General features: G+C 41.0%; 3 protein-coding genes across 7 annotated transcripts; 1 reads left to right on the top strand and 2 right to left on the bottom strand.

The window, feature by feature from the left end:
* Window positions 1-251: 251 nt before the first annotated feature.
* ALKBH8 (alkB homolog 8, tRNA methyltransferase) lies at window positions 252-43,629 on the bottom strand. 4 transcript variants are annotated; one of them, XM_084227008.1, is made up of 14 exons: window positions 43,602-43,629; window positions 40,525-40,662; window positions 39,528-39,668; window positions 37,433-37,673; window positions 36,244-36,375; window positions 35,298-35,393; window positions 33,871-33,975; window positions 31,704-31,790; window positions 30,842-30,912; window positions 14,394-14,500; window positions 11,220-11,374; window positions 10,131-10,396; window positions 2,250-2,399; window positions 252-1,055 (listed from the first exon to the last, which is right to left on the bottom strand). In XM_084227008.1, exons 3-14 carry the CDS (start codon window positions 39,657-39,659, stop codon window positions 486-488), a joined length of 2,112 nt encoding a protein of 703 aa, XP_084083134.1. In that variant the 5' UTR covers window positions 39,660-39,668; window positions 40,525-40,662; window positions 43,602-43,629; the 3' UTR covers window positions 252-485. The 4 variants fall into 4 exon arrangements, with proteins under 4 accessions (XP_084083134.1, XP_084083135.1, XP_084083136.1 ...); XM_084227009.1 differs by lacking the exon at window positions 43,602-43,629 and adding an exon at window positions 42,829-42,919; XM_084227010.1 differs by lacking the exon at window positions 43,602-43,629 and adding an exon at window positions 41,838-41,924.
* A 34,039-nt stretch (window positions 43,630-77,668) lies between these two features.
* ELMOD1 (ELMO domain containing 1) lies at window positions 77,669-93,606 on the top strand (the record flags this gene model as incomplete). Of its 2 annotated transcripts, XM_084226724.1 has the most annotated exons (10): window positions 77,669-77,813; window positions 77,960-77,988; window positions 79,177-79,274; window positions 84,084-84,213; window positions 87,183-87,316; window positions 88,535-88,603; window positions 88,893-88,916; window positions 90,934-90,984; window positions 92,461-92,594; window positions 93,434-93,606. In XM_084226724.1, 10 exons carry the CDS (start codon window positions 77,669-77,671, stop codon window positions 93,604-93,606), a joined length of 987 nt encoding a protein of 328 aa, XP_084082850.1. The 2 variants fall into 2 exon arrangements, with proteins under 2 accessions (XP_084082850.1, XP_084082851.1); XM_084226725.1 differs by lacking the exon at window positions 88,893-88,916.
* Window positions 93,607-114,649: 21,043 nt separating this feature from the next.
* Window positions 114,650-115,964, bottom strand: SLN (sarcolipin; the record flags this gene model as incomplete). Its single annotated transcript, XM_084226951.1, has 2 exons — window positions 115,884-115,964; window positions 114,650-114,852 (listed from the first exon to the last, which is right to left on the bottom strand). The coding sequence occupies exon 2, from the start codon at window positions 114,743-114,745 to the stop codon at window positions 114,650-114,652; it is 96 nt and encodes a 31-aa protein (XP_084083077.1). The 5' UTR covers window positions 114,746-114,852; window positions 115,884-115,964.
* Between the last annotated feature and the right edge of the window lie 5,932 nt (window positions 115,965-121,896).

Raw genomic sequence — 121,896 nt, 5'->3', positions numbered from 1 at the left:
CTCTTCAGCTTAACTGCTTCATATGCCATTCACTCCCTCCTTCCTCATCCACAATTTTACACAGCAAACAGCTTTGCCTTTCCTGCCCAGAGCTCCATTCCAATTAGCTGTGGACTGCAGGGAAAGAGCACTGCAGCTACATCAATATAAAATGGTGTAAGAGAAGGGAGAACCAGGCCCTCTGTCTTTAAAAGCTCAACACTGGTCTTTAGGATTTGCATGGGCAGTATCTTCCCACGTAATCCTCTTCACTGTAATTCAGAACAGTAAAGCAAACACTGCAGAGGTAGTAGCTGAGATTGGCCATTGTTTTGTTAATATATGCACACAGTGCTAGCCACTGTTATTAACTCAATGCACAATCTTTATTCTGCTATTTTAAAAGAGGCAATAGCTGCAGTCTGCAATAAAAATATGTTTCACAAAACACTTTTCACTGTAAAAAACAAAGAAAACTCTACGGATAGTAGAGGAAGCATCACAGGCTACAACTTTTCTAGAATCACACACCAGTTTCCCTGATCATAGTAACTCTTTTGAACCCTCACACAATCCAGGGATCTGCACACTCCTTCCAGTTCCCCTTCACAGAACACATGGTAATAGCGGTGGAACACAGGGCTGAGTTCTTGCAATTCTTTGGAACCACCTGGAACCGACATTGTATCAACACTTTCCTCCTTCTTTTTAGTACCACCTTTCAGGTGCCAGGGAACCAGCAAATCTTGAGAGTGAAAGGAGGTTCTGTTAGTGTGAACAGGCAGTCTGAAATCTGCTACTGCCTTGGCATCACAGCTTTCATCCTTGAAGTCGTTAAGGAGTTGGTCAGACCATGCTGAGTCTTGGCTGCTGTTATCAGGCCCTTGGTCACTAAGTGGTCTCTGGGCTCTGCCAGTATTCATTTCCTTGTCTTTGTTTTTACTATCATTCTTTTCCTTAAGGTATTTAGACTTCTGGTTTTTGTATTCTTGTTCCATTGCCCAAACATAAATCAGTGCTGTTCCACCAGGTCTTAGAAGCCGAGCTAGTTCCCGGATAGTAGCTAGTCTCCGCTCCTGGAAAGACAAAGCAAAAGTGTGAAGCTGCAATATAAACAGGAAATCAGGAGAATGGAATGGCAGCAGTTTCTCCTTACCCAAGATACAACAAAAGTTGAAAAGAAGGTGTTTTTTGCCACTATTTATTTTCATTCACTGTGTGCAAGCCAAGACATTTTCCTAAACACAATTTCTTCATCAAGACATCATTCATGTCAAGCACTGGAATAGGCTGTCCAGGGCAGTAGTGCATTCACCATCCCTGGAAATATTTAAAGTATATGTAGATGTGGCACTCAGGGACATGGTTTAGTGGTGAATTTGGCAGTGCTGGGTTAACAGTGGGACTTGATGATCTTAAAGGTCTTTTCCAGCCTCAATGATTCTACTATTCTTTTTCCATTTGAAAATAGTTCTGTGCTGGGCAGGATTTCTTGGACATACCAGCCCAACTGGAAAAGACAGACACCTTTTCAAGAAGGTAATTCAGTATTTAAAATTCCAGATTTAAATCTACCACACCTGATGATGCACATCATCAGTTTGCAGCTGAAGGGGTCAGACTTACAGCTTAAACACAGGTCCTCTGATGACACAAACGAAGATATGTCAGCCTTGTCCAAAACAGAGTTCCTTCTACTTTTTTTTTTTTTTTTTTACTGGATTTGGAAACATTCACTGCATTTATGGTATGGAAAGGTCCATGAGGCCCCTCTAAGATGGTCTAGAAACTTGTTACCATGGCACAGTTTCTGCAGGAGAACCTTACCCAGCCCAGAGATACAGCAGTCTGGTGAGCAGTCTCCCTTTTGTTTGGAGATGGACAACCAATGCACAGATTAAAAAAACCCAAAATCACAAGATCTGCCCAAGAGCCCAATATCTGACCCAAGAAACGATAGATGTCTTGACTCCCAAAGCAGAGCCCCCTTCTCCAGTGTCATTAATTACAAGCACACAAAAATGAAACCCAAACAAAGGACCAAAGCTTCAGGGGGAGCAAGGGCATCTGAGAAGCAGGAGGAGAATGTGAACAGAAAGTCTAAGAAGCAGCAGTAGCGCAACAGCTTAACACTGGTCTGACAACTGCTTACAGCAAATGCAAACCTTGGATTTCTTCTCATTTTGCTCTTGCCTTTGCTTGTATTGCAGTATTAGCAGCTCTGCACAGCAACCCAACAGTACAGTGGAGAAAAGAGAAGAGTGACTTACTGCTGTTGAGAAGTGGTGGATTACAGCAATAGAGATGCAGGCGTCGCAAGAACCGCTGCGGATTGGCACTGACAGGGCATCACAGACAAACGCCTGGAAATGTTTCTCTCCACAAATATCCACCAGGTTTTTGCTGCGATCACAGCCAACCTAGAAAGGAAAATCCTTCATTAAGCTTTTCATGAGAGGATAATTATACGACTGGAATATGATTTTCATTTGATGCTTACAGTAATAGAGTCATCACAATCTCCTACTGAGGGAACACAGTTTAAAATCAAAACAAGAGCAAATGTGAGAAAATAGTCTTAAAAGGAGTATATAGTTCCCAGGTACAGACAAAAAGAAAACAACCCTGACGTGGACTTAAAACAAAGATGAAAGACTGGATATTAGACAGCTCATTATAGCACCCTCATTTTGAACCAGCTTAAGACAGACCAGGTTTCAACCTAACTTTATTTCAAAATTCAGTCAAGGTGTCTTGAAATGAGCAAAAAGAGATGTGACCTAACCTCAGTATTTTCTTTTCATTTTAACTGCCATTTTTAACTTGACAGCAGTTGAAGCACCCAAATAGTTAACTCACAAAAGCTGATCTACAAGTGTAAACAATTATCCAGTGACTTTGGTGGTATCACTAAAGTATGGCATACAGCTTCACTCACCACCCAGGTTTTGTCATTTCAGTGTGAGGAAGTGCTCAGATAGCTTTCTCTTACCCCTCATTATCATGATCCACAAAAAATTTAAGCTCAACATAATTTTACAAGGTTCTGTACAGTCCAGTGAGGTGACCCCCTAGAAACATTTCTGAATACCTAATAAAACATTAATTTTTTTTCCCTTTTAAACCCAGCGGTCAGCCCACTACACCTGCCCAGTTTCCACATCAAAGGCAGTAAGACAAAACTTGCCATCTTTGAAAAATTAGCATCTAGAAGTGTTTTTTACATGATTGCATAAAAAAAATAAATCTAAATTGATCAAGACACCTTCTGAAAGAAATAGTGAGGTATGTGCCACCCTTGTTTTCATGTCTGCCATGCATACTGAATACGCAAACCAAAGCCCTGCAACCAGCTTGTATACCCAACTCTGCATGTATGAGAATAATACATTTATTTGTTTTCAATAACTAGCAACAAGCAGATAGCAGAGAACAGGTTCAGAATCCTAAATAATTACTGTTGACAGTGTTTATTGCATTTGACACCGAAAGAATACTAAACCATCTTTGACGCAGGAAGAATAGCAAACAACTCACCCTGCTTAATCAACCCAGAAGAGACAACAGTACCACTAAAATTAAAAACCTCTTTTGCGATGATTAATGAAAATATATTTATTTTCCATGATAATTTTTCATTTTATCTGTTCAAGTCCTTTTATCTTTCAGCCTACCACCACAGTTTTGAAGAAAACCAGAATTCTGTTCCAGTCGTATTTCCTGAAAGCTTACCAGTGAGCTGCCTTCTACTCAGGTCCCTGACTTTTGATCCAAAGTAAATGAAACAGTTGTGAAAATGCCAATCTGACAATACAAGATATTCCTCCACAAAAAACTATGAATATGTACATATTATCCTGCCAATTAGCAATAAACAGACCTGAAAAGATCAATCCTAACATTGCTTTCTTCACACTCATTCCTTGATCTCTCGCATTTACTGAAGCACTGAGTGAATTGTGTTGTTTATGAATTAAAAAAAGGAAACCCTTGCTTACTTGAATGCAAACAAATCCCCATCATTTCACACTGGCATCCAACTGAAGTGTCTTTAACTTACTCTGACAAGTTGCATGTTAGTGATTGCACACCTCATTACTGGTAACTTTAACTACTTCTGCAATTAAGACATTGGCTGGCAGTACCTAATAATAAAACTTGAAGGACCAAATTCACTGTTGGCAGAAGGAGGAAGAAGAAAACTTGGAGCTTCCACTGATGGCAAGCTTTCCCAGAAAGAATTGCTTTGGACCTCCACATCTAGAGTGAAAATGGGCTGGATAATGGAACACAATCTCCCGTTCCCAAAATGACCTTGAAAAGGACTACAATGTATGTTGATGAAATCCAACAAAATGAGAATGAGAACAAAGGCATGACAGCCAGATTGCAAAGTCCTCATTTGCATCTAAATTATAGCAAATATTATGAGGTCAGGTTTGCTTGTATTGACATACTTTCTAAAGCAAATGTACATCCAAAGCAAACAGATGCTGTTTCACAGTGAAAATGGAGACCTTGAAACAGAACACAAAGCTGCTCTAAAATAGCTATACTAGGCTAAAACTCTACATGGTTTTAAATGTAAACAGGACAATAGGTGCTATGCATATATGCATAAATGGTGAGCACAAAGAATCACCACAGATGCCTGGCATTGAAACTAAGTAACTTCAGCATCTTTGCTAGAGTTATTTCTAGGTGGTATTTCAAAATAATTATAATCACTGCATTCCTGCATTTTCTGACTTACAAGAAACATGCATTCATTAAAAACCAAAATACATTTGTTTCAGTCACTTAAAAAAACAATAAGGTAGCAAAAAGCCACCTTAAATTAGTCTATCTGTGGTTTTTATGAGTACAGAAAACATTTAAAGCAAGGGGCAGAGATCCCAAACTCAACTTTTCCGAATTCCATTACTGATTTTTAAATTTTAACGCATGAAGAAGCTTTGATTTGATGAAATTTCATCTACAGAAGAGTTCAAAGGACTGTTTTAACTGAGAACAGGTTTTTCTCTCTCTAATTAAATATATAATCAAAACATTTAAAATTAATCTCAAGATATAGCTGGAAAGCTTTAAATTTTGCCAGTTCATATCTCTATTTTCAATGCTCAGGACAGGATATTTACTGTCTTTGCTGGCACCTCTTCCAGAAGGGTGGAGAAAGGCAGATGAATTACTATTAGTCCAGCATCCAAACCCAGAAGAATCTAGTACATCTCTTGGTGATTCAAGCTATATGTATGTGCTTTTAGGCTTTCTATTTCTTATTATCTATGATTCTTCTCAATTATTTCTTATACCTCAGCTTTCCAAATCAAATTCCTTGCTCAAACTCCACAATTTCTCATATATATCTCAAATAGCATGGCTGATTATTCAGGTGAGTCTACTTCAGCAAGTCCACCTCTCAGCAAGTCATTCCACACCTTTCAATATTCCCATAAAGGAGACTGGCTTCTCAGGCTTCTCAGATTTTGCTCCAGACATCGATTTCCACATCCCTGCCTTTTGGGAAGTACCTCCAGCCGTGTCTTCACCACTTTTTGTGATGTAAACAATGGCTCACAGGAGCTCAAGAGTGGCCACTGACAGTTACTGTGACTGAAATCCACTTGGAGTTCAGGCACTGATTTTCAGTGTATAAGGATAAATATTAACTGCATCCAACTCTTACCTGAAGACAGGAAATCTGTATTAGCATGGAAGCCTGTAAGTCTGTAACTAGAACTCCAACAAACACAAAACTTAGTAAAGGGGGAAGGTATGTCATCATTCTGGCATACCACACCCTGTCTGGGCACAGTGCATAATGCAAACCTTTAGACAATCAAAAAAAAAGGCAAAGATAAAGGAGGAGAAAGGAGGGAGAAACAAATAAAATGCCTGTGACTTGTCAGCAACTCTGTAATGACTTCCTGGAAATGGATAACATAGGCCTTTATGCCATCCTGCCCCTTCATGTTCCCATGCACCTTCACCTCCACCTTTACAGCAAGGAGTAGATAAAGTAGATTTTTTAAAATCTCTTCAATGCAGTGGTTTGGTATAGATCACTGGGGGAAAAAGACACTAATAAATAGCTTGCTTTGTAGTTATGCTGCAAATCTGCAAAACATAAACCCTCTTGCATGCTGAAAAAAAAGATAAGACAGGTTGAGGTTACCCACCACTATGTGTTTTCTTTCTATGTTACCTCATTATAACTAACTCAGCCTGGTAGACTTAGTTCATGTAAGTATCTGGGAACCTGATTTAGTCAGCATATAACAGAGCGATGAACAAAACGATATCTAATTCTGAAATCCAGCCACCGAATGGAATTATGTCGCTCTCCAGAGACACGCCTCAGCTATAACTAACAGCATGAGAAGCTCAAAAACCAAATTACATTCCAGCAAACAACTCATCTGAGTCAGGCTTTCAGCATTCCTTTCATGTAGTGTTTTGTTTTTCCATTGCAGGTAGTCAGGGTATCTCTGAAAGCAAAGTGCTGTGCCTAAGATCTGGAGTTCATTTCTCAGTGACAAACCAACAGAATCAAGTTTAGCAATTCAGCTTTCATGCTAGTTTTGTGCTGCTCTTGCCCAGTTCCTTCTGAGCTCTCTTCCCAGATCTCTCACTCATTTAATGACTCTTATTCACTGAGAGAAAAGAGCAGGAAAGGTTCATCTTTCTCACCCTTCAATTGCTAAGATACAGTGAACTTACTCCAGGTATACATTTACTCCTGCTTTTACCCACTACTAAAAAGTCCTTGGGAGAAGAATCTATTCCCAATCTGTACAAACCCAGTGCAGCTAAAAGCCACCCAACTTTATGCAACTATACCACAGAAAATATTCACTCTCTTTCCTCCCCACACCCTGGAAAAATCAGATTTTTATATAGTTCTAGTCGATCTCAGTTTGGGACAGTAATGCAGAAAACAGAGGTGCACATCTCAGAGCAAAAGTCTTGTGAAATATAAACTGTGTTACCAATCACCTCTGAATGACACACACAACAGAAATAGGAATATCTGCATTAAAGCAGATCATTCCAGCTCCTCTATTGGCACATTTTTTTGCTATCATCAGTACTCTGTCAAGCAGAGTAATTTCTTTATACAAAAACAAAACATATCTACCCTATGGCATTTTCAGTTATTTGCCACTGAGTTTCCCACCAATTTATCAGTTCCATTAAAAATGTAAACCACAAATTTGAAAGGCTTCAATGACTTTTCATTCACGCTGCAGCCCTGTGAGGATTTTGAATGTTCTGGAGAGACTTACACATCACCACACCTACCTGAACACTGGAAACAAGGAGACAAAGCTAAAGTGCACAGAAATTAATGAGATCACTGCAATACCATCAATGAAACCCTTGTGGTAATCAGGGGAATGGCTAAGGCTGAAACACATTGTTCTATAAAAAGAAAAGTTCTGCTTACAGAAATTAGTATTAAGCTTGAAAGGACCTAAATAAAATCTGTTAAAATTATTCTCCCAAATGAGATTGGGTGAGGAGAGAATTGTGGAAAAACAACACTGAAACCATGTCTCCTTTTTTGCTGTCATTTAAACAATAAAAAGTGGGCAAGACAGAAAAAGTAATCTGAAACTGTTAAATTCAAGATTTCTCCAGCCTTTGTGCTAGCTACATCAAACATGGATTCCATCTCCAGCTGATGCATCCTTAATCTGAATTTGTTTGTCATGGAATTGCTGCTCTCTCACTGTGTCAGAATGATGCAGCCATTATAGCAGTGTCACTTTTGCTGAGCGCAGATGGACTCGTGCATTTCATTGTCACACAGGATACTCAAGTAGACAAGGCCATATTTAATCATCCAGGGAAACTGAAGCAACTACAATAGCACAGGCCACAGTGGAGATGTTTTCAGACAGTACCTGAAGAGCAAAACATCAAGAGAGCTACCTTAGCTGTGATCTACCATTAGCACTGCTGCTTAAAGCATAAAAGCATATTGCTTGCCTTCAGGAAAAGCTTGCCTCAGGTTTTCAGTACTTCTGAGTCAAAACACCCCAAGCTGCAGAGCTGTGCCTACAGTGCCTTACCCAACCCCCACACAACTCCTAATTTCACAGCACTGCTTTATTGCTTCTTTCCCAACAGGACCTGGGCTAAGAGCTCCATTACACTTGCACAAAAAAGAGACTCAGAATTTACAAAGTTTATGCCTGGATTTTATGCTTCCAGCTAAACAGGAGAAAATGAGGAAGAAAACTGATGCCCTGCATCTAGAGTCAATTCCTTTTATCCCAACAAGACAGTTAAAACATAAAACATTCTGTACTCCCTCACCCTCAGCTCCATGACTAAACCATGGTAGATGGAACAGCACTTGAGATACCTTGTCAAAAGTTTAAAAACACCTGTAAACACAATATACACAGGGTTTTCTTTAACCACACTTTGGCTGCTACAGAAGAAAAAAATCTGGTAGAAAAAAGTAGTCAAATCCATCCTCCTGAGGCTCTGTGCTGACTTGTAGATGAAAACAACCAAATGCAAAGTCTAGAGTCCATCTCCATCTAAGAACCACTAGCTGTCATCACTGGAAAATAAAATGTCAGGGGAGGCCAACTGAATGAAGCAATTCCCAGATTCTATTTTTCAACTGCTTCTTTAATAGTTTTCTCCCTTTCATTGTTATTTTTCAAGTTTTTTATTTCTCCTGGCAACACATATGAAATTAGGTAACTCCTAAAGTAACAGAGGAGAGGAGCTGACTTTCCTTTTACTGCAGCCAATATGTGAGCTTTCCTTTCCTTAGCTGGTTAACTGTGGGCTCCAGAAAACAGACTGATGCTGGCAATTTCTGAATACAGTATCTTGCATTAATTCCACTTTAAAAGTCTACCACAAATGTCCACAACTGCTATTTACCAGATCCATTCTAGGACCAGTCGACCCTCATGATACTCTGATAAATGTTTCTCCTCTCTAGTTACACTTGCTGATTGTTCTTACAGCAGCCAGGACTGAAAGACAAAAAGACTGAAATATACTGAAATTAATAACTGGGCTTCAACAGTTAGGCATGAAGATGCCTACTTATTAATTGGTTGATGTTGCTCTAGCCCATAAGAATGGTAAGGGAGATAATTTACTAACACAAACAGCATTGTAAATAACAACTTATCTTTTTTAGCTGAATATAAATAACAGGACAGACTCCTGAAAAAGACAAACAACTCCAAGTTTTATTATCAATGATGAATGCCTTGCCCTACATAGAAGTTTTCAAGTCTGATGGATTTCAGAGTGTTACACAGTACAAACATGTGAAAGAATCAGACAATCCTGCAACAGGAGAGAGCAGATACCATAACACGCACTTCTCTGAGATTTCTCTTGGGTTAAAACAATGGCAAGGTTGACTCTTTTTTATTTCCCCCAAAAAGGTCTTTTAAATAACTGCAATGAAAGCTATCTTTTGGTTCATATTTGTACATACTTCATCTCTCCCTGACAGAAAGGGAGAGATGTAAAACTGGACTAAGTACAGACTGTGAGACAGTGAAAGAGAAAATGAGCAAGAATTATGTCAGAACTGGCTAAAAGTGAAGAAAAGGGAGTGAAAAGCCAGAAATCTGTACCAAAGTTGAGATCTCCCTGTGAATTTTATGTTGGCATATTTACTGGGCCTGTGCAAAGAGCCAGAGGTAGAACAGCCAAACATGACATCATTCACAAATGAGACATGTCACCAGGCCACAGGCAACTGAAGAGGTCATGAAAAATAGCAGTGCCCATGGAGATTTCACCCACTCACCAAAGAAATGAAAATTTCATTGGAAGCATTCAAATTGCCCAACCCTTTAATCAATTTATTCAACACCAATGACAAGAAAGGCCAAACCATCCATTACAATTTTTCAATGCCCTGCATCCATTACTATTTTTCTTAACATAGTTTGAATTACAAAGCAGAAATGGCTTTGAAAAAAAGAAAAAGGTAAAGCACATAATGAATACAGGTGGAAACTTAAGACAATTGGTGCTTGATCTTGGATCAGGAAATAGCTTTGTTCTCAGCATTCTTCCAATGCCAGCCTGAACCTCCAGCAAGTGCACGACAGAATAAACACCAGAACCAGTGAAAACAAATGACAGGAGCTACTACTTACCATGTACAAATCCTCATTGATGCCGAGGTACTTCCCATTGCCACAACCAATATCAGCCACTATTGACCCTGCTGGCAGGGACCGGAGAAACTCTACAATTCGGGGCCACGGGCTATGCCTGGTACTGCTGAAGTGCGTGGCAATCTCTTCATACACCTTGTGTACATATTCTTGCTCCAGCTTTGAGGCCTCCATCTCATTCTGGGGAAATGAAGGTTGCGCTGGTCTCTGCTGTCCTTTCTGGCTGTCACAGACAGATGGGTAAACTACATACAGCAACAGATACAAATTATCAATTTTAAGCAATTCCTCACTGATCAAGCATATTTAGTAAAATTAAATTAAAAGTGAAATATTAAAATGCAAAAAATGCTTCTATCCTTCTTTATCTTTTAAAAACTGAAACACAGGTCAAACTACAGAAGTGTTTGACGACCTGAAAATAAGTAACCAGCCCACATGTACCAGAGGCTGTTTGCAGTGATCATTAATCTGCTATGTTAATGATGTTTATGTTCTCAAAACTGAGACAGTGCCCCCAATGCCAAAGACCACGACATCATTACAATTTAGCCTCTGAAATTCTGTTTTAAGGGCATAAATGGACTTCAGTTCCATGTAATCATTGAGCCACCTGTCTATTATTAATTCTACTGTCCTAAGGCACTTCACATGGCCCTGCCACAGCAGATATGACTACTTCTCCTTCTCTAATGTACATATTTTCTCAAAATTAGATGCCCCCTCAAAAAAAAAAAAAACAAAATAAAAATTGAGGAAAAAACTTGAAGAATAGTAGTTATTTCTGTTTTGTTACATTATTAAGCACTTGAAATGCCAACGACACACAAGACTCCAGATTACTTGCCTAGATCTGGAGCAAGCCAAATGCTTTCCTGTGTAGAGAAACTCCAGCAACCACATGAATGCAACCAATTCAAGCCATACACTATGGTACAAAGCATCCAGGAATAGCTATGACAACTGCCAAAGCTACCCAAAGGAATCAAATTATTTTTTCAAAGCAAAAAAGCTACCTATGGGTGATAAACAGGAATTTTGACTTGAAGCTTGCCTCAAGACACTTACTGCAATTGCAAGGGCTTCTCCTCACTTTCCTGAATGTAAATGATGTCCTTGTTTCCCTTCGATTTAACGTTAAATCTCCAACATCAGCAGTGATTGTTCTAACTTTTTGTTCAAGTTCTGATGCTTGAACAACATCATATTTTCTGGGTGTGATCCTAAAATGAAGCAGCACAAAATAAAGGAATAATTCAATTTGCATCAGAAAAAAAACACAATCCATGTTACAATCCATCCTTTGTAAGAAGGCAATCCCTACACTAATAGAAATATGATTACAACATCCTATTTAACATATTTCTGCCTCTCAGTTTTCAACTTATTCAATTTCAGAGAGAAAAGAGATGACACATAAACTAATGACATGAAGTGTTGTTTAATTGCATGTAATTACGTTTCCCTTTTCTCCCTCCATTTTCTTCCATAAAATTTGATTGGTTATTTGTCTAGTACTTTTTTATAAATATTTTTAAAAATATATTTATTTTTGTCCTGGTTTTCGCTGGGATAGAGTTAATTTTCTTCTAAGCATCTGTGCTAACAGCAGCAGCGCTGTTTTGGATTTAGTCCAAGAATAATGTTGGTGACACACTGATATTGCAGTTGTTTCTCAGTAATGCTTACTCTAAGTGAGGACTTTTCAGTTTCCCATGCTCTGCCAGTGAGGAGGGGCACGAAAACCTGGGAGAGAGCATAGCCAGGACAGCTGACCCAAACTGGCCAGAGGGATATTTCATAACAGAGAGCATCCTGCTCAGTGTATGAACTGGGGGATGGGCTGGGCATCAGTCACTGGGTGGTGAATAACTGCAGTGTGCACCACTTGTCTCTCCTGGGTTTTGTTCCTCTCTCTCATTTCCTTTAATTACTATTACGAGGACTTCCCAATGTCAAAAATAAAATGTTGCACTCCCTCTTGTTTGGCACAGAGTGGTTTTACTATTGCAGTGCCACGAATATAGTTTTGCCAACTTATACAACCAAATATGAAAAACATCACTAATGAAATTCATCAGAAAAGTCAGAATTTCACTTTCACCTATGAGTCAAAACAAGAATACCTCTTTTGTCCTCCTTGATGACACTGCATAAGCTTATTTCTAAACCATGTGTTTTCCTTTTACAGAGAAGTGAACAAAAATGCTTTTCCTGTGCATTTTGTTAATGGGGTCAAAACGAAGTCTCCAATTCCTTGGCATCCAAGCATACACACTGAAAACATGTCCAGATTAATTTCAAAACTGACACTTGTGCTCTTATAATTTGACTTCTGAGGTGTAGATAAAAAGCCTCACAATTGTTATTAAATATATTTTGACATTATGTATGCAAGTGAATTCGTTACAACTTCTTGCTGGATTATTTTAATTTTGATTACAATACGACGTTCCAGCGGCATCATGCAAAGCTTACTCCAACTGAGTATCTTGACCCACTACTGCTTTTAAAAACATATAGAAGAAATATATTTAGGAAACGTGGACAAGAACCAGCATGGGAACCATTTGTACATGATCTAGGTTCTTAATTTTCCACGTAGTTTATTCATTGCTTCTTGAAAGACAACCATCACTTGAAGGTACAAGGGAGATAAGTAATAATCTCATTCCACATTTTAATAGACAGATACACTATTCCAACTCCAATGGCTCCTGGCCACTACTCTAAGTGCCTAGCATGTATCTTTCTGCCTCCTGGGAGTGTGGCTGCCCAGGGCTCATTTGGAAGGAGCAGTAGCCCTGGAGAAGGCTGAGGCCTCAGAAAGGGCGAGCCCTCCTTTCCCTGGGAGCTGTGTTTAAATGGAGGCTGTCCCCCTGGCCCTTGATCCAGTTACAGCCTCATATGCATGCCCAGCTCTGTCTGTGCACAGCCACTACCCTAACCCTGGGCTGGTGTTCCAAACTGGCCTCAGCACAGCCCATGGAGCTGCCTGATGCCTGGGGTTGGGGATTGCCCACCAGCTTCCCTGGCCAGCAATGTCACTGACACAGAAACTGCACTGTGTTCTCAGAGCTGTACATGACCTTTCCAAAAGACAGCTGACGGTATTAGACAGGACAGCATAAGGAGCTTACAATGCTGGTATCTGTATTCAGTCCTGCATATCAAACAACAAGGGAGTTCACTGCCCTGGGCTTCTATACTGAGGCACATCAGAAGTACCAAGTGCTTTTTACAACTTTTTAAAATTTAACGAGGGAATATACAGATGGTATTAGAACTCTCTAAAATTAACAATGTAAAGGTTCTCAGGAATTTCATATTCACCTGTTTTCATATACATATTAACCAGCAAAATTAAAAGGCAGAAAATTTTCTGCCAATAAAAGGATTTGGTGTTTAATTGACACAGAATGTAATTAGTATCTCCAATTGACTGCTGAATCAGTGATAGCTTGGGTCAAACAAAGGAAGAAATGCTTACTACGGGCATTTTTGTCCAACACAGGGTTGCCATACGCTCCTGAAATGCATTACTGTCACACTCAGAGCTCAGCAAGGTTTTAGCCTTTTTGCCAATTTCAGCACTCCAATTTTAAGTATTTCCCAGTGGTGCATGATTTAAAAAGCACGTATTTAAATTCTACAATAAGCACAGCCCCAGGACATATTTCAAGAAATACCCTTAGCAGCATCCCAAAACTATGCTCAATTCAGTCTTACCAGTTGCTAAAGTGCCCCTAAAGCAGCTGAGAACAGCTCCAGAAGACTCCCCTCTGCCACCCTCAGGCTCCCAGTGCAGGGGAAGTCAGTCTTTTAAACTCCCAAGGCCCTCTCTCAAGTCTTTGGCATATGTAATCCAATGGGAAAAGTTGTGGGCTGAAAAGCAAGAAAGGGAATGGTGACACTAATTGCACTACAATCAATTCTTTGCCAGCTCAGAGTCATTGAGAACTTTCACAGTGCAGATGTGAGAGTGATTTCCGACTGAAACTTCACTTACGACAGCAGCAGGAAACTACACCTCAGGGACTGGCACTTAGCTCCCTAAATCCCCAAGTTTTTCAATTTAACCTAAGCAGCATCTGAGCAGAGGAGTGAATTTGGATATTCATTATAAAACTTGACTTGATTTCTTTCAGGCAATTTTAAACACAGAATGTCTTTTAAAAAGCAAACAAACAACAACATTTATTATTCCTCTGTTATCAGCAATGCAAGGACTCTTACACATACCCATGTGTCCACAGGTATCTGGATTCTCCAGTCATCACCAATAAACTGCATCGGGGCAACATAATTGCCACTGTATGGCCATCAGGGTGTTTGAAATCCATCACAATCTAAAAAGAAACAAAACCAGTTACCATGAAGGAGCATGACTTATAGAGTTTCATATACAAGACAGGTATTCTCAAGTACTAGCTTTGTTTGTTTCTCTAATGCGTTCAACTGAATATGAAACAGCTACATATTTCCTAAGAATGCAAAAGCCTCCACGTTCCCTGTCCTAAAACTCCCTCCCTTTCAGCATGATGTTCAAATCTCAGGCAGTCACAAATATACGTATATAGAGATAACTAAAATTAGACATTAATTTCTTTTCACAATAAACACTTTGTAAGAACAGTAGCACTGTTCAATCTCTGTGTACCTGTGAGGCAGGAAAGACTGCTATCCAACAACTAAAGGCAGCTGCATGAGAGGATTTGCTGTATCTCAAGCATCTGAAAGTTATGTACCTGGAGTAAGGCCATCAGCTACTGTCTTTTTGTGATGTCTACACAGAGAGACAAGTTTCTCCACAGGGTTATTCATCCTAGTGTAAAAGGTAGAGCTAAGTGATGTGGAATGACCCCATGCACTCTGGAATTGCCCATCCGCTCACAGTGGATGAGCTGAGACAATTAGCTCAGTAGATACACAGCATGCAGATAAGCAGTATTAGGTGAGAGAAATAATTTCCAACCTGCCCACATTCTTGGGGATTTGAAGCACAACAAGCACATCCCAAGATCCTGCCTAACACGCCAACTACCAGACCATCCTTTTATTATCTGTCATCTGGCTTCCAGCCATGGCAATATACTGAGGTAACACTTTCAGCTTTATTCCAATTTCACAGCCCAGATGGCAGTGGTACATTTTGCTTCTGATTGGGCTAGGAATGTTATCCTTTTACATTTCCCAAATGAGAGAAACTCTTGCTGTGGAAAATAAGGAGCAGGTCATTTAAGCAAGCCAAATGAGTTACAGAAGACTTACTGAAAAGGAAAAGTGGTCAAAACCTATTCAAGTCAGCAGTTCCTGGTACACTGGAGAATTAGCACCATGAAAATGCTGCCATCTGATTTGTAACCTATTAAGTATGCAATTTAAAAGCAGACTTACTCCAGTATGCCAGATTGAAACAAATTAGGCAGTTCTCCTTCTGCGTACAGATGCGTTTCACAAAGAAAAGCAGTGGTGCAACAATCAGTCATTCAGCACAAAAACCCAGCATGACAGAGACTGAATAAGCAAGACTCTTAAACACTACATATTGTCACTAACAACAATTACTATTTAATGTTGTGCACACTGAAGCAAAGCACAGTGGCATTCACATTCTTAGGAAAAAAATTATTTATGCTCTACTACCACTCAGACAGAGTGACACAGCTTCTCCTGTTGGGCTATCTAAGGGAAAAAGTGATAAGGGTGACAAACAGTGGGGTTAAAAGGGGTAGAGAGATATCAGGGAAGAGTAATAAAGCATAACTATAAGCTCTGATTAATGATCATGAAACATTTCAATAGCTGCACAGATATGAATGGCAGCCACTTGCCACTGTACTCCTTCCTTTGGACTTTGCAATTTCTTCTAGAAAACCTCAAGAAGCATGGGGTGAGAAAGGAGAAAATATAGTGGACTTTACAAATCTGATGGGGATGCTGTCCAGTAAAGCACAATAGCAACAAGTCTCTGCAAAAAGATGCAGCTATCTGGCAAGGCAAACAAATCACAAGATAACTAATCAGGACCAGCAAGAAGAAAAGAAAGAAAAAGCATGAAAAGAGAAGAAATAGGGAATGAAGTGGTAGGATGAAATGGGTGAGATGATGCCTCAGTCTGTCTTATGCCTCTCTGGCTCACTGCTGCTGGGGACAGGAGTGAGGGGACAAGATATAGTCCAGGTTCTTCAGCAGTATGGCATAATAAACTGAACACAAGAATGTCTAGATTCCTTCCTGGAAGGAATGCCATTACCCCACTGGTCCTCCTTCTGAGTCAGTAGTAACTACAAAGCTCTAATCTTGAAGATGATATTAAAAAACTGTACTTGATCCATGAATCAATGAGGACACCTTTAATGGGTCCCCTGCATTTCCACTTCCCATCTCCCTCCAGGGCCCAAGGGGACCTTGTTCCCTTTCACTTCAGCATGCCAGGCTGGTAACTCCAAATGAAGTAGTGGGAAACAACAGTATCTCCAGCTCCCTGCCTTCTCTGCTGTTTTACCTCATTCATCTCCAGTTCCTTTTCCCCCACCATCTGTGTGGCCCCAGAGTCTCTTTACAGGAGATGCTCCTCAAACCCTGTCATGTAAACAACTGTGCATCCAAAACAACAGAGGTTCAGAGTGCTCTACAGGCAGGTGACACGTTGGGAATGAGAGGCTATAAAACTATTCCCGGCAGCTGGATTTTCAGGCAGCAACGGCAGGAAAATAAAGAAGAGAAGAGCATGTTCTCCTGGCTGAATTTCAATTACACTAACCCAACGAGAAATACATGAAACAAAATTTCTGATGGTGCAGAATTTGAGGCTGAAAAGCAAGAATTTCTCTTGGTGACATCTAGTCCTCACCAGAACAGAACCCCAGCTCTGTTCCTGATTTTCTGGGAAGGGAAAGCTTCTGTACTATAATGTCACTTTGTGTAGCTGCTCCCCATCTAACTGAATTTCATCCTTATGAGAAGCTGTGAAGATTTGGGAAGGAAAATATAAATTAAGGATTAATTTACTTGCAAATGGACAAGGATATAAAGTAATTAGCAGTAATTAAGAGTCAAAAATCCAAATCCAAAACTGACTTTTGCTTATGAAGCAGATTGCGGTCCTAAGCTAGAATATATTAAGGTTTTGCACTGATCTATTAACAACAAATTTTACATTGGAATTGAGACAGAGAATAAAATTTAAGCAACACCTGAAGAAAATTATTATAATTCCTATGCTTCATTCCTTTACCTAGACTCATTGCACCTGAATGCTTAAAAAACCAAGCAGGAGTACTTCTATCCTTTGTTTACAGCACAGTAAAGAACATTCAACCCAGAAGGATTTCTGAAGAACCCTATTCTTATCTCTGGCAAGCCTGCTACTGACTGAAGTAGATAACATTCCCACACTCCTCTATGTGTCTTTATACTGGCAGAGCATTCTCAATTGTCACTGTCAAACATACAAACACACAGAAGATTAACGCATTTGCTCCTCTTTTTAATTTACTAAGGACTTACAATCAATAAAGCAACTTTGCCACTGCTGAATCAATCTGCTTCATGACAGCTTTGCTCCACAGGAGCTCTTTCCAATTACTATTTTTGTTTTTACCTATCTTCTTTTTTCTCTTAGATGGCAGAGTCAATAAAGATCAAATTTCTAGCTAGCTCATGGTGTATCATCCAAGGATTACACTCAAAAAATAAAAACAGTGGGTTCCATATAAGTTTTACCATTTTTCCTTCTACTATGGAAAAAGTGAGTCTCTGAATATAGCAAAAAAAACCCCAAATTTAAAAGAAACAAACAGCTAATATCTGCTTGTAGTTTTAAATAACTTGTCATGATGCCAAGTTATTTAAGAGGGAATGTTCATGACAAGGGAGCACATGAACCAGTAAAGAGCTTTCAAGGATGGCTAAAAATCAAAGCAAAGAGACAGCCACATCATGAACATTGTTCCTTGTGGCATAAAGTATGACAAAGTGCAAAAATCAGAAAAGAATCCAACATAAGAAGGGAATAAAGTATCTTTTTCTTAACACCTCAGAGTGCAGAAGTCTGCACCACCTTTCAGTGCAGTGGCACTGTACTTCATGAAAGAGTAGGAGGATGAAGGTGAATGACTGGTCTATCAAACAAGTAAAGATTCAAAGGGAAAAAAGAAATAATGCAACAGAGCTGTAAAGACAATGCCAATGCGAAATTCACAGCTGCAGTGGGGAATGACAATTATTTTTCTAAGCTTTGTCTCTGATGCAATTGGTATTTGATGATAATAGACTACCTTAGACGAAACATACTCTAAAGCTAAAAAAAGTACAATGTAGAATGCTTCTCAAGTCTCTGACATTATTTACTGAATTTTCAGAGAGCAAAGACAGATTATCAGCCTACATAACAGTTTCTCACATGTAAAACAGATGAAAAAGAATGTCTACTTCAAAGACAGCTGAGAGGTTTAAAGCCCACACACAGAGCTTGAACAACCCAGTGGGGCTCTATGCAGAGACAAGAGCCTGCTGGCTCACACAGGACCAAGGCAATTAATTGGTAACATACAGCACCTTTCACTGCATAAGCCATGCTAAATTCCAAAATTCGTGATTCAGAAAATGCTGAATTTTCAAAGGAAAGCAATTAGGATTATCTTTCCTGAATAATCCACATCACAGGAAATTTACCTTATGTAATATATGCAGATATTTACATCATGTCCCATGTACATACTCTGGCCATACTTCAGAAAACGAGTGCAGCATTGGCAATCATGACGGTGAACTATTTCAGTACTGCCTTTCTCAAAAATCTCACAACACATGTGCAGGCCTCCCCCATATCAGATCTATACCAAAGCATACCATCTCTTGCTAAGCCTGTTTATCCACTTAGACACTATGGTGATGTTACTCTGATGCTTAATATACTTACTAGGCTTTCTTTCTTCAAAAGTTGTATTCAATTTTCCATCCATGCAATATGTTACTATCTTACTGAATTCTCTGTGTCATTTTAAGTAGCTATGAATTCCTCTCTCTTAATCAAAGTTTAGCATATAAGTGTTTAAAAAATATTTCAATATATGGACAGCACTTCATTCTTTTATACCTGAGGTCTCACCTTGTTATGATTTTATTGGTACGCCCACGGAGTTGAGTGCATCCACCAGTATCTCTGCTAGTTATTCTGCATGCCACTGACTGCATGATTTAAATTCCTTTATTGTCTGGCCTCTCTCTAAAAGATTCATGTAGTGTACAAGAAGAGAAAAACTATTGTAATTTTCAAGCTAACCACAGCTGGATGGAGGAGCTTTTAATCCTCTGCAGGCACTGTCACAGCTAGTAGGAATATACACCACTCTCCTTTTGTATCCAGGGATTCATCTCTGGAGGTTCACCAACACCAAGTCATTACAAATTATCAGTCACCTCACTAAACTGGGTGCCAGCTCCTTGTGATGTCCAGCGAGGTGGCTGCTCTGCCCAGCCCTGGCAGAGGTTGGGATGCTGGTGGTACTTACGGCACCATCCCACAAACTTCTGCTCAAGCTGACTCCTTGTTTCAAAAGCCTTTAAATATGTCAGTTCCTACTGCTCTAAAAGTATCAAGTTTCTTTTGCATGTCAGGACATTACCTGTGGTCTTTGTACCTTCCCAGATTATTATCTGTGTTAAAACTCAATGTTGTATATTAGACTCATATATAAAAGGCTTTCAATCCCTACAATAAAAGGCAATAGTTGCATTACCACTGCCCCCCGTCTCTCTCCCCCAACAGGTATAAATGTCCTTACAACACAGACATAGCTGTTCTGTAATAAGCACAAATTTATATGCAAGTATGATACTTAGAGGAGCCTAATATTTAGGATATATAGAGGATCCTAAATGGATGTGTATGGTAGCACATGGTCTATGTGATGCTGTGGCATATCTGTAATTCTTCCACACATTTAGAAAAGCTCAAGAGATTTTCAATATCTAAGTAGAAAGGGAAACACTTCAACATTCAAAAAGCACATCTCACCTTTCTAAACCATTGATTGTTTACCAATATCTGTGGAAATACACATACTTCTCACATTACTGAGTTGCAAATACACATACACAGGACTCCCTTCAACTGTAATTTTACATCCATTCCACGCTACCTGTACATTTATCATCCTGTCATCAACCATTACAAGCTTTAATTGCAATTTTGCTACAGCAGAAGCAGTGTGAGGAGCAATGAATAAAGCCTCCATGCTATATAAACAATAACTGATACAGCAAAAACCAGGCTTTGCCTGAGTAATATTGCCAAACATGGAATAATACAGGTAAGTGTAATCTACAGGAAAGAAGACCTGAAATATTTATATTCAAAGTGTAGACTCATACCAAAGACCCACCAGCTCTTGTAAAATAGCCCAAGTCCTTGCAGGTTCCGTGTATTTCAAGGCATGGCTAAAACATGCTGCATGTTCATTATCCTACATTGTGGAAAACCATCTTCCCTCACTCTCTACAAACACTGGGATTGTTCATCAAACCTTACTCTCCTCTGCAGGAGGAGCTTTCTGCTTGCAGTGCTGCAGTAAAGGAATTCAGGCTAACTTTAAGACTAGGGTGGAAATAGGCAAATCAGTTCAAGATTAAGATATACATTTGGCCTTAAATTTTAAAAACATTCGGCCTTAGATTTTAAAACGACCTATTAAAAACCCATCAAACCTTAGATTTTAAAACAACCCATTAAAAACCCATGAAACCTATGAAATGAAACAAGAGATGTCTAACCCAGCATGAGCTGAATTACCCCATAGATGGGACTGACTCAATCCCCATTGATTACAGAGGAGCTCAGGCATGCAGCACACAGGTACACAACTACGCATAAACACTACAATTTCAGTCTTAATCCTGGACTAAATACCACTGACAACAAATTATTTCATGTATGGATCCATGTATGGATTCAGCAGATGCTTCAACTCTGTTTAAAAGAGTTTTGCTTTAATTAAAACCTCTTCCTGCACTATTATCATCACTAAAATCTTGGCACCTATATACTGAGAAAGTAGCACGGAAACAGAGTAGTGCTGAATACCTGTAATTCAAAGGGATGAAATGATGAATTTATGCCCTCATAGTTTAAAACACAGGTCAGCTAGTCCTTCTCATACCTGCAACTAACAGCTGTCCCAGAGATCACTACAATAAAAGAGAACTGCCAGGATACAAGACATACAAACAGTGCCTTCCCAAACTAATTCTTGCATCATTCTGACAAGACATGGTCTTTCATCTATTGCTATAGAAACTACCATATGGCCTGTTTCTTAATCCTCTACATCTTCACTGTAAAAGGGAAATCTACTGAGGAACAAAGATCTGGGCATGAATTTAAAGAAATTGCTTACATACATTAAGAAACCTCGCTCCTTAGCAATCAAAAGCATAAAACCCTTAACCCTGCCCAACCCCCTCAGGGAAAAAAAATAACAAAAACCCCAAACAACTAATGAAAGCCAATGAAAACCATCTTCTTAGTTAACAATGTCTCCTGTGGGCATCAGGTATAATTCAAGACCCTGCATGACACAAAGACACTTCTTTATAATAATTTGAAGAAAATAGTTTTATCAATTACTCAATTGCTACATTTCACCCCACAGAACTCCCACACAGCTGACATACATGTTATTTTAGAAGAGGGAAAACACATTCTGCAATTTGGATAGGAAGTATTCCAACACTGCTGATTTTCATCATAAACGACGTCATCTCTTTCTTCTGTCATTCCCTCCATCTGCTTCTTTAGCACAATGACTGTCTTCTCATAATGCAGCCAAAGTTACACAAAAGGGCTCTAACCAGGGCCTCAACATCTGGCCCTGAATTTACAGCCGACTGCATGAATGCACACGGCAGAGATGAAGGCAGTAACAGGAAGAGCAGGAGGAACAAGAACACCTCCCAAGGAACTGGGAAATGTCCACTTTTCTGTTTTCTGCTGCACCATCAGCCTCGGTTTCCTCCAACCATTCCTCTGCTGTCCCAGCAAACAGATCAGGGTTTTCCCTGCACTGCAGCACTAACAGGCTGCCTGCCTGCTTGCTTCTCTGCTAAGGGCACAACTCTTCCACTGAGAGAATCGTTCTACCAAGTCTATCAGCATCACAGGTCTGACAGCTCCAGCACACTTTAACTGCCCAAAATTGCCAGCTCCTCAGCAAAAGTTTAACTCTACTGCAACAAGAGGTCTGTGGAGAAAGCCCTCTCAAACCATAGCTGGTAAGAAAAACAGAAACAGAACATTACAGCATGCAAAATACTCAGATTTGTAAAGACAGTATAAATGCAGACAGACTTCACACCCCATGTGCTACCACTTACTGCTATTACAAATTCCTGTCCAAAGTCAAGAGAGACAATACACCACAGCAGGAGCTCAACAAGTTAAGCTTGTTTCTTTGCTTATAGGCTACTTGTGATTATTATTATTGACTGACTAGGCATTTCTACATGAAATTTGCCACAGTCTTAAAATAGGCTCCTATGACAATAGAGATGACATCAACAGCTAATGAAATTAGATTTTCTTATTGAAAATAAGAAAACTGAAGTACAGTTGAAATGCAACAGCTAAAGATAACTTTTTAATGCACCAGTTCAGCCTGTTTGCTGTTAATGGGTAGCAGACACCAGGATTCCATTTCACACAGCAAGTACTGACCTCCTAAAAATAACATGGGGAATAAAAGTAACTTCCACTGATGAACCTCTTGACAAAACAAAAAATACTTTAAAAAAAATGAAGACATTAGTAACTACTAAAAAGCAACACAGAGGTTCCTATTAAAAAATTTAACTATATTTCAAGAATGACAACTCAAAACCTGACTCAAAAACTATTTCAGCTGTAAAAATACCAGTTGAAATGTAAATTCAAATGCTCTGTTAGTTTTCATAGAGTAGCTAGGTTTGGAAGTGACCTTCAAGAGCATCTAGTTCTAAATCCCCTGCCAGGGGCAGGGACACATTCCACTGCACCAGCTCAAAGCACCATCCAGCATGGCCTTGAACTCTTCCATGGGTTCAACCATTCCAATGGGGCATTCACAACTTGCAATGTCTCACCAGCCTCATGGTAAAGAATTTCTCCCTAATACCTAATCTGAATCTCCCCTCTTTCAGTATCCATTAATCCACTTCAAACCATTTCAAACCATTACTCTACATTTTGTCACTACACTCCCCAACAAGGAATCCCTGTCCAACTTTTCTGTAGGCCTCTTTTAAGTACTGGAAAACTCCCCAATCCTCTCTTCTTTAGGTTGAACAATCCCAGCTTTCTCACCCTGTCTTCACAGCAGAAGCTCCAGCTCTCTTCTCAATTTCATAATCCCCTCCAAAAGGTCCTTGTCCTGCTTAGGTTGGCAGCCCCAGTGCTGGATGCAGAACTCCAAGAAGGGTCTCATGAGAGCAGAGTAGAGGGGGAAAATCCCCCCCCTCAACCTGTTAACCACACTGCTTTTAATGGTCTCCTGTCTGATGCTTCTTTTCTTTTATTACAGTAACTATTTTTTTTCACTGGAATAAATAGAAACTTTGTATTTAAACAGTTAATTCAACTCACCACCACAGAAGAATGGTTCATGTATCATAGTGAAGGATACACAGAAGGCATGAAGTGCAAAAGAGAAGCAAAAAAGGTTTTAATTTAAAATGAGTGGTACTGTATACTGTAATATAATGTTTTTCCAAGACTGTTACCTATCTACATTTTTCCTACCACATGAAAACCAATTAGAAATATGTACCAATAGCTATGGAATAGCAAGACGCTTTTTAGAGAGTACATTTGCTTCCACTGAAAAATTCAGTATCTGTATTTGTGTGCCATGGTAGCGCCTTAACAGCCAGACGTCTGAGAATTGAAAATGAAATGGTGCTGCCTCAGCATACAAAATAAGCACGCTACAGAAACAGCAAATAGCCTGGAGACAACAGGTTCTGTTAAAACAGAATCAAGTTGGTAAAGGAATTAAGCAGAAGCTTTCCTTCATCATTTAGCAGTTATGACCCCAATTAGAAAATCTTAAGCCTTACTGCAGACTGCAAACATTTTAGAAAGTATTTCAGTCACAGTAGGCATTCTCTCACAATCACACAAAAATAACTGGAACCATATGATATTTCTTATAGCATCTCAATGTATTTTTCTATTTGATATTGAGTGGATTTCATTTTCAAATTCTTCCTAAATGCCGTTTCTTATATCTCTCTTTCCACATTCACTTTGGATACACTGCCCAGAGGAGTTCAGGAGACAGAGAGAACATTCTTCCCACAAGCCTTTCTCAACACTAAACAGTTCAAACAAAATACAGGATGCTAAAAAGAACAACCAACTGACTGTGAAAAAAGCAAACTGGTAAGAACCAGGAAAAGCCACAGCTCTGCCTTCCCCCTCAGTAGCCAAAATAATGGACCATGAACAGGAAACAAAACCACTACAGAGCATGGAGTAAAGCAACTTCCCACTCTAGCAGACCCAGGAGAAACAGCTCAGCAAGTCACAGCACATTCTGCACATTCAGCAATCAAAACCACAGGGTGCCTTCCTTCCTCAGCCCTCAAGTAGGAGCTACTGGGCTTTGCATAGTGGGGAACAGCTTTATGGAAAGGTATGGGCTATGATAAGTTTCCTCCTTCTGTGCAGAGGAAGGCAGGCTGGTACAAATTCAACAGAAGGGAGACAGGAGACCAACCTTTTCAGAGTTATTAACCTGGTATTGGCCCACTCATAGTAAATACCCAGCCTCAGACAAAGAAGCAGCTGGAAACTGTAATGTCTCGCCAATATGAAAGGGAAGCAAAAAATAACATTTTTACATACAAAACTTTGAAATATGGCACTGTCATAGCTTAACTTTGATTTTGTTCTTCCCAAGTAGCTGAAGAGATACCAGAGAAAGCAACATCTCCACACTGCTGTCCTGTTTCTCCACAAATTACTGCCATACAGCTTCCAGAGAAATAATGCTACTAAATCATTGTTCTGGGGGCAATTCTGACCAAACCAGAATGCTCTTCTTGTGCCATATCAATGCAAATTGAAATTGGTTAGCAGATTCCTACAGCACTCGGGAAACAAACGCTCATCTACATTAACTGCACACAGTAGGTGCCTTGCTCTTGTTACCCTTGGTTGAAACAGGAGTTAGCCTATCAACAACCAAGGAGGTTTTTTTTTTTACGGCAGGACAGGTTCCCTCCAGACAGTTTACATGAAAGCTGGGCTTTCAGAATCCTTTCAAGGGTTAAAATAACTCATCAGGTGGAAACATCAGCAGTGCATGTTGGTATCTGTGAACAGAATCCTGTATGCAAATGGGGAAGACACATCCAGCACAGAAATAAAAACTCAGAACAGAATGTTTCACCTTTCCCAAAAGAGGCAGTTAAGACTGCTGTAAGTATTCCCATGAAGGGGCTGCAGGCTTTGTTGCTTATCTCAGAGGGCATATTTCAATGTTCAATTACATCAAAGGAAGTTTTCCCTTGATTTTGGTGGTTCTTGTATCTCATCCAAGCTCAGCAACAGTCAACCATGGCATGACATGGACAGAAATAAACACACAGGACATATCTATAGAAAGCAAATGCAAACAGAAGAGACAGATTCATGAAGCTTGATGCATTACACTTGCAGTGCTCAGCACACCTTCCACTTGGAGCAGCTCCTCATTAGTTTTCAAAAATGAAATACCACTCAAAATGGGACAAACCAACTAGACTTGGCATACAATTATAAGTTATGTCCATTTGGATTTCCAGCTAAAACCACTGCAAGTTGCTATTCTTCAAGAACCAATAAAATCCATGACTGTAAGACATGTTTCTTGAGTTGCACCTGTCTTACAGACTGGAAAATCACATTACTGAGGTTTAGGAATCCTACCTCATCTGAACAAACTTCTAAACTCAGCATTAGGTTGTGGTGATTAAAATTAGTATCCTCTATTTGGGTCCAGAGACAATTTGATTCTGTCAATACAATCTCTTTTTAAATAGTGATAACCATTGCTATATTTCACCCACTACCATCATCCTGCCAACACAGAGAAAAAAACTTTGGTATAGCCACTACCATAGTAATTCTTTAAATAGGTAAGATGCTTTCTGCCTTCCCTTACAAGAAAAATAAAGCAATATATATGTAAACAGCAAATTAAACTGAATTAGCAATTAACCAAGATAAGCAGAGCACGAGCTGGATCACACAGCAATACCCAGTGCCTATCTTATTAAAGCTCATGCAAGACACAAAACAGCTGCTAACTGTCAAAGCTGGGTACAGTCTAGACTTCCTAAAGGCTTCTCATAAAATCTCTCAGCTATTACAGAAACAGCTGCTGCTATACCAGCCACAGGTTTCTGTTTGTTAGCCAAGACAGATTGGAAATAGATCAACAGGTAAGAAGCAAAAGTGCCAGAAAAAGGGTCAATTATCAGACTGAGAGAGAAGTAGAAGAAGCATACCTCATTCTATCAGTTCTAGAATGACCATACTCAAAGGTTGTTCAAAAGATCTGGTGAAGCTTTTCTTTGAAACATTGCTCTGCTTTCAAGGCTTAAGAGACTCACAGGTTTTCTTTATAGATCAAAGTACTTAAGATCCACAGGCTAAGAGATGATGAATGTGTTCAGATGAACAGAAGCTAGGCAAAGGTCAAGGATGACCCATACACAGCCCCCCCTCTTTAACTCTGAGACACAAATCTGGCTGATATCCCTAAAGCTTTCCTTCCTCAGACATAAGGTCAGGGTCTAGACAGAGCATCACAGCAGTTCTGTGTTTGTACCAGCCTGTTGCCAGCCCAAGACACAGGAAGCAGAGTAAGACACGGAAAAGCAGAGGTAAAGAGAAGAGAATGACAAGGCTGGGGCTGCATTTTAGGAAAATGGGACACAGCAACATAAATCAGGATATTGTACCAAACCAACATCCTTTTGGTGCAAGCTATGTGCTGTGCTGTCTGGAAGGGCACAACGGGTATCCCACAGCAGGCTCAGACACAGCAGGGCAGAGCTGATGAGGAGGGACTACAGGGTGTTGGTAACTTTAGACTGGTAGTAAGATCTGCAGCCAGGAAGGGAAAATTCTTCTATGGGTTGGATATGTTCATAGCACTACATAGCTCATAATAGAAATGCTACCTCTGTATTTCTAAAGTTTTAATGAATCAAGGCTTATACAGCAGCATTTAAAATGGCAAATTAGGAAAACTGGAAAAACAGAAATCTCAATATTGATCGAGCTCCTGCGGCAAACCTACAAAGAGAAATTCAACACAGGTTAAAATTAGGATTCTTTTGAGACAGCTGCAAACTTGGCCAGGCTTCTGATGAAATACTGTAAAACTGTATATCTTTAGAGACACCAAATGGAGGCACTGAAAATAACACCTAACTGAAATAAAACCAAAATTCTCAACAGAAAGGACTGATCCCTGATTTGCAGTACTTTGTTCAAATTTATGGATACAGAACATGATTTGCCATTAAGTTTAATAAAAGACTGTTCACCTAAATTTACCACAATGCCTTGTCTTTCCTAGTATGACAATTTCTGAATCAAAGAAAGTTGCATTCAATAACAGAGCATTGAAACTGATATTCATTAATAACTTCAGTGTATCAACTCCTATAAAGACAGGGTGACTGTGGTGATTTATAAAATGCAAATACAAGCCCGCAGGACATTCTAAAAGTCTCATTTTATTCTGCAGTTTCCCAGGAGATAGCATAGAAATGGGTTACAAACAGGAAACATTAGCCTGAGACCCCCACTTTTCCTGAAGTATTATAGGACAAGACAAATCACCTCGCACTGCTTTGCCCTCTAACTATTCAGTGGTTTTTATAAGCTAGGCAGAAGTGCAAAGCAATAATGAGATTTTCCTCCTTCAAAACAAGTTTAATCCATCATGTAAACTCCTCAAAACACAATGGATTGCACCAACCAGGGCCACCACTTGGCCACTCTGTGCCACTTGATAAAGCTGCTTCATGAGACTGAGATAGGAAAGAGGATCTCACACCTACATTTTCATCTCATTTTGTGCACGTGTAAGAAGCTGGATTGCTGTAGATTATCTGATGCAAGACAAATGCAGTGTTGTGAAGAATCATGCCTTTATTTTGCAAGATTATTTATATTTAAAATGAACATACATGCTAATATCTATTCCTTTTTCAACGTAAATCAGATTGGCAGAAACAAATTAAACATCACTAGTGGGCTGATCTTGGGATTGATACCAGGGCTAGTGACCTGGATGATGGGACAGAGCACACATTCAGCCCATTTGCAGATAAAACTAGAAGTGGCTGAAATCAGATGGCTGTGCCACCATTCAGAAGGATCTGGACAGGCTGGACAACTGCTGCCAACAGGAATCTCATGAAGTTCTACAAACAGCAGTGCCAAGTCCTGCACCTGGTCAGGAATTATTCCATGTATTTTTACACACTGGCAGCTGATGAGCTAGAAAGCAGCTTTGCCAAAAATGACCTTGAGGTCCTGGTGACAAGAAGCCACAAATGAACATGAGCCACAAATGTACTCTTGGAGAAAAAAAGGTCAACAGCATCCTGGGTTACATTAGAAAGAGCACTCAGCTAGTAAAGGGAGGTGATCCTTCCTCACTTATCAGCCCTGGTGAGGAGGTATCTCTTGTACTCCGTCCAGTACTGGAACTGGACTGGGCTTCCCACTACAAGAAGGCCATGGACTAACTGGAGCAAGTCCAGGACAGGGCCATAAAGATTATTAAGGAATATCTTTACATAAGGGGATGCTGCAAGAGTTGAGACTGACCAGCCTGGACAAGGGATGGCTAAGGGTCAGGGAAGATGGCTCTTATTAATGTGTGTAAATAAATGGAAGGAAGGAATGAAGAAGAAGGAGCCAGTTTCTTCCTAACAATGTACATCAACAGGACAAGAAACAATGGACACAATTTAAATCCCATGCCATTCCATCAGAACACAAAGAAACAGTTTGGATTCTTACTGTGACAGAGGTCAAATACTACAAAATATTGCCTACAGAGGTACTGGAGTCTCTATCTGCATAAACATTCAAAACACAACCAGACACAGTCTTGGACAACCTGACCCTACTTAAGCAAGAGCTTGGGCTACATGACCTTTAGAGATTCCATCCAACCTAAACAGTTCTGTGGGCCTGTGAAGATGACACAAAAAGTTTGAGAATCTTGTGGTGATAACTAAGTCACCAGGCTAGGAGGATCTTTGTGTTTCGTTCTCTGTTCTGCCAGAATTCTTCTTCATAAGCCAAAGCATTTATTGTAGTTATTAATTATCACAATCTGCCTAACTCAGATCCTGGAGGGACAAGCATAGAAGCAATTGAAAGAAATGCTCTTTCCATTACTCAGTATAATGAGGCATTCTGCTTCATTTTTTTCCTCTGAAGTATCTGCCAATTTCCAAAATAGAATACAGAACCAGCTGGGTTGCAAGGTTATTTCTTTACGGCGCTTTCTATTTAAATGTGTGCATTTACTGTTGAAGAGAACAAAGAAAGGACAAGACATATGGCTTTATGCATGTTTTCCACCACATTGCAGCCTGATGTATTCAGGTAGAAAAAACACTCTGTAGAGAGAAAAATAAAGAAAAGAAGAGAAAGACACCAAATGTTGATGCTGTATGTGTAAGTCCAATTATTTATTAATAGAGTGTGTAAATTTTGCCTGTGGTAAGATTTAATGGGAACAGAGAAGGGGGCTTCACTCCTAAAATAGGTAAATCACATATTACTGCAACTGATATTTTCATTTTAATATCAGATGAAGAGCTAAGTGCACAAACCCACAAAGAAATCATAAAAAATTGTAGAAGAACTAGAAAGAAAAACCATAAACAACAAAGCATTTCATGGGCCACTGGCTTGTTTAACTACATCTGTGTTTTTACTGCCTGCACCTGAAAAGTGTATTTATGGTCCATTAGGAAAAGGCGCTGAAATTTGTGAGAAACCTAACAGGCTGTAATCCAATGTCTATGCCTGAAATATCTAGAAATGTTTCAAGTCTGTCTGCATCCCTGGTTGGAATGTACACATTCCAACCCTTTACAGCTTCAAATGCTCCATGCAGACCACTTCCCAGAAAGATTGTATTTTTCACATGATTAAAATCACTGTGCTTTTGGCCATCTCTGAGACCATCGAGGTCTCAGGTATGCTGAAGTATGCTGCAATACAATAACCTAGAAATGCACTGCTTATGGTGTTACATTAATGAAGTAAGAGAGCATCTGAGCCAGAGTCAGCCTTTTCATTGGAATGGAAAGGATAAGAAAGCCCAGGGCTGCAGTACTAAGGTAGAATATATGAAATTAAAGCATGAAATAAAGATGAAGGAAGGTCAATGGAGACCTGAATGCCAAGATTTAAAAACCACTGTATCAATGATCTTTCAATCATTGGATCAATCAATCTTCTAGTGACAACATCAAATTGCAGTTACTTATTTAATTAGCATATCACACCACCTTTCATACTTGATATTAAGTTCAGATGAATGTGGACAGACACCATGGAAAATCAAACAATATAAAAATGGAACTTCTCAGTAAAGCATCAGACCACATGCAAACACTTAGTTTACCTCAGCTCCCAAACTGAGAGAGATTATTTCATCTTCAAAAGCAGAATGTGTATCAGTATGAGGGGGAATTCCTGTTAAAAAAACAAACAAACAAAAAAGTGAATACAAAAATTATAGTAATAACAACAACAGTAACAGAGTGCTATCTCTATTGGCAAGCTCTATTTCTATGGCTGCCTGTATGGAAAACTGGGATGTATTGTTGAAAAAACAAAATTTACCATAAACACGGGAACTGCCTTCCAATTTGGGACAATTGTCTTATGCCCAGATTAGATGGACACAATTAACCTAAGTGCCTTGTATAAGCACTAGAACTACCTAGAAGATAGTTCAGGTTACTCCAAGGCCTTGCTCATTCCTGGATGACTCCCTGATGCAGAGAGAAGCTCAAGCACACGGCTCTCCTTGCAGGCAGTTTAGCCCTCAGCAGCAACAGTTACAGTACCTATGGCGTTTTTGGGCTTTAGTTCATCCACAATAATATATTTCTTCCTCACTCCCTTCACAGAGGAGTAATTTCAAATCCCTCTATTTCCTAAGCAAATTACTGCATTAAGAATTTCAGCTTCAGCTGAAGAATTTCACCTCAGAGGCAGGCACTGTTAGGATCAAGTCTGCCTCTGCTTTGCACTTCCTAGGCAAAGCAACATCACTGCTAGGCTAACCCCTGGGTAATACATCTGTTAGTGTGCGTTTGAGTACACACATAACTGAGAATTGCCAAAAGGACAGTCATTTTTAAAGGTTTGTTTAGATTTTTCTTCCATATCTGCTAATTGGAAAGAAACTGACAATCCCTGCAGCTTGTGTCACACATTTTAATGTCAACAGCAGTGTGCATGCCACAGCAAGATCTCACCACATGGTGGGGAACGGCAGTCAGCAGTGAGCAAGGGAGAACAGCAGACAGCTTGGGAGAACTGCAACTGCACCTTCCTCTGATCCACTGCAGGCCAAGGCAGACAGTCATTCCTATACCATTCAAACTGAAACAGTTTTATTTGTTTATTAAAAATTCTACCCAAGTTCATTTTGGGCTCTGTAGAGAATTCCTGAGTTGAAGACAATTTTTTCTGAAGTGTCAGTCAGCTCTATAAAGCACCCTTATTATATGGCAGATTTTACAGCCAGACGTAAATATTCTGAATTCCATTAGTTTCAGCAAAAATAATACAAGTGTTTTATGAGACCAACATTTAATCTGACAGAAAATCAGTGAGACTCGAAAACCAAGGACAGATAGAGACCTGTTTGTTACGGCTCATAACTTTGCCTCAGTACAAAGCACTGAGCCTCTGCTTCAAGAGGCACACTGAAGTCTGTGCAATTCATTGTGCAGCAGGAGAACACTGACAGCTCTCCACACTGTCACTGGTAATTCAACCAAGACCACACTGACCCACACACCTCATTTGATGTATCTTATGTGTGGCCCCTCCAGCTTTGATACTCACAGCCATAACTCACTTTCTAAAATTTCAAGTATAATTTCCAGTGAAAAAATGGCCCAAAACCAAGATGCTGGCAGTATTAATCTGACTGCACTCTGCGCTTCTGTGCTGATTCATATCCTAATGATTTCCACTTAAGAAAGGGTATTTTGCCTTGGGACTGGGTTTTTGTTTGATTTTTCAAAAAAATCTGCTTCCATTCTTGATAGAAATCTACAGTTCTAATTTCCTCAGATGTCCCAGCCAGAAGTACAAAACTGTATCAATTTAACAGACTGTCAGATACACAAACAAATAGGATCAGCTTTTCAGACCACCCTTGCTCAGCAGACACTGTAATAGCTGCCAGACATTAATTCTGAGAGTAAAGCCATTGTTCTTTCTTCCTAAGGACAAATGAGATACTCACCCTGGAAAGCAAGCCAGTTACTTAACCTTGATGAGTAAGCTTAGCAAAAAAGTACAGCACGTGATTTGTTCCCTAGAAGTGTGATTAGAAGCTTGTTTTTCTTCAGAAGCCTCCAGTTTGGAAAAAAATACAAAAATACAGTAATTCCTTACTGCTAGGATAAGGGAACACTGCTTGCATCATACTTAAGACTCCATATATCACATGCACTAACATTATATCATATGTACTAACAGCAAGAAAGTCTCCATTTCTTGGAGACTGCATGCATATTACAGGAAGCAATACAAGTCTGGAGTAAAAAAATCCACTTTAGAAGACCAAAGATGACTATTTATGCCTCTATCTTTTTATAGTTACTTTTCAAATCATGGCTTTGGACTCAAACACCATAATTTTCCATAACAGTGGTATCAAAAACTGCATTTCTAAATCTAAGTTCCCATGTGCAGAAACCAGTACTAAGACTTTAGTTTTGTTTCAAAGCATCTCTGGTCACAGAGGACATACACTAAGCAGGTGCTTAAATCCTGTTCCTACACCATTCCACAGTTAGATGCTATGCTCTCCTGCTTTTTAGTGAAGTTGTACTGGTTTGGCTGTTATGTAGTTAATCTGCTCCACAGGTGCCTGTACAGTGCTATGATTTGGATTTGTGATGAAAACAGTGTAGGTAACGCATGGATGTTTTACCTTTTTCTAAGCAGCGCTTACACAGCCTCAAGGTCTTTTATGGTTCTCATGTTTCCCCGCCAGCAAGTCAGCTGGGGGTGCACAAGAAGCTGGGAGAGCACACAGCTGGGACAAGTGACCCCATGTGACCAAGAGAATATTCCATATGATCATATGACATCGTGATCAGTAATAACACAAAGGGTGAAGTTTACCAGGGATGCCATTACTCAGGGACTGAGCATAGATTGGCCAGTACCTGAGGATTTTTTTTACATCACTCATCTTCCTTTGTTTTGTTTGCCTTTTTTTTTAACTTACTACACCGTCCTGATCTCAAGCCATGAGTATCCTTACTTTTATCTTCCAATTCTCTCCTCTACCTCAGTGTGTGTGAGTGAGCAAGCAGCTGCATGGTGCTTGCTTACCTACCAGGGTTAAACCACTATATAAAATAAAGAGCTCAAAATTTTTGAGGGGACAAATGAACTTACCTTGTCCAGGTTCATACTGATTTACAGTCAGTTGATCAGGTTTATGTTTGATATATCCCTGCTTTAAGCACTTCTCCAAGAATGGGTTGCAAATTTCAGGAAGACCTAGTTACAGAAACAGAACTGTAAACAAGACAGGACAGCTTTTTACAATAAATATAACTAGGAAAATACATAGAAGTAGCTTCATATACATGCAAGTCCATCTTTAATGATGATTACTCTGCATCTGCTGCTAACACACACATCAGAACTGGGGGCCTAATCTTCAAGTCTTGATATTCTTGAAGATCTCAAAATTACAAAGGCCACTATTCCAAGGCCTCTGCATTCAGAAACAGATTACTCCTTACAAATGCAAACTGTAGCACCTCTACACATAAATAAAACCACATCAAATCAGAGGAAAGGTTTTTACCAATTATAATAAAAAAGTTGCAGTCAAGAAGCAAAATTATTATGCAGAGAGCTCTCTAAAAAATTTATTCCCTGGAAATCTGTTAGTGAATTAAATTAAATATCACAAAAAAATCTGCTGAAGTTAAGCTGGTCTTGAGACAGGAATGGAAGGCATAGTCCTCCACAGAAGTTTTGGTTTGCAATTTTACCTGAGGACTTGATTGAAAAATTCTACTGAAGGTAATATCAACAAACATGTTACTACTATCCCTTCCATGAATCTACTGATTTTTATTCTTGGTTTCTCCCAAGAAGTATTTATGCTTTTCTGACACATAAGATAGTCTGTGTGTCACATATCAATCCTCTTACAATGATATAGCTTCACAGTTAAAATCTTAAGATAACCAGAATCCTTCTGTTGCATGCTACATCCACCCCAGTACACATGCACCACCTTAAACACCTTCAAGTTTTACAGGAATTTAACTCTCCTATTTTGCTATTTTTAAATCTAAGTCTATAAGATGACTCACTTGCTTTGCTGTGACTCACAGCTTTAAACTCCCAATATGAGTTATTGAAACCTTTACAAAATTGCTTTCAGAGCAAAGGAAATTTTATTTCAGTGTGCATCCAGCAAGTTTCAAGCTGGTTGAGATAAATATATACAGCAACATACGTCACATCGCCCAAATGAATTAATAAGCAATTTGTAACACATAATTTTTTTATGGAACAAAAAGCTAAAAAGGAATGACAATTACAATCCCAAAAGCCTTATTTGACCAGAACTCAACAAAGGGCAGTAACCTCTGGCTCCAAGTGACTGAACAACAAGCTTAAAGCACTAACAATAATTTGGAATGAATCTCAAAATTCAAAAGCACTTTTGTGTATGCTTAAGATAGAGGAAAGGCTCTCCTTTAACCAGACTCTCACAGCATAACTCAGCGAGGCTTAAAAGCTTTATATAACGGTTCAAACATCAGTGCAAAATAAGAACAGTTTAATAGGGAAGTTCTCACCTCCAGGTAACGGTTTGTCTTTATCAACATTATTGTTATCATAGCGAAACTCATATCCAAAATGCTTTACTCTTCTATGCTTTAAAGTCTTCTGGGCTGTAAAAACACATAAATAAGATTAGACTACATAAAGACTATATGAAACATTGCAGGCAATTTACCATGTTTCCCTATTCCATCCTACCTGTTAAGCCTAAACATTCATTAATCAGCATTTAAAACAGTATATGTGACCCTTGTTCTTCACACACACACTTCTGCTTATTATCATTTGTAATTCATCAAGCATCACATTCACTGCTGTTTTGAGTCAAAGGGATGGTGTTTCTGTATATGCAAGAAGCAGGGAATACCAATTTTTTTGAGCCATGCTTAATGCATCTTTTTCTTGCCCCAATCTCTGAATTTACACCTGACGAATACCCTACAGAGACATCAACATCCATCATTCTCATTAATCACCAAGTTACACATTAGCTAAGGTCAGCATAACCTTTTGCATTGCTCCACGGAACAAATTTACACAGGAACTCTGAAGTGATTTCCAAGAATTCATTTATTGAAGGATTTAACTCCAAAAGCTCAAGTGAAAGCATCCAGAATGTATGCCTCACTAAGGTATTTTTTTACATAAAGGAAGACACAGCTCTTCAGTTTGACATCAAGTTACAAACAGTCTTGTGCTTGGCACGAGACACATAGAAAAGACTTTGTCTCTGGATGAAGGTTTGTTATTCAAGTAAATCCATTCTAGCATATCAATTCAGATCACTTGTCCCAAGGAACTGATCACTTGCAGTATAAGACCTAATTTCTAAAATGCTAAGAGCAACTGCAGAATCATTTCCGACAATACATTTCCCGATGTGGACTTCCTGTAATCTGAAACTGCAAGAAAAAACAGCATAAAATTATAGAATGTCTGGATTTCTATCGTTGTACCCACCATTCTGAGTATCTTCATCTGCTTTCCAGTCAATACTTTCCAACATCCTCCTTTCTTCCTCTGGAGAAATAATCTTTTCAATTACCATTAAGCCGGGAGGCAAGCTTGTAGGAACAGCATTTTGCAAGGAAACTGAGGTATATGAAAAAAAAGAGAATTTTATCACTCTTTAGAGAAAATAAAACCTGTGTTCCCTATGGAGATATAATTACTTTGTATGAGAATACAGCCCAGCTGTAGAAATGTTTAGTGATACAACGGAGCCCTCATTGTCGTCTTATTTGGAGAAAGAATGATCCCTTTTTGTCATGACAAAACAGGGTAAGTAAGGCTCGAGTTCTACATCATTCCAGCTCTTTCTAAAAATTTTACTGCATATGATGAACAAGACTTTACACTATTCAAACACAAAACTGCTTGTGGCTTTCCTGTAAAAATAATGGTAAACAGAATTTCCCAATCACTTCAGGTTGTACCTGAACTTCATTTTAATTCTGCACAATTTTAGTGATTTACCATACCAGCAGCTTCTACAGACAGAGTACTCTGTAATCAAATATGTACAAATACAGAGTACAGAACAATACCTAGGTGAAAGTAAAACATCATTGATGTTGGCACATTCAGTTTGCTTTCCTAAGAGCACAAAAAAAGCTATTTGCTAGCAGAATGCACAGACCGACACCAGGAACCCTTTTTGGTAGATACTATGAAAGCTCATGGAAAGAGCAACAGTTCTTGTAGTAAATAGCTTATAATCAGACAAAAAAAAAAAGGGGGGGGGGGGGAAAGGGGAAAAAATAGGCAGAAATTTAATTGTGCATATTTTTCTTCTTGGACCTCAGATAGAGATTGCAAGATTAGGGTCACACAAGAAATCAAATGAACTGTCCAGAGATTCTCCAGGCTGCTTAATCACAAAACCTCTATGCACTGAATGGTCAGGAAATTACTCAATTTTTTTTTTCCCTTTTGCTTCCAAGTAATAGAGTTGAAATTAGAGTATGCTAACCTGGAATACAAGGAGCAAAAATTATTTCATGTCCTGAATCTCAGATTCTAGCTTTCATTCTGTGTCTATTTACAAAAACTAGTGTGCTTTTACCTATATTTACAACCCAGGAAGTAAAAGCAAAGGGAAGCAGCATGCAGGAAGCTGAATAATTACAGGAGAACAGAAAAACTGTACCTTTTTCCACAAAATTAATATATAGAACAATGTTTTGGCCACAGTCTTCTAATGTTACTTCCTTTCCATTAAGGGCATTAAAGGCTTTCTTGGCTTCTTCTGCTGTTCTGTATTTCACAAATGAGTATGGTTTATTTGGTGGCATTAAGACTGTTTCCATTGCTCCATAGTCTTCTAGTATTCTGAGCAATTGCTGTCTACTCATCCCATTACCAAGACCAGCATTGGCAATAACCAGGCTCTAATTAAAAAAGAATTAAAAAACAAAACAAAAAGAATTAGTGACTATAGTCGGTTCATTTGAAACTAACATTTTACCAAGAGAACAGCACTATAAAAAAATTAAACCCATGAGCACTCTTTTATGTATTCTGCACAAGATATTTACATTTCCATGAGCTTGTTATACAAGGCTAATGCAACCTTTGCTTGCCCAGCACACAGTGTGGCTGAAAGCCTTGCAACCTCCACCAGAAACACCTCCTCAGTTAATGCACGCTTTGAAGTGGCATGTGTGACAAGTGTACTGCAAGCAAACAGTGGCACTGGCACACATAATTTTGGTGGTTTCTGGAACAGCTGGGAAAAGTGTTCAATTAATTCAAACAACAGCATTTCAATTCTCTAAAAAAACAGAAAATGAGGCTTAGAACCAAAGAGGAGGGTGATTAAAAAAAAATTATACACTGAGCACTGCTGTGATTATGCCTATTGTGAAGGCTCTGTTAACATCTGTTCTAAGCTCTGCATCAGGCTGTCTGCCAAGGATCATATTTTTCAAGATTTACCTCATTATTAATTACTGCTATTTTCTGGAATGTTACTGATGGAGAGACCCATGTGTGTGAAGGACATGCAGAGGTTCAAACCACTCCTTTCACTTAATCTACAAAGACCCCACCACACAACTGCTGCAGCACATGCAGCAACTGATGATGTTAACTCAGGGGTAGTCAGACTCTTGCACAAAGCCTGAAAGTATTTTCTATATTCCTGACACAAGTTTACCACAAGCACTATGATTTTGTTTCACATATCACTTACTCAAATGTTCCATCACCAATAAGGACCTTGCTGGACCCCAAAATTACTCTTTGGATAGATTAGATGGATAATTTGGTACCCGGGACAGTTTCAAGGGGAACAAGTCCCAAATTACAGAGCCATTTCCAAGCAACACTAGAAAAACAGAGTCTTTGTTTTAAAGAGTTTACAATATAAACAAGATTGCTGAGTCATTAACATCTGTCCATGTGGTTTGAAATCTGAGCAAAAATCAAACCAAATTTTATTACAAAAATGTATAAAGATCTAACTGATGTTTCCATATTTGAACAGGAAGAATTTTCAGGATCAGGATGAACAAGCATAGGGCAAATGATACTGCTCTACAGTGTTTCAAGCCATTTGTATTTCATCATAAATGAGAGAGGGAAATTAGAAACTCTAACTTCCCTTTCTATCTGCAAGTTCCCATCACTTTTTGCTACAACAGTATCTGCGAGGTCATTCTCAAATCTGCTGTAACTCTACTGTGGCAGAACACTACAAATCAAAAATCCAAGTAGCTTTCTGCTAGGTCTCTTTTCTGTAAGGAAAGGGAAAGCTGTCCCCATTTAAACAGCTGCAAGTCAGCCAACCAGCTCAATTCCTACAGAACCACAGCCTTAATAAAAACAAGATGGAAAAGATTTCCAAGATAGACATGCTTTCAATGGGAGCTTAGATAAGACAAATTACACTTGACAGAGAACCATGGAAGAGATAAAGGTAGAAAAGTTAAAAGGCTAAGGAAAAAAAAAAGAAAAGACAGAGAAAGAGAATAAAAGTTTATCTACTTCAATAGCATTTCCAATGTTTCCTCTTCAACCCAAGGAACTACTGATTCAGGTTAAAAAAAAACCTTATCCAAAGGCCACAGTCTCTCCATAGACCCTGAAGTGCTGAAGTACAGTTCTGGTTTGAAATCAAAGAAGCACAGAAAACCCTCAATCTCAGGAAGTCCATTTTTAAAAACCACATTTTACACAAGACACATGTGAGAAGAGAACACAGATAAGCAGCATTTTAACACTACCATCAAAATCACCACTACCTGTGTCACATGGGAGACACACTTTATGCCCTCATGTCTCATCAACGTATGCTGAGCTCTGACCTGCTTCCTCAAAACCTTCTTCTTCATTTTCTGGACTTTCAAATGATCTTCACTGGTTTTAGCTTCCATACTGGTGTTCTGGAAAGCAGAAATAGCAACACATAGTAAGTGTCCCACTTGAAAAGGATCTCTCCCAAAAATAAAGCTTTAAAAGATTGCTACGATGCTTGATTTCATTTTCCCGTTTTTCTCTTCCTCTTCACTCCTTTATTCACATTCAAATCGATCATTAGATCCATTTGTGGGTTTTAATCTGCCTGCCCCTCCTGTTTTCATAAAGTAATTTCAGCTGATTTCCTTCTCTCTACAGTCTCTCCAGAGCAGAACACGAGAAAAAAAATTAAGTGTAGAACTGCCATGAGATTCGTATTGTTTCAGCTTCTCAGTTATTCTCATGCCTCACCAAATGCTTCAGTTGGAGATGAAATGTTTGGCTCATTTTACCTAACTGCAACCAAGTGTGACATTTGGCCAAACTTGCCTTTTTTGAGAGTAGAAAAATGTGTGCAATACTTACATGTCCTAGATCAAGCAACTTGGATGCCCCACACATCATTTACCACATCTCCCAAACTTAATGAAAATCACATTCCTGTTGTGTGAAGGAACAGAAAACTGTGTACATATATATAAATATATAATTATTAGCTACTGAATTTCATGGCAACACAGAATTTACTAACCAGCGTGTCTTAAAGGTCAATGGCATTCTCCAGGTTTTGCTGCATCTTTTGCCACTTTTGGTCTAACACTACATTGAGATCATACAGTACCTTCCCATATTTCTTTGAGCCTAAATTCTTTTCCTTTCTTTTTTCTACTTCCTTCAAATCCAAGGAAGGAGTCCAGATCTCATGTAAGATTATGACAAAGCTCCCAGACATTGATGCAGTTTGACTTTGACTTGATCTCTCCCTATAACATAACCCCTTACCTGTATTTTAGAGGTATCTTCTCTTCTTTGCCAAAAATCCTCCTAACAATATAGCTGGACAATCCAACTGCAGCTGTCTGTCCTATTCCATTTTTTTATCATCACTGACCTGGACAACAATCCTTCCATCTTCTCTTCCTGTCAAAAAATGATTTTGTTTCAGTTATTTTTAAGGGAAAAAACCAAACCAAAACAAAGTCAATCACCCCTATATGTAATTATTTAACTCTGTCAACTGCCCCAACAGTCACTCATCCACCTGCATGCCGTCTGGCTTGCATGACTGCAGAGCTGCTTCCAAATACCTAAAGAGCAGACACAACCATAATAACATGACAATGTACCACAAAAAATGGTAAAGGTAAAAAACCCCCTCATATTAGTATTTGCTGCAACTTTGTGTTGAATGACTTAGCAAAAATTTTGTTTTAAACAAGCACTGATATGCTAGTAAAATTGCTATAAAATATTGACAACAGCTCAAAGCAGTTCAAAGTAAGATTCTTCACTTAATCAACAGTGTTAAATACAGAGAGCAATGGTCCTCTTAACCTTCATGAGTTAAATAATGATCAAAAAATCTCAAACTTGCTTAAACCAAAAAACGAAAGCAAAGTGAGAGAAACACACACATAAAAAACCCCAACCAAAACAAAACAAAAAAAAAAAAAAAAAAAAAAAAAAACAAAAAAAAACACAACACAAAACAAAACAAAAAAAACCCACCAAAAACCAACATCCAAAAGCATAAGATAATTAGAAGCCAAGGTAGCTGAGAGGGGAAAAATAAGTCACATGAAAAGAGGCAAAAAAAGTTTTTATGAAATAAATTCTCCTAAGCGCATCTAATGGGTTACCCTTAGCAAGATTCAGCTGACTAACAGGCTCCTTCAGCAAGCCTACTATGACCAACGTGTGCAATTATAAGGTTTCATAGAATCACAAAATCATTTAGGTTGCAAAAGACCTGTAAGGTTGAGTTCAACTGTTAATCCAGAACTGCCAAGTCCACCACTAAACCCTATGTCCCTAAGCATCACCATCTACACAATTGGGTGCAAAAGGCTTGTCCTGTCCCACCTTATTTATCACACACAGGTGAACAAAAGGCCACATCTTTACAGCATACACATGCACAGGTTCCTCTTGCAGAGGGTGTCAGGCAGTCCCAAACTACTCCACAGGAAAGTGACACATCTTTGGCTTGGTGAGTTTACAGAAAGAGAGCAAAAATACAGGACAGGTTAACACCTTGGAACGAAGGAAATTGGATTTGGATGGAAAAGCGTGCAGGCTATGCACATCACCCTTACCAGTCAGACCACTGTCATGCAGCCTGCAGAATAGAGGACTTCACACTGAAAGGGTCAGGCCTCTCCCATAACATCTACACCTCTAAATACTGGAAGGCTTCATCTGATCTCTGGGGAAAGCAGTTCTGAGTTTAGTCAGGCCTTTAGTCAGGTGCTCACAAATGCCCACATTCTCCAGTCAAAAGCCAAGAAGTCATGCCACAATATTTATTAAACCAGCACAGAAACTGAAGCTGAAAGACCACTTTTTATCCTTTTTTAACCCTTGAACAAGGGACATCTGAGGTGTGACTCAGCTGTCTAAATAGCATGTAACACTGGCAGAGATGACCCAGCCCACAACACTCAGCCTTTCACCTGCTGCTCAAGAAGCTGAAGACCTTCCTGATGTGCTGTGTCATGCTTGCCAGCATCACTCTGGTGCCTCCAGCTTCTGAAGGCATCTTAAACAGTAATATCCGCATAGCTGAGAGAGCAGAATATTCCCTTGGTCTGTGTCTGAACCGGGTCTAAACTCTGTGTCTTGTCTGTTGCATCACCACCAGTGGCTCAGTTTGGCAGGCAAGTCTGCCATGATTTCTGAATAAAGGAATCACACTGAACTGTATAGAAGTAGGAAACTTCATTTGCTAGGATCTCACACCCCCTTTAGAAAGGCCAATACAACTGCAGAAGGAAAAGGATTAATCCACTGTTGAATTCATTACTCTTACCACCTAGTTTTACAAGTATTTTTGAAAAGTAGCTCCTGAAAATACATACTGAAAACGGTTTCCCCTTGCAATACGAGCTAAGGTTACACACACTTTACGAAACTGGCCCGAAGTTACTACAGAGGTTAATGTAAAGCTTTAATGCAATGCACGGAGCTTGCTTGCTGTAGAAGCAGCTTCTGAAAACTGAGGTACCTGGCGGCCAGGCAGAGCAGAGAGGCGGCTGTCGGCAGAGGGAGCACCACGATCAGGGATAAGCCGCGATCTTTGTTACTCACTTTTGGCTTGGTTTTGTGCCGCAGACACGCCACAACAAAAGTATAAGGACACAGCATTCACATAAACATCCGGGGGGAAAAATACATTCCGGAGGCCCTAAGGTGAGATTTCAGAGCTCCAGCGTTGGCCAAACGCGCCTGAAGGCACCGGCACATCCAGGCACTGGCACGTCCCGCGGCTGTCCCATCCCACCTCTGCTAGGGACAGCTAGCACCAAACCTCCCACCGACACCCCGCAAACCCCCGGGCTCTGGGCACTCGCTGAAAATAGCAACGATAACAGAAATAACCACAGGAGGGTGTCTTAGAATCACAGAATGTTCAGGGTCTGACTAGCCCTTCAAAGGTCAACCAGTCCCAAACCCCGTGCCACGGGCAGGGGCGCGTCCTACTACACCAGGTCTCTCAAAGCTTTGAACACTGCCAGGACTGGGGCACCCACAGCCTCCCTAGGCAACTTGTTCCAGGGCCTCACCACCCTCACAGCACTGTCCCTTCTTCTCTGCCCTGAGTACACATGGCGGAGGCTGTAAAAGCTGTGAGGCAAACGTAGGGACTGGCTTGGCCTTTTCCCCCTTACACCACCTCGTCTTGACAGGGACCAGGCCGCTGCGGGCTCTGCTGCCCGCACAGGGCGGCACAGCAGGGACGGGGGGAGAGGAGAACCAGCGGCAGAGGCCGCCTGCGCTCCCGCCGCCCCCGCGGCTCCCCGTCCGCGGGCAGAGGCGGGCGAGGCCCGGGCACTGCAGCCCCGGCGCGGCGGGCGCGTTACCTGCAGGAAGCGGCCATGTCGGGGCGGGCAGCCGGGCCCGGCACCGCCCCCGCCATGCCGTCACGGCACCGCCCGGGCCCGGCACCGCCCCTGCCATGGCGTTACGGCACCGCCCAGGCCCGGCACCGCCCCCGCCATGCCCTCACGGCACCGCCCGGGCCCGGCACCGCCCCCGCCATGCCCTCACGGCACCGCCCGGGCCCGGCACCGCCCCCGCCATGCCCTCACGGCACCGCCCGGACCTTGCCCGCGGGGCGCTGCGGCCGGCGGGGATTCAGCGGCTGCGAACGTTTGTCGCTTTATTGCAGGTCAGGGAAGCCGGGCTTTGAAGGAAGCATTTCCACACCTCACTGACTCCCTCTGGAGAAAGTGATCCCTTAAAGCAGAGATACAGTGTATAAGCCTTTGTTTCATTTTTCTTCTTCATTGGCTAACCAAGCTGCAAACGACGCCCCTAGACATAACCTTTCTCCCTTCTTTATCCAAAATGCTGGCATTTGGGATTGCCTACCTTTTGTTTACCTGACAAATATTCTACTTCTCACTGCATCTTATTACCTAAAGCCTAATGCTTTTTTTCTCTTTCTCTATTTAAGTGTGAAGCTAGTTTTTATTTTTCCTCCCTCAGCCTCCTGTGGGTATGTGACCTTTCTCAGCATCAGTGATGTAGGGGATTCCCAGGCAGGTGGTATGTATGAAGAGCCTGTAAACCTGCAGAATGAAGCCAGCTCCTCAAGTTTTTCCCAGATGCACACTCTGGAGGAATCTACCCATGGCAGTGCTCACCCAGAAGAAAACAACAAAAAAATCCAACCAATCAAGAAACAACAATACCAAAAAACCCTTTCTCTTTCCCTTGGAATGTATACTATGCCCTATGCGAAGGACACAGTTGTTCCATGTAGAGAGGGTACAAGGGCACTAAGCATGTGAGGCTGACAGGGCATATCCACCAGCCTCTAATATTTGGGGGGTAGGAATTACTTGGTCAGAAGGGTGGTTCCACTCATTTTCCTCCACCACAGTCACCCTCTGTCCTTGACCCACACAGTGGATAGCAAAGTGTTGTGATAGCACAGATCTTCTGCCTAAGTTTTCTTATATTTGGAATATGAATATTTGCTACCTCCCTAGTAAGAGTACAACATATACCTTTCTAACCTTTGTGAACACTAAGCTTTAGCATCATCTGCTCTTCTTGTGAGCCAGAATGAATGGAGAAAGAACAACCAGGCTGAATCAACAGCTGCTGTCTCTATTAAAATATTCTCTGAGGCTCTCAGCCCTGGAAACCACCCAACCCTGAAAGCTGCTGAAAGGATGCTAATGATATCAGTTTGTAATTCATTACCAATTTGGTCTGACAAGTGGAAAATACCTGCCCAAAGGTTGTTTCTTTTAAGTGTCCACATTCCAGATTCTGTACACTCTCCATTTTACGTGCATGTCTATCTGTGCTCTCTGGGGGAGAACAAACTCACTGTGAGGTTGGTTTTTTTTTGACATATCTCTGTATGATTAGCAGTGGTCAAGAATTTTTCATGCATATAGCAATAATATTTCCTCTGATAATGCATCAAGATTTTTCTTCTATAAACAACATTCTCACATAGGAAATTTCCACCATTTAAAAGGAAAACAGTTAAAGGCTGAATAGGGGTTTAATACAAGCATATTTCAAACTAGAACTGTTGTGCCCTTCATGATTTAAGCCCAGAAGAACTGTGCATTCTCCTCCCATGCTAGATAAGATGCACACAGGCTCCTCCTACAGATACCACAGTGCTTATTGACAAGTAAAAATACATCACCATTAACAACATTATCACTGACTAACCCACAAAAGAGTTCACAGAAATGGGGATTCAAATACATTTACCTTTGATGTTAGTATAATCTCTGACTTTAAGTGCATTAGCAGAAAACTCATTATTTCTTTTTAAAAAATCCCTTTTTTATAATTTTAATATTTTGGTTTTTATGTCAGCAAATATTCTAGTTTGATATTAATTCTTTATAGTTTTCTTAAGAAAAAAGAGGGTTCATATCATAAAATCTTGGCTCTGCTTTATTTTGTTTAATTGATAATGAGGAAAGATGTTTTCTAAAGCAGAATGTCATGCTACCATTTAGTCATAGGTGAAAAATAAAATCCTACTCACTTTTCTCAGGAAGAAATTACACTATTTGCTGTGCTGTTAGCTATTTTATCTTGGTCACATTCTCAGGGAGAATCAAGGCATTTGTCAGTCCCTGGCAATCAACTTCATAGGATAACAAGTAAACATTTCTATTTCCTTCAACAAACAAGAGGTTACTGGTCTGTAGGTGGAAAGATAATCTTACTCCCTTTTATAGCAAAGCAAGCCAAACCATGCTGTAGCCTAATGTGATCACACTGGATTTCCATTAATTTCAAACCCAATTAAAAGGGAATCGCAAGAAGATAGGATTTGCTATATCAAATCTCTTGGTATAAGAAACTGCAGTTTAAGAATCATGACAAATAGGATATATTTCAGGATAGCAGTTTGTTAGAGAAATAAGAAGAAACCTCTAAGCACAAAATCCGGCTCAAAATCACCCATGACTACTCCTGTAGAAAAGTACTGTAATAAAGGATGAGACACAAGATAAATTGTTTTAGGATAGCATTCATGTCATAATTCAGCACTTGGACAAATATGTGTTGACCTAAATTCAAAATGTGCAACTGCTGCTGCTTGAGATAATAAAACTCTCCATAACAAACCTCTGCAGTGCCAAGGGCTTATATTTTTCAGGACGAAGGCAAGGCTGGCTCTGTGCTGCATGTCATTTTTATTCTGTGTTTGTGCTGTTCAATGCTAGATTTTCTTTCTTTCTAAAAAAGAAAGGCAGAAAACAGTCAGGAAAAAAAACAGTCAGAATAAAACAACTTTTAGAAGTTTGTTAGCAAATGCATAAGGCTGAAAGAGACATGAGAATCTGGGTCCTGTTAAAATCAGTGGGATTTTCAAATGCTAGTGATCAAAATGCTTGTATTCTCAAGAGACTTAAAATGTCAAGTAGTATCAGTATGCTTTCTGGTTTCTAAGCTTTAGCCTACATTCTCTTAATATTTCCAAACTTTTCCAGGCTTTTTTCCACAAATGTAAGATTTTAGAGTACTTTTCTTCCCCTTTCCTTTAATAAAAAAAGCTGCACTTTTCCTGAAATTTCAAGACTCAGTGTACTGGAACTTCAAGAAATGCACTAAATAACATAAATCTCACAGTGAAACTGTAATATTTGGCAACACTGCATTTCTGGCACAAATACATGATTATTGGCAGGTTCACTTCCACTGTTACCAGGTGTGATCCTCTTGTGGAGCAAGCTTCTTTAGCATGATGACACAGCTTTTTCTGAGCAGGGAGATTCCAGTTTTCCCCTGGGACAGCTACAGATCTTGCCATCTGCAGAACTAAACCGGTCGGTGAATGTTTAGGATTGGACAGGGGCTAGATAAACTCAGCATTTCTGGTATGCCATGAGATTGCACTAATGAAGTTCAAGGCTGTTTATTAGAGGCAGGGAGGAGCAGCTTTGGCTTCTGTTGTCAGACACACTACAAAAGAATGCCTACACTGCTGGGTGACCATTAATACTGCACTTGAACTGGGGGCACAATCTGTAAGCTCCAATAAACAGAAAATCTTTGATCCTTTTCTGGTGAGTCTTCAGAAAATTCCTGAGAACTTTCAGGCATAAGACCGAAATTACTGTAATTATGATGTGCCTGCTACAAGTCTGAAGATACTTCAGAATACGTCTGCCAGTACAAAGAATCAGCTCTTGAGACGTTCCTGCAACATGTGGACACAGAGGTAAAAAAACAGATAATTTCTTGATTTCATTATTCATTAAGGAAGACCCCAAGAGATGTAAATTCCCTAGACATAACTACTGGAAAGCATAATATCCATTAAGTTAATTCAGAAAATCCCAGTGAAGCTCCTGCCAGCTTTTTCTGCTCAAATAAAACCTCTCAGTGAATGGTCCTCAGCCTTCAAAGTCCCACATGCACCAATACTAAGCAAACCATACATTGCATGGAATTGTTTTGTCCTCAGTTTTAACTTCCTCTTGGCATAAACAATCTTGGTGACTTAGGGCTTTAAATCTTTCCAATGCCATGCAAGCTTTAAAGAAAAGATGATAATTCTCTGCTGAACAGGAATTGTTTCTTTCACTGCTGCTGTGACTCTTTCTCTGCAGTTCAGGCAAAGTTTAGGTGAGATCATTTGCCAGTCTAGTACACTTCCCAGGATGTCAGAAAAGTAATATGGAGTACTGAAAGAACCATACAAAATACTGATTTCCCTCTAAATCATTAAACCCATCAACACATGGCGTAGTTTAGCTTTGAAGGCAATGTTGTTGGAAAGAGTCTCACAAAATATTTGTTTTCTCTGACATGGATACTGAAAATTATCATCCCTTCAAATTCTGCATGTACTTTACATTCTCTTCTGGTTCTTTATGCCTGTTTTACATTAAACAAATAGGAAATATAATTTTTTTAAATGCCGTTTGAACTATATTATACTCTTCTGGCCATACAGTCAAAATCTTACAGTAACCTGGGAAAACTCAGTTCTGTCACAAAGAGTTAGGATTTGGTAGGCATTCAGGAAGCAATGTGACCTTGCACAGGGATCCTCCCTGATATCTACACTAGGCAGGCAGTCTGCTCTCTTGCATATCCTTGGAAAACATCGTTTCTCACAGTTATAACTTCAGGGCATAAATGTATCATAAGCACAATCATGGAGTATCAGGCTCTGATTCTGCCTACTTGAGCACTCAATACATTTTTAAGGATGCAGTGCTTGCAGTTTGGACAAAATCTCTGAAGTAAATTTTTAAAGACACAGTACTGTTTACATAAGAGAATTAAATGTTACATTTCTATCCTAAGTGAGATCCTTGGTGCCCCCCTGACAGGAAACACTATTGCAATGTGTTCCTTGGACTGGGACTCCATTCTTTCATCTCCTTTCAGGCATCCCGTTGTGCAACACATTTACTTTCTTTATAAGAAGAATAGCTGTCCAACCACAAGTTAAAATTTTCTAAACAAAAACATGGTCAGATGCTTGGGTTCCCCCCATATGCTGTCTTGTAATCTAGTTTTCATTACTTCTCTGGATCTATGTGCACACTTGACATATCTGGAAAATGGGAATTATAAACTTTTAAGCTGAATAGGCAAAAGAAGAAGAAAAAAAAGAAGACGGATCCAAACTTTGTGATATTTTTTTTTACAAACACCACTTGTCAGTGAGTCAGTTTGCTGATCTGTATGACATTTATGTAAATATTTACCCAAATCACCAGGGGTTGTGAATCCTCATGAATCATTGTTGGTGAAACACTTCATAATCTTTGCATGAAGTGTAGCACATGCATTCAGAGTATGGATCTAGCTAATGGCAGAAGCTGAATAAAAGAATAGACAGAAAAAAACGAACACATCACCTTTTTTTTTCCTTGTTAGAAATTGATTTAAAATTTTTCTCTTATAAATGCAAATCTTTCTTTTTCACACAGACATAATATGGTTGGTACACATCTTGGTGATGATTAGGACACAGTTTCAGCATATTCAAGTTTGTTCAATTTTATTAAAAGAAAAAAGCAAGTATTGCTAGTCTACAGTATTTGAAACTCATGTCTACATCACTTTATTTTATTCTTTCTATGTAGAAATATCCACCAGACTTATTTAAATTAAAATATTATAACATTAAATGCTCTTAATTTATATGTAGACAAAGTCTTTTCTGGCAAAATTCTTTGCTTCAAGAAATGGGTAAACTAAATGAGCATACTGGCTGCTTCACTTAGCTGTCATCTCTCTAAAGGCTCTATGAGTAAGCCTGACACACTTCATCTCTCACGTTACCATCATCTACAGGCTTCTGTTAGTGTCTCCCATGTTAAACTTTATGGCATCTTCAGTCAAAGAAATACAAGTGAGGCAAAGTGTGGGACTGGAAAGAATAAAACATCTAGAAGGTTGGCTAAAATATTATCCTGAAGCTTGTGTGTACACAGCCCTAGTTGCTAAAATATCAGTGCATGAGAGCCATATAATTCACCGTCACAGGACAGTCTGTATTTGATGCTTGTCCTAAACCAGGCACAAAGAATTACCAGCTGACAAGAATCCCCTCAAAAGGGGCAAGTGAGGAAATTTGAGAGAAGCCTGAGAAGCTTGTCATTTATGGAGAGTAGCCTATCTCATGCTGTGTGAAAACTAGAGGGATTGATAATCCAAACTACAGATTTTGGAAACTGGGGTAAGAAAGTTCCTTATGTAAATAGGGAGGGTTTTCCTATTCCTTCCTTGTCCTTTCTTCCAACAACTTTTAAGATTATTCCAGCAGTACTCTGATTGTTAGGTAAATTACCTTCTTTCTCTTGTCGATTTTAAATCAAAGAATACAAGTGTTGCTAAAGTATTTCTGCCACTTCTATATTGTCACAAAATGAAAAATGCTACTTGTTAAAAAGGAAACAGAATAATACTATAAAACCATTAACTGAAATATAACTTCTTATGGTGCAGTTAATAATGCTTGGGTGACACATTGTCTGAGAAAAGTGCTGGGTGGTGTTAGGTTCTTCACAAGGACACAGCACATGTCCTTGTTATCAATTTTGTCTTTATCAGTAATTTCTGTAACAGCAAGAGTGTCTATCCAAAATAATAAGGGACTTGAGCTTTTGATTTTTCACCAATATCTGAGCAAGGTATGTTGCTATCTGGGTTTTCTGCTGCTTCTGTCACCTTCTTTCCAATGCTAAATTAATCATGCAGGTGACCTTGCCGGTTTTATTAAGCACAGCAGGCTGTATGAGCGATTGCTGGAAAAGCATGACATTGCTCAACTAGTGGGGTCCTACTTCTTTTTTTTTCTAATATGGTTTCACTGCCACTTCTAAGTACAGGCTATATTTCTGCTGTCATTCACAGTTTCCTTCATTTCCCATCAGTTAAAAATAATTATGCTGTTAAGAGGAAAGTATAGCATAACTACTTACAAACAGAAGAACTTTTTACAATATGCTGGTTTGCCTCAACTTTCCATTAAACAACATTGCTGAACACAGGAATCATAGTAACCTGAGTAGCTTCCATACCAACATATTGAGTGAATGGGTACATCAAACTGAAATTTAACGAGGGTCTCAAAAAAATCCAGGTAAGTCTGAAATGGCACTGCATGACTACAGTATAGACATGTACCACTGCGTGATTCCAGAGAATGGGCAGGAGGCTGTCTGGAAACTCCAAGCATGTTGGTCTGATCTCTTAAATTTGCCACAGCAGTAAGGGAACAAGTCAATAAGGCTTTCTATCTCGCATTATGAATTCCTTAATATTTGTGAACAAGAGCATGTCATCTGGGAAAGTAAGGCCTCTTCTGTAGCAAGGATCTGGCTTTTTATGTTCGTGATTCAGCTTGCATAATATGAATTAATTGTCTTACAAATCTCTCGCTAGATTTATTTTGGGAAGCATAACCAAACTCTGCTCCTGAAGCCTCTGAAAGGTCCCCCAATTTAGAGTTTGTTCTGTTCAGACATCTATAGACCTGCAGTGGATCTGCTGGCCTAGTGCAAGAGAAGTTTCTGACAGGCACAGGATCTAAGAGCAAGGATCTGATATGTTGGGGATGGACATTGTTGTGATACAGTAACTAGAAACACTGCCCTAATGCAGGAGACAGGAGAAAATAACTACTTTTCTAGTTGCATTGATGCATGGAATAAGCTTGAAAGATTACTTCAATGTGCAAAGCATGATGCAAGTAAGAGATGAGGTGGTAAAGCTGTAGTCTGATACCTACTGTTGAGTTGTTCTATTGAGCGTTGGATCTCACTTGCTGATGGACCACACAACTGCAGTGGAGGCTGCTGGGACCTCCTCCCTCCCTGCCACTCGATCAGCCCTGCAGGACACAGCACCTGCCAGCCAGGTGCACTGGGCATGCTGATGGCAGGTGGAAGACAGACTACATAGCTCTAGCCAGGAGGAGAATTAAATACCAGTCTGCTTTGCCTTAAGACATGAACAGTATTTCCTAGTCATTAAATGTTTAACACAACAGCCCCAGTGTTTTCACCATACTTCTTGAATGTGACAGTTGATTGTGGGATCAAAATAACTGAAAAGGGAGATTCAGAAGAAATTAAACATATCCCTGAAACAGGCATGCTGAAAGCTATTTTCAAATTAGGCATCGAGAACACTTAGAAAAATAGGTTAATTAGCATTTTCAAAGGACTTCTGAAACATGAAACTGTTGGCTAATGTTGAGATGCCAGTGTGGCCTGACACGCTGCTTACAACTTCAAAGGAACATCTGGACAGATGCATACAGCAGTAAGGATGAATGAAACACAGAGTACTTGCCTACTGGCAGTAGATACTGCACTGGGCAACTTTAAATGATTCTGTGGATGCTGCAGACAACAGTTGTAATTCTCCTAGAGGGGAGAGCTATAAAAATAGGACGACATGCGTATGATCCCAATTAGCTGACTTGAAACTCTGAAGATCAAAAGCCTTCAGGGTATATTGCTGGGGGAGAAAGGACACTGCTTGACAAGTCGGTGGGATGGGATATGGAAGAAGGATACTGGCTCGCTGAGTACTACCCCAGCTAGCCGGGACCTTAACACCGGGGAGATGTTCCCCGCTTTCCCGTAGGACCTTAACCGTACCACTGTGGCTGGACCCCCCTGAGCGCAGACAGGTATCGCCTTTCCTTGGCAAGCGAGGAGAGGAGCAGGTGAGGGGAAGGTCTCGAAGTCCAGGGATGAGAGGTGCGCCCTGCGCTGGGGGCCGGGCGCCGACGGCGGGCGGCGCGCAGGGAGCGCCCAGGCGCGCGTTGGCTCCGGTCGCTCCCCGGCCCCTTCCCCTCCCTGCGGGGCGGGCTCGGGCCCCGCCGCAGCCTCCCCCCGCGCTCGCCGGTAGGCGGCACCGCCGCCCGCCTTCCTCCGCCTCCTCCTCCTCCTCACCTTCGCCGGGCGCCGCGCCGGGTGACCCAGATCGCGGCGGCGGCGGCAGCTCCGTGTCCCTCCCGGCTCGGAAGGACGGCTCGGGACGGCGGCTGCGCTGCGCCGCGGGGATGGAGCGGCGCGGAGCGGTGAGTGCGCGGCGGCGGCGGGCCCCGGCGGCGGCCCCGCGGGTCGCTTAGCGACGGGAGGCGGCTCCGGGCATCGCATCGCAGCTCCCTGCACCGCTGCCCTCCCCCGTTCACCGCCCGGCGGTGGGAGAGAAGTTTTGCCCCTCTGAATGCGGGACGCTTTATGGAAAGACCTTGCGGCGTAAGGCAATTTGGAGGCGCTGAGTGGTTTGCGCATTTGGGGTATTCGTAGTTGATTTTTAAAATTTAATTTTAATTTTTTTTCCAACGGCCCCATCCTTTATAACTGTGCGGGAGGAGGCCGGCACTGGGCGGCCGCCAGGCGCTCGGCTCTGCGGCTCCGCAGTGGGCTGCGCTCCCTGCCCTGCCCCGCAGCCCGCCCTGCGCGGGGCCGCTGCCCTGGCTTAGCCCTCCGCACCTGCCCTGGGCTCTGTGCACCTCAGTTACACCAATGTGTGCACATGATAATGATGACTTCTTTTTCCATGGCACTCTCTTCTTGTCTGCCTCCCCTTCATCCCCCCACATGGTCACTGTGTATTGAAGTTACACTTGCTCCGAGTTTATTCCAGGATTGATGTCTTTGATGTTTCCCTTTGTCCTCACCGTTTCTGCTTTTCTTATAATTTCCTTTAAAATGGCTAAAAGAGGATAGCGAAAGTGTATGTCAGAATGGGGGCGGTGGGAGAGGGAAGAACAACACCTTTGTCCCAATTCAGTCAACTCGACAGTCAGATCACAACAAGCTGGTTTTTTTGTGACAAAGACATTTGAAACAAAGAAGCCATTTTAGAAACTGAAAGAAATTTATTTTGTGGCTTGCATGCTTTAGTCAATCCAGGTTTTCATTCTTTTCTCTTCTGTTCCCCCCTGCCCCCCTCCTCCTCTCCCTATTATTCTAATTTATCCTAAAATGAAATAGAATAGAGAAAAATAGCATCTCTAAAATCCTGCATCATTCCTGGGCTCTTCAATAGGCTTGCTGATTGCCTTCTGTTCCAAACGTTTCATTGCACATTTTTAAAGAATGTTATTTTGTACTCATAGATCGATGAATAGTTGAATCAGTTGAGTGTGATAAGAACATTTCATCTCCCCAGGAACAGAACAGCAAAAGCCTCTTTATGTGTAGTAATTTGGTAGGTGTTGCATACTTATATCTATTTAGCAAAGTGCAGGTTCAGATGAGACTTATTGATTCTTAGGAGAGCCTGTTTTTCTCTGACTGTCTTTAAAAATGTGGGCCACTGTGTTGCCACGCTGAACAGGTGGAGTTACATCTAGAAATACCCTTTGACTTGTTCAGTTCTCATAATCTGCGTATCATTTTAAGCAATATTTCAACTGAAACTAATGCAAAACTACATTGCTGTAGCAAATGACTTATCATCAAGGCTAATAGAAGCTTGGAGACAGGAAGCCTATGATTTTCAAGGGTGAAATCATGTGACAGCATCAGATGCTGTATGTATCACTCTAAATAGAAAATGGGCAGAAGATGATTCCAGGAAAGCAGCAAACAATGGGAAAATCACGTTTGTTAGCATTCCTGCTGGCTCACTGATACACAGTGAAGCATGTCCTGCTAGTGCAAAAACCTGCTATGGCTGAGCACATAACCACAGTGTCTGTGAATCCTCAACCTGCTCAAGTTTTGAGACAGGAGTTTATGAACCATAGGACAGCATCACATTAGCTTCACTGACATGTGTGAACCCAAGAATTTCCTGTGATCAAACATCTTCCTGTCACTCCTGACAGGGAATTGCAGCCCCCTGAGATAAGTTATACTTAAGTGGTAAACTTTTGGGCTATGTTGCATTAAATGATTATTTTGTTATCTATCATCTTCCCTTAGCAAACATACTTGCTGCTGTCTGCAGGGAAAATGCTGTTGCACAAATGCTGGCATATGTAGGGCTCCAGACTGCTGCTAGTATTTAAATAATCTTGTATTTTAAAGTTAAGCTGTGATCAGCTATAAATCAATTTAAACAAAAATTATGTTCAGTTGTAGAGTCAGGGCATTATAACTATACAGAGCCAGGCAAGCTTTATTTTTCCCAAGGGGTCACTTGAAGTGTTAGCAGAAAATTGCAAGAAGAACAAGCTTGAGTTGCCTGGAGATCAAATCTTGTTGGATTTAATGCTCTGTGGCTCATAAGACTACATTTTAATTTTTTTTTATGAACATCTGCTCAGCTTTTTTGATTGGAAAGCTTCTTTCATTTGACATTCCTTTTAAATCCTTTGCTTGGTAATGCAGGGCAAAGGACTGCGTGAAATACATTACTCTTTGAATACAAGCTTTGGGAAGGAGTTTACTGAAAAGTAAACTCTAGAGGAAAGCTTACTGAAATACTGAGAAGGAAACCAGGTGGTGAGATTCCAAACAAGCAAGAAAGAGAAAGTAAGGAAAAATAAAATGAAAGATGAGGCTGATATAAAGAGATGTGGAGAATGTTTGTCATGCAGGACTGTGGCTATGGTTCAGGCTTAGCATCCTCAGCATCCATCTAACATGATACAGGCTCAGCCACCTTACTCAGCTCGAGTGCTGAGCTGTGCTATACCACAGGATTTGCCAAGCCTGAGCTGGAGGTGGAAATTTTGCTTGTTCCTGCCAGGCAGTGGAAAGGGAAGTATGTCAGCAGAAGCTGTGGGAGCAGCTTCCTGAGTCGCTACTCAGTGGTACGTGGGACTGTGTGAGAGCTCCTTTTCAAGGCAAAGCAAGCATTTTGGTGACAAACTGACCTGTCTGACTTTGCCTAGAGACACATTATGGGTATGTTTACTAGTGATTTGGCTTGCATCTGGCTTAAGTGTCTGACACATCCTCCAAGACCTTCTCCGGTTGCCTTGCAGTGGTTCAGGTCTCAGAGCAGTCTGGCTGCAAGAGACCTGAACTCTCGCATTGAAACTACACCAGGACTTCTCCTTTGAGAGTGTTCCCATTCAGTTACTGAGCCTTTCACGAAAGATATTGGTTTCTTTAAAGTACCTCCTAGCTGCAGTCTAGTGAGCAGTTCTCATCCACTTTAGCATAAAACCAATGAAGGACCCCACACCAACTTCATCAGCTTCAAGTGTTTCTGGTAGTTTGTTCTGGAGTGCAGTATCCTGCTCCCCTGCAAAATGTGAGCAAACACTTCTCAGCTTTTTGTTACAGCTGAGAGACCCTTCAAGAAAATAGTTTCTAGCCTTCCCAGTAAAGCACCTGAGAGAAATTTGGCATAGTGTTTTAACCTCATCCTAATCTGTCTGTAGTGTTTTTACCTCATCCTAATCTGTCTACAGGTCTGCAGGCTGAGCACTCCAATCTAGTTCAGACAGATACAGCCACAGACATCAAAAGGAGCCTGGGGAGCAGGAGAAATATAGGAGCTACAAAGACAGGAATTGAAAACAACTGACAATAAAAGCAGGTGAAATTGCAACTTGTGTAGAGCAAAGTTAGGAGGTGTTGTAGTGGTCCTCAGGACTGTGTCTATAGGAAAATGTGTACCTGTGAGTTCTTCCCTCTCTGGTAGGAATTACTTCACAGGCATTTTTAGTCTAAATATAGATGTCTACACTAATGTTTCTCAAGCAAATCTCCTGGCTTTTGTTCTTCACCTTTCTTTGTGGACTAGTCTTGAAGCACCTGAGAATAAATAGGTGAAAATGTTTTGGGAGCATAGCAACTGCAAGCTGATATTCAGCCCCAGGGACCTGGTTGGAGCTACTTCAGCATCTGTAGAGGGTGTTTTGTTTAAAAACAAACTGCTTTCCCCCATCCTGTGCGGTTTCAATTTCAAGTACTTGGCAGCAGCATTTCTCTTGGTCTGTGCTCTGCACTGATGTAGCTGTAGCTTCTGTAGTAGCTATGTATTTCGCTTTTCCAGGAGGGATACTCAGGTAAATTAAGGGACAAGACCAAACCCAAAGGAATTAGGTATACAAAGTCCTGTCTCTACAGCTCTCTATAGCATCCCTGTAACTTGGCCGTGGTTAACCAGTGTTTTCTGATGGTGCATAAGGAAGAAGGGCAGTTTCTGCAAAGAAGGCTTGTTTAGGACTGTGTACAGCTGGCTATCAATTTCACAGACATAGGAGTTATTCCTTAACACACACACACACATATATATATATATATATACACACATACCATCTGCCATTTAAACCCCTATTGTATGCCTGTACCCATGCCTGTGTCCACCAAAAGTGGATCAGTAAGTTTCCTAGGACCCCAAAACTGCTACTATTATACTTGCCCAACTGAGCAAGGGCTTCTGTGGCTAGTTACAGATTGCACTAATGATAAAAAGAAGCTTTCTAATTATGTTCATTTCTGCTTTATTTTTTTAGTAGTCTTATTCATATATTTGAAAAATAGAATTAAATCTCTACCTTTTATTATCTTCCAGGATGACTTAGATGTTGAGACTTGCCCATGGCATATCAAGAATTTGTTACTACACTGATAATACTTGCACAGTCATGTGGGTGTGTAGGTGATAAAAATTGGGCCCCTTAGTACAAAGCTGTCCTGTGGTCATGGAAACTACAGTCCTCTTCTGATAGGCAGTTATAAGAGCAAGTCTCTTATTCCTTCTCCCACTCTGCTCTCACAAAGCCATATCCATATCAACATTGGCTTGGATGTGTGCCATCAAGCAGGTTGTTCCTCTGAAACACTAAAATCAATGTGGGGTTTGTTAATTTTGGGCTTGCTAGGCCCTCACACTGTCAGTGTTAAAGAAGCCTGAGAAGAACATATGGGTTGAAGGAGGAAAATAGGAGTTCTTGCTGAACTGAGTGAGGAAGGAAAAGAAATAGTGGTGCTCCCAGAAGATGACATGGAAAACAGGACATACCATAAGCACATATTAGGAAAAGGCCACACAACCTACTCCCCACTTTTTCAAGTAGGACTACAACAATATCTCCAATGATCTGAGATAGTCATGTTCTTCTTTGAACCTCATTTGTCCTGACCAACATGTGCCATGTTGTACAGGTTACTGTCTTAAGGATAAGATCGGTTCATGCTACTGAATTATTATGGGTGTATCTGCTGCAAGGGTTCTGGAAACTTGTTTAATGTATTTCTTTTTAGAAGTTTTCCTATCACTTTACACTTACTACGTTAAGAGTAAGACTATGAGAAATAAAAGTATGCCCATTTTTCTAAGAAAAAAGACGCTGAAGGAGGAAGATTTTCAGTGTTAAGTGTGTTTCAGTGTTATGTCAAATTTTCAGTGTGTTAAGAATAAATGCTTTATGGCAATCCTGTCAATCATCCTGTCCTAGTCTGTTGGCTCCACTTTGTTCCTCTTCCCCCTCAGTAATGTCGCAGGAACAGTTTTCAATGGTCTTCGTGTTTCTCTTTTCTTCGCCACGTGGTCTTCTCCCCTCTTTCCAGTTTTTTACTATCAAATCTTTGCCAGCATCCTTTTCTGTCTGAGAGTGGGCACCCAAAATAAAGTAAAGGTCAGGTTGAACTAAGCAGGAAGCAGCAGACAGAAGAAGAGCACCACAGCACCTTGCACTTCCCTTGTCACTCACTTTGTTTTCCTTCTTGGTTGAGAAAATAAATTTTGTGCAATTACCACATAAGAATGGTTCCTACACCATGCCTGAAAGTGTGTTTCATACATCTTGCTTAACAACTTGTGTAAGTTCATTGACCTTCAAACCATTCTTTCCATCTTGACCTTTTGCAGATCTTCATCGCCTTTTCCTGTTACTTTGACGTGTCAGTGTGGTGTTTGTGTTGATTTATCCCTCATTTTTATGAATGTCTCTGTCTCCAAACTCTATCATAGCTTTCTTTCTCCACTGCTTATAGAAGCAGTGTTTGACTTTGATGCTACTTGGAGGTATCTTAAGCTTCAGAAAGGTGAAGGAAGGGAGTCTTAGTGCGGTCATTTTTACAGTTGTTCACAGCTCTTGTTAATAGAAATAAAAATTTGATATGATACTTGATAAGACTCTTCCAAGTTGAGCTGATATGCTGGTACATAGGTCTGTCTGGACAACAGATTGGATAGATGCTCTGGAGTGATATAATGATATATAGAGATAGATAGATAGATAGATAGATAGATAGATAGATAGATAGATAGATGGATGATAGATAGATTTTAAATTTTATTTTGTGTTGCCATTCAAAATTTTTACCTACAGAAGGGCTTAAACCTCGTTCAACCAGAGCATGGAGTTTGCAATATATATTAGAGAAACTTTAGAAAAGTTTCTAGTTTCTGTCATAAAAGAGATGATTTCTTCCATTTCTCCTCACTTTAGGCATTGGTAAAACCAGAGCAATCTACCCTGCACATGTCCTTCTGGGCAGCAAATGCATAACCAGAGCTTCCAACAAGGTCATGTACTTGGAGTTGTCCTGATTTCCTACCTCCTGGGATGCAGAACATCTCACTGAGTAGCAACCAGGAGATTAAATTGTAGGCCATGAAGTTTGCAAAATAACTGCAGTGGGATTTTAGATCCTCCTGTCTGGTGAATAATTTTTTCCCTCTTATATTGTGGTCCCCCTGCAGGCTGCAGGACCGCAGGCAGCAAACAGCTGGTGCATAACAATTATTATAGGATGCTTATGGTTTCACAAGTGTGGTGCTTCATGACATCATCTAACTGGCTGACTGCATGGGAGGTCATCATTCTTGAATCCTGTCTCAGTAAAATGGCAGGAGGAAATGCAGAAACTCTTATGGATCCTACTTGCTTGACTCTTGCATGTCTGTCTCTCAGAGCTCTGTGGAAAAGTTGCCGCTTCCATGCCAAAGTAATCTGGTGAAATGATGGGAAAATGGCACCACATGGAAAAATTTTCTGTTAGATTAGTATGAATTGTGTCTGATCTTCACCAGATTCCTGGATAAATAAATCAATTTCTGCTCCTCTAGCTCGAAAGCTTAGTTTGGCTTTTGTCCTGACGCCTCTGGTATCCTGGTCTTAATGTTTTTTGGGGGGACGGGTCAGTTAACAAACTAAATCTCAGTCCTTAGTTTTAGATGCTTTCAGGCTGATACTTGAGGTAAGGTTGTATTAATCTGATGGCTGAGTTAACTCTGCTTGATCCAAGAAAATATAACGGATGTTGAAAAGGTGGGGGCATGGATAGAACAAGAATCTCTGGTGTGAATCTTTTGACATTGCAGGTCTGTATGTAGCCTGTAGATAGGATATTTCTTCCCCATAAACTACTGTTTGTTAGGAATTAATAAGGCTCTAAAGAAAATCTAGACTTCAGTTAATATTTGGGGCAAGGGAATACTTCATCTTTGCATTTTAACTTGTACCCTCCACTCATCTCTGGGCAATGGAGTGGAAGCCAGGAAGGTGAGGAGAGCAAAAGCACATCAGTCATTCACTTTTAGAAATAGTAATTTGGGGTTTTTTCCCTGAAACTTCTTCAGCGATTAGTCTGGGAGGTAGCCAGGCAGCCTCTTTGGATTTTATGTATCCAGCCTTGTAGGATTTATTCTAAACTTGAAGGATTTTTGCTACAAAGTGGGATGTTTTATTTAGAACATGCTTTCTTGCAATACAAGCTGTTGTACAGCATGTCTGGCAACAGAGCAAGTGGGCCAGAAACATTCCACTGCAACATGTGAGCCACCCAGATGATGCTGCTGTTCTCCTGGATGAACTCCTTAGTGGTCAAGTGAAAGTTCACGAGAAGTAACTAAAAATTATACCTTTTTATAATGTGTGAAGGAGGGGGGCAGAGGAAGTTGCTATGCTTTGAAGACTGTTTTAGCTGATATGTCATTTACTCAGTGCCCTTCTGGATAAAATATACTTTCCTCCATGTGTAAAGTGAGCCTGTTAAGGATGGACACACTATAGACAGAGACAAGACAAGACAATATTTTAATTCCTGTTGAATTTAGGCATCTGATTACATTTCTAGAAGTTTATGATGTTCTGGGTTGTGGAGACCTTCCTGTATTTTTTACCTTTGTATTTATTAGAAATAGATTATTATTAGAAATAGAATTATTAGTATCTAGCAAAGTCTTCACCGGTGACCTGAAGTGACTTCATATAGTTTTGTTCCTTCTTTCCATCTTTCAACATTGTAGAAGAGCAGAGCTAATAGAAATTGGAAAAAGCAGGATATTGTCACAGTTCTGCATGTAAAGTGTGTCTGTATGCATGAACATTTCCTTTGCTGGATTTCTGGGATTTAGTTTGCTTTGAACAGTCAGGTAGAGAACCCCAGCCTTTTTCTTTTAAAGGGCAGAGATCTACAATGAAAGGTGGAGATGCTTCTACAGTGCTGAGTTCTGGTTTGACGTTAACCTTCATCAAACTGTGGGTTGTCACTGAGCCAAAATCTGCAGAGAAATAACAGCAGATAGGCTGAATTGAGTGGTGTTAGAGGTAACTTGCCATGTGAGTTTTGACAAGTACGTTCTCTTGAACCCAAATACAATCCTACATGACTCTCTTATGAGAACTTTAAGACCCTCTTGATCCTTCCTTATATTTGTAATGCTTTGAAGAGGCAGTAATGGACTGAAATGCTAAGTTAGAACTATAAAATTAGAGGCTTTCAAATACTCTTCTGTAGCTTGGAGAAGCTGGGGGTTTTGTGCCCTCTGACTCCCCAACTCTGTTGTGATTTTAAGCTTTTATTCAGGCCTCTTTTTATTGCTTAATTGTGTGGTATGTGCTTATGCTCACAGGACTAAAATTCAGTTAAATTTTACTTCATATGTAGCCTTGCCCTCACTCTCCTAGTGAAATACAGAAATGTAAAATGTCAATGTGTGATGGAGGTTAGAAGTGGAAAAAATTTTATTACCTGTGACAGTGTGACTGAAGTCAAGTCTTGCTTATTAGGGTAATCAGTCAAAGTGTGACATTTTGTTCCAAGATTTTCCTCTAAAGAATGCTTGACAGGCTGTTGAATACAGCCTGATTTTGAGCACATGGAAATGAAAATACCCTTCTGTACTGAGATGGGGAACTAAGCTCACACAAAACAGGCATCCACTTTTGATCTCTAAGGTGAGTCCTGCCAGTGGCTGCATTCATTGGAGACAGACAAAGCCACTTCTGAGCCAACATAAAACTTTTGAACTGCATGGAGCAGATAACCTTTTCTAGCAATGGAGCTGTTTCCAGGATGTCCTCTGAGTTGGAGAGGTCCGAGCAGTGTTGTTGCTATAACATTCAAAGACCTGTAAATGATTATGCTGTAATTGACATGAAGGCCCTCTGTTTTTACTAGTTTGTTTAATACACTTGAAGTGATTTTTATGCCACCTTTGGACATGAATGCAAGATGGAAGATGCAAGTAGGTGTGTCTATTCCATGGAATAGCTGGATAAACAATACTGGCTTAGAACTAGAATGGCTTACCAAACTAGGGCCCTAGAGTTGTTGGGGTTTTATTTGTATTTGAGCTTTTTGAGTGTTGTGTTTTTGTCATTGGCATGACTCTTGTAGACTCTCATTCTTGAATTGTGGGACCATAATATGACTTGTTTATGGTCAAATTTCATGGTAGAGGGTTTGGTGGGAGTCATGGGGAGAGATGAGAGAAGGAAGGATTTTGTTCCATCCTAAAGGTAAGCTTGTTTCTTGGGAAGCATTGCAAAGTATACTGAGAAGTGGGTATCTTTTAAACTGATGGAATAGCAGGCACTTGGGCACCCTGTCAGTGGAATCTCTAGCACTACAGTACTAAGAGTATTGGCGAGCAGAGACTCAAAGTCTGGAAGGGACCTCAGACTGTTTCCTGCCCAACCTCCTGCCCACAACAGGATCAGCTTTGAGGTCAGACTTCTCAGGGCTTCATTTGGTTGGGGCTTGAAACCTCAAAGTGTCTCTGAGCAGCCTGTACCACTGCCTGACTATGCTCTTGGGAAAAAAATTTTGCCTTGCATCCAGGCAGAACCTCTCCTGTTTAAGTTTTTGCCTGTTTTTTTTTTTTTCTCCTTCCTGTCCTGCACGCTGTAAAGACTCCATCTCTTGACTTTTCAATGACATCCCCAAAGGACTGGAGGTGCTGTTATATTCCTCCAAAGCTGTTCCTGCCTGGAGCTGACCAAGCTCATCTCTCCCAGCCTCACCCCCATCATACCAGTGGCCTCTGCTTAACTCTCTTAAATTTGTTTGTGTCTTTTGTGTATTGCTGGGGCCCCAAACTAGGCAGTGTCTAAATATGGCCCAGAGTGCTGAGTAGAGGAAGATAATCTCTTCCCTCAATCTACTTACTGGCTCTGCTTGTGTTTGTGCAGCCCAGAGTGCTGTAGTCTGTCTTTGCATCCTGCTGGCTTCTAGCCAGCTTGCTATCCTCCAGGACCTCAAGGGATGTTTCATAATGTGTATCAGCTATTCTTCCCTTTTCCAATTCTAGTTATCTTACATTGGTGTTCAAGATACAGAAGCATGAACATTCCCATCAGCAAAAGAACAAGGAATATACAGTAGCAAGACAATTTTTGTGACATAAGGCTCAAGCCTGTTGTCCCTCAGAAATAAATAAACGTAGGCTTTTGAGGGGAATGAGGAGCAGATGCCAACACAGGATACCACTGGAAAGAAAAGTGGCAATCTGAAATCCTCATTATGGTGGTGGCATTCAGAAGAACATACTTTAACACATACTTTAAACTGCAACAACTAAAAATAAATTACTTCGTTTGGGTTTTTTTTTTTTTGTAATCTAATGATCCACATAAACAAAGTATTATATCCAGCCTGCTCACATTAAGGTTTCTGATTTTTTTTTTCTTCAGCACATCCATTCTTTCTGTATAATTGGAATACACATTTTAAAGTGTTTGCAAATGCCAGGTTGCAAGTACCCACTAGCTTGCAAAACAGAGATTATGAAAGGAACTACCTTGGGTTTATGTTTTACTCTGAAAGTATGGTGATTTATATTAAATAACACAACTTTTCCCGGCAGCTGTATCTGCAGCTTTATTGAAGACAAACAAAGCAAACCCTCAGCTTTAGATAAAGAGGTGACGTTTAAGGCTTACTCTTGATTTCTTTAAGCCTCCAGCAACTGTTAACCTTTCAGATTGATGCATGTTTTGCTATACAACTGAAAAGATCATAGAGCCACAAGAAATGCACATAGTTGAGGTTTATTTAAGAAAAGCTTCATTTATATTTGAGACAGATCTTGCAATAGTTTTGCTGTTGTATGTGATTATAGTAGTACTGCTTCTCTTCCAAGAAAAGCTGTGGTTAGTTTTAGGAGGGGAAGCTGCTGTCTAGTTTAAAATAAACTGGATGAAACAATCGGCAATGAATGGGTACGTGGGTGTGTTGTTGGAGGGAGTAGGAAGCTGCTTTGTGGAAGTGATGTGGTATGGGATAAAATCCTGCAAGCTGAGAACATGAACGTGTGGGAAACCCAAACTTCATCCTCATCCCATCATTCTCAATATAGAGCCTTAGAACATGTATGAGTCCCTTCATGTCAAAGAGCAAACTTCAAACATTGAGTCTAGAGGCTTTCTGTAGTTGTGGGTTCAAGCTACATCTAGGGAGTTAATGAAAGATTGCTAGCAAAGTCAAATCTATTTGTCTTTAAACTTATATCAGCTGCATGACTTAAAATCAGGAAAAGCTGAAAAACTATCTACAGAAGAAAAGTATCTTGAGGATTCCTTACTGAGAAAATGTGCGTATAGCATGAAGCTGGAACATTTTCTTAAGCCATAAAAAAGCCCATGGCTACAGGTTCATATGAGTGAAACCATGTAAAAGCACAAACTCAGAATCTGAGCAGTGGGTGGATGCTGTGGCCAGCTGGCTGCTCCCCAGCACCTGCTGAATCTGGGTGTCCTGCTGTCAAGTCTTCAGAATTTTGTATTTCAGTCTATCCAATCCATAACTGCTGTCAACTTCTCAACTGAATTGTATACTTGTTGTGCCCTTTCAGCAAACTCATAAACATTTATTAACAAGATTATCACTTGTAGATGAGAATCTTTTTCTCATGTCTTTCTTTCATACAAGTGGACCTTGAAAGCCTTTCTGATCTGCAGACATCCAACTTGCTGAGGAAGGTCTTTCCTAAAGACACCAGGAGGCTGGAAGTCAAGTCCTCCCTAAATAAAAATGAGTATGTGACTTTTTTGCTTGGGTTGGATTTTTTTCTAAGCACACCTAACATCAAGTTAGTCTTTTTGTAAATTCTGAATTGTTGATAGAACGTATCGTTCTAAGCTAGGGCTGTTCTTCCTGTTTACTGATATGCTATAACAACCTCACTGGAAGTAAAGTTTCACTTATGATAAATCTGTTACATTTTAAGATAAAAAGAGATTGGCAGAAATTAGGTCTTCTGGCTCTGCAGTTTTATGAATAGTTGAACTTAGCTGTAAATTGTGGTAATAATCTTTTTTAAGAGTTTAAATACTGTTTTCTTCACAGAAAATCTTTACTGAACTCCTCAAGAGGATCACTTATGGAGGTATATGGAAACAGAAAATGCTGCCCTCCAGTCCTACTTGTTTAAAGATGACTGTAAAATCTCACCTGGTTCAGCTTCTCAGTTTATCCTGGGTGTAAATAGCTTAATGCCATCTGTATGTGTGCGCTCACAGAAGTGAATTGTTGCAAGAACCACAGAGCATAGTGTTGATTTCTATCCCTGCACTTAGCAGATGACAGCTTTTAGAAGGGCTGTCTGCCATACACAAAAATTAAACTTTTTACCTTATGCACCAAGACAGCAGCATAGATTCCCTGTACTTTTGTTTGAGCTGGAAGTCTTGCCTCTAGATATTAGAGCCCTCTTGTTAATAGAATCAGGTAGGATTTGATTGCTTTGTGCCCCTGTGGAGGAAACTGCTTTTGAGGCCATGGCCTTCCTATGGACCCAGTTATTAGCTGGGCTTGTACTGTAGGGAACTGGCTGTTGAATTTGCACATGAACTCCCTCTCCATGCTGAAGGGCTTTGATATTGACTTCTATGGCATCAGGTCTTCAGCTGTAAAATTTCTTTCCATAGATTTCCCCACACACATTTTAATAAAAAAGGAGAGAGCAAGGAAAATTTATTCTTGTAATTACAAGTGTGGGCTTTTGAAGATATTCAAAATAGGCACTTTTAACCACTGGTCATGCTTGTTATATCATTTAGGTTTTGTGGTTTTTTTCTGTCAACTACCTTTCTTTCAGTGGTCTCTGAACAGCTACAATGATGCTCTAATTTTTAATGAGCAGCGAAAACAGATTTGTAATTTATAATTGGCTGGAGCTGGTAACTATTCTTGAAGAGATAGTGTCTAGAAGCTCCTACCATGCCATGCTTGTATGAGCCATTTCTGGAGGACAAGAGGAATTTCTCTTCACTTTAAAGCAGTAATAATGAAGCAGCACAATTTTCAGCAAGGACCTTGGTCAGAACCAAGAATGGGCTGATCTCAGAGGCTGAGACTAGCATGCACTTTTAGAGGAGGTTGATTTGACAGCTTCTGGCACTTCTGGTGTGTTCCTTACACTGATGCCCTTATGGGTCAAATTTTGTGGTGGAGCTTCCTTTGTTCAAGTTGATGTTAAAATGCTGAGACTCAGCTGTGAGAATCTTTCACAAATGATATCTTTTAAACAGCAAATTATTAGACTGGAGAAGGGGAGCAGGTTACATCCCCTCCAGTTTTTGCCTATCTCCTGTGCTCACTGCCATAGAAGACCTATCAAAAGCTGTAGCAGGAAGTGTTGGAGCCTGCCTCTTGTGTTCATTAATGAACCAGAGTTAGCATCTCTCTGCCCTTGCAAGCAGGTGTCACTACAGCCAGCACCAATTATAGCTGTATTCAGGGGACAGCAACATGATTCAGCCAGTCAAAAACAATATAAATGAAAGAAGCTTTCGCAGTTCAGGGATTATATATTTTTAGCAAGCTGTATGTGATATAATCCAACAAGATAGCTGTATTTTTCTGAACTTAAATTCTTGTTCTGTTCCTGTCAGCAGGCAATAGCACAATATAAAACTTGCAAGTTACACAAAGGAAAGAATATGAGAGCATGGTAGGGCAAGAAGATTTTTATCCCATCATTGCTGATAGTTTTTGCAGAAGAAAATAGGTTTGAAGTTCTCTAGATTTCGAAATTTGTGACAAAAGAGGTCAGATTTCTTAAGGCCTGCAGTACTTAGCATGGAGTGCTAAGGAAGAATGCGTTCTTGAATGATTTTTGACAACAAAACTTTCATTCAGGCCTTTATGTGTGGTTTGTACCAGTACAGACCATGACCTTGTTCCCTCTAAGTGTTGGATTAAGTTGTCCCAATAGCAGTTTTCCCTGTGGAGCAGCGTCCCGTTTTCTGGCAGCAAGTAAAAATGTTTTACTGCCTTTTACAGGACATGAAGTACAATCATTTGAGAAGTCTGCATCTTTTAGTCAAGTATCACTTGTATATGAATACTTCATTTTAGAAACTTAAAATAAACAGGTGGTGACTGGGGAGAGTCTGAAGTACACAGGCAGGGTTATATTTATGAAGTTTCTTCATTAATTCTTCCTGTTCTCCTCTGCTGGAACTATGTGGTAATCATAATGAGCATTAACCACAGGGCACAAGATCACAGAACCAATGGGCTGCCTGGTCAAGTGTATTATAGGAACTCTGAATTCAAGAAGTGTTTGGGCAATGCTCTCAGGCACGTGGTGTGACTCTTGGGGTGCTCTGCACAGGACCAGGAGCTGGACCTGATAATCCTTGTTGGTCCCTTCCAATTCAGTATATTTTATTATTCTGTGATATGTATTATGTAAATTTTGGTGAAGATAGGACTTCTAACAGCAGAGTGAACTGAGTGTCTCTTGAAGCTGCTGCTTGGGAGTTGCTGTGAACCAGACAGGTGTTTGAAGAACACAAGAAGCATTTGAAAATGTCTAGATACTTCAAGCTTTCTCACTCATTTCTGTATTCTCATTCAAGCTTTTCACTTCTCTGAAAAAAGACATGGGTAGCATGGTTTGGTCGAAGTATGTGCTCAGCTGAAGTGTAAACACCTTATGATTTTTCATTTGTTTTTATTGACATGAGATTTTTTCTTAATATCTTTCCCTTGTATTTCCATAAATGTTGGTTTCAAGAGCAATTTAAAAAAACCGAAGTATCTTTTTCTTTTTTCTGTCTGTAAAAAAAACTCAATTCTATTTCTACAGCACTAATATCCCCTGTGAAGAAGAGGTCATCAGTGATCAATATATTACGGCTCTGGCAGCACAGACCACACCATCACCATGAAACACTTCCTGAGGTAACTGTCCTGTATTTTCTCAAAAGTGTTGAATTATTCCAATTACTTTTATGCTGCAGTGAGCTAAGTGGTTTAACTGTTGCAAGTATAACAGAAGGTTCAAACTGGATTATACTAGACTGCTTTCTGTTCACCTAGATTTCACTATTTAATTAAAGCTATTTTAATTTAAATTTTCTTTTGCTGTTCTTTATAGAAGCAAAGAATGTGGGAACTGTCTTGTGGGATTGGAGCAGTGATGTATCAAATCAGTAGTGCCTGATATGTCAGGGGAAAAGAGAAGAAACAATAGCATAGAACAGTGCTTGGAAAATGTCAGGTTTTTTTCCTTCCTGCTCTTGTCCACTGTCTGGATTTTTGGAGTGTTGTTTGTGAAAGCAGAGATGCTTGCTGAAGGTGTGCAAGTGTTTTTGAAGCTGATCATGCCCAGTTTGAAGGAGAAATGTCAATTACTTGCTCCCACATATGACTTGCAGTTGTTCCTCTATAAACTAATTATAGAACGGGGGACTTGCAGACAACAGATGTAGGTGCAGAAAGCCCATGTTGTATTTGTTCTGTAGTCAGTGGAGGGAGTTGAGCACTTCTCAAAACTAATGCAGATCAAGAGCTCATTTGTGTATAAACCAAAGAAATCATATTCTGTCTGTATGGGAGGAACCTTTTCAAGAGGACTAAAACATATGCTTCTGTATAGAGCATCTGTCACTATATTTTTCTCCCTTTTTAGACTGTTTATAGCAAAGAAGCTCACACACTATGGATATCAGCACCATTACCTCTAGGCTGATCATCTGTAATGATTTTGCTGCCAAGACAGACAGCTAAAGCAATTCTGTGGAGTGTTTGGGCCAGCTTCCTCATGTATCTTGAACCAGCTGCAAAAGGGCTCTGTAAGAAGGACATAGATCGAAAGTATAAAGCAATTATTTGTTTGCTAACATCCACAAAATGCAGCCAAGGCTGAATTGAGCCTTAATTTAAACATTAGTGTGCTCACCACCTGATAGGCACCAGCCAGGAGGGAAAGAATTTATCCTTGTAGCTCTGTGTCCCAGGTACTGGGTGATCACAAGTCTTCCACCAATTCCATTTGTACTGGTGCAGTGACCTAACAGTTCACAACTAGCCTGACTAACACCCCTGCACTGCTTTTTCCCTTTACAATTTTGTAATACCTCATGCCTTTATTCTGGAATCCTGCTAATTATTTCCTTCTTAACACACCTGCATCTGTAATTTTTACCATTTTTCCCTATACAGACTTGTTCAGCAGCCTGACCCAAGGTCACAAATTGATGCCATATGGGATTTGGCTCATGAGTCCCTCACAAAGTGAACTCTACCATCCTGTGAGAAGGGTGGGAGCTTCTGGCTGGGATCACAGAGGGTGTTACACTTGCCCCCATAATGGTCTAGCATTTTCTGAACATAAAGTTATTTTGCTCCCTCCCAATGGAGAAGCTGAGCTGAAGACAGCTTCTAAGCTGCCAGCTCTTTTCCTGTTAAACTATCTGTTCTGCTCACCTTTGCTCTCCTGGCCCCTTGATCATTTTCTCCATGTTGGAGAAAGAGTGCTGTTTTGAACATGTGGGTTGCTGAGGCTGTCATGAAGAAGCCACCTTCTACTTCTCTTCATGTTTTTCCTGAAGTCAGTGAATCCTAAAAGACTTGAAAAGTCTCAGTGGTGCTAGATTCTCTTAAGTAGTCAAGGTAGATCTTCTGAAAAACAGTTGTCTATCTAAGCAGGACAGTCTAGGACTTTGTTATGGAAAGTCCAGTATTCCAAATACTGAACAGAAAGCTGAATTAAGGGATTGGGGGGAAAGGGGGCAGGGGGAGTTCACAGAGCACCAAAAATATGAACACAGTGTTGAAATAGGAAAGCTATTTCTATTTACTTACAAGCATCTGGATTTTCTTATATTATGTTAAATCTTTGACAAAAACTGATAGGAGTACTACCCTCCCCATATTCTGTAAATGTAGAAGAAAACCAGAGAGATTAAGAAGCAAAAACCCTCTGAGGAAAGCACTTACTGAGCATAATGAGTTCTGCTCTATGTGTTGCAACCTGCAGTTGCAGGTTTGTGTGATGAGGAATAAGTGAAGTGTGGAACTGTAGGGACATATATGTGCAAGACAAGGTTATTAAGCCTTCCAGCTTGGAAATGGGTTGGAAAATAAGTTAATATATATTGTGTCCCCATGTTTGTCTGTTACCAATAGCAGCACCACCTGGGAGCTTAAATCATTCTAAGCTGTGAAGATCAATGCAGGGTTGAAATGTGGAATTCTGATTGCAGGAACTGCTCAGTGGCACGGTGTTTTCCCTGTTGCACAACATGGAACAGACACCAGAATAGCTGATGCTGATAGCATAGATTATCTCTGTGTTTAAAACCAATGACTTAAGTCTGCACAAACTGCAAGTCATTTTGTTGCTTGCAATGTGGAAGTTGCCATAAAAGAGACATCGAGAGGAGCAGGGCTTTCATCTCTGAAGTTATGATAATCTTGACTTTGCTTTCTAAGTGGTGACAGTATTTTACCTGTAGCAACTTCATGCAGCAGATACTCACCTGGAGACCCAAGGAGGTCTTTGAAGAGTGGATTTCAAATCCAGCTTGTTGATTAGTGAAGTTGAAAGACGGCTCTGGAAATCATCAAGTTCTTTCGCATTGCTCAGAGCAGAGTCAGCCATAGCAGGTTGCTCAGGGCTGCATCCAGACACATTTTGAGCACCTGTAAGGATGGAGATTCTGCAGCCTCCCTGAAAAACCTCTTCTATTTCTTTAGACTCATAGAATTCCTTAGATCCTTTTAAGATCATTCAATCCAAGCATTAGCTCAACATAGTCATGTGTACCATCAAAACATGTCACCTGAATGCCACGTCTGTTTCCTTTAAATATTTCCAGGGATGGCAATTTCACCACTTCCCTGGGCAGCCTGTTTCAATGCTTGACAATTATTTTATGAAGAATTTTTAAATTATTTTCAATCTAAACCTTTCCTGGCACAAAATGAAGCTGTTTTCTCTTTTGTTGGGAGAAGACAATGACCCCGACCTTGCTACACTCAGGCAGTTGTAGAGAGCAATGGATTTTCCTCCCCTGAGCCTCCTTCTCTCCAGGCTGAGCACCCCCAGCTCCCTCAGCTGCCCCTCCCAGCCCTTGTGCTCCAGCCCCTTGCCCAGCTCCGTTGCCCTTCCCTGGACACGCTCCAGCCCCTCAATGTCTCTCTTGCAGTGAGGGGCCCAGAGCTGAGCACAGCATTGGAGCTGTGGCCTCAGCAGTGCTGGGCACAGGGGGACGGTCACTGCCCTGCTCCTGCTGGCCACACCCTGCCTGATCCAGGCCAGGATGCCACTGCCCTTCTGGGCCACCTGGCACACCCTGGATCGTGTTCAGCTGCTGTTTGCCAGCACCCCCAGGTCCTTTTCCACCCGGCAGCTTCCAGCCACTGCCCCCAGCCTGCAGTGATGCATGGAGTTGTTGTGACCCCGAGGGCAGCACCTGGCACTTGGCCTTGGTGAACATCATGCAATTGGCCCTGGCCCTGTGATCCAGCCTGTCCAGAAAGAGTCTGTCTATTAAACAGTCCAGTGGTTGAAGTAACCCTAAATCTCTAAATTTAGACTCTTATGTTCATATTTCCAGTTCAAGGCAATGTCCAAATGAAAATAGTTGTTTCTTTTCTTTTTCAGCTTGTCTGATATGAATTATTTCTGACATCTGAAATATTACTTATGGAAAAATAAAACTGTTTCTCAGTTAAGTACTTTATCTTTAAAGGCTTTCTCGTTTTGTTGTAAAGGGGTTCTGAGAAGTCTGTCAGCAGCACTTCTACTTTGACTGTAATTTATCTTAAATGTCTGAAATAATAGCAACTTGGAGAACCAACTGTAGTAGACAGGTTTTTTTCAGTAAATCCTAGAAACCTGACATCTTCTCTTGCTGTACTGCAAAGCAAACTGTAAGCTCTAGCAGATTTTAAGTGTACTGGAGTCATCAGATAAAATGAAAATCAAATCAGCAAACAGCAAGAGCAGTGAATGTGTGGAAAGCTGCTGTTAAAAACTATTCATATTTCTTTCCTAGTTGCCACAGTGAGTCGCTCCTTTGTCTAAGTGGGGAGATAAGGTGGATTTCAGTTGTCATGTCTGCAAAGGAACAGAATGAAAGGAATTTCTTGTGTTTTAAAGGAGGTAGTAGCTGATCTGCCTATGGCAGAAATGGTGATTGGTACCTCACTTCTTGGTTGACCTTGTATACACACTGTAAATTATGCACATAAACCAAAGATAGTCATCTAATGAGCTCCTAACAAGGTTGTATCACTTGCTTACTCACCCATTTGGACAGCTGACTAGTCTGTCCTTGACTTCTCAAGCAGTAATTAGAATTCTCAGAAAGGAAATATTGATGTGTAATACATTCTTTTCTGAGATTAGTATGTCCTTCAGGAAAAAACAGTTGTGTAAAAATCTTCAGTATCCATAGGACCTAAAACATGACACACAGGAAAGAAAATGATTGTGTAAGTATGCTCAGTGACTTCTATTTAATTATTTTAAACAATTGATTGGGGGGGGGGGACGAGGGGCTTTTTTTTGTTTTAGATTTGGGTTTAGGGTTTTGGGGTTTGGATTTTTTTTGTGTTTGGGTTTTTTTGGTAGTGCTGGGCATTTTGCCTTGCTTGTTTGGGGTTTTTTTAGTTTGGGGTTTTTTTTTTTTTTTTTCCATTTTTGTTTTGTTTTCAGAGTTTGCTTGCTTTACCCCCAGTTTGAAGTCCAGTAACTAGCATTGAGTATCTGCATGAAGCTTTCATTTTACCCAATGAACATAGGAGTACCTGTGTTCATTACTAACTCTGAAAATGATGAGGTTCTGAAATTACTGAGGAAGGGAATTAGCACCTTCTATTTTATTAGTTTCAGAATTGTTGCACAGTAATTAATCTCTACTTCCTTTCAGGAAGTACTTCATGTGGCATCAGACACACATCTTGATATTTGGGTGAATAGATTACACAGGAAGGAACTTCCCAGAAATATTAGGCAACTTCAGAAAGTTTTGCATAATTTTGCTTCTGACAGTTTATCATGGAGAAGGCTGTGCTTATCGCCTAGAGGCAGTCATCTTTAAATAAAAAGCCAGATTTCATGAAAATGTGATGTCATACTGTCACTGGAGAGAGATGTAAATTCTAATAGCCATTGCATTTGCCATTTTAATCACAATGTCCCAGCATCAGCTGGGCTACTTGAGGCCAAACATGGAAACCCCTTATTGAAAACCACTTATGTCCTTCCCTCTGCAGTGCTGGGGTGTGAAGCAATGTGCTCTGTGCTCTTGGCTGGTTGCTGCCAGGTGCTTTCATTCCCCAGGCAGAGCAGCATAAGCTGTGGAAAATAGAAGCACTGTCTCTGCTGCAGCAGTACTCTTACTGTTTGTGCTGGCTTTGGCTCTACATTTCTTCCTGTCTTGCAAGGATCTGAGCAATTTTAGAAACCTCTTTCTTTGTCTTCTTTGTCATGGAAGAGAGCGCTCCAGAATCTCTTGAGCCCCATTATTGTTGATAGAGATTGGTTGCTTGATTGGTTTTGTCATGCAGCATCCTTGGCAAGGGAACTGAATGTTGATTTGACATCTTATTACGCAGTTTTTTCTTTATTTTACTCGAATAAATGTTCGTATGAACTGTTTGAATGCATGTATAAACACAAATATGCAGGTCTATACAGCTGGTTGGAATACAGGAGGGGAAAGGAACTTTGATTGAAATAGGAAAGCATAGAGTGTGAGTCCCTGAAGAACACCTTCATTTCTGTCATACTTCTGTTCTTAGACCTCACCTCTGAGGATCTGAAACAATGCTGTACATGACCACATGAACTATTTTCTGTGCTGAAATACCTGCAAAGGCAAGCAGGTGGGGAAAAAATCCAAAATGAACAAAGAATAACAAGCTAAAGAAAAGAAAGAAAAAATTAAAAAAACAAAACAGAGCACAGAGGATATTGAGTAGAGAGGAGGTTTGGAATTTAACTGTAAAACAAGCCAGAAATTAATGCCACCGTGCCACAGTCAAAGCACATGGCTGTGCTTTTGGGGGGTTCCCGTTCATGATATGCTGTGTTTTATTTTGCAGTGCATAGGGGCTAACATAAAAACTGCCTTGCATAATCACTAGTGTGCTCTTATTACAGGATCTCTGCAAGCAAGAATTCCCTTTTATAAACAGCTTGTGATACTTTTTATGTCTTTCATGTTACAAATGGAAGGTTTCAACTATTGTAAGCTTGAGATGGATGAGTGGTAAAAAACTGAAGGTACCCACAAAGGTTGACTTTCTTCTACTAGCTACCTAGTCCAAATTAGTGTGTGTTTGGTTTATTAGTAATAGCTGCTAAGCATATTTTAGTGATTCACAGAGGTAGTGTTTGTGTGCTGTAGTGTCTCTTTTTTAGTAGATGCATTTTTATTAGTCTATGTGCAAACCACAGCCAAAGCAGATCTTTGGTGGAGAAGGTGGTTGCAATTATATGGTCACAGCTCTATCCCATTTAGAGTTTTTCCTTCAATTTTCAGATCTGTCAGTGAGCCTAAGGCAAAAATATGTAATTCAAATGTACCTGCTACCTTCCCTCCTCTAAATCCCCAAAACTTATCCACAGCACACAGTATTCAATTATCCACAATATAGTACTCAAAACATTTTTTAATAGAATGGATTGTCATGTTTTAGCATTGGAGGCAACTAAGTACAGGCATGAACTTTCTTAAAGGAGGTGTGGTTTTTACAGGAGCTATCTTGCTCATTAGAAGGAAATCTTACATGAAGCTGAGTCTTTCCTCTCATCTTCCACATAAATGAGCTCTCTGTATTTTTTGCTTTAGAAGAGACCTAACATTTGGAAATAAAGTAGACCAAAAGAAAGCAACTCCAATTTCTACTGCAAATATATGATGACAATTCAGGACTCTGTGTTACCATACTCTGTCTTCTGGTTTGGTGTTTTCCTGTGCTTTCAGCCCAACTACAGAGCTGAGCTGTGTTGATGAAACAAAGGAATGGCTATAGGTTATATTTGATTTCCTCTTCTTGGTCTAGTGGGAGGTGTCCCTGCCCATGGAAGGAGGGTTTGGAGCAAGATGATCTTTAAGGTCCCTTCCAGCCCAAATCATTCTGTGTTGATTCTGCTATTCTACTTCTGACTGTTGGAAACTTAAAGAATGGCTGCTTGCCTGGTGATGGCCTTGCCTCCTGATACCTGGTGTTGTCCTTAATACTGAGAGTGATAACCTGCTGTGAAGCACCAATTAACTCCTCACAGTAGTGTGCTCTGGCATGTCTTGAGTCAGGGATGAGGGAGTACCCAAATACTTTGATGTCAGCACCTGAAACTTTTTCTTGTTCCACCCTGGGTCTGATTCCTCATTCTTTAGGTATCAATTTGTTTCTAAAGTAGAGGCTTCCTGTCGAATAAAACCAAGGAGGTTTTCTGCATGCAGGCATTTGGGAGTACTAAGTGAATTAACTGAAATCTGAAGAAAAAGTGGATGCTTTTGAAACATTTTAAGTACCTGTGTGGATGCTTTCCATTTAGACATAAAATGTGTTTAGTTCCCATAGCTTAATCCCCCTTCAAAGATGATTAAACTGAAGCCAACATAAAGCAGATTAAACTCCTGTGTGGACATTAACACACCTTAATTCATCTTCCCTTCCTTGAACATCCTTCTACACCATGCCCTTTTTAGGAAGTGATGGAGTTCTTCAAGCTTCACATACATACGTATGCATACTTGTAACTGATTTGAGTATCTGGAATTCAGTGTTTTGAAATAATCACTGCAGTCTCTTGAAAAGGATAATAGTCTCCTAAGAAATAACTGTCCTTTGAAAGCATCAGCAACAGAAAATAATGGGCTAATGATGAATATGCATACACACAGACTTAGACCATAATGGACCAAATTGTTTGTGAATATTTATTGGCAAGCTAGCATATCAAAGTTGTATTGACGTTTTCATATAATGTAATCACAGAATATGATCACAGAGAGGTTGAGATGGGAAGACACCTATAGGCACCATCTAATCCATCCCCCTGTTCTAGCAGAACCACCTGTAGCCAAGGACCATGTTGAAATGGCGATGTTCCTACTGCTAGTTCTTTGCAGTCTTTGTCTTTTGTGAGATGTGTTTTTGAACCCAGGGGCTGTGGGTGGATCCATGTGATGGATCCATCCTCTTCATCTCAGGAGGTTGACAGATAGTTGGGTGATGTGGCAGGATCTGTGCCATCATAGCCATAGAAACAAGAAAGATAAATTATTTCCAAATAAGTTGTTTCCCACTAAAATATGGGTTTGGGGTGTATTATGTAATCGTGGCAGAAATATGTGGGCTTTGGTAGCAGGTGTAATGCTAACCAAGTTTAAAATCAAGTGTTTTTCATGTATGCAGGCTTTTTCAGGCTTTTGTAGGATCCCAGCTGAGCCTGGGAGGGACCTTAGCAGGTCTCCAGTTCAACCTCCCTCTCACAGCAGGGTTAGCACTGAGGTCAGTCTGGCTGCTCAGGGCTTCTTCCAGTCAAGGATTAAAAAACTGAGAAAAGAGACTGCACAGCCTCTCTGGGCAACCTGTGCCACTGCCTGACTGTCCTTGAGGGAAAAAGCTTCTCCTTGCAGGGCTGATTCTCTTGTGTTTCAGCTTAGGGCTGTTGTCCCTTGTCTACTGGCCCTACAGGATTCTTGAGAGCCCAGCTCTGTTTCCTTCAACTCTTCCCACAAGCACTGGGGGCTGCTGTTAGATCCCCTTGAATCTTTGCTTCAGATGGAACAAGGCCAGCTCTCCCAGCCTCTTTTTGCAGGGTTTGTGCTCCAACCCTACCATCTTCACTGAAATATATCCAGTTTGTCAAAGTCTTCCTTCTGTTGCTGGGACTCAAAACTAGTTGCAGTAGCTACGCAGGCTACATTCTTGGCTTACTGTCAGTTCTGTACTTTGAGAAATTGTGTGGCATCACTGCTATGTAACAGCTGGTCTTGGGAAGAACTGGCAGTCCTCAAGACAGGTTCTTAAGCACCTTTTCTTCTGCAAGGGGAGAAGCTTTGATTGCCTTAATTTTCCTTCTTAGGGATGTGACATGAGTGCTGTCAGGATGTCAAGTTTGTCAGGATAACCAAGCATTCTGCTTGGAGCAGGTGGTTGCTGAGGTAAAACTAAGCCAAGGTGTGATGTCTTCCTGGATTCTCAGCATCCATTGTATCAGAGTGAGCTGTACTCCCTTCTCATGTAGCCGTTTTCCCAAAGTATCGATAGCAACTATGCAGCTTTTCATGTTAAGAGGACAAAGAGTTTTCCACAAGTACCCTTATTAGACTCTGGAGTTTGCTTATTTAGTGCTTCTAGCTGTGGTGCTTTTTGTGGGGGGTGTTTTGTTGGCAAATACTAAAAAGTGCGATTTAACATTTACTGACATAAATGTTTGTAGTGTGAAGGTGCCCTTAGGCAATGGGAATTTGGGGTGAGGAAGTACTTTCTGTTTGGGTGGTAAACATGTTGAAAAGAACTCTGCTCCAGACTCTTATTTTCAAGCTTCTTCTTTTGCCAGGATGTTTGTCCAGGTATGCCTGTACTTCTACTGCAAATGCTTGTGGCGCTGCCTGAAGTTCGTGGTCAGGAAACTAACAGGTCAATGTGAATTGCAAAGGATCTGTTACAATACCAAACCTGGAGCTGCCAGAACTATGAAAATAGGTAACTGCAATATACTTAGTTCTGCATGCCTTTGTAACTTTCTGCATATGCTAAAAATTATATCTTGTTACTAGAAATAAGTTATTAAATTGATCCAATGTAAACATGCTTGTCTGACATGATGCTTTTGAATACTTCCCTTACAGAGGCATCCCTGAAAGGTTCAAAAAGTAAGGTGAGTGAAAGATCTCATTATTCACCTTTTCTATGATGTCCTGTGCTGTTGGTTTGTTCAGTCTGGTGTTTGCTCACTCCAAAAAGTTACTTTAAGGTTTGATATGATTTTAGATTTTCCACTGAAGAGGGTCTTGTGTCTCCAATAGCAGTTGATCTTGCAAAGTTGGGTAGAGTGTCCTGTGTTCCAGGGACAGTCCCACTGTGCAATGATGGAATCAAGGGAACAATTTGCCATGGTGGAACTCATGAGAGTGAAGCGTTGTAATTTAGGGGTTCTTGGTTTGATTCCTCATGCTGTCTTAGAATGTCTGTAATCTGCAGTCAGTTGCTTGCAAATTTAGAAAAGAAAAGTCAGGGTTTTTGTCTGGAAAGCAGCTTTCCCAACTTTGTTCCTTCTTTTCCTTTTAAATACATTGATGGACAAAAGCTCCTTTCACTTCACCCTTTTACTGTACCAGTGGTTGTGCTAACCTGAGTTGTTCCCTAAGGCATTTGTGTGTATGTTAAATAACATCCTTCAGCCTTTAAATTTTCTGTCACAAGAGTCAGTGACATTGAAAACCTGGCCTCAGCATTAGCAAAAAGGAAGTCATTTAGCTCTTAGTTCAGCATAGTACATTCAACAAATGTATTTCTAGCAGAAACAGAAAGGCAAAATCTTATTTTAAAACTTGCATTTAAGCAATAGTGAAGTTTTGAGACAAAGAAGAAGAAAATTCAACCCCTTAAATTTTCAAATGGTACCTTGGTTTTTGAATACCGAAACTTCTGGGGGCATTTCTACAAATAGAAATTGCACATGAAAAAAGGAAAGAATGTTTTGCTGTGTTACTGCAGCATGCTGGGAGAGGGAATGTCAAATGAAGACTGTCAATTCCAGTGTAATTAGGTGGATGGTCTGAAGCTGCTTCTTGATCTGCACTGAGGCCTTTGATCATCTTCACTGACAGCCGCCACAGAGATGCCATAAACTGACTGCAAGGGCAAAGGGACTCGAGTTCTTACAGGGCAAGGGCTCTGAAATGAGTCAGAAGGGGTGAATTACTTGGAAAGATATGTACAGGTGTTGAGTTGGGTTTTCTGGGCTCTTAATGCAGAAGCTTTCAGGTATCAAATTTACCACTGTTAACTTCTGTTGGGTAATAGCTTCTGTAGGAATTAATATGTGTTTAAAACCTCTTTTTAGCGGCTGCAAACATCAGTAAATGTTCACCCTGATGCTATTGAAAAAACGATAGATGACATCATGGAGCTGAAAAGGATTAATCCAGATGTAAATCCACAGTAAGTTCATAGTTTCCTTACAGAGCAAGTGGGAATTACTGATTTCTTCAGTTCTTGGGTCCATAGAGAGCTTGTTCTCTATAGTTATCATGGTACAGAAGTTGAAGATTAATTAGCATAAAATTTTAATTTTAGCTTTGCTGTCAAAAAACTGATGTAAAAATGAATGACATTTTTATGGTGACTTAATAAGCAAGCCCTGAGTCTTTTATCTACCTGCTTCTGTCTTAGTTTATTGGCGATGCATGGATTTAATGGGGATCACTTCCCCAGGGATAAAACACCACCAAACCACAGGTCCTGGCAGGGACAGTGTGGCTTCTGTATGCTGCCTTTTGAGTAGGGAAGAAACCATCTTGTTTTAGCTGATACAGATGTATGCTGGTTTGCATTTTAAAACTGCCTTTAATTAGCCAAACAGAAGTTTTAATAATACAACTAATATTTATTATTGTAAGAAGAGATTGACAACCACTCATTAAATTTACAAGTGTGTATTTCAAGAGTAGGTGATGATAACACTTTTATGGTTGCCTTACCTTTCAGTTCTGAGCTTAAGGCACAAGATGTCTAGGTCAGGAATCAGCAGGAGAAAAGTTGAGAGCTATATTATCCAGGTGATCTGTCTGAGGTTCACTCCTCTTCCCAAGCTTGAAGTTGGTACACAGAATTAAAAAGGGGCATCCATAAATTGATAGCTGCTTTTCTTTAATTGGTCAGCAGCATCAACAGGTAAGGCGGTCCCAAGGTCTTGCTGCAACAACAAAACACAAAAGCTAAGTTGGAAAATTATAATTTTTTTGTCTCCTTACAGGAATCTCCCTCCCAGCACACCCCCCATTAAAAAGACCAGTAACTGGGTAGTCTTAAAATGAGGCTTCACTGATCATAAAGGAAATAGAATATGCTGCATCTCTCTAACTTGAGAGACAGCTTTTGTGATGGTGACTGCAGTCCCAAGAATTGAAAAAATGGTGACCCAACCATTAAAGAAAAGAAGAAAATAAGAGAAAAAAAAAACAAAGAGAACCCCTCATTCTCATAGGTGAGAAGCCCTGTGAATTTTTTCTGGATGTGAGCACAGAGCTTTTCCAGGGGCGTGTCCTGACCGAGCCCACATACTCTTCAAAGGGAGGACGTCAGGAACTGCAATGTTTAGCAATCAGGGTGATCCAAGTGCTCACTTCTCAGTGTTGGACCAATGGGCAACTGGGTAGAACAATTTCAGAAGAAAACAAGAAATTAATTATTATTTTGTATAACACCAGAGATCACCCTCTGATTCCCTTCATGGCATGCCTTTGGCCTCTGAAGAAATGCTCTCCTTCAGAAGAGAGAGAGCAGACATGCAAATGACTTCTTGCTTGAAATCAGGACCCTGAACGTTAGGTTACATTTTTAGTGATCTGATCTTTCTAGTACATGAAGAGAACCTGCAAGAGAGCTGGAGAGCATATAATGACAGGACAAGAGGGAATGGATTCAAATTGAAAGGGAGCAGGCTTAGAATAGGTGTTAGGAGGAAATTCTTGATGGTGGAGGTGGTGAGGCACTGGAACAGGTTGCCCAGAGAAGTTGTGGATGACCCATCCTTGGAAGTGTTTAAGGCCAGGTTTAGTGGGGCTCTGATCAATCTCATCTAGTGGAAGGTGTCCCTGCCATGGCAGTGGGGTTAGGACTAGACAAACTTTACAGTCCCTTCCAACCCAAACCATTCTGTGAATCTATGATAATATTTTTTAAAAATACCACACAGAGGGAAAAAATAACCCAAACAAAAAAATCACCTGAATTATCTTTTTTTGATCCAGTTGGTGTTCATATGCTTAGCACAGGACAAATGCTTAATTGTCTTTAGACTAGAATGCTTGCATTCAATATTTTAATGCATTTGAGTCTCTCATCCCCTTTTTCCCTTGCACTCCCTCCCCTTTGGTAAAATAGCTTCTTAAAGCAGTGAGGAATGGGGGCCTGAAATGTGCAAGATGAGGTCAAATACATAGATACACACTCTGCCACTAAATTGATCCTTATATTAAATGAATCATATCTCTGCTAAACTTTAGACATCTGCACTGAAGTTTTACATGCAGCCATATATTTTATACTGATGTTTTCAACAGAAATTTGAGCAAAAGCAGGTTGGCTGCATCTTTAGACATGATTAAGGAAAATCCAATGCTTTGCCTTCTCTTGAGCATAAAACACCTAAATCCAAACAATCTTGTTTAGAAGCTCTGGCCTTGTGTTGGTTAGCAGAGACTTGAAATTTCCTGGGGTAAGGACAAGGGGACACGTGTCATAGTGTATGTGTTTCTGCAAATCTGTATGCAGTCATTTTTGTTAGTGTGGCATCTTTGCAGAGCTGAATTAGCATCCCATGGGTGCTTGCACTGGATGTTCTTGAAAGCTGTGGGCTGCTGTAATCTAAAGAGGAGAAGGGCATCTCACAGCAATTTTCCTTTCTCAATGCCTCCCAGATAAGTGTGTGTATGTAGCAGTAGGAGCAAGCAGGTTGAATAACCTGGTGGTGATGTGCAGGCTACACTAACTATGGAAGCAGACACAGAATCACTGAAAGGCTTGGGTTGGGAAGGAATTAATGATGATCCAGTTCCCCTGCTCCAGTTTTGGACTTGCCTCCACCTGGTGGAGCACCTGGAGCTGAGTACAGTGGGAGTGCAAGCCCAGGTACGTTGCTCCTGAGCTCTGAGAACAGCCACAGCCAGCACCAGGATGACAAGGACGAGGTCTGGGACATCAGCACCTCACCCACATCCGTGTTTGGCAAGAATAACAAAGCATTAATGAAAAGGAAAGGGGGGAGTCTAATTCAACCCCCACCCCTTCACCCAAATAACATTGTGTGGAGCTTCTGACTGCCTTTATATAAAGTGCAAAAAATTGTTCCCTTTGAAAGTGTTGTGCACCTTGTATCTTAAAAACATGTATTTTTTTAATGTAAAATTGCTCTTCTTTGCCACAGCCTGTGTTCTGCTGCCCTAAACTGAGGCTATAAAGAAGTTAAAAACATTATGGCTGTGATTTAGTGATACTCTACAGCAATTCACAGTCTGTCAGGCTTTTCAGCTTTCTTTGAAATGCAGCCTTTCTGTAAAATTGGAGGCTATAGCTAGTGAAGCATGTTAAAAAAAAAAAAAAAAAAAAAAAAAAAAGAAGAAACAAAAAACCCCAAAAAAGAAACAGCAAAGGATGGAAAACACTGTGGAGGCTTTTCTGTCTGAAAGGGTTGTAGCTTCAAATGGGATAAAATTGCAGCATGAGAAATGGATTAATGGTGGCATCTCTGACTCTGTAGACTAACTGTGGAATCATTTAGGTTAGAAAAGGTTTAAAATTCTGAAGTCCAACAGTTAACTCAGCACTGCCAAATGCACCACTAATCCATTTCCATAAGTGCCACATCTACACATCTTTTAGATACCTCCAGGGATGGTGACTCTACTACTTTCCTGCAGGCTGTTTCACAGCTTGACAACACTTTTGGTGAAGGAAATCCTCCCTAATATCCAATTTAAACTGTTTCTGGGCAACCTGAGGCCATTTCCTCTTGTCCTATCACTTGTTGCCTGGGAGAAGAGACCAACCCACACCCTCAGACAATTTTTTACCCAGTGAACAGTGCACCCACCCAAACCACGAACAGCCAGTTCCAGCAGAATGATGAGGAAAACAGTGTCAAAGGCCTTAGTGAAGTTCGGGTACCAAACATCCTTTCCCTTATCCTAGGCAAGTCACCTTGCCATAGAGGGAGATCAATTTAGACAAGCAGGACCTGCCTCAAAAGATAAGCAGTGAAAATCCTTATGTTCAGAAAATTTAAGAGTATTACAAAATAAACAAAATGTTTTGGTGTATCGAGCAGAACAGGCAAGGAACCTGTGCAGGTTAATATCAGTGCAGCCTGTGTTCCACAGAGGAATAGGGGTGCACACTTAGCTTGGCCTCCAAATTCATGCCAGGTGTTCCAATAATTTTACACACTATTAAATATTGAAGGGCTTATTTCCATATATAAGCAAATATTTCTATGAGCATGGCAGTTGCATACTGCATGACTTACATTTTGTATTATAAAACCTTAATGTAAAGCTGTTGTTTGGTGCAGTTTTCTGGTGAATTTTTTATAAGTTTGGTTTAGGGTTTTTTGAGGGTAGTTATTTCATGTGTGTTGAATTTGGTTTTTTTGATGATGCATCAGAAAATGTAAAAAGGAAACACAAAAATCTGCATTGTACTGAAAAGAGAACCATTAAGATGATTCTCAATGTGAGACAAAAGCCAAATCTGCCTGGAGGCAGATCTTTGAAGCTATATTACTTCAGGGTTTTGGCTTCTTTATGCTAGCTTTAGTGGCACAGAAGCAAAACAATTATTTTTCGCTTTTTCCTGAGTTTTCTTTACCCCCTCAGCCTTTTTCAAGTTCACATCTCTGATCCCAGGGAGTTGTTTGAAAAGCTGTCATTGGAATGAAGAGAAAGATTCAGTAATGTGCTTGTAATAGGCATTCAATGCTGTTGTGTATAGTTATAATGTGATTTCAATGTGAAAAATCACTGTTCACGGTTTTAAAATATCCCAAATATTATCATCTAAGGAAGGCACTAAATGAGACTATGCCCTTCACCATGCCTTGTTTAATGCAATATTGATCTCTTGGAAATTTTCCTGTTGCAAGTGAAGTGTTAGACTATCAATTCATGGATGCCGTGTGGATTAGCTGTGCGTGTACACGGCAGTGCTGTTTCACCTGATTGAGGTGGAATATGTTGCTCTCCCTACCCTCAGGTTGGGAGTGTCTCTTCAGGCCTGCCTGCTGCAGATTGTGGGCTACAGAAATCTCATTGCAGAGGTGGAGAAGTTGCGCCGAGAGCCGTACGATTCGGAGAACCCGCAGCACGAGGAGATGCTGCTGAAGGTAGGCACTGAAGAGGTGCTTAGAGGGCATCCTTTATTCATGCCAGCTCCCAAGCCTGCTTCACAGACCTCTGTGAAACATGGAGAGCTGTTGTCACCTTCCTCCATCGTGTACCTGTTTTAAGATAAGACTACACTGCATTATAATCTGCTCTGGGTGTAACACCTGCCAAGCAAGCAGCTCGCTCCCTGGCTGATAAATGCATTCCCCTTGGCTGGACTATATCTAGGCACTGGATAACACAGGTCTTAGAGCACAGAGCTGTTTGTTATCTGCAGTGAGCTCTGGAAAAGTAGCTTTATGTCCTATTAAAGTACACCTTTCTCCAGTACAAGAAAGTTATTTTTCTCTATTAACCAAATTACAATTCAAGGCAGTGTTTCTGTATACCAGTGGCAAACATCTATTTTTTATTGTGTGGAATGGAAGAGTGGGAGTTGACGACTCACACGTTCATAGTTACCAAATGTATTTTCACACAAAAACAAAATGAAACTATTCTTTAGATAATACATGCAGAGTCAGGAAAACCATAACAATTGGGTTTTACTTCCTTCATGCTTTCAGGAAAGCCTTGCACTGGAGCAGATAATAAAAGCAATGTTTCTATCTTGGAGCCATAAGCAGAGGAAGAGCTAGAGAGTCCTTATACTAGAAAGAAATTGATGAAAAAATAAAGGTTCTGGAGAACCTTTATATAATAAATATATAATAAACATAAATATACATTAACATAAATATAAATAAACATAAATATAAATAAACATAAATAAATATAATAAACCTTTATATAATTGCAAACCCTGGTCCTGATCCTGGTTTAATCACAGCTATGCTTCAGAGAAATGCCAAGAAACAGAATAAGTGATATTGAGTTTATTTGCTATAAGCAAAATGCCTTCTTAGAGAATTTTCAGAGTTCTTATAAAAGCATACTACCTGTTTGGTTGTGGGGGGTGTTCTTTTTCAACTTAAGACAAATATACTGAAGACTTTAGCAATACCAGATGATGATGGAGATGTCTTCCATGCCGTAGCTTGCAGTGCAAGGCTTTGCACAAGTTACAGTGATAACTTCTGGAAAATTTACCATAATTACTTGGTCTTCCAAGAATCCCAGTAGGCATATTATACAAGCACTGTCAGATGCAAGTAAGTCCTTCTAAAAATGCCTCAGATGGTCAGGATTCCTGCTGGAGTTTGGAAAGCTGCCGTTAAGGTTTGCCGCTCATGGGAGGTGGGAGTCTCACCAAGGAGTGGTCCAAATCCAGAGCCGCCCTGAAGGACTGTTTTAACCATCAGTAGACTTGGGCAGATGGACTTCTGTTCAAGTGCTGCCCCTGTGCATCCAAATGCACAAATCTATGGGAGTAGAGTGAGTTTTAACTGAAGAGACACACAGATTTACCTACTGAGGAAGTCTGTGTCTTGCAGGTGAGAGATCCAGGTGGCAGACTACAGTGCTGGTCACTGAAAATTCCAGGCACCTCACTGCAGATTAAAGAGGGCCTTTGGCTCCAAGAAAGCATCCCTAAATTCCCTAAATACAAGCATCTATGTTGCCCAGAGAGCAAGTAGGGTCTGGGGGTGGGGTCATAGGTGAGAAGGACCAAGGAGCTGACTTGGTACCTCCCCGCCATCCAGCCTGAGAACCATGTCAGCAGTGATGTGTAGTCATGTAAGTGCTTTAAGAACATAATTGCATGAGCATAAAAGCAGAATGGAAACTGAGCATTTATCTGAGGAGAGATTAAACAGTGCAGTTTATGCAACTTTATGCAAAGTCAAAATGTTGAAAAAAGTGTCAGTTTCACCTAAGTATTAGCACTTGTTTACAGCAATGTTCTACTTTTGCAAATGTCAAATGGAAATACGTCCAAGCTTTAATTAATTTTATAATCCTCGCTGTGTAAGAGTAGTCTGGTTGGTTTTCATTCCTTCTAGATTGTCTGCTAAGTGATCTCTGCAATAGGTAATTCAGGTTCCTAATGGCTATTATTTATTCATGTTTACCAGGAGAGTACTTTATGAATGAGAAAGAGATTAACTTAATGTTATTGTACTAATGATTAATACTGTATTTACTGTTGATGGATGAACACTGGTTTAAATAATGATGCTTTATGCAGTCATTACAAAGTGAAATCATTAAGATTTTAACCTTCCCAGGGCACTTAATTTTAAATGCAGTTGCTAAAATTAAAACAATTGCTGTTTTAATTTGGGAAATGTGCACACAGCTCTTTTCCTTGGGTAGTCTTTGTCCGAGTGATTTTCTTGAGGATGTACTCACCAACTCATGACTGGTGATTAATACACATTCTTATTTCTAAATTCTGATTTCTTAATACACTTCAAAAAGGATGAGTTTGTGATATGGCACATGAGGTGTGCATAAACGTATGCATTTGTCATATGTCAATTGAGGCTGCTTTTATGTGCATAGCAGCATGATATTTAGGCACCAAAGTTGCTGGACCAGTGCAGTTAAATGGATTTATTCCAGCTGATGATCTGGCTTGTTAAATCACTTTGGACATTTCTTCATGTGAGATCAATGAATGATTCTTCCCTTAGTTAAATATGATGGTGCACATGCTATCCTTGTATGGATTTTTTTTTAATGTTCTCCAATTTGCTTTTCAACACTGTGGTAGCCAAGTCTCTTGATTTATAACCCTTCTAGAGACTTGCAAAAGATGCCAGAGAAAAGATTGCTGCAGAGCCTCGGGGACTCAAAGCTGCTCTGTTGCTCTGTCAGTGATTTACAACCAAATTCCAGCCCATTCCTGTCTCTGTGCTTATGGAGGCAGACACCACCTGGATGCACAAAGCATGAGCAAAGCAGGGATAGAAATGCTGGGATACTGATCAGTGATCAGAACTTAACTTGGTTTAAAAAAAAAAAAGCTCTAAAAAAAGCTCTATTGTGTGAAAACTTAATTATGTTTTACCTGTAATCTTCCTAGTTGTGGAAATGCTTGAAGCCGAATTCACCACTGAAAGCTCGGATTTCGAAGCAGTGGTGTGAAATTGGTTTCCAAGGTGACGATCCTAAAACAGACTTTAGAGGAATGGGTCTCCTGGGCTTATATAACTTGGTGTAAGTATGTCCCTCTGCAGATGGGTTTACGTGTGTCTGAAGTCATGAAAAGTAGCATTACTTGCAGATTTTGGCAAACCTGTGGGAATAGTTTATAAAAGTGCCAGGCACTTCATATTAAGCAAATGAAAGAATTTATTTACTAGCCTAATTTTTGGAGTGTTTCTCTTCTCAAAGGGGTCTCCTTTCTTTCAGTATTCCTAATTCAACCTTGTAATACCCATTTGCTAAGCCCTTTTTTTAGTTTCTCTGTGACACAGTGAGTTAGCACTCTCTTCCCACCAGAAAGAAATGGTAAAGTATATTTTCACCAGTATCTAGATCTCCTTAAACAAAATGCCCTGGAAGTATGTAGGTGGGTGGGTTATGTTACTGCTCAGCTGCTGTCTTTGGGAATTTCATGCTGAATTCTTAAGCAAAATACTTGATATGCAGTCACTGATGGCAGATTTAGATAGTTTGACTACTACTTCAATTTCTGTCGATACTCAAACTTAAGCAGTTAGTTTACATCACTTTTTCCTTCCAACTCATGCACACCAGGTGTTAATGCCATAGCTGTGCCTTGTAATTTGGGAACTGACTAATGCCTGTTATTTTCTCCAGCCCCTGTATTTGCTGCATGCAGTTACATAACTTGGAAACATTTGGTAAAATAACTTCTCCTTGCGAGGCGAAAAATAAGTATTTTCTGCTTTTACAGATTGCAGGACATAAATCATCCTCTGTCCGTATGTTGTTCCCTAATAAATCTCAGTTGAGGATCTGGACTCTTGACTCTGGCTTTGAACTTCCATTTGAAATTAATCCCTACCATGTATTTAATTTCTTAGTCTTCTGATGACGCTTATCTTGCTTAATGAATCTGCCAGATCAAGAAGCCTGAACTGCTTTCTCTTGAGCTCAGCACACGGCATGCCCCAGTCATAAACAGCTGATTTTCTGTAGGGTGGGTAGAGAGGAGACTCTGGCAATGCACATTCACTAAACTCATGCAGGAGTGCTCTTGGAGTTGGAGGCTGCTTTAATCTTTCAGCTTGGGGGTCTGAGTGGCAGTTTAACGAGTTTAACATGTCAGATGCTACTCATACTGTGTAACACATGTCCATCCGCCTTTAGAAAGGTGTGCATAGACAGCTTAATGTGACTTCAGGTGCTTTTTTTGGTTTTTGTTTTTTTTTTTTTTTAAACAATTCACCTAAACATTTGTGTCTGCAGGTATTTTGCTGAATGGGACACTGAGATAGCTCAGCAAGTTCTCACTGATTCTCTTCACCCTAAATACAGGTAATGCTTAAGACCAGGAACAGTAACTTGAGAGAGCACTCTGTTGGCTCTCTTTGAGGAAGGGGACTGGGTTTTTTCTCTTTGTTGGGCATATCCTTGAGTATTGCCGCATGCTGTCTGTTGTAAAGTGCTGATCCTGAAAGCTGATCAGGTGAAAGAGGCAAACTTGTATTCTGAATCTTGGAAATAGTTAAATTTAATGTTAATTGTTTTCCCTTTTGATTTCAAATTATTTTTGTGGTTTTATTTATCTTTATTTTAATTTGTTTATGTTTTTTTCATAATAAAGGGAAGTCACTAAGAAGGAACTAAGGTATTTTTTTCTTTTTTCTAAGTTTTCTGAGACAGTACATGTAAATAAAGTTTGAACTACAAGTTGGTGTGTTATAAAGTTTTTGTTACAACACTGGGAGATCCATATTCTTTCCTTTAGACCCAAACTGGGAAGTGGAACACTGGGTACATATGAACATGCTTATATATCAAAAATGAAATCCACCTTGCTTGATATTGTTCAAGTGACTGACTTGATAATCATAAGTAGTCTGGGCCAAATATTTGTTAGCAGAGCTGAAAAGCCTCTTTATTTATAGTCACATACTCTGTCTACCTTGACCAATGATGGTTCCAATGTGGCTACTCCATTGTCCTGACTGTTGAGACATCAGGTACCTTCAAGGGTCACAAACTGTGCTGTAGGTAATTTGTCAATAAGAGTCTCCACAATTATTGGGGAGTGGAGGCCTTTTAGCCAGTTACATAGAAATCAGTTGCCTTAAAAGGCATTTTTCTTCTTCCAGTAGTGTTAGATATCCATAAAGCTGGTTCCCACCTAAATCCTGAAGCTTTTGATCTCCTCAGGGTTCTTGTGTGTTTTTTGTTGGGTTCCTAATGGTAATTCTGTGATAAAAAGCCCTTGGAACATATTAGTGTGCTTTATTTGCACGTTTGATTACCAAGGGCAGTCTTGGAGTGCAGTGTGAGCATGTGCAATTTCTGTGCCTTAACAGAGCATTCAGTAGAAGATAGATGCTGGAGGGGGTGCTTGTGGTGATCTTCCTGGTGTGGTTGCTTAGCAGCTCTGCTGTTTTCTGATGGGATCAGTGGATTTTCTATCTCAGTTGAACTTTTTCACTTGCCCACATCCTATGTGTGCCACCTTTATTGTTCAGTCTTTACCTGGGGTTTTCTAACTGGTGTTATTACACAGCCTACAAAGATGGTTCAGATTTTAGAGGATGAGCAAATAATACTGTGTTCCTGTATGCAAAGCTTCTTGGGAGCTGAAGTTTTTGTCCTCATGCATGCCAGCTAGTAACCCTCAGGTCACAATGGGTATGAATCTATTAGCATCTTAATTATTGACAACAATTTTTATATACTATATTTACATGAAGCTCAGGGAATTGTTTCCAGTGTAATATATACTTGCTGAAGTTCAAGAATAGTCTAAGAACAATACTTTCACACATGCCTGTTTATAATTTGGGACCTAAAGCTTGCAAACTCTGATTTGCCTTACTTACAAGACTCCCACAGCTATGTCAAGGTTTTAGGCCCCTGGTTAGGGTCAATTCTGTGCCTGCCTTTAGCTGGTTTTAAATGCAGGCAATGATTTCTGCTAAACTTGCTCATTTCAGTAGATTCAAACCTGGTTAGTGGGATGTTGGCTGCCTGGTTGGATCACACAGCTCTTTCAAATTGTTGAAGAGCTGAAATTTAGTTAAAAATCAATCTGTTCCCTGACTAATTTTATTTTAAGGGAGGCGTTTTCTGTGTCCTTGAAAAGCATTATTGTGCCAAATAATAGGAAACTCTGTTCCTTATCTTTGGCTTTTGAGTGATATCTAAATTGGCTGATCATAAAAAATTACTGTCAGAGGAGTATTTTCATGTTTGCTGCCTCAGGTGAATCATGCCTCATCATCAGTGATGAGTATCACAAATATCTCTGTAAACACAAAAAAGCTAAAACCATCTGTGATTAGTTAAATGTAATTTCAACTTGTTGTACAGCTCGAGCTTAACTGAAGTGGTTCACCTTTGTGGTCAGTTCAGAAAACAATGAGGTTTTGCTGAGAGCATGGACATAGGTGCATTTTGTAATGGTGAGACCAGTTTGTTGGCAATGCTCTAAACCAGTTACCCCTTTCAGGTCTGTTTATATCAATCCATTCAGCCAGAAGGATGATTAAATAGGATTAGCCATGTAAAAGGAGATAAAATATCATGTTCAGTCAATGTTATAACACCAGAGAAGTTGAAAGAAAATATTTATCAGTTACTAATGTTTGGCAATATCTGGATTTTAATTAATTTTTCTTCCTCAGCCAACTTAGCAAAGCTGAATGGGAGAAGAAAAAGTTTGATAAGGCAATTGGGTAAGTTTAAAGACCTTTTTTTATTTGCTACAAGCACAGCAGGTAACAATGATGCTGTATATTTGAGGGAGAAAAGGTGTTTCCTAATTATTTTTTAAAGGAAATTCCTGTGAGCGTATGTACATCTGCCACACCTTGATTTTGATCAAAGATTACAGGAGAAACAATTCAAGTTACTTTCAGGAAAAAATAACCCAAAAATTTTGTAGCAAGAAGAGGCTTTCTCTGTGCTATATATAGTGTGGTGATTAATATCTCTTTAATTCTTCTTAGCACATGACATGATCAAGTTTCACTTCTTGCTGTCAAAGCCAGGTCCAGAACTGCTTTTAGGAAAATACAATAGCGAAGAAATAGTACTGAGGGTTTTTTCTTCTTTAACAGTGGGTTAGGTATAACTGCATTATTCATGGGAATGGAACAGGGTGTTCCTTCTGAATGTATCTAAAAATCTGTAATACAAGATTTTACTGCCCAGATTTAATTTTTCTGTGAAACCTGCCATTAGACAAGGTGACTTCATGCTGAAGTTAACTTCTGGACTTTGGGTTTGTTTTTTCCCCTCCTGAAATGCAAAAAAAAAAGTTTAAAGGAAAAGAAAATATTTTTGTTTGCTTGATAGAGGTATCTGAAAAAATACCCAAGACAGTCTAGAGAAGACAGCTGTCTTTAGGTGAGAAAAAAATTCAATCACTGAATATCCTAACATGTTTGCTTTTATGGCTAAATGTCCATGTGAGTCTTTATGTGCTTCCTTGGGAAATAGTCATTGCTAGAAATGCCAAGTTCTTTATGCACCAGCCTTACAAGTTAGCTTCCAGTTTCTGAGTTTTGTTGTGCTTAAATATATTTCACTTGTTAATATCTCCTAGGACAGAGTTTGCTTAATGAGTCTGATTTTCTTGTTTCTGTTTCCAGCTTTGATTTAGGATTTTACCTCTTTTCTGGCCTTTGTCTCTAATTCTCTTTTAGGGAGAAATTAGAGGTGACTCGGCTGGATCCTTTTCACAAGCTTTTTAGCCATATGAATGTCTTTCTAGGACAGGTTGTTGAAGCATGATGCTCCTAACTATGGGTAATGAGTTCCAGTGGGAACTCCAGCAGTTAAAAATAACAAGTGATGGGTCACCCTGCAGCCGTGGCCACCGTGTGGAGTCCTTGCCCTGTTTCAGAGGCGAGTGCAGGAGCACAGGGACGTCTGTGCCTGTTCTTATTTTGTAGGAATTAATCAGTACTGTTTCACTGAAAAGGCTGGCACAGTGATGAAACTCCTGCTTTTACTGTGACCATGTATTTCCCAAGGGAAATGCTGTACAAAGCACGCAGAATAAATGTTTTCCACCCTCACACACCTTGGAACCTCACAAAGGAGAGAATTCATGCATCTCGGTAACACGAAATCTGCAACATCAGTGTTCCTTAAAACGTGATGAAAGAAGGTGAATTCTCAACAAAAGTTGCTGCTTTTCCTTACAGCTACTCTTTTGCCATCGTGGGCATTAACATAACAGACCTTGCTTACAACCTGCTCGTGAGTGGGGCTCTGAAGACCCATTTCTACAACGTAGCTCCAGAAGCACCCACGCTCACCCACTTTCAGCAGACGTTCTGTAAGTGCTGGGTGGGAGTGTGGGGCAAGGGGTGGAAATGCATAACTGGCCCACTGCTAACAAAGTACTGCCCATAGTTTAAAAAAAAAAGAAAGTCTTTTGACACAGCATGGAGACTGTGCTCTCCTGTCTAGGATGCTTGGATTCTGCTCTTCAGCTGTGATGGAGGCCACTACCAAGCCAAGGTGTAAAACAAATTAAGAAACACAAACAAAAAAATGCACTAAGCACCTTACCAAGTGACCTTCCTGTTTTTTAAGCAATAAGAAAAAAAGCAAATGTGCTTTAAGGAATATCTGAATATTGTTTCCCCTTAAATCCAACTGTCATATGATACTTGTATGTACATTCCAGTGTTACTCCACCCTTCAGCAGAGTTGCAGCTCCACCACCAAAATAATGTTTTGACAGCTCTTTCCCCTGTATTTGAGCATCCCTGCTACAGCAGAGGCCCGCTGTTCATCTTTGCACAGTGGGAGTAACACTTCTAATATTTTTCAATGTGTAGGCAAGGAACTTATAATGAGCACCTGCAGCACTTTTCCCTGTTTTTATACTCCCTGGTTCAATGTTTCAGTTTGTGAATCCATATATCAAGATGACTAGTGACTTAGTGTGTTTATTGTGAGAAATTCTGCCAGTGTGTGTAATATTCATCCAATTTTGGCCTTGTCCAGAATAGGTTTAGTCTTGTTCCTGCCCAGGGTCATGAGGTGTCAGATCTCAGTGACCAGGATTCTCTGTGCAGATCATGATTATTAATTCCAGACTACTTCCTAAATTTATATGTCATCTTTCCATGCAGTAATTATCTCTTCTTCCTTCATATTGTTTTGTAGGCTACTTAATGCATGAATTCCACAAATTCTGGATTGATGAGGATCCACTGGACATAATGGAATTCAATCGCGTCAGAGAGAAATTTTACAAGCGAATCTTGAGACAGCTCCAGAACCCAGAGATGGCTCTGTGTCCTCATTTTGCTGCATCAGAAAGTTTAATCAATATGTAGTTACTCAGTTGATTTCATTTGGAAGCACTGTCTCACTCTTGGTTTAGATCACTGTTAGACCATCACTAGCATACTGAATGACCATGGCAATCGTGTGCATGTTTTTGGCGCAGTGTTCATCTATTTTTGTCACATGATCCCCTTATGCTTCTCTTGCTGGGGATTTTTCATTTTAAATGGGTGCTCATATTGCCTCATTATGCAGTGTTACCTTCTGAATTGATGTCCAGATATCAGAGTTTTTCTATTTTTTTAGACTTTCCTCATAATTCAGCATTGACAATTGAATTGTATTTCTCTAGCAGTGTTTTTGTATATGTGGAATAAGTAGCTGGATCTTGTATTGTGAAAGCTTTTTAACTTCTCGGTATGTTTTAAGATAACTACTGGCATTTCAAGCAAAATAGATGTTTGGACCTCATCTAGAAGATAATGTGATTTAATCTAATTCAGACAAACACATTTAAGTCCAATTTTCTCCATGCAACCATTATACGCTTAATGCAAAATTAATGAGGCTTATGAGATACAACTTTCAGTGAGAAGAGTTTATGCAGCATTACGATCAAATGCATGAATACCAAATGGTCTGGTGATGCTAACACAGTGAGCTGTGAACACATTCACAACTAACAGATACCGGCAGGGGCCAAAAATTATAACATCAGGCTGTTGTCACCACCAACACCACCATGCTGAAGCATGGGCTAGATTCCTGCACATTCCTTTGGATATGCAGAGGTTAGTGCTTTGTGTCACACGTTGGAAGGCAACATGATGTGGTCACGTGGTGCTTGGTGAATTCAGGGAAGCAAAATTATGTATCTTTTCTTTGAACTACTGAAAATGTTGCTTTGGTTGTTAATTCAGTTCCTAAGAGCTGGGAGAAATAATGGGTTAGAAGGTTTAAAACAAAACTGCTTGTGTTTCCCAGACTACTTATTAAAAAATTCAAAATGGCAAACTGCCTTTTTTCTAAAACTATAAATGAATAAAAGTGTTTGACACTAAGATTGTGTAGTATACTGAACAACATCTACCATGGCATTTCATACCCATGGTATTTTTTACCTTCTAAGCAATCAATTTTAGTATTATATGTTTGTGTAAATCACTTGCATATGGAGATTAAATTGAGTAGTGTCCAACTACTTGTGAATATATGAATAAATTATACATCATTCTAAACTGAAGCACTGTGGGTTTTATTTTTGAGATATGCAGCAATACAGAGGAAAAGTGTTTTACTTAATGGATCAGGTAAAACGGGTTGTAACAGATCTGTGGTATTCCCAAGGATGAAGTGTGATCACAACTTCTTCAGATAAGGTGCTTTATATCATTTTAGTTACTGCTTGGGCCATCAATTTATTTAACAAATAAATAAATAAATAAATGGAGGTACTTCAACTTCCTAGGAAACTCCTTGAGTTTAAGCTGTCTCATTTCTTTGCTGAAATGTAAGCTGGGGGACAGGACTTCTCTACACGGCTGGAAACTTGCACTCATGGAGTTAATCAGCAGAATTTTATGGGTGTTGCAATAATTAGTCTTCTCCAATGAATCTGGAAATATGAAACTGGAAATATTAACATTTGCATATTTTGCATGAAAATACAAGGAATAAAAACTATGCATGTTCAACATAATACCATTGATTTTGGAAAGTGGTTATTTATAGCCATTAGATCTCAAGGACTTTTTCGTGTGACTCTTGAAGCTTCTAAAATAGGTTTCTAGTAACAGTTTTCATTGTTTCAAATTTTAGGCTCTCTCTTTCTTTCCTCACCCCACTCTGACTTAAATATCTTCTGCAATTTATTAGGTTACACTGGTTTATTTTTAATACTCTGCAGTGGAGTTCATGAAGTTGTGGGGGAGGGAGGGAGGGAGGGAGGGAGGGAAGGTTCCTGCTACCTTCTTATTGCTCTGATCCTCTCTGTTGTGCCTTGTCTCAAGGTGTCAACCTCAAATAAAACCAGAAAATGTCATCTGGCTCTGTGTCAGATTGTATCAGCATAATCCAACTAGTTTGGGTGATTATTTTTCCTGTCTTGCAGGAAGATAGATTTAATGAAGTGAAAGTGTGAAATTCCTTCTCCTGTGGAGCCCTCGCATGCTGGTGCCTTCAAATCTTATCATCCTGCCTGCTTGTGCTTCAGCTTTGTCTGTGTTTTTGTTCCCAAAATCAATGTCAAACCTGGGGCAGAGAATATCCCTGGTGGGTGCCCAAAACTGGCTGGGCACTGCTGAGGGAGGATGTCTGTCAGGCAGTGCCTTCCTTCCTCCCCAAGAATATCCTCTTACCATGACACAAACCTAAGCATTTTCTAAAAAAAGTTAGAATTTACACTATCACTAGTACAGATCCAAACTGACCTGTGAGCAACTGGATGCTGCTTTCCCTAGGGAGGAGAAAATTAAAGAAATGGGCAGGGGGGGGGGGGGGGGTGTGGGGGGGGTGTGAAGTATTAAATAGTTTTTTCAATAAAGAAGAATCAAAATTTATACTCACTGCAGGGTGCAGAATTTGGTTTAATTAAGTACAGAGAAGGTTTAGGTTGGATCTTTCCAAAAACCTTCCACAGCTTCATGGTTGTTGCATTTCACCAACCATCTCTCTCTCAGGCTCCTGCCTGGCCATGTCCATCTCAGGCAGCAAGTGCTTCCTTCCCAGGCTGTAAAGTAAATGGTCACCTCTTTCTTAACAGGCAATTTTTCTCAGGCAAATAATTCACATTGAAAATGCCATGCAGCCCAGGTGTTGTTTTAAAAAGGCACAGCCATGTTGTAAGTCTTAACTTTATTGTATAAAATTCAAGACAGCCTGCTGAAGCCATGCAGAATATGCATTGCTTAGAATATGCATTGCTTTGGGTCAGCAGGTGAAAATATAACTGATGAAAATGTAATATTGGGAGACTGAATGTGTTAAAATGCAGAAATCTTAACCTTGATCTGTTTAAAGCAGGGGGGTAAAAGGGCTATGTAGTACTGGAGTTCTTTAATTCTGTATTCATCCTTTTATAATGGTGCCAATATTCTTCTCTGTTGCATTCAAGCACTTCCCACAGCACAGCATTTTCTGATCCCAGCTCATGTGTATTTAAATTGTTACCAGGGCCCCTTCAACAACACAGGCGGACACAGACCTGCCTTCAGTAACCTTGGTGCTTCAGTAACCTTTCCATTCACACACTCCGCAGCATCTTTGGAGCTGGGGCTGTGAGAGCCCCAGGATCTGTGCCTGGGGGGTTGATTACAGCCAGGAGGAGGAGAGCAAGTGCTACTCCAGCTCCCTGACACTCTTTGGATTGTAGCTTTTTTTTTTTTTTCTTTGAGGGAAGGAGAAATATTTTTGCTGCACTTCTAACTGGCTCTTTTGGAAGGTAGTTTTTCAAATCCTGGTGCTGGTGGTATTTCTATGTACTGTTTTTAGAAGCAAACAAGGTCTACCTTATGTATACGATTTGTCTTGGACAATTGTATCTCCTGACTGTTTCCTGGAGCAGCACTGAAGCTCGATTGAAAAATTCACTGTCATTTAGAGGGTAAAGGAGATTAATTTATTGGGTTTTTTTAATGAAAGAACAATCTTTAAAAGCACCTGTGCCCACTGTGTGCCCTGTGGGTACAGCTGGTGATGACTTAGCAGGCTGAAACACTTTGCTGCAAGCAGGGCATTTTCAGCATGTCCCCAGCTGAAATAAGTGCTGTTGGGTGGAACAGGATGTATGTGAACAGAGTGCTGATGCTCAGGTTAATGAACCCAGATATGCCTCCACTGGCCCAAAGAATCACTGGTAGCATCATAATACATTGACTTCCATTATGAGGGATCATAACTTCTTTCTTAATCCCTCCCTTCATGGATTGTGACTGGCTTTTAACATGTCATTTGCTAACCTGTCCCTTTTTGTCAGAATGTGACCAGAGATTTTTGACCCTTCCACAGGAGTGACCAGCATTGCAGGGTTGTCCCCTAGTGTGGTACTGCAGATTGTTGTCATTCCTGCCCGAGCTCTAGGGGAAACCTCAATCCACAGCTCCACCGCTTGGATGGATCAGACCGAGGTAGGATCCAGTTACAGCCTGGAACAGTAACTGGAGAGCAATTCTACAACTGTTAAGTTCATGTCTTTGGCAAGTGCTGTTGGTGATATAGGGAAACTCTTTATACACGTTGGAAAATATGACAACTCTGATTTTACTTACTTCTGTCTCCCAGCTGGCTCCTAACAAGCTTGACATCATCAACATTTTGACATCATCGTGACCATTTTGGCATCACAGGAAGACTCCTCTGGAACTGTGACTTTCAAAGAATTGTTCTACTTTGAATCTTGTTAACTACCCTGATTTCCACCTTTCAATTTCCACCTTTTCCCTTGGAAATCGTTCCAATGGGAGCTCAGCTTTTGCACTAATGAGTCCTCTAGGCTACGCTGAGACAAACAGTAGGGTTCCCCTCTGTACTCTTGCATCTGCAGCATGGTGCAGCTAAAAATCACATAAATTATTAAAATAGATGTTTTGCAGAAAACAATCCTGAAATGGATAAGGTAATGAATTATTCATTGTTTTCCTTAGTTTTCAGCAGAGCAGGTTTACTGTAAGACTTGCCAATGATTAGACAGGACTCTTCCTACCAGATCCTATAGGAATATAGTAGGACAGGCTTTGTGCTTTCCCCTGTGAGCAGTGCACATAGAAATCAGGTCATTACTTATTCTAGCAAAGGAAACTGTTCTACTCTATAAAGAACTATAATTAGAAAAGAGATTTAGCTCTAAAACCTCCAAGCAAGGACTGGGTACAGCAGCTAAACTCCAAAGGAGCTATGGGGAAGGGCAGAGGGCTGGTTACTAGGCCTGGGCTCCGTTCTGCTGAAGGACTGCCAAAACTATAGGTGGTGTATTCCCCAAAAAGCTTACAGCTTGGAATGAGGGAGGGTAGCAGGATGGGGGAGGACAAGGCCAACACACACCAGAACAGCTGGCAGTTCAGCAAAGCAGAGCAGCACAGGAGGGGCTGGAAAAAAGAGACATGAGGTCTCCTGTTGTATGCTTACAGGCAGTATTGCTCAATTGAAAGGGTAACCAAGGAAGACACATGCAGATGACTGTGAAAAACCTAACCCAAGGACAACAGGACATGGCACTGTGACACTGGAAATGAGGACATACATAGGAGACCCCAGCTTGAGCACCGCACTGAGCTCTGGAGTCCTTGACACAGGGAGGACACGGAACTGTTGAAGAGAGTTCACAGGAGGGGCACCAGGATGGTTGATTAAAGGGATGGAGCTCCTTCCCTATGAAGAAAGGCTGAGAGAATTGGAATTGTTCAGCCTGGAAAAGAGTAGCCTTGGGGTGACCTAATTGCAGCTGTTCAGTACCTGAAGGGTCTACAGGATGGAGGGGCTATTCACAAGAGCAGGTAGTGACAGGACAAGGGGGAATGGCTTCCAGATAAGAGAGGGAAGGTTGAGATTAAATATTAGGAAGAAATTCTTTACTGTGAGGGTAGTGAGGCACTGAAACAGGTTGCTCAGAGAATTTGTGGATGCCCCATCCCTGGAAGTGTTTATGGATAGGTTGGACGCCTCTCTGAGCAACCTGGTCTAGTGAAAGGTGTCTCTGCCCATGGCAGATGATTAGAACCAGATGAACTTTAGGGTTCCTTCTAACCCAGGCCATTCTATTATTCTGTGATCCCTGGTGCCTACCACAGAGATGAGAAGAAAGTCTGTGATTCTCAAAATAGACTAGTCAGGAAGTATCAATAAGATATAGACATAGCCTCAATGTAAAGCCCTGAGGGGAAGTTAAGGACCAAAGTGGGGTCCTTGGTCGTGGTCCAGAGAAAAGATGGAATTGTTCTCCTAAGTTAGACAGTGCTTTATAGGCACATCAGCCTATGAAACCTGCCTGCTCACCCCTGAGAATCTGCCTCGGCTTGATGTGCTGGATGGGGGAACACCAAAGGGGCAGGATGCAGAAGACCCAAGGATGCAGTTTGCTGTCTCTCTTTGATAGGGGAATTTGTGATGCTGACTTGGCTCTGGGCAGTCTCATATGTTCCTTAAGCTATTATGATTAGCCACCATTTGCCTCTCCACTCTCAGTTTTCCAGTCACATTGGCTGGTTGGTTGGAATTTAAGCCAACTGGCAGACACATCCCCTCCAGTTTCCATGCCTCTGGCCCTTCTCACATGTTTGTCAGCAAGCCATTTTTCAGAGGTTATGAGTGTCACTTCTCCATAGCTCTGTGGCCAAAAAAGAGCAGAAAAAGAACAGTGGAAGCAGAGGTCTGAGCAGGCTGCTCTGGAATGTCCTGACCTGGTGAGCTTCCTCCTCCTGCCATGCCCTGGCCCAGCTGGCAGGAGGCCACTGTGACACCAGGGGTAGGAAAGCTGCTCTAAGCTGTGGCAAGGCTGCTGCCTCCAAGTGCTTTGTGCCTGTCTTGAGGGCTGTGGGAAAGGGACATGAACATGTGGCTGCATGGACAACCCAGGGCTTCTCTAGTTAGCTGCTGGCTGTGCATGGGGTTGTTCTGCCCCTCAAGCACCCCCAGCCTCCCACCAGGCTCTCTCCAGGGGGAATCAGCTTTTTCTGTCTTGCAGAATAGAACAGGGTTTTCAGGAGTTATTTTGTCCATGCCTGAGAGCAGCCTCAGTTAGTGTAAGTCATGCCTGCCTGCTGTGAAACTCAGCAAATTTACTGGTTCCAAATCTGACTGGAAAAAATGAATCCAGCAACAACAAGGAACAGGGGATCCTGAACCACGGCAAGGAGTTATAATCCCACCACAGTACTCTCCTTCATTTGCTGGATGAAAAGACAGGTCTGAGGGAGATGTGAACATCAACTATCTAGCTGTAACCAAATATCAGTAAAAACAAAATAAACTCCTTAACACCAATGTAATATTAAGAATCAGGCATTCTTTATTTCAGCAGGCATGAGGGAATATTTCCTTTGAAATACCATACATGCTGAGTACAGGAAAGCTCCCGGTTTTGTACTGTATGTCACACACATATTCACTGATTGCCCCAGAATAAACATACATATATGATAGTCATTTCCCTGAAATCATTGACATATTTTCCCTCCCCTTTACACATGTGTTCTTCTGTGCTGGGGGTCTCTCTGGTGGTCCCTGGTGGTCCGCACAAAGTCACACCTGAATGATCAGTGAACTAGTAAAAGTTGGCAGAACTGGGGCTGGTTGCTTTCCAGCTCTCCTTCTTACACAATGGGCATTGTGCAGTTCCATAGGCCAGTGGGTTTTAAAGAATAAGCATTGTGTTAGTGCTCCAGGTGTAGATGATTTTTCATCTGGCAACACAAGAGTGGGTCAGGAAGCCTTCCTTGATCACTGGTGTGAATGCCCTTGTATTAATAGGCAGACTAAGCCTTCATATCCTTAGAGACTATTTGAAAAGCTTGCCAGTGACTTTCCCCTTGTGTGACATATCAGTGCTTTTGGAGTGCTAAACTAATTTCTAATTTCAGTAGAGATCCAAAAGATACAGAGAGGTGGTGGGAACCTGTCTTTTGGAGCTGTCTGAACTGCAAATCAAAGAGAGATACTTGCACTTCATTTTGCATGTATAGGTGCAAGTTAAGAATAGACAATAAAGTATTAAACATCACTGTCTAGAAACAGTGTCTTTTGTGATCTTCTTCAATTTATTATGGATGTCTATAATCACTACTTTTGAGTCTTATACACAATAGTGATTAACTTCTATGTCACAGTTCAGTCCCATTATTTTTTAGGCACAGCAATGACAGCTCCTAGACATCTGAGTGATGAGAATTAGAAACTCTCTTGCCTTTGGGGTAGATCACCGTAGGAGGCAATGCTGCTTATGTCATTTGGGTTAGGTCATCTGTGATGTTACTGAAAATTTAATCAATATAACCCTAATATCATGTGCCTAAACTTCAGAGAGGGGTATCAGCACATTCAAAAGACCATGTACCTATCTAGGAAAAAGGTAAGCCTGAAATACCCATTGCAGTTGGGGGCTGCAGAGTGATGAATTACCTGCACAAGCAGTGGGACTTCTACATCGGTCTTGCACTGTGCCAGGAGTTAATTCCAGGATGCCTTAGCTCACTGCTGCTCTTGGGATCAAAGCAGTTACAATATTTTTATTTTCTTCATATTAAAGTGTCTGTAACAAACAGGGCAATGGAGAAAATATTGTGATTTAGAGAGAGTAGATTTTTTGTTAACAAGCCTGCATAATATCAGCTCATCTCAGCTGCCTGCTGTCCTGTGACTGAGTCCCAATAGCCATGCTCCAGCAAGGACAAGCAATGCTTTGCCCATCATAAGGAATTCACTGTACATGGACAAATAACACCTACTTGTCTCATTTGAGGAAAAGGAGGTGACATTCAAAATAATGTAGGTTTCAGAGATGCCAGTGCATGGGAGAGGCCTGAATTCCCACACTCTCCTTTCTTGCTTCAGCAATGAGAATGCTTTCCCCAAAAGACAAGTAGAACACCATCTGAGAATGAAATATCTTGGGTTATGATTGGCAAACACAAATTTTGGGTATGATCTCATTGTTTTGTCTCAGCTGCTGAAGCAGCCACTTTTCTGGCATGGCTGCATTTTGTGGTTTTATATATGTATACACTGAATATGGAATACAATGCCCCATCTTGCTTAAAGCTATCACATCACCATCATCCTGCAACACTTGAAATCTGACCTTTAAGCAACATCTGTGCCAATTTTAGCTGAGATAGAATTAATTTTCTTCATATTAGCTACTACAGGGCTGTGTTTTGGATCTGTGCTGGAAACGGTGTTGATAATACAGAAGTATTTTTGTTATTTCTGAGAAGGGCTTGCACCAAGCCAGCAGTGAATAGGCTGGGGGTGCACAAGAAGTTGGAAGGGGGCAGAGTTGGGACCAACAAGGTATTCCAGACCATATGGAATCATAACCAGCATATAAAACTGGGAGAAGAAGGAGGAAATGTGGATGCTAGGAGTGATGGTGTTTGTCTTTCCAAATAACCATTAAACGGGATAGATCCCTTCCCTGGAGATGGCGAAACACCTACTTGCCCATGGGAAGTGGTGAATTAATTCCTTATTTTATTTTGTTTGTATGTGAGGGTTTTTCTTCTCCTATTAAACTGCCTTTATCTCAGCCCATGACTTTTCCTGCTTTTAGCCTTCTGTTTGCTTCCTCCATCTCACTCCTGGGGGATGCTGAGTTGCCATCTGGGGCTAAATCACAACAACACCTAAATGCAGAAGGTCAGATACCCCTGGCAGGGGGGGCAGCTTCCTCTGTTTAAGGTCTGGCACTTTTTCCAGTTTCTGATGAGTTAACCATCATACAATTGACACCTTTGGGTTTTGCTTCCTTGCTTATTTTTTCACCTGCATTCTTACCTCCTCAAAACCAAAGTCTCACTCCCCCTTCAAAACTTTTCTTCTTGCAAGGCCCCCACAACCAAAGCCTTCACCACTGATGTCTAACTTCACAATAAATTTGAAATAATAAGGGGGCAAAACCCCAAAACCACAAAAGACCACTTCAAAGCCATAAGCACTAACATTTTTATGAACAGGCTCACATTATGGTGAATGAAGGGCCATTATGATGGTGAAAGTTGTATGAAGAGTGGCAAGTGTCCCTTGGTCTGTTCAGCCTGGAGAGGAGGAGAGTGAGGGGAGACCTCATTGCAGTCTGCAGCTTCCCTGTGAGGGGAAGAGGAGGGGCAGGCACTGATCTGTTCTCTGTGGTGCCCAGTGACCCAAGGGAATGGCCTGAAGTTGTGTGAGGGAGGTTTAGTTTGGATGGTAGGAAAAGGTTCTTCAACCAGAGGGTGGCGCTGGAACAGGCTCCCCGGGGAAGTTGTCCCAACACCAAGCCTGACACAGTTCAAGAAGGACTTGTGAAGCGCTCTGAGGCTCATGGTGTGATTCTTGGGGTCATCCTGCACAGGGACAGAAGCTGGTCTTTGGTGATCTTTGTGGATCCCTTTCAACTCAGGTGATTCTATTATTAATTGCCTTCCAGTTGATCTCTCTGCGTTACAACCAAGGACGCTTCTGGCGTAAAAGCATGAGATTTCCCTTCTACAACCAGAGATTGTGGACAACCCCCTTCTCCTGGTGCCAGGGTCCTTCCCAAAGCAGCCTCCGGCCGGGCAGAGCCGCCCCGGCAGCCGCCGAGGGTGAAGCGCAGCCTCTTCAGCACCCTGGACAGCGCCGGGCCCGGGTGCGCCGGGCCTCCGAGGCACCAATAACAACCTCTGCGAGCTCCTGCCATTCCCCTGTTACAGCCCTTCGCTGCCGCTGAGTGCTGCAGCAATGGCAGCGGGGATGCTTGGTAACTATCTCCAAGAAAGCCCCGTTAATCAAATGAGGTAAATTTTAGTTGAGTTTCTGACGGAATTCAGAGCTTGGCAGTCGTGTTGAGGCCATGCCCTTCAGGGGTGATTTTTAGCTCAGTTTGCCCGTCAGAGTTCACGGAGAGGCTGGACAATGATCTCGGCCATGTGGTTTAGTTTTACATATTGCTGCACACAGCAGGGTGATGATCCTTGTGGGTCCCATTCCAACTTGAAATAACTTATGATTCTATTCTATCAAGAGTTTCCTGAATAGGAGCTGGCTGTTGTGAATTCCCTCAGCTTAGGGATAGTCTGCCAAGGACCCTGCACTTCAGACCTGAGTGATCCCAAAGAGACAGAAGCAGCCTGGGGGAAATAAAATCAGTGCAGCATTTGTCTTCCCTGAGGCAAGCCGTGAAGCACTGCTCTGAGTCACTTAAACACTTCCTAAATTCCATAAAGGCAAGTGCAGATAGGCCTATTCACATCTCCTTGTTTGTTCCTGTAAGCAAATTACAGCAACTTTCTATTAGCATTTCTCTCCATTGTAAACTGTCCTCCTCTTCATTAAGCCAGGCTGGGAAGGCTGAGGCCTCTTAAACTCTGAAAGAAGCCTTTGATATTTGCTTTCATAGGAACTACCTTAAGAGGTAGTATCCCTCTCCAAGCTAGGACAATGGTTATAAAGTATTCCTGATGGATTTTTGAACCCATTCTCTGGGACCACTGGCAGCATCTCTTGACATTGGTAGCCCCACACCTCTCAGCAACGTAGCATAGTAACCAACTACACCAGCCATTAGTTAGATTAAGAAAACTGCTCCAAAGTCTGCGTTGCTAACATCCGAACCCCTTACTCCATGTGCAAGGAAAAGTTTTTTTCATTCTTCTTCGCTGTTATGTTGTATGTATTTGAAGGCTGTTAACAATATTCCTTTGTCATATTTGGCCCACTCCCATTCCCAGTCAGGTGCCTGGTATCTGCTGCTGGGGCTGGTCACATTGGTGCCCTGATGATAGGTGAAACAAGGTGCAATAACTCTTCAGAATACCTACTGAGATTTAGCAGTCTGTGCGTTAAGGTTCCTATGGAGCCAGCAAGCCTATCCTCATATTAGTCAGGTCTTAATGCCTTTTATTCTCCTTCTGCAGATTTGCCTAAACATTTTAAACATATTTGTTCTGTTTTCTTTCAAAACATTTTGTAGTTTTGAGTTTTACACTTCAGTTTTGCTTTGCAAAATGCTTTTCTTCGTATGTCGCTATTATGTTTGCTATTTATTTGATGGACTGAGAGACTGCAAATAGGCAGTCTTTTTGCCTTTATTTGCTATTACTCAAGTCTTTTCTTCAGTTACCTTTTTCTCCAAGGTGAAGGGATCTATGTCTATCAAATTTCTTCTCGAGTAAAAACTCTTACAATGCTTTTTATTATTTTATTGCCCTCTGCAATTTTTCCAGCACTGACCATGGAGCTGATGTGTTAAGGGAACTCTCTGCAGTAATTCCTAGATTTTTCCTGTATGCCAGCGTCTGCTGAGCTCATTATTTTGTGTTGGAATGTTCTTTCACCATGTGTATCCTCCTTCACATTTGTCAACTTTTATCTAACATTTGTTAACTTTATTTACCATTTTATCACTTATGATTTGGCATTCAGATGACTTTCTGGAACCCCTCATCTATGACATTTATACCACCAGAAAATTTCGCAGTCCTTCTGCTTTTCCTGTAAATACATTAAACAACAGAGTCTCTTGTGGCCCTCCTTTTATTATGCAATTTCACTCTCCACTGCCACTCTCTTTCCATCTTTCACCCAGTTAAAGGGAGAACTGCCCTTTCTATCCCATCACAGTTTGTGGTTTTTAAAACATATTGATTGGCTCACTTTTACTGTTACAGAATTGTAATAGGTACCAAGAGCAGGATTTACCTTTGCAGAAGCCTTGCTGACTTTTCCACTTAGATTCATAGAACTGTAGAATTGCTTAGATTAGAAAAGGCCTTTAAAATCATCAGCTCCAACCATTAACCTGGCACTGTCAAGTGCATCACTAAGCCATGTCCCCAAATGCCACATCTACACATTTTTTAAATACTACCATAGATGTTGATTCCACCACTTCTCTGGGTAGCCTGTTCCAATGCTTGACAAGCCAAGGCAGTTATGTGCCTTTGAATTCTGTCTGGTTTTCTGTGGTTTGGTTTTTTTAGGAATGGAGCTTTCTGGTCTGTAACTGCCCAGCTGTCCTCTGCAGTCCTCTTAAGAGCTGACATTTCATCTGCCACCTCCCATTTCTCTGGTACCAGTCTGATGTGAGCAATAAGTTAGACTCCACAGTAACTTGGCAGGCAATTTCATATCCAAGCTCCTTTAAAATCACCGAGTGAACATCATCTGGTCCTGCTGATATATCACTGCTCATCCTATTGGCTTCTGGCCCATCAGTTGAGACCATTACTCATCACCTGCAGATAAAAGTTCTAGCATGGAAACTCTCCTAATCCCTTCTACAGGGAGAACTGGTGCAGGTAATTAATATACCTTTCCTATACCAAACGTATTTTCTGAGCACTCCTGCTCTGTATCTATCATCTGCAAACCCTGCAGTCTCCTGGCAGGTTGCCTACTTCTGATGTATTTTATTTTTAGCTTTTAATGCATCTGCTGTGCTGTTAATCAACAGTTTTCTTGCCCTCCTTACAACCTTTTATTTAACTTTCCTGAGTTCTTTTCAGTTTTGCCAATGTAGATACATTTTCTGTGTTTTAAGCAGTAGTATTTTATTCATAACTCCTCCCTGTGCTTTGCTGATTCTTCTTTCAGCCTTCCTAGTCCCATAAGGAAGTTTCCCTTCTGCACATTGTGGTCACTGTCACACCATCATTTTACAAAGGTACATTTGATCCTCATCTTGTGTTCTGTTAATGGCTGAACGGCTTCTCCTTCTGTGACATCTGACTGCCCAAGGGGAAATAATTCATGTTGCTAAAAAATGTAGTATCAGGAATTAGAGACCTGATACTTTGACATTTTTGACATTTTTGACATTTTCCCACTTTGTGGAGGTGGTGTGAAGCTGGAGTTTTCTATGGCCACAGTGCTTTCTGCCTTACAGCCTCCCGGGTGTCTTCTTTTGGTTGACACTTCAGCCCTAATTGCATTTTTCCTGCTTTTGAAATGTCAGGCTAGAGGTTTATTATATATTTTTTTAACAGTGAGTTTATTTTGATAAAGATTTCTTTAATGCATACTGCACCTTCTTTACTGATATTGTCATCTTTGTGATATTTGCATTAATACCATATCCTACCGTCTTTTTCTATTTCTGGCTAAATGGGCCCTTATTTGTTGAAATTTCTGATTGCTTTTTTTTTCTTCTTCTCATCTGAATTTCATTGACTTTCACTCTGTTCTATGTCAGGGAATGCAGTATGGTATGATTTAAATCTATAAGCTGAGCACTACACATTTGCAGCTGGCTGTTTATGCAGACCAGCTTTCCCCAAGCCTGAAAGGGAGTTTTCAATAATTTCAGTGCTCAGCTGAGTACAGCCTAAGAAGAGAGAAGAGCCAAAACTCCCTACCAAGGCTGCAAAAAAGAGTACAACTCTGGGACAACAGAGCTCCCACTTGTTAATCTCACAGGAGACTTTATTTAGCCTCATTATGACATGGAATTGACTGTATCTGCTGAGACAGTTTCAGTTTCACAATTTTCTTCGTACTCGGATAAAAATGCAGCTGAAGTACCCAGAGGTTTCATTAAGTAGGGAAGTATCCCAGACTGAAAAAAGGAAAAATAAACAAGGCTTAGTGTTTTCAATGCTTACTATCTTCCGACTTCACTTAGATTTAAACCACTTTTAAAAATATGCTAGATTTAAAATTCTATTTTAAATAGAATAGAATAAAATTCTGATCTAAATTGTAAAAACAAATCTGTTACAAAAGAAGTCTATTAAACTCAGTTAATTGTTATTGCTTATTTTGTTGCAAGCCAAATAAGTTTTAGAACCTAGCAATTTGAAAGCATAGTTTGAAATAGAGGTATAGATTTAAAACGTGAGGCTTACTGTCTATGAATAATATCTTCATTAAAGTGTAAATTAATATTGCTTATAGGGAAATGCTTTTATTGAAAATTGTGTTGAAGTGAAAGATCTAAAGCTACTTCTGGCATACCTGTTCCAGGTGATGCTAGAACAGCACTCTGTGGAGGGCAGATCAGAACCAGAGAGACACAGAGGGGCAGATCCTTGTCTGACATAACCAGGCCCAGCTCCACTGGAGCACACGGGGGAGATGGCTTGCAGCAAGCCAAAGCAGATCCTGCCTAACATGGTAACAAGGCTCGGGTCAATCCTACTGGAACTGGCAGTCGCCAGTGAAACTGTGCTGCAAGTATTAAAAAATTATGTCCCTGCTTTTAGCTGTGCCAAGAGATGTCTGAGAACAACAAGCTGAGCAGCAAAAGGGTTGAATACAGCAGGGAAAAGAAGAACATGTAAAATCCATCCTAGATTATTTATTGCTCAATGTGTCCCGTAGTTTTGATTAAGGAATTGGGTCACTCCCACTAGATATTTTGGGTGATGCATCTGGGCCAGGCTGTCACAGTGATGTGCAAGCCCACACAAACGCCATGTGCATGTAAAAATATGCAGATTTCTATAAGCACAAGGTAGGATCTACTCCAGGAGCCCTCCTCCCAAGGCACATATCCATAAGGGATTAAGTCCCTCCTGAGAAACTTAGATACCTGGATCACCATGAATATCCTGACCCCATCAACTCGATCTTCAGGTCACCTGAGCCACACTTGCTCCAGGCCTTCATACACGTGGCAGGGAAAGCAGGGTGGAGCCGACACGAACAGGGCAGGACATTATTCTGGAATTCTGTGTACATCTCTGGCCATGAGGCTGAGACAAAACCCACAGAATGCACTGCCTGCTTCCCAAGAGGGCAGAGTTGAAACACAAGGTAAGCAGTCATTTGCAAGAGAGGCACAGCTCTGGCAGCTCATCTGGGTACACCAAAAGGCATGAATGCAAAACCAAAAGATTAAGGCACATCCAGGCACATACAAAAACCTTCCTGAGCTCTGCCATAAAAGCTGTAGAAGAAGGAAGCATGGGTCTACATTTACCTAACAACTGCTGCCAAAACCAAATTATTACTCATCTCCTTCATCCACCCACTCCAGCCAAGAACTGGAAAGTACAAGTGGAACGCAGCACACACAGTGGGACAAGATGACCACCTCTGTTTGTTCCATATATGAATTTATGCTTCTTTGCACTCCCTCACAGGTCAGCCCAGTGTGAGTAGAGATTGGCATTAGCTGATAAGCATAGCAGAGCCTGCTTGAAAATGCTGTCATCTCTCTGCAGAAGCTGCCAGCTGAACTGTTAAGCTGGGAGGTCAGAGCTGATTGGCTTGAGCAGCAGCTGTATGTGGCCCTGAGAAACGTGCCAAAGGCTTTTCCAGCTCAGCCCCGTAATCCGTGGGTAAACCCAGCACACGGGGGCAAACCAGCTCAGCTGTGCAGGTGAAGAGTGATTTAGGAGCCCCCACCATGGCAAGCCAGCGAGTCAGCACCTGTCAGTCTTCTTGATCCCTTCAAGCTCGCTGCACCAGCAAAATATAGATTATGATTGTGACAAGTTCTTCTTGAATTGCAAGGGCATCTACTGCCTCTGGCACGCTTCCAAATGCAGTTGTATAAATAGAACTGTGCTGGACTTGCTACATAGCAAGGAAGTTATTTATGCTTCACATTTTTTTTGGCATGACCCAGGGAAAGATTCTGTGCATACACAGGAACGCTGCCTTGATAAGGCTGAGAACCCCAGGTTTTGTGTTTTCTTCTTGATTTTCTTTGTCATCTGCAGAACACATACACAGCACTTACACATTTCACGTTATATATTTCCATCTGCTGAACACAGAGCTTACACAGTTTGCCATTTTTTTCCCCCACAGAAAACCGAATTTTGAGTGAACCTTTGCAAACTAAAAAATGTCACTAAGAAAATGTTTGTAATCAATCCACGTAGGAAGCAGCACATGCAGATCCTTGATGTCAGCCACTTCTTTTTCCCAGACTCACCTCTGTCTCATTGCATGACAATTTCCTACCTTGTGACTTGGAGGTAGCACATCATGAGAGTGATTGGTTATGCAACATGGGATAGAGAGCCTGCTTGGCCTGGAGCCTGGGCAATAAAGGAGAAGGGGGCACAGGTCACACAGCCTTCAGCAGCTTTGACACATCATTCAAAAGCAAAATGGACACAGTTCATTTTCACACATGAAATTTGCCTTTGACCAACTTTATTTTTCCTTGATAAAAACAATTTTCTTGAAAAAAAATAAATAGAGAAACTGGTTTCAATGGAAAACATACTGGATTAGTAAAAGCATTCTAGTAAACCCCACTGAACAATTTTCTAATGGTTAGCCAAAGTTTCAAATCTTGGTGTCTAAATTTGTTCTAATTGATATGCAGGCCCATAAACTAGTGGTCTGATTTTTCCCAAAAGCATGCTGAACATCCTATGTCTTGAGTTTCTCTGGAGTGAGGTGCTAAGGGCTTAGCAGTTCCAAATGATCAGGCCTAGAGTCAAGCTTCTGAAATCTGAACATTTAGAATTAGGTAGCTACAGTCTGATCCAAAGCCCAGGAAAGTGAATGGAGAGACTGCTGCTGGAATTCTGGTTCTGTGGCTAATTCATCCATGCTTAGGTGGCAGAGTGAAAATCCCCTCGTTTGGGCCAGGTCAGTCCTGATCAACCACTGTTTGGCTGGTTGTGAGCAGCTCCTGCTGCACAGAGTGCCTTTAGCAAAGGAGGTGGGATGGCAGAGGGATGGGGTAGTAAAGTGTCCCCTGGGCAATCCTCCTCGTGGGCAGGAACCGTGCTGCACTGATGGCCTGGGCATGCTGTGTAAAACTTCTTGTGGGCCAAATCCTGACGTACAAAAGCATAGGAGGGGCCAAGCAGCTGGAATGCTGCTCTGCAGAGGACCTGAGGCTCGCTGGGGACACCATCAACCAAAAATGGGTCCTTGCAGCAGAAGCCAAACAGCCTCCTGGGCTGCACCAGGCAGGACATTGGCAGTAGACTGAGGGAGGTGATCCTTCTTTTCTGCTCAGCACTGGAGACACATCTGGAATGCTGTGTCCAGAGCTGGACTTTCCAGTATGAGAGAGACATGCAGAGGATCAAAGCAAAGGGTCATGAAGATGGGGAAGCACCTGATGAAAAAAGGCTAAAGGAGCTGAAACTGTTCAGCCTGGACAAGGCTTAGAGGGGTCTTCTCAGTGTAGGTAAACACCTGGTGGGTGGGAAGGAACAAGACAGAGCCAGACCCTTCTCAGTGGTGCCCAACAACGAGACAAGAGGAAATGGGAACTAACTCAAAGGCAGGAAGCACATTTAAACATAAGGAAATTATTTTTTACTGTGAGGATGGTCAAGCACTGGAACACTTTACCCAGGGAGGCTGCAGGGGCTAGAGCAGCTACTTACACTAAAGTATTGTTCTAATGAAAATTTTGCCTAAAATAATTTGACTGATAAACTAAAGACAAATCACTGTTAGCCCAGAAGTCCATTGATATCCTCCATCTCCTTTACACTGCAAAAAGATGGAAAATCATGACAACATGCATCTCTACAAAGCCATCTCTCATCCAGGGATTCTTTGGTGAGCAAGAAGGTAATGGAGAGAGTTTGAGCCTTAAGGTTCACACCAAACACCTACATTAAGGTCCTTCAAACTAGGAAATTTTGTATTTATATATCTGTATTCGGTTGAAATTGTGTGCACACACACATTGATGTGCCTGTACACCTATAAAATTCTGGCTCTTCACGGCATCTGGCACTAAATGGTGAATTGTCTTTTTCCTCAGTGTCAGGCAAATTACTTAGGCAAGTAATTTATCTCATTCAAAATCTGCTTGAAAACTAGAAATGCCTGACAAGAGAACCACTTAGGCTGGTATTCTCACTTTTAGGAACTTGTTCAAGGTGATTTACCTTAATCATATTGTCAAAGTCAGATGCATGTCAACTCTGAAAAAGATTGATGACTAAAAGTTGTGGATGGCCCAAACTCTCCAGAATATTTTCTTAGCATCTTTCAGCACAAATACAGGCTGGGTGGAGAATGGATTGACAGCAGCCCTGAGGAGAGGGACTTGGGGGCATCAGATCATGAGAACTGAACACGACCCAGCCATGAGCACTCACAGCCCAGAAAGCCAGTGGTGTCCTGGGCTGCATCCAGTGGTGGGCAGCAGGGCCAGGAGGGGATTCTGCCCCTCTGCTCTGCTCAGACCCCACCTGCAGGGCTGCATCAGCTCTGGGGCCCCAGCACAGGGAGGGCAGGGACCTGCTGGAGTGAGTACAGAGGAGGCTACAAAGACGATCAGCAGCCTGGAGCATCTCTCCTATGAAGACCAGCTGAGAAAGCTGTTCAGAAGAGAAGGCTTTGGGAACGCCTTCTACAGCCTTCCAGTACCTAAAGGGGTCTGCAGGAGAGCTGGAGAGGAATATTCTACAAGGGCATGCAGTGATAGGACAAGGGACAATGCATCTAAAGTGAAGGAGTGGTCTAGTGGAAGATGTCCCTGCCCTTGGCAGAGGGAGTTGGAAAACTAGGTGAACTTTAAGGTCCCTTGCAAACCAAGCCATTCTGTGAACTCAGTTTTCATTACACACTGAAAACTGCTAGGATCACTTTGAACTGTTTCTGAAGCACAGCTGGTTCAGACAGTGAAGACCACATCTCTGGTTTCTCATTTGCTAGACTGGGATGAGCCCAAAAATGTCAATTCACTCATGGTATTGCTCTCTTCTGGGAGTTACAACCAGTGATTCTTATCTTTCATATTGAATTATCAAGTATTCACAGTATTTAAAAATAGATTTTCCATGTCCTTCTCTAGCCACTACTTGCATGTCTCAGCCAGGCTTATGAACACAAACAGACCATCTGCAATACTGATAAAAGGGTATCATCTGGTGCAAGGTGGGCTGCAGAGAAAGGCTGTGTCCGTGGCTGACAAAAGTTCATCTCAATGTCTCAGCATTTTTTTTACTGAAAATTTGCCATCCCCAGAAGTGCTGGAGGCAAGTTAGCTCATTTGCAGCCAGGAATAAACAAGAGGTGACTTTTTAACATTGCACTGCAGCGGGGATTCCTTGACTGGGAGAATGAGAGGCACAAAGTGCAAGACGGCAAGCCCAGATGGACAGTACAAATGACACAGAGCAAGGGCTCATTTATTAGCAAACTCAAAGCAGCACAAACCCTTAATAAGGGGTGCTAACAGAATATTTGCTCTTTCCCTAAAACCCAAGCCCAAATCCCACCTGTGAGGGCCAGCTCTGCCTTACTATCAAAGACCTGGGTAGCCCAGCACCGCCCTGCAATGCTGCCTGCTCCTTCCAGGCTCCTGGAAGGGAAAGAGAGTGTATCAGCAGCACGGCACATACTTATCTGCCTTCCTGCAGGAAGCTGTACTTTGTTGAGGATGCTGATTATCTGAGGCCATTAAAATGACAGATGGGGAATTCCTAGGAGGAGTTTGATTACTGATTTCACAAGCCCAGGAACTGTGGGCTCTTCAAGCTGGCTCAAGATGTTTCAGCAGGCGACGACACCATCACAGCAACCCAGACACAGTCACGCCTCGGCCTCCTGGGGCTGGCCGCGGCTGTGCCGTGACACCTGGCACACCACACTGGGAATTCTGCTCTGGGCAAGGCTCAGGGCTGGGCTGGGGTGCCAGCAGGAACCTACCCCTGCAATTGGCCAGGCTCATCCCTCCAGGCACCGCTCCAAAAATAGCTTGGCCCAAAATAGAACTGTGGGAATCCCTGCCTGAAATCCAGCTTCAGAAAACACAATTATTGATGATGTCCCAGTGGGACAAAGGCTCTCCTTGAAGTCCGTGTCCACAGGCTCCAAGTGTGTAAGTCTTTCTGGATAGAAAATCACCCAAACAGGTCATATATGTGGTTGCATGTCTGTAATGCTTCAGGGTTTCCATTCTACAGCACTTTTTAAAAAATGCAAATTGAAATGTAAGTAGGAGGAACAAGCAAACCACCCCACTTTCACATCACACTGTACCACAGCTATTATCGGCTTGGGTCAGGAGAGGGATAAGGAATGCTCAAAAAGATAGTTTTACGTGATCTTTATTTAAACAAAATGTGCAAGTGGAAGCAGAGGCTTCACATTCCTTTTTGCTAAGCAAGTGTTTGCCTTTTACATCAGATAATACAGGCTCTTACATTACACACTGCAGTTTTACACCCTCCAGAACCCAACACTGATGCCAAGCAAGGCAGCATGGTGGGCTGGGAGTACGGCACCCACAGAAACTACCAGAGGAGACAGCCACATCAAGCTGTTCCTAAGCATCTTACACTTTACAGCTGGATCACTGCAGACTGACAGAATTACACCATCACAGACCCATCACGAACATTAGCACAGGCAACAGAGAGGAGAGAGTGAAAAACAAAGGTTCACAACATCCTCAATGGACTGAAAGCTCATTGCTGTGGCATGCTGTGGGTGCTGCTGATGTCTGTGGAGGCACACACTGAAATCACCTCCAGGGTTTCTGAGAGTCTTTCAATCCTGATAAGACTTCACAAGGAGCCACATGAGGATTACAGTAATCAGGACAACCATGAAGTTGAGGCAAATTTCTCGTGTGGAACGTTCCATTTTTTGGGAGTAATGAGGAGAGAGCAGAGGTCAGCAGGCAGAGCAAAGGGAAAACTCTGGTGACTTGCTTGGATGTGTCCTTGAGCTCAACCTTCAGGTCACAGGCTCTTAAAAAAAAAAAAAAAAAGAAAAATATGTAAAGGACAGATGCATGAAGGTGGCAGATTCCATAGAGTTTTTATGTCAGTCTAAATAAATGTTGTTTCAGTGGCCAGGAGTTAGTAAGCACTGGGGTGCTAAGAAGTAAAAGCCATTTTTGGCAGCTTATCACCTTCTTTGGTTTCCAGCAAGGACATTCCCAGTGTCACCCCAAAGTACGGTACACAGAGGTGAGCAGCCTGTGGAAATCAATGCTGCTTTCTGCAAGTATTTTCAAATAAATAATGCCCAAGACCCATTTCAACAAGTATACACAGTAAATAGACTACTGTTAATAGTTTTTAACTTCCTAAATTTGTGGGTGTATTTTTTTTAAAAAACTAAATGCAAACTATTATTTTATAGAGAAAGATTAATAAATGTGACTTATTTGTTACTACTAAAAGTACAAGGACAACCTAAGGTTAGACATTTTAATTTCTGACGGACTGCACATATTTTGTGAGTCATTTCCACAGATGAAATAGTATTTTCTCAATAAACTTCTACCTTTCCTGAAATTTCAAGGAAAAGTTGAATTGAAAAATGCTCATATTTCAAAAATCCCATTCAAGTTGTACTCGTAAACTTGTCTGTTGGTTATTGCTTTTATTTACTTTATGACAGCATTTTTTTAATTTTATATGATTTTGGAGTTCATGCAGAGAAAAGAGAATACTTTATTATTAATATCCTGCACTAATCTCTGCATACCATGTTAATAAAACAAGAACCCTTAAACAAATGAAACATTAAGTCTAAACAAAGAATTTCAGTCACACAACTAGATTAGGCTGTAACATCTCTGGTGCAAATGAGAAGCCTTGGGACCATACCAGCATGAAAACAGAGAGTTTCAATTGAAATTAGTTTGCAGATTAAATATTAAAAGCCTAGTGCATGCAGTTAACAAATTCCTACATTTTCAAGTTGTTTTGCCAGCCTTCTATGTCCTTGCACACGAGAAAATCTGACCTAATAAGTAAGCCAGTTCTTTTACCTTGAGGAGGTAAATGGAGCCCAGTGGTTCTTCCTCTGGACTTTGGATCACTGCAGATAATTTTTCCCTCCGAGCTTCTGCCTATCTCCCACTCGGTCTGGATGCTCTGTCCCTGTGTGGGAACTAAAGTAGGCTGAGGGTGGAGACCAACAAGTGCATTGGCAATCCAGGTGCTGACATCACCCCCCCCAAATATTTTTAAAGGGCTAAGCTGGGCTGCAAATTTGGTTAAGGCTGTTTATGCAGGGGGCTCTGTGGGCGGATTTGCTTCTTTTGCCACGGTGCTGTACTAACAGCAGAGCTGTGTGCATCTCTTGGGAGTCAATTGGATCTGATAGAGAATTTCATACAATCATAGAATGGTTTTGGTTGCAAGGACCCTTAAAATTATCTGTTACAACTCCCCTGCTGTGGACAGGGACACCTTCTACCAGACCAGGTTGCTCAGAGTCCCATCCAACCCAGCCTTGAACACTTCTGGGAACTGGGGCACCCACCTTCTCTGGGCAACCTGTTCCAGTGTTTCACCTCCCTCACAGTGAAGAATTTCTTCCTAATATCTAATCTAAACCTACTCTTTGAGCTGGAAGCCATTCCCCCACGTTCTGTCACTACATTCTTCCCTTTGGCCTGTTGGTGTTTTCCCCAGTGTGGGGAAAGGGAAAGGAAGCCACTTGAAGAGTTCTGTGTGCAGAGCTAAGGATCTCAAGACCATTTCCAGGATACAGAGCTTGTCTACATATCTACCTTTTTGAGAACAGCTGTTGTTGTTCCAGGTACCTATAGTCTGCACAGCTTCTTGAGTCCATATGCATTTAAAAGAGAGTGAATAGGAGCATTTCAATACAAATAACTGAAACAGGATAATTTCCTGGATAGGAAAGTTTGGGACTAGTTTGCGCTGAAAAGTACAAAGCATTTCTTTAAAGAACTGTTGACACTCTTGCATGCTCTTCCCCCATTGAATTTCAGTGCTGGTGTGAATGCTTCAACTGCCTGAGCATACAGAGGGGTATTTCTGCCACCATGCAGTGTTTCACCCCAGAAAGACACTGCTCTGTGGCCTAGAGAGCTGTAACCCCTATATTCCCTTATCTTTGCTCAAGGCACTGCTAGAAGTTGCTGTAAACATGAGCAAGAAGTGGCTATTTGCTCCCTTTGAACTGACGCAGCAGAGCGAGATGGAATAAACTGGAAGAAGACAGTGCCATGGGTTTCCCCCTACTTGGAAAATAAAAGTATTTCCACTGAAGTCAGAGGGTCACTTCTGCAATAGAGTGCTGCCAGAGGAGTGGGGGGATCCTGCTCAGGTTTAAGTGTGTAAGGCTAGCCACAACACTGACCTTATTCTCACTGCCAACCACCGTCTGATACACAGCATGCAGATAATTTATTGGTTCTGATGCCTTTTGTATATTTATATTCAGGCATGCTGGGACATATTTTAGCCCAGAGTATCCAAGCTTGTTTGTCACCACCCCCCTCCCTGAGCTCCCAGGGAGCATCATCGCTGGCACTCACATCACGGGACCATGGCCGAGGCCAGCTGGCTGGAAACCTACCCGGTGGAAAACACAACAAAACAAATAGCTGTGGGTAACCAGGGGGGTGGAGGGAGTGTTGCTTGGGTTTTGCTGGATGATCTCCCTAAATAGTCTTCCCATGGGATCAGTGGAGGTGGGAGGGGGATTGGAACAGTAGAAGATTTCCTTTTCATTGGTTTGGCTGCCTTGCCGCTGCCCTCCTCCACAGGCAGGCAGCACGTTCAGAAAAGCCAGCGTGCTGCGTGGGAGCCTTGTGCTGAAGTACACAGATCAAACAGCAAAGGCTTTAACCCTTGCCTCATTCAGGAGTTACATGGCTAAGTAGGTTTGCAGGACCCTGTTACCATGCTTGCTCTGCTGAGCCATCCTTTTAAGGAAGACTTGGGCAAACATCCCACACTTACAGGGATTTGGGAAATCCAGGTTGAAAATGCTCCTTTTAGCCAGAGGGAAGTAAGATTATGACTACCATGAGCCTACCCCAGATTGTGTCCTCCCTTGGGATGTTCTGAAGCAGAAATCTGTGGATTTCTCATGCTATACCTCATCTATTTCACCTTGAATCACATAAATCTCCACCAGTGAAAAGGTGAAGCGTTTGAATGCCATTCACCCTAATTACTGAATGTTACACAGCACTACCCAAATATTCTCCTTGGGCTATGGAAACCTTGGGATTTATTTTGCTCTCTGCTAACAGAAAACTCAGAAATGTATTTTTAAACCTAGAACCCATCAGCTCAGGACCCTGTGCTCAGATCCCCCGCGCTTCCAAACTGACAGAGAGCGCCTTCTCCTCTGTCCCAGTTCATCTCCTTCTTCCTTAATGCCCTGCATGACAGCTAGAAAATTCCCCTTCTTCAAGGCAGAGAAGCAGCAATATAAATGTCATTAATCACAGTACACACAATAAACACTCCAACTCACCTCTACAGGCATAGATGTTTCATTTCTCGTGCTGAGGATCTCGCAGTAGACCATGGATGAGCATATAGGATCACAATTATTCATTGTTGAAGCAGAATAAAGTTCATCTAACCCAACACACTGACTGGTACCTGGGGGAAGTATATAGAAACACAGGAAATATAACATGATCTTTGCCTAGATATGCTCAAACATCTGTGATTCAGTCTGTGGGGATTGCTAGATAGAGACTACAAACAGGCTGCATTTATGGCTCCCTCTTGCTCATTCCATGAATAATTCTAGACCAGGCAACTTGTTAATAGTTGAGCTTTTCCTATATATTACATATGTACACACAGACGCACACACAGAGACTTGTGAAAAAAAATGGGGCTTAGCACTGACCAGGAGGTCCAATAAACACCCCTGAGCTGTGGAATTTTCCCTGGATGCTAACTGTGAATCCAACCAGTGTCTGAACATCTGACTTCAACTCACCACAGATTAGAGGTTGTGATTGACCAGAGGCTGAAACTTCTGCCCCCTCCACCCAACTTCTCCCCGACACAAAAAAAAAAAACACTTATGCCTGCTCTTTATGAGACAGCATAAAGACCTTAAAGACTGTTTCTTAAAAAGTTGGTCTGTTTATCCAAGTGATTTAGTACTGATTGGGAAAGCAGAAAGGAGAAAAAGAGAATGAACATAGTGATTTTACTTGAAATGCTAATCTAGAGGTTTAGATACAGTGTTGAATTTTTTTCTCATTGTCACTTTTTCTCCCGTTTCTGACAGATCTGAATGTTCTCAGCTTTCATGTGGCCAAGCCAAAACTCCATTTTCATGCCTTGCATACTCAAACCTAAGTCTCCAGTCTATATTTAAAGTTGCTGTGACTATCTCACGTTCTTCCCAGCCTACTAATCAAGTACCATATAATCTTTCAAAGCCATTCTAACACAGCTAGAGGATATTGTGCTCATTCTTGCTCTCAGCATTACCTTTCTTACCAAATGCAGTATATGTATGTATAAGTACATGGTCACACAGGTGTTTACAATTGTTCCTAGCATAATTCCTGCTTCTCTGTCAGAGATCATTTCTTTTTATAATATTTTCTTCTTACAAATTTTTTATTAGGTTTTGGGTGTTGTTTCATTAATTTTAGACTTCAGAAGATGTTCCTTTTATTTCTCTACAACATTTTAAATTGGGTAAATATTGCAATACAGGGAGACAAACTACAACCCTCTGTGGCAGTGTACTCTAGGCCAATAAAAGACCACTTGCAACCCTGAACACAGAGGGGAAAGAAGAAAACTTGAAATTACTTCTAAAACACCAGAAATGAGACGTAAGGTAAGAAGGATAAAGCAAAGGAAGACTTAATTTTAAACTTTTATAGCTGGCATCTCAAAAAAAATTAAATGTCAGGTCACAAGTGAAGAAAACATAAATTCCCCTTCAACAGTGGTGACCCAGTCATTCCAGGGACAATCAAGCAGCGAATAGCATTAGGAGATTAAATATCACAGGTGGAATTATGAAAAAAATGCTGTTGAAAGTTAGACAAAAATTAGTGTATTGTACATCTTGGCTCCCATATTCTTACATCTTACTTGTTCTGAATGGAGCTGAATTCTGGGACACAGCCTTTGTCTTTCACAGGGCTTTACAGAAAACCATTAAAAGCCAACTACTCCCCATGATGCTAAATGTCAGACCTTGAAGTTAATGGGTTTCTTCAGGAAGATAGCTAAAGGCTAGTAGGGAATTCATGGCTATGCACTGGGATATGCTATCGCTGCACTTGCTTGTCCAGACAGTACTGATGGAAGCTATGGAGGGGGTTTTGAGCTTAAATTCTTGTAAAGCCAATTTCAGCAATCAAGATCAAGGTCACAGACATGCAGATTACCAAGGCCACACTCTTCCATACCACCTTAAAATGTGCTGGCAGACAGTTGCAGTTTGGGCAGACAGAGTAGGCAGGAGCACGTTAAATCCTTGGGAATATGAACCCCTGCATTGGCACATCCTCAGCAGCACAATAGTTGTGACCTTTGCCACCTCTGTCTTCCCATAAATGCCATTTATGAGGTTTATGCTTGAACCAGCAGACTTCTGTCCACAAGCATAAGGTGCTAGCAGAACAGACCAAAAATCTAATCAGCACTGGTTCAAAGAAAAGACAATCTGCAGACTAGTAAGGAAATACATGAGAGGGATTGGTGGCAGAAGATGCAGTGGAAGAAGAACACATTCAAATCAGAAACAAAATCAATCTCTTTAAATGTGATTTCTGAGTGGGGCAGGAAATTTCTGCAGGTGGTGGAGGAGAGACTGATGCAGCAGGGTCGGGGACCCAGGCAGAGAAGTGCAGATTCCTGTACTCAGGCCATGGTGTTCAGTGCTTTTGCATCAAGAATTATTGATGCCCTTGTAGCTATTAACATGTCACAAGTCTCCTGCAAAGGGTTCAGCTATCCTGGAACAGGTATGGGTGCAGAGCAACAAGGGTGGCTGTGAACCTAAAACTGGTTTGTTGCATCCTGGTAAATGGGCTTACCAGCAAAGACAGGGTGCTTATCTCTGGCAATAAAAGGGACAGCTTTGTAAGTAACTGTAAAGTAACTTCTGGGTAGGAGTTTGGCCACCAGTTTCCACTGATGTCAGTCTAGTTCTCCCCTTACTCTAGCACAGAGTGAGGCATCTGTGCACTTACAGCCTGGTTTGATCTCTTCCATGGAAAGAAGTGAGTCTTCAATGAAATATGTCCTGGCACGGTGAAGAAATACAATTTTTATCTCTGTGAACAACAATACTGGTATGTGACAAGCTTTCAACTTAACCCATACAGCTGTTGTGTGAGCTCTCACGTCTCTGAAGTCACTTCCAAGGCAGCCTGCAACCCCTCCCTGAGCAGGAGCTTTGCCTTTAGTCACTAAGTGGCCGCCAGCTGTTGTGCCAGCACACCCTGGTGCTCCCAGCCAACAGCGTGTCGTGGGTTTGCAGGGCTGTGGGCTGATGACCCTGCCTCTGAAGGCTCCCAGCCCAGCTCTGCTGCAGCATGCAAACCACAGGGCTGCCCTCACCCCCGGGGTGCTGCCTGGGCCCCCTGCCTCTGTCACATTCCCCACGGAGCAGCAAACACAGGTGCCATGGAGCACGGGCTGCCTTTCAAGAGAGCAGCGCTATTTCTCCTCAGACAGACTACATCCTGCCCAAACCCTCATGGCAAAGCTGTGGCAGCCACAGGGGAGTGTTAAACAGTAAGAACACAGAGAGGAGTGTGCTCCAGAGGGGTGATGGGGCTGTCCTGAAGGATTGGCGCTGCTGAAGGAGAATGCGGCAGGGGAGCAGCCTGTGCCTGCAAAATCCACAAGGAGTGGAGGGCACCACTCTCTGTGAACCCGGGAAACAAATCCTCTGACAGCCCCACTTGAGTCCAACAGACAGTCCCACCTGAATCCAACAAAAGAAAAACCCTGGGATTCTGACCAAACCTTGGCCAAAGTGGGTTCTCAAATACCACTCCAAGCAGCAAGAAATTCTGGGTA

This window comes from Fringilla coelebs, assembly GCF_963513975.1.
Source record: "Fringilla coelebs genome assembly, chromosome: 2".
NCBI lineage: Eukaryota > Metazoa > Chordata > Aves > Passeriformes > Fringillidae > Fringilla > Fringilla coelebs.
This window is presented reverse-complemented; position numbering and strand designations above follow the sequence as displayed.

Bases quoted from the DNA above. Each gene is read 5' to 3' on its own strand.
- ALKBH8 (XM_084227008.1), bottom strand. From the start codon at position 39,659: ATGGAAGCTAAAACCAGTGAAGATCATTTGAAAGTCCAGAAAATGAAG. The intron at 10,397-11,219 runs GTAAGTGTCTTG...TGCTGTATGTAG, and splicing joins GAGAAGCCCTTGCAATTGCA to TTTACCCATCTGTCTGTGAC. The intron at 2,400-10,130 runs GTAAGTAGTAGC...TTTCCTTTCTAG, and splicing joins TCAATGAGGATTTGTACATG to GTTGGCTGTGATCGCAGCAA.